Below are 114365 nucleotides of genomic sequence, written 5' to 3' on the forward strand. Positions count from 1 at the left end.
CACTAATTGGTATATTTTATATTAACAATGGCTCAAATGGCTACGACGAATGACAAAGGTAGAATTATCACACCGGCCTTTCCATTCCCCTCAGCTACGTGGAGCTTCTTAGCTTCTTTCAGCTCTGAGCATTTTCCTGTTCTACATTCACATTTACAATCTTTCAGTGTTCTCAACCACAAGACTACAATACCCATGAGCTGTTGCTGCATAAAACACCATCACCCTGGTTCCATTGACAAAAAGCCAATGGGACCTTTACATTGGGTTTTGGATTACTGCAGAAAATAAGTTCTGTGACAAACAAAAGTTTATGATATTGACACGCTTTGTTCAGCAAGATAATCTTCACGAATGAACCCCACTTAATATGATTTTTGAAGCCTAAATAAAATCGCAAGAAGTAAAAAGCCAATGTTAGGCTGTAAACGAACTACACCACGGTTGCATGACTTCAATGTCACCACTTGTAGTTGTAGCAGAGCTCTTACTCTTTCTATAAAAGTCTCGAAGAAAGTTAGTAACAGTTTGCAAGAGTACAAGTATAAACAGATCGAGGCTGTAAAGGTGGACTGGTGAGTGGATCGGTTTTGTTAGGTACGATGACGTCCCCGAAAACCCCTGTAGCCTCATTTAGCCACTTGTTAGCAACCGGCCTTTTTAAGACATAAAAGCCTAAAGAAGTCACAACTGGGGTATTTACTCACGTATTTGACGTTATTTTATGTCGTAGTATAAAATGGCAAAAGGTCTTGAGCTTGTGTTAACCACAGACCTTCAGGCATCTAACGAAAAACCCATAGACTTCGGGATGAAAGTGCTAAAAACTTCCGGGTTTTAGTACTCATTTCTGCATCACTCTATTGGATATTTCTTCCCAAAATGCGTCTTGGGAATTGTAGTTACATTCTCCCCCTCACATTTGTTTTCATGTACACAGGCTCGTACCTTTGACCCTTTTTTTCTTCTTCTTCCAGATACCAGATATTTTTAGAGTAATTGTTCACCTTATGTTGTGATGCTTCATCCAGGAGACTTTAACGTCCACCCCAGCCATGGAAGTGCTCCAGCTGTGAGTCACCTTACGTTGAGCGCGGAGGAAATGAATGGGCCTTTTACTTCCAGAATCAAGGGTGCCCAAAATAGTCTTTGCCTGCTTCACAACTCAATAAAGTGCTATATCAGATGTTGTGCTTTCAGCTTGTGCATTGATTCAATTTTAAAATTCAAGCACTCGTTAAATTGCATTACAATAGAATTTATTTTTGTGCTTGCACTCATATGAACAAACAATTAATGGGAAACTTAAGCCCTCTGCAGAGGCTGACAGGCTGCAGCACTGTAGTATTGTTATTTTTTTTATTGCTTTCCTTTTATAATCATCACAGCAGGTACATAAAATACTGTATGATAGGTGTGACGACGCAGCAGTTGCTACACTACAATTGTATTTTTCACTGACATCATAACCTCGATAGGAGGATTTGCTTTCTTGTGATGCTGGGAAAGTTTTGTTAATTACATTTACAGCTGCATTCTTCCAGCTATATTATATTTACTTGCCATGGGACAGGGAGAGAGGCTGTGAGGTTTGGTATACACAGCCTGTTAATGTGGTCTCATCCCCCCTCTGATGCTGTGAACCAGCCAAAAAAGTTCCAGAGCATCTTACTTAACTTAATTGAAGTAATCATGTTTAGGTCCAAAGGTCTGGTCTAAATTAGTCCAGCTCTCCCCAGCGTCAGTGTTTGGAGAACAGAAAGCCTCTTTCTATTTGAGCCTGTATTTATCATGCACCATTGTCTGGGGTATATGCAATCAGTGACTAAATGGATTAGCTGCAGAACAACAAGTTTGTGTTCCAGGTACCCTAAAGGGGGGGGGGGGGGGGGCATTTGTTTGTGAATTCAATAAATTAGTCATGAGTTGGACGAGAGCCTCGCTGCATGAGGATGGCTCTGTGAGGGGCATTCTGGGAAAACAAAAAGATACAGATATGACACCACACAGGCCATAAAGGGGTCAGAAGGATTTGGGACATGTGGACCAGTCAACCCAAACCTGAGCTGGCATATCAAGAGGCTGCTTTACCGTTTCGCCCTTGGCCTCTTTCTCTCGCTCTATAATCACAGAGCTTTCCAATCTACTCCGAGGCACGCCGCTCGCAGCCGTCTCCAGGGAGCTCCAATCAAAAGCAAAGATGTCGGTGGGGAGGGGGAAGAGGTGAGGACTGCGATACACTCATCTCTGTGGTCTCCCCCCACCGAAAACCTCCAGCCAGAGGTCCACATGGTCTGTATCATTTATGAGCTCACCACAGACGAGCCATGACTTCACCGCAACAGAGCCAAGCCTGACACATAATCATTACAGCTCATTGTTCTAAACAAAATCCATACAGGGGATGTGCACACTGCACCCTCCCACAACTGGAGCCGCCTGGTGCGAAAACTCCCAAAATGGCAGAGGAAAACTACGGACAACAATCATGTGAATTATAATGAAAATTTATTGAACATAATGGGTATACAAATTTCATGCATATTTACAGCGTATAAAAAGTTTCAAAATCCAAAGGAAACAATAACTGCCAAGCAAAGTTTTACACATTTACAACGCCCTCAAAGGGCAATCTTGTCATCATGGGAAACAGCAAACTCTTCATTGTTTGTTTTTGAGACAGAAAAATTAAACGTGAGCTGCAGTTAAACCACATAAGGGGCCCCCGAATGATAAAACCGCAGTGTAATCTATAAGCTTTTAAACTTTTCTTTAGCTCAAACATAGGCACAGAAAACACTCGCACACATACAAACACACAAATGACACATTCATAGAAAAACATGAGGTAGTCAAATGGTTAAAAAAAATACAATCAATAACTAGTTATATGGATTTGTGCTCCAATTACAGCTGTTTGCAGATTCATACAGTGGAGCTCTGGTACTTCAGCACACTTATTGTAACAATATGCCTTTGTGTGATACAGCATCATTATTTCATAGTGATAGCATATACCTGCTTGTGCTTATTGGTGGCAATGAGAGGGAAAGTGGCTGGAGGTTTTCCCAGCATGCACTGGAGTAACGGAGGAGGAGGAATGTTGATATTTGAGCAGCAACTCTGAATTGTATCATTAGTTTGAGTGAAAGAATATCTCCAAATGATCTCAAAACGAGAAGATTATAGATCCAGAACATAATTTGAGGCTCAGCTAGTTAACAGCATGGTGGAGGGGGTTGGAGCGGGTGGGGGTGGGGGTGGGGGTGGGGGGTTAATTACATATGGGGAGATGGATTTGCCACGGTCGATAACAGAAACCACAAAACTGCAGGAATGTCAGAGAGCCTTAATCCCACAATGACCGCTGATTATATTACCACTCTGTAAGACATGGATTGCTCTCTGAGTCTGCTCTGTATTCAGTACAGCGGGATACAGTGTTGTTGTTCACAATAACAGTGCACAACATATCATTGCTGTGTATTTACTGTGTAGCTGAGTTAATGGAGACACTGCTGGCTTTAAACAAGTTCTAATGTTGCCCCAAAACCAAGTGGATCTAATGTAATTTAAAAAAAGGACTTCTCATGTGAAACCAGTTGAGTTTCCAGAAACAAACTAAGAAAATGTTGGATTTTCTTCATTTTAACTGAATGTTAGCACATTTAATATTTATTCCACTTTATTTCAAATTTGGTTTAACTGCTGCCATTAGTGGTTTAGCATTGAAGTCATTTTTTTTTTCATTTTAAGGGGATAAATGTCATTGCTCATGACAACAGGAGGAACAAAACACGCTGGGGATCTGGGTTTTGTTCTGTGGCAACAACTGAATCTAACTAATATCATGATAAAAAACAAAGTTTAATAGTCATCGTTACAGCTTATCTTCAAAGATATGAAACTCAAATTTAAGATACTGATTCAAATATATAAGTTTAACATATAAATTTATTTCTGTCATATGAAAATATTTTAGTAAACACACAATTCATACAAAGTAGTATTAATATGCAACAGCTTCAGTAATGAGTCATCATTGCCAAGTGGGAAAATAAAAGATTCGATCCAAACTATAGTAAGGTTTAAACAAAACACAGGGGTTTTGGACGTATTTCTTCCATGTACAGAAGAAATAATCTGCTTTGTTTGAAAAGTATTTAAATGTGGTATTCATTACAAACTCATAACATGTTTTATGACTCATTATTTAATAAAAAACTGACATATAAAACTAGAGTTTTTTGTTTTGGCGTACATATTTTCAAATTTTGTGAGAAAATTGTAACTTTTCACTTTTATTAGTGAGTAAAACAAACTCAAAGTGTTATTTAAAAAAAAAAGGGGCTTAATAATTTTATTAATACAAATTTTCATTGGTCAAGTGTCATAAAACATGCCATGAGGCTTTTATGAATAATATAAACCAATCCCCAACAAACGTGTGTTATGTATGAGCACATCCACAATTCACAGTCTTACACACATAGAAGATAAATTTTCTCTCGGTAAATATATTCCAAAATATAATTTTATACACAAATATATATATTTATACTCTGTTCCCTCTGTAGAAAGTTTTATACATGTTTACATATGAAATGAAAAGAAAATAAAAAGCTTTGAGATAACATACATTCTGTTTTTCTTGTTACTCTTCACCAGAGACTTGGTTAAATCGTTACAGGGAAACCTAATTTCTCGAATTTCCCAGTTAGTCCCACACACAGTCTGATAGAAAACACATACAGGTTAATAAAAGGAAGGCACGGGAGCAAACATTCATATTATTCGGAGACGGTGGGGGTAGACGTGGTGTCGCAGTTCGAGGAACACCTGAATATGTATGTCCATAACAAGGAGCTTGAGCTACAGCTTATTCGACACACTGTCAGTGCCAAGATTTCTACAAACCGTGACAAGGAAATTCAATTCACTGTACAATTGGCTTTATAAAATAACAAAAGCACTCTTTCTTGTGCTCTGTCTGACAGACAGTGGGACCTTAACTACGTCAACTATGCTAAGACATGATTAGAAATTTGTGTCTTGAAATAACACCCTGTTGATTTTGTCATTAAACACTGTGGTGTGTATTTTGTAACTTTCAAAATATGACATGGTAGAAGTACAAAAACATAAATTTCCACGCTCTGCCTCATGACATTTTGGAGTATTTACAATATTTACAAAAATATACACATCTTAAACGAATAGTTTTAGGAAAGATGATTATGAAAAGATCAAACCCACTCTCATGTCTGTGTGTTAAGTATGGCGCTGGAGCCGGGAGGGGTTTAGCCTAGCTTAGTGTTTTCAAGAAAAATAACTGTACGAAACATTCCCTGAAACACCACACTGATGTTTTTAATTTCAGTTTGCGTGCGGGTTCAACAGACGTGTGTGAATGCCTTTCAGTGGTGTTGGCTGGTGTATTTTTTAGGTTTTATAAACTTACCTTAGCATAAAAACGAGCTAGCCTGGCCGTGCAAAATAAAATACACTTAGTGAGCAGTACATCTAAAGCTCACTAACTAACTAACTTACATGTTTCTTCAACTTGGCAAAGGCAGATATTTAAACTGACAATTAGGAGTTTTACAGTGTTTTTTCATTCTGTATATTTTTCTTAAAAATGTTGAACTATCTCTGTTTTCCCTTTGCTTACAATCTTCATGCTAAGCTAGGCTAATCACCCCCTGTACTGAGCTACATACCTAACACAAAAACAGGAGAGAGGTATCGATCTTCTGTTGGACAAAGAAAAAATCATCGCATTTCCCAAAATGTCAACCTATTCCATGACAACAACTAATAAAAGGGAACCCATAATGCCCCTGTGAAGTTATGCAACATCTATGAAATTGAAACTCAGACCCCCATCTACTGAAATGCATTTCTATAACGACTGTATAGAAAGCGCTGGTAAAATATGTTTTACCGGCTTGTGTCTATAAATCCATTATGAGGGAAGAATGAGTGAAATTAGTACATTATCAAATGTGGAATTTTATCAGCATGTCTTTCACATTTTTCTTTCACATTTTTTGGCGTTTAATCTTCTGTATACATTCAATACCTACACTGTCTCGCATCTTTTAAAAGCCATGATCTCTCTTTTGGTCAAGATGATGACTTCTGTTCATACTGCACTTTTGTCCGCTTGTTAATAGTGGTTGCTTTGCTCCTTTGCCACCTTAATGGTTGCATGTCCTAAAAGTAACGTGTAACAGCCCAGCCGTCGACATCTCACTTACAAATACTGACATCACTGCTATTCACCTGCTTGTTCGAAACAGCCGAAAATCAAACCATTTAAGGTCAAAACAAAAGGCTCTGTTGTCGTCAGAAAAAAGCAGCATTTGGATTAGAAAGAAATGCCTGGTATAAACTCACATTTGTTTCTTGTACTTTTTTGTACTAGATATGAGGTGCGGCTGCCAAGTTGGGTCTCAGAACTGTTACTCACCAATAACACCAGGACAGTACACTTGTCTGCACACACACTTGAAGTGGCACAAAGGGACTTACACAAGAACTAAGGGTGTTATTGTGTTTTTTCTTCTTTTTTAAATTCAGATTTTTTTTCCTTCCTATCGCGTGCCCAAAAATAATTCCTTTCATGGAAGGAAATCAACAAACCGGTCCCTGTGAACCCGCCAGGCCCTTCCTGTGCCACAGCCGGGCTTGTGTGTCCCGCCAATGTGTGTCCTGGGCTACGCTGTGCTGCTGCTGGAGCAGGGCGTGCTCTGTGTGCTGCCGATACTGTGGGCCGCGCTGCTGTTCTCAGAGGCGGGTTGAGACTTCTGGACCCGCTGGGTGCCAGCTGTCTCACCTAGACATGGAGCAGGAGAGGGAGAGGGAGAGGGAGAGGGAGGAGATTGGACCAAAGGGAGATAGAAAAAAAATGTATATGTATTAGAAAAAGCCAGAGGTCGGCTGGAATATGACAAATTGATTTGGGTGAAGCTACAAATTGGACCCTAATTCTCTGGAGCCTCCATTGTTCGTCTGTTCTCTTCTATTGTAAAGGAAAGAAATACTGTTCGTCTTCTACTGTTTACTATGACTGTCACTACTCGACATAAACCTTGCACTGCAGTTAAAATAAAAATATTGTATCCTTTACTACAGCCCTACGTAGATGGATTCATTGTTACTCAAGTAAAAGCACACGGCAAATGTGCAAAAGTGTACATGAAGAACTCTGGACTGCATCTGCCCCGACTTTTATCATCTGAAAGCATAATCTGTTTTCAACTGTCAGGCTCTGAAAGAAAGCCTCAGATTAGCCCAAAACAACCAGTCACAACATCTTTGACAGATGATATTGTAGACAAAAAGTGATGAGGAGGTATCTCGTTCATGGAATTCATTTCTTTTATCTGGAATCAATTAGTCTGGCTTTAGTAGATAAAGCAGAACAAACACGACACAGGGCCCTCTGACTGGAGCTCAAAACCGCTGACTGGTTTATTGTTCTAGGTCTAAATAAGCATGTCATTTCACAGACTCTCAGGATCCAACGCTTTAAAGGGCAAATAATAGTGCTTATATTTGTTTATGAAACGTCTCTGATTGATAATGGACAGCTTTTAAAATAAGGCCCAGTCGGTGTTTAATTTGAGTTTTTGGCTCAATTAATTCTGCTGTCTGTCTCAGAAAAATGGAGAACACACTAAAATTAAATTATCTTAGACAAATATTTTGTGTTGATAGTTTAGTATGTGCTGAATCTAGTGTGTACATGTATGAGTGCTTGCATATATGATAAGCCTATGTGTCCACAGGCGTTCCTGTATCCCGCTCCCTCTTTGGGGCCCCTCAGTTCTGCTAATGTTTACCAGAGCAGAGCTGCCAGCAGCCGCTCTCTCTCACAGGATCAAAATCTCTACAAAACAAAGGGACTTCAATTCACCTCATCTGTCTGAGGAAATATATATTCCCAAGTTTAATATTATCTTTCTAGATAGTAGAGATAAAGGCTGCTTTTATGTCACAGGAACATAGTGTGCATACTGTGTCCAGTTGTTGTAACAGATGTCTGACTCAGAGACAATTTGCCATCACAATCTCAGTGTCTCTTGGACAACAGTGCAATCAACACTTTAAACTTACAATGTAAGTAATGAACAAAGTATCCAAGAAAAGAAAATACAAAACTCCTTTGAAGGCCATGACATTTCTGAAACTCACTAATACAGAAACTTGTCTCAGTCTCAGCCATCAGTCCAGCTAATCACAGTTTTCAGTCTCAGCTGACTCCAGGTATTTTTTAATCTAAGAAAGTGGAGAAATACAAAGTTTTCTGTGGACCACAAATCTCCTACAAGCATGATGGATCGCTCCAATGATGTAGAGACCCGGAGAAAAGTGCCAAAACTAACCTGTCTCACAAGAAATATAATATCTGCATGGACAAAAGATGTTGCAACTCCAAAAGAGATTACAGAGCAGTATGCTAGCAGCGCTGTGGGGCTGTACTTGAGCTACATGCTAATGTTAGCATGCTAACATGCTGATGTTTAGCAGGTGCTGTATTATGTTTTCCCTGTTTACCCTGATCATTATCTTAGTTTAACCTTTTAGCATGCTAACATTTGCGAGTTAGCACTGAATATAAAGCACAGCTGAGGCTCATGGGAATGTCATTATTGCAGGTGTTGGTCATAAACCAAAGCATTGGACACAGTAGAATCTTGACATGATGATGGCGCTAGATTAGAAGTAAATGGATTTAAATTAATATATAAATGAAATAAATAAATACATTTGTTAAGAAAATTTCATAGCAAATCATCTGTCAAAGAATTTCACTCACAACTACAAATGTAAACCTCATGTTGGCACTCGAGGAAAAGTCATGGGATCACCACAGTTATTAGGATTCATCCTGAGTACCATGACTGTCTGTGCACAATTAGAAGTCAATCCATCTAATAGTTGTTGAGATATGCACCAAAGTGGTAGCATCCCCAGAGACTCTGGTGGCTAAAAAAGGAAGCTGGCATTGTTTTCTCTGTCAAGATAGTTTCTCTTCCTATTGTGTAGACTGCGATCCCCACTATTTTCTAATCTAGCAGCATATGTTTGGATTTCAGAGTAGATAAAGTGTGAAATTTCTCCCCTTGTGGGTGATTCAACCTTTTTATTCGTATGTTATTTCACCAATGGAGCAGAGAAGGAGAGTAGATCTCTTGGCAGAGGTGACTATAGCGTTGGCAGAATGCAGACCTATTGTATGTGCCAAGATAACGAGCAAAATGTCAAATAATATGTTGTGGGGTGCTTTTTAAAGCCTTTATGCCTCTAATTGCCTTATATGGAATTAATCTGTAAAGGTCAGAAAAACTCCAAATATAATTCCAATGACTAACTTTGAAAAGAAAAAAAAAAAAAAGGTGAAAAGTGTTTCTGGAGAGGCCAGGAACATTGTCGTCAGACCCTGAGGGGATACACCCAACTCTGTTTTCCTGTTTTATCACTCTAAACACTGATTTAAATATACTCTGAACTGATATTTTTGGTGACTGTTTTGGGGGATCTACATTCTTGGGGTTTACGTGGAGCTGCCAGTGTTGCCATATAAGGTCATTTTAGTGGAGATAGCTAAACAGGCTCATCCAGAGTTCATCTACACTAAGGCCTATTCAAATAATGTCAACAGGAACATGTGTCTGTATTAAAGAGTCAAGGCTATGTGTTCTTTTTTAATTTTTTTTATAACTACTATCCTTCCACCTTCTCCCTACACATGTTCACTTTTCTAATGTATTTGGAACATTGAGCAGTTTTTCATTACTGGTGACTCGAACAAACCCATAACTCTTAAATAAAGTGACTCTAAAGAGGAGCCAATAGCAATATTGTGATACAGATAAGGGCACTAAAATCTGACAGCTGGTCTTTCCTGCTAAATGAAATTGTGTTCAGTGAACACTTTACAGTGTGACTGAGTATGACTGAGTTTTAAACAGTGTGTAATACTGTAACTGTTTTGACAAGTGTCCTTATCGCTGCTAACTTCACCGCTATCAGGGAGAACGATTTACTACTCCAACTATCTGACACTGTCAAACTGTGACCTCCTTCCAAACTGTAAACTTAAGCATAAACTAAAACACTCACATTGTTGGATTTTCTGAAAGACTCAACTTCTAAGCTCAAACATCCTGACCACGTTTATGAAAGACGTCCACGGAGAACACATGAGCCACGGGGCAGCAGGTCAGTGGCATAGCGGATCACCAGTCATCAACACTAAGGCCAAGGAGAACAGGGCAGCTCTATGCAGCGGTGAACTCAGTGGGCTGCTGGGAGCACACTTCCTCTCAGGGGTCGGCCTGGGTCAGCAGCATGGGGAAGATGGGGAAAGTCTTGGCATCTAATGGACAGATTGTGTGTCTTTTCCTCTGAGCGCCCGCTACACCCAACAAGGGGAATTTCCAACTCGTCTCCAGCTATTGTACTGAGAATATTCGCTGACCACCCCGCAGCCCCCGAAACATTCAAAGGCAGGAAAGAGAAGAGCTCTTGCTGCTGACCAACAGGATATATTTGCAGTAGAGGAGTCAATATGTTATTGTGAACTGGCCTCTGTCAGCAGCAGGATGTTTGGCAATCCCAGCAGCACATTTTCTGGCACTGACACCGCTCGAACATTCCTTTGGATTTTATCTTTTCATTAATGTAGAAAGGTGAGCTGGGGCCGTGGAGCAGCAGGTTAAGGACCTACCTGTGTGAGAGTAGATAAACCACAGGGCTCCAGTCAACAGAGCCCCAATCACAAAGGCCGCAAAGGCGATCCCCACCACTGTTGGAGTGTCCAGCACGTACAGTGTCTCTGGGGGGGGTAAAAAAAACAGCACACAATTCATATATGTTGAAATGACAACTTGGACATATTTAAAACCATAACACCAATTGTATGGAGCCCATAAGTTTTCATTGTTAAATAAATAAACAAGACATAAGACATGTGTAAAATATATAAATTAACAATAATTAAAGATATTATTAAAATCTGAACTCATTGTGAAATATTGTATTATTCTTATTTTTATAATAACAATCTTTAAGAGTCTTTTGGGGGTTTGGGTTAATAGATAGACAACAGAAGAGAAATGACAGGAAATTGAGATTTTTACTTTGATGTCATTTTTAAAAGCATTTCATAGCATAAAAACATTTCATAATGTCACTTTTATAAAAGGTGGAGTTCCTTCCTTTTCGCCTTTAGCCGAATAACATGGCCACTGCTGCCCTTGAGCTAGCAAGCACAACAACTGCTCCCAAATTAAGCGATTTAGCTCCTGTTAGAACGTCAACCTGTTGACAGTTGCAGCTGTGAGGCCCCTTTGCAAGATGCTCTCTTGTTTATTACTTGTTTATACTGAGCACAATGGAGCTCCATAATATTCACATACATAAATGGACATACAGTATAAAGAAGAAGAGAAGAGTAAAATACAAATAAAGAGAATAATACAGTATGACACTTCAGTAAGACTCTTACCGTAAATAGAAGGATCCACTGAGGGTTCTGGTGTTTCATGCGGAGGAATAACTGCAAAATAGAAATAAAAATGTAATGTATGTTAACCATCATGTATACTGATGCACAGTTTACAGTGTATATTTTAATTCATCAAAAAATAACACAATGCATGCTCTGAGTTAGCCTGTCAGTCACAGGCCAGAGGATCAATATGTGTCTGTTATTGAACTGTGTTGATAAGCAGTTCTCTGTGGAATGTAATACAGGAACCTGAAGCAGGAAAACACTGAGGGAGCAGCTCTTCTGTCCTAAAGGATGAACCTTCTGACACCGACTAGTTCTGCTCACCCATTTATTTCAAGCCATCTGGAAAGCTTTCAAAAGTGAAATTAGCTGTTTAATGATGTCTTAACTAAAAATACAAAGGCGCTTGTGTACGGGCGAACTCAAGAGGCAAGCCTGGTACGTGTCCAAGACTCCGGCACAATGGGTGCTATTCTTGGAAAGAACACCTCTGAGTTTTCATCTTGCATAATGGATGATGACAGGTCATCAGAGAAGACTTTAATTTCAGAGGGGGACGATAGCCAGAGGACGTCCTCTCTGCCAACCTCCACCCCCCACCCCCCATCCCTCTGCACCAGCGTTATCTGTCCAGTGTGGCTTGTTATGCTAGAGAGTAGAGAGAGTGGCCAGCAATGATTTCTGCTCCAGAAGCAGAAGAGAGAGGAAAAGCACACTAAACTAAAAACTTGTAATTTCTTTTTTATATGACTCTACTTTAAGAACGTCCATGATTATCAAGCTGAAAACTCAATATACCTTTTCAAATAACGCCTGGATGCCTATGGGGAACAATACTCTTCTGGGCGTCTGTCAGGTCTTGACTTATGTTCCCTACTTTAACAGAACCAGACAGAGCTCTAGAGGTTAAACTGATGACTTGTGTTTGCAGCTTTTAAGCTGTTGCCAGAGTTGGAGCAGCACAGATATCTGTATGACTGTCATTCGTTTATGTAAGTTGGCTTGCTATGGGGAATGACTTGTGTTTTGTTCAACTCTGACCTCTCATCATGGAGAGCAGAATCCACTTATGTCACTCAAAGCTTGTTAGTGCAACCAGCTCAGCTCCATGAAGCCACGAGCACCACATACTGTACTACAGATAATATACAGTGTTTTTACTTACACAAAAAAAAGAAGATAAGAATATATTTATATATTTATAAACTATAACTTATAATAAATTTATTTAATGGCCACAATCAGCTGAGGCATGAATCTTCACTCATGTATAACTTGAAACATCCTTTTCTGTTGAGTTTTAATGTGATGTTTTTGAGTTTTATGGGAATTTTAATGATAAAGGAAGCTACGTGATACGCAGCCAATGAAAACAGCAGCTCACATGGAGAGGACAAAAAGAACTCATTGTGCAGGTTTTAATCATCACAGATATTTATCACAGAAATCAGCTACTTAGAAGGATAAGCAATCTGAAGGGTCAACACATTCACTTACAGAGTATATTTTATATGCTGCAGTTTCAGCCTGCGCAATATTTTAAATAAAATAACCCTGATATTAAAAGGTTTTCTTCCTCCTTTACTCTCTGCAGACTTAGACTAAAGCAATACCACTTGTACCGGTGTAACGATCTGCACTGCCAACCTCTCAAATAAACGATACTGTTCAACTTTTCCTGAATGTTACCAGATCCATAAAAGAGGGATAAAATTTATTGATGTTTCGAAGCAGTAAATCTACTTTTGATGGCCCAGCTTTGAGGCTGTTATGTTTTTCCATGCACCAAGTTGGCCACAAGTGGTCCTCTTTGATTTGTAGATCAAGTTCAGCTCTTTGGGATGCCGTCCAGGGCAGAACTGTGGCCCTTGAAAAGGCTGCTTGTTTTGTTTGCCATCCGAGCATAAGTGATGCCTTTGTTTTAGAAAACACTTTGAAATTGAGTTTTTTTCACTATGGTTATTGCCTATCTGTGTTTACTTAATCTTCTCCATGGAAAATAAACCCGCTGCAGTGGCACAGTGGTGTGGCAGCGCATCCTGCTGCTTACTGAACTAGCTTAGCTCACTCATTTACTCGTTACCGCAGATTTTATGGTCTCTGTTCACTAATATCTTCACCAATAACTTCTCCAACACTAACACTGGCACTGCTGTGCCAAGAAGTGACTGCATCTATAAGGTATCTCTGCCCAGCAGTGAAACCCGATGTCCAGTTAAAATGTAATAAACACACCCACTTATGTTTTCTGTTCAACCCTGACTACTCTGCACTAGAGCTCGACTGATATCAGATTTTTGAGGATGTTACCAATATCAATATTTTAGAGTTACAAGAATCTAAAAATTAAAAACACAACATATACAATCATTTTGGTCAAATCCCTTTGAGCTTGGTAAAAGAGTTGTGGCCAACACAAAATAACGCCCTGAGCAGCGAGTCCATGGCTGAAGGAAGATATTCACGTTTAAGTGGAACCAGAAAAAAATCGAATTATTTTAACAATTCATCTCTATCAAAATTGTTTCCAGTTAAGTTAAGATATTTTATAGACCGAAAATACAATCGTCAGCATGGGCAGATACAGTCGAATTGAGTTGGCTACCCAAGATGCCACTGCAAAAATTCTGCCTTATCATTGGCTTCTGCCTCCTTGCAGGATGGCTGTTGTTGTTCTTATACATTCTTGGTATGGACATAGTGAAGCTGGTAGAAAAAATCTAATTACCCTTGGTCACCCCATTTCTAAAATCCCGGAGCCTCCACTGCATGTCAGCGCTTTGAAATGACTCAATTCTCTGCAGCAATGTCATGTTATGTATCAGCTGCCTCTTACACCGATACAATAAGCGAGAATCGGCCATGCTGATATATATATCGCTCGGGCTCGAGCTGATTAAAATGACGTGATTTCAAACTCACGAGTCCATAAAGTTGACTCAAAATGACCACAGCTCTCCTGCTGGTGTCATTGCTCAGAGGGGAGCCTCATTTGAAAAACTCTGGCAGTCCACTAGAGATTTGGGCACTCATGATATCACCCCCATCTTAGTTTATGTCATAATTAGTGACGTGTTATGATGGTGACCTCAGGCCCTCCCTGCATGCTGCTCCCTCCCCCCCGATCACACTACAGCCCCAGAGATACAGAAAGTGAATGTGTGTGACTAACCAAGTCATGATTGAGGGCCTTTACACTCTGGCTAGATTCCCAAAGCCAATGAGAGGACCACCACTCCCCTCATACACACACACTCTCTCTCTCACACACACACACAAACACACACACACCCTCCTCCCTTCTCCCCCTTCTCTAGTGGAAAGGGGAGGCCACAGTGAAGGTCCTAAGTGAAAACAACTGGAGCTCAATGCTGTATGACTCTTCTTTTTCCACCTCAGCGTGGACTGGTCCAGAGCAACTGAACTGGGCCTCGGCGTGAGCACACTCCTCTTTACTGCCGGCAACCACATGCTTGTATGTACGTACACACAGACACACACACACACACGCGCGCGCCGCGCACTTGTGTACAGATGTTTAATGTAAACAGACACGGGTACGCACACACCAAATGTGCATACGCACGCATCTGCTTACACAATAACACAACACACACACACACCACACTTAATGATGACCAGATGTGGGGAAGTGATGTGCAGTGTTTTGTGGTTTGATGTAATCTCCAAGAATCAGACTGAGCTTTCCCTGGCTCCCTCGCCCTCACACCAGCTTCTTTCTTTCTTTACTCCCGGTTTCTTATCACACTGTCCATACTCACACTTGTGGAAATCAAATCTCAAAACACAACTCAGCTCATGGCATATGGTCTAAGTGGGTGTAAAATGTGTTTTCTTTTCCTCTCACTGACCTGTCAAATCTGGTATAACAAAGTTGTCCACCACAACCAGCGGCTTAGTAGACGTCTTTTTGTTCATCATCATCATGAGGATGTTGTCCGCATTAAGAGAATCACAGGACTCGCTGGGCTGTAAGCACTGGTTGGACAAAAGATGAAAAAATTAGAGAATTAAAAACAGAGAACAAACGTTACTTCATGAAAGGCATTTTATCCTCTGCAATTTTCTACCAAAAAGGGTTTTTTGTAAAAGCTAAATTAAGCATTTACATTTTTCAACCTCAAGTAAATTCCTTCTGTCATACCTGACCAAAGTATCAACTTGGAAATTAAACAAATTACTATTTCATTAGCCTTAACCTGATTCTGATTATTATCAGCGCATAACTATTAGCTTGACAATCACAATTCAGCCTCAGGCCACTACTCCATCACTACTTTTTTCAGGTGAAAAAAAAAAAAAAAAAGGAAAAGTAGAGGAAAGAGCTCGCAAGAGTCTGTATGAGTTGGATAGATACCAGAGTAAGTGAAAAAAGAAAATGATGGCTAAGACGGATGCTTATTTTGTTCTGCAGCTTGATACTTGGCAAACCTTCCATCGACCCATGTTTCCTGCCTAGCTTTGGGTGCAGACTTGACGCTGCTCAGCCAGAGTAAAGGTGCTTCGCTACAACACTGAGTTCTCAAACAAACTCTGTTAATACTATAGCTCTGGAGAGACTATAACAACCCTGGTGGCTTGTACAGTAAAATCATTAAACATGCAAAAGACTAAAGGTAATTTGGAGAAGATTACACTGCATACCGGCGGTAGTCTGTGGTTGATGTGAGGTTTCTTGGTGCACAGAGTCATCTCACAGTGCAGGAAAAGCAGGGACATGTTAAACTTTGAGCTGAAGTTGAAGCTGAAACTTTTCCTATCAATCTGTGTGTGAGGGATAGGGAAGACAGAGTCATCCGTGGGGCAGACTGTCTCAATGAGAGTGTAGTTTGAGGCCACGTTGGAGTCGGAGTTCGGAGAAATGAAGCACGATATGATGGTGAACCCCAGATCCGGATCTGATGCGGTTGATGTGACCTGAAACACAGGAGAGAGAAGAAAAACATTTATTCATCAAATATTATTTGTCATTTGTCAAGACGGGCCTCTTCGTGGAAGTAAGACTGAAATCATCTTTCTACACCACATTCATTTATACTGTTCTTATACTTCAGTTAACACAAATTTCCATTTTACACCCACTTCATCATCATCTATTCATAAACCCAGTGCTTTGACCCTAAGTCAACACAGTAATGATCAGTGGAAAAAATCTTTAAAAGAATAAATAGCCATATTGTAATTAGTTAGTTAATTAGTTGTATTAGAGTTAGATGACACAATGCTCGCACATCTATCTATAAAAATGAAGCTATAGCCAGGAGACAGTAAGCTCAGCTTGGTATAAATACTTGAAGCCGGGGGAACCAGCAGGTCAACAAGACTCCAGGAAGTCACTTCTCCTGGCCAAGAAGTAGTCTGGCAAATAAACCACATAAAACCACAACTTGTTGTTTTTGACTGAAATCACATCTGTCATCATGTCTTTTAAATGTATAATTAATAATTAAAAGGAAGGAAAGAGGTCTGTGTGCTCCTTGATGGACAGTAGCTGGCAGGCTGCCAGAGTATCAGTGTAAGGTCAGTATCAGTGTAAGTAATGAGAGATGTCTGCTGTAGCCTGTATGTCATGGGCAGACAGCGTGCTGGATACTCAAACGGTATTCTGTCAAATTCAAGCACAACTATGAGGCGCCGTCATGAAACCAGAGAATATAAAATATAAATTTTCAATTTTTATCCTTTGGACAGAACCAGGCTAACTGTTTACCCCTGCCTGCTTCGAGTCTTTATGCTAAGCTAAACTAAGCTAAGCTAAGCTAGCGATCCCCTGGGTTTAAATTCACCGCATGAGAGTGGCATCTGTCTCCTCTTGTAATTCTCAGCGAGAAAGCGAATAAGCTAATTACTCAAAATGCGTAAATGTTCCTAATCGATATTTCATGTAAACAAAACGGGGTTGATCAAACTGAGTTCCCCTCAGTTCTACAAAGATTTTGTAGCATCTTCTTGTCATCGTTACGGCCTTAAATCAGCAGAAAAAAAACAACCGAACAAAACAAACAGACAAAAAACTGTATTGTACCTGTCCGACAAACAGACAGACAAAGTTAGCGACTGGCTAACGCAGTGGAGCTTTTACCTACTAAAGAGCCAGATATTTGTCTAAGGAGTTGGGGGGAACAAAATCTAACTATAGAGAGAGTTAATAATGGACTAAACACACACAAACTCGATATGGATGCTAATGTTCCACTGTATCTGTATGCAGTTTGTTTATACTACAAATTGGGATTGGGCAGGGAAATATAAAGTCAGGAATAAACCCCAAAAAGTAAAATGATAACTGTTTAATTCAGCCATCAACTAAAGGAAAGACTTCACATTCATCCCTGAACCATTTGTCAAAATTTAGCTGCGACTATGAGTGTCTGGAAACCACAGCGAGGACCACCGCCTTGATATTGACACAAGACAGAAACTCAAACAAATTTCTTCAAGTAGTATTTCAGTCCCAGTTAGGATGGTAGTAACATCTTTCCACCCATAACCACAAGACAGTCCCCTGAGTTATTATTCCTCCTCCTTCCTACTTTTTCCTTTCCTTCTTTTTCTTTTGGATTGTCAGTGGTATCCTCAGGAGACAGGTCTTGGCCAGAGTGAAAAACAGACACAGATGCATAAAAGTATTTAAATAACACAGATTAAGGCTTATAATGTATAACAGAATGTAAATTTGATTACACAACAATATATCACGTGCACAACTGGTGAGAGGTATGTTTTGAACGGACAAAAAGCTGCTCTATGAGCATCAAAGTGCACCTCTGCACCTTTTGGCCATAGCCTCGGGTCAGGTCTCAGCACAGTGTGAGTTCTAAGGAAAGGCTTAGACCAAAGCCTCATACACAGAACGCTCTTTGTAACCTGCTGGCTCTGCGTCCACACTGTCATCGAAGCATCTCCTGCTGATATCATCATAAATCATCTCTTCAAAGGAAACTCAGAGTGCAAGGCTTTGCCATCCCTTACATGGCCTCCATAATTACTGTTGCGAAACAAGGATTTTGAGTCAGACAGACACATAGAAGGGAGATACAATGAATGTGAGAGGTGAAAGTGAGTGTTAGCTTTTTAGTCCCAACGAGACAAAATACAAATTGACCTTGCGGATGCCACACTAAGAGATCAAAGCAGGAAGAGCTAAAAGCCCAGACAGAGTACACACAGCTTAGTTTTCTCTGCTTTTATGAAAGTCTCAATTTAGAGACAAAAACACAACTTGCATAAGACAACACTGCATTAATCTACAAACCAGACATGACACTGAAATAACAATTAATATATTAGAAATGGAAAGCGCACCTCCACAAAGACTTGTTGATTTTGTGAAACAGTGTAGAAGGCCTGGCGTGAGGGGTTGCTGGACGGCAGCGTTTTGTACAGCTCCATACTGAACGTCATGTTGTTGACCGGCTGCCTGGCTGGTCCCGGTACAATCCTGGGAAGTGTTTCTGAGGTTTCCTGGTTCTTTCTGTACGTGCAATTGAACTAGGAGGGGAATGAGATAAAGCCAACACAAATATCAGCAGGGATCTGACATCAGATTCCATTGCTAAGCACCCTAACCCTACATGACTGTGTCTTAATGTTTGACCGCATCAAGATGGAGCAGAAAATAGGGCAGGAACCTAAGAGATACTGTATAAACAAGATCAATAAGTGGGAGACTAGGAATGGATGAGACAAAGGAAAAATAAGTCAGTAGAGAGAAGAAGATGGAGAAACTTCAAAATGGAAAATGTCAGGTCAAGTTCATGAAGCAGACATCATGGAAAGACGGTGAGATTTCAGGAGCCAGATGAGTCTTTACTGGCACCAAGGGACTCTGGGAAACAGAGTTACTTCCAATTTTGAATGATTTACATAAAGATTTAGGTGATCAGTGGTCAATGGTCAATTTTCACCCTGCGATAAAGTGCAGCTCTCACAGAGAAACCACAATAAGTCCACTGTCTTACCACTATGACAGACTGGTGCTCTGTGGGCTCTGTAAACGTCCTCTCTAACTCCACTGGGTCCTTCGGGAACAGCACGTCTCCGGATTCCAGATCCTCATAATCCACTGGCCCGCCACTCCCATCCTTAGTCTCAGCATGACTTATCACGACCTGTGATGCAGAGAGGAGTCTGTTAGTCACAAAACCTGAGCCACGTGAGTTAGGAAGTGAAAGGAAAAAGTCTTTTCCAGATTTTTTTTTTTTTTTTTTTTTTTAACAAATCACAGTTGCAAGTAGTGTTGCTTAACTCAGGCAGAGATTTGAATCTTTGAGAGGAGTCGCCAAAACATTCTATGACCAATGAGTTGGATTTAAAATGTGGGAATGTCCTGTGGCCTTAGCAGTGGGACTCACACTGGACAACAACAGAAAACATATTTTTAATTTCTCAGTAGAGCAGAGGCATGTCAGAGTCTGAGATGAGTACATGCAGCTTTAAGAAAATTCTGATCTCATGAGGTCAGAGGAAAGTTTCAATGACACTTGCAGTGTTTTTTTTCTAAAAGTCTGCACCAAATGTTTGCAGACCTGCTGTTGGTGCCACTGCTAAATTAAATCAACAGGAGAAATGGCAGCCAAAACAGATTATCTTTGATGTTTGGGGACGTGGACAATGAAAATTAATCTCTTTTGACCAGAGATCAGAGGTTATCCCTGCATCCAAGCACTAACACAAAGGATGACCTTGGACATGTGCCCCGGTTTTCAATCTGCACTGGACAGAATATGTGTCGTTCCAAATTTCCCCCCCACAAAAGAGTTTCACAAGGTCGGGTAGGAAGTGATTCATCCCTACTTGTTAGAACAAAAATGCTGAATGAATGTATTCTACAATAATGAAGATAAGTGGGGATGTCAGATGTGAGTGTTTACATTTAAATGAAAAACTATCTTAAAGATAAAAAGAAATTTCTTACTCTTTCACTTTTTGTGTAAGAACATATAAAACACGACACTGCAGCAACAGTGGATATTTTTTTCATTTTTCATTTATCCGCAAAACAGGATAAAACAGGCGTGGCGCAATAACCATGTGTTTAGGGCGCATACCATATGGGCGTAAAAAGCCCTGAACAGCAAGTCCCTGGGTCAAGTCCTGGCCGATTTACTACATTATGTCACTCTCCTACTTTCTATATCTTCAGCATCACTGTCAAATAAAGGCATGAAATGGGCAAGAAATAACTCCAGTCTTTGGGCATATTTGCGGAAACAGGGACTTAATGTCAAGCTTCTGATTGGGCATTTCCTGTTGCAACAGCTGACTGACTGATTTGATGAAGATACACTGTTAACTCCTGCGGTGAGATACTGACTGGAGAACATCGGAGTCCTGTATAACCTACGAACATTAATGCAAGATGTATTAGACTAGACTAACTAGCTTCCATTTTCTTTGTGAGGTTCCATTTGGAAAATAGTAAACCCAGTTAGCCTTCAAGTTATTTTAATACCTACTGAGTCATGTGTGTTTATCCCATATTGTACAATGGAGGGGGTCTAAAGCTAGCGTTAGCTGTCTCTCTTTCATGGTCCAGATGCAGTGATGATAATTGACCAGAGTGTCGAAACTCCCATGAACAGGTAGTCTGCTAACCTTAGCACACTGCGTTACCCTGTGATTTAAGTCATGTAACTTATAGAGTCATGGAGTCATCTTTGCTCATATCATATACGGAACAGCAAACAACACAGGCTTTCCCAACTGGTTGGCTGCCTGTGTGGCTGTTGGTATTATTAACTATTTTTATTTCATCAGAATGAACATGGTCAGTCGAAAGCTAAAATTCACATCCTACGAAGTTTGACTTTAAAAACACATTCTTTGTATTTATATCATAACCAAGGAGGAGTCTATTGGTCTGACTTGTTTTAAACTACAACGTAATAACAGGTATTATACTCACAGAGTTGATGTAGAAGGCCGTACCCATACCCTGCATGGAATATATGGTGGTCTGACAGCCAGTCAGAGGAGTTTCCAGTGTGTAGTGGGTGGCATTCACTGTTGCTTTGCATTCTGGGTCTTGGAGCGTGAGGTTGGCATGAATAAACCCGTTCGCCTGAGGAAACATCAAAAAATGGCAACATTGGATAAAGATAAAAAAGTTTCCTTTATTAACTGATTTTTAGAACAGTCAAAAAAAGCGGTTGTGTGAGACTTCAAGTTCCCAGGAATAAACAAATCCCACAAGGTGGTCTAGTTCCAGCCCCAGCTTCTCCTAATTACAGTCCATGCCAGTTTCCATTCTGTGATGTGGGCTGACTGAGCTGTCCCTGTGTACAGATGCCAAATGTTGGGAACAGTCCTACTTGCTTCAATGTCAGCCAGTGTATACCAGGGACACTGGCAAAAACAACAGCACAATGGCAGCATTTTTTAGTCTACTTATTTCCATTAACCTACAAGTGACCATCAGATCTGTGTGTTGAGACAGTGTCTTCATTCGCTATCACCATTGTAGTAATATTACAGATGCCTGCACACATTGCGTTACTTTTCAGATAACAACAACCTCAGAGCATGCAGGTTTATATTTGGCATTATCCAATCGCCATGCAGACGACATTTATTCAGCCTCTTAATTGGTCTAGACACTGGTATTCTCTTGGGTTGTCCTCTGTGTTTGTTGTTTTCTGGTCTTTTTGTCAACGTTTGTCACATCTCGTCTGTGTCGCATGAGAGAACTTGTAGAAACGAACGTGATTGATCAGACTGAGAAAATTTTTCAGATGTGCGACTCCAATCCACGCTGGATTAAGTCTGGTTTGGAAACAAAAGATTGAATTTGTTTTTCTTTTTTGCTGTTCAGACTAAGGAAACGAGTATTATCAAGCATCAAATAGGAGGACACCCTGTATTTGAGTCATCTGTCTTTCTGTCTGTCTTTTTAACTGGAGGGTGCATCCCTGAACTGTCTGTTTCTGTGTGTAAGAATCCATTCTTTAATTGATTAACTGATTGACAGCAAATACATTAATTTAATTTGATTATAACTTATTTTTAACAAGATACCTATAAATACCCGGCTAGAGCTTTACATATGTGGATATCGGATGTGCTTGCTCCTTAGTTTCACTTCAATAGAAAATTAATTATGTTATTATGTTTTCACCCATGTCTGTTTATTTGTCAAGTGGATTATGCAAGAGTACTGAACCGATTTGCACTGAGCTTGGTGGACAGATAGGGCATGGGCCTGGGTAGAACCCACTCAATTTTGGGGCAGATCAGGATTATTTACCATGAATTCAATATTTTTCTGTGAAGTCTGGTGTATGTTGTTCGACACTGACCTTGGCGGAGGTCATCGCTATTGAAGCGCCCCTCTCGTTACTTTGAGGCAATTTATAATTTTGTCCATCTTCCAATCTGAATTGAATCTGTGTTTTTTGTGTTGTTCTATGACAGAATTGAACTAAATAAAACTATTAATCATCACCATCTAAAAATAATCATTAGTTGTAGCTGTATATGCTTTGAGGCAGGATCTAATATGGATAACATCGTGCTGTCCACTCACTTGCAGACTCTCTTTGTCGATGCTGACCACCATCTTTGTTTCCTCACACTGCACACTGAGGCCAACACTCAGAACGCCCTGCTGCTCCTCGGGCTCTCCATTCTCCCAGGGCCGGTCATCGATGGAGGAATGTAGTGTCAGGTACGGCAGACCGTCAGACATGGGCGGGTGGAAAGGGAAGGGCAGTCCTGAGCGCCGTGAAGCTGTTCCTGCCCTTCGGTGAGGATTGTCACGCAGGATGGAGAACTCTGGAGGGAACATGCTCTCCTGAGGATCCACCACATCTGGAAGACACACATGGTTAGAGCCTCATGAGGCTGATTTTACAGGCAGGGAAATTACACTGAACGACGACTATAAACCATTTCTCAATTTCACGCTCGTGAAATGTGCAATATTAGTCACAAACAAAATAGGAGCAGCTGTTGAAATATACGTGTAACACATTGTATTTAAACTTGTATTTAACCAAGTGAACACATTATTTAAGTGAGTACACTCCCCTCCAAAAGTATTGGAACAGTGAGGCTAATTCCTTTATTTTTGCTGCAGACTGAAAACATTTGGGTTTGACATCAAAAGATGAATATGAGACAAGAGATCAACATTTCAGCTTTTATTTCCAGGTATTTACATCTGGATTTGATACACAACTTAGAAGATAGCATTATTTGTAACGGAACACCAAATTTTTAGGTGAGCAAAAGTATTGGAACAGATAGACTTAAAATAGATTAAAGTGTATAAGACTTAATATCTATTTGCAAATCCTTTGCTTGCAATAACTGCATCAGGCCTGTGACCCATTGACATCACCAAACTTTTGCATTCTTCTTTTGTGATGCTTTTCCAGGCTTTCACCACAGCCTCTTTCAGTTGTTTATTTTGGGGGGTTACTCAGTCTCTTCTTTAGCAGGTAAAATGCTCTATAGGGTTTAAGTCTGGAGATTGACTTGGCCAGTCGAAAACCTTCCACTTCTTGCCCCTGATGAACTCCTTTGTTGTTTTTGCAGTGTATTTTGGGTCATTATCTTGCTGCATGATGAATGATCTCCCAATCAGTTTGGTTGCATCTTTCTTTAAATTGGCAGACAAAATGTTTCTGTAGACTTCTGAGTTCATTTTGCTGCTGCCATCATGTGTTACATCATCAATGAAGATTAATGAGCCCGTTCCAGAAGAAGCCATGCAAGCCCAAGCCATGACATTACCTCCACCGTGTTTCACAGATGAGCTTTTATGTTTGGGATCATGGATCTGCTCATGCCTTTCCATCACTTTGGTAAAGGTTAATCTTTACCTTATCAGTCCATAAAACCAGCCTGGCCTTCCTATTCTTCTTGCTAATGAGTGGTTTGCATCTTCTGGTCTAGCCTCTGTTCTTTTGTTCATGAAGTCTTCTGCAAACAGTAGATTCTGATACCTTCACTCCTGCCCTCTGGAGGTTGTTGCTGATGTCACTAACAGTTGTTTTAGGGTCTTTCTTTACAGCTCTCACAATGTTTCTGTCGTCAACTGCTGCTGTTTTCCTCGGTCTACCCATTCAATGTCTGTTACTTAGTACACCAGTGATTTCTTTCTTCTTCAGGACATTCCAAATGGTTGTACTGGCTATGGCCAATGTTTGTTTGTTTTTTCACCCATAGACAGCTCTCTGGTTTTCATGTTAGTTACACCTCTAACTATAAATGCTATATATAAAAAAAATAAAATCCAAATCTGAAACTGAGTGTAGACATTCAGTGCTATTTATTGTTTGAATAATCAATGTAATAGGACACACCTGGGCAACAATACACACCTGTCAGTCACATGTTCCAATACTTTTGCTCACATGAAAAATGGGTGTGTTCAAAATAAAAGGTGCTATCTTCTAAGTTGTGTATCAAATCCAGATGTAAATTCCTGGAAATAAAAGCTGAAATGTTGATCTCTTGTCTCATATTCATCTTTTGGTGTCAAACCCAAATGTTTTCAGTCTACAGCAAAAGTAAAGGAATTGGCCTCACTGTTCCAATACTTTTGGAGGGGAGTGTATTATCTAAACTAAGCAGAAAATTCTTGTATTTACCTGGCTCTCTGAGTCGGATATTGAAGTGGTTAGCCACAGGAGTGCTGGTGTAAGAGGTCACTGGACTGTAGCCTTGCTCTTCTGCCCACTTGATCAAGGCTTGTGATCCTGATGGTAAGTGCTGCTTGGGGGTTTTGGACACTTGCATCAGTCTCTCTGTATTTAAGCTAACACTCACAGTATCAGAGGCCTGTGGACAAGAAAGTAATTTGTCTTAGTGTATGTTTTTTATCAAAATGAAAGAGTTGCTTCTAGAAGACCATACATTTACAAGTCAATTCCTTTAAAAGACACAAAAGGCATGATTTACTGTTCAGGAATTATCACAGATATTCAAGTTCAAGTCCTGTCCTGCACTTATTCAAGTGTCAAGTGTGAATCATGTGTATAAGTGTGAGGTAATGGGCGTGTCACAGCTCGATCAATGCTGAGAAACCAACGTTAGTTTGCTCTTAAAATGTGTCCTGCCCTGCTGTATATACCCTCCCTGTGTGAGGGAAGACCGACTCCCTCTCACAGCCATTTCCCACACTTTCAACTCTCTTGAGCAAAAGCTGAGGAAAACCCAGTTTCTGACAGAAGTGAGGCCTCACTTTTATGAGGCTATCATATGACATGAATTGTTAACCCTCCCCAAACATTGGTTGCACAATCACAGCATCCTGTGTACCATTGTTGTCAAGTGAAAGTCATAGCGTGGTTTGTAACTACTAAATGTTCTTGTGTTTAGACTGACCATCCTTCAGTTTTATTTTAATACCTTGTGGACATTTCTGTAAAATTTCTGAATGAGGAATATTGTACATTATTACAGAATAACACAAACATAGTTGTAAGTGGGTAGTTAAGTTTGTAGCATTAAAACAATTTACTGTGTTTCTAAATGTGTATGTGCCTGTTATTGACATTCCTCTCACCATGTTGCTAAGCATTACTGTCCATAATAATGATAATAATAATAATGTGGATGCAATGACAATATTAAGATGCTGATGTCTAGCAGGTATAATCTTTACATGTTCATCATTTAACATGTTAGCATGCTAACATTTGCAACAATGTACAGCTGAGGCCAATGAGGATGTGATCATAGTTGATAAAAAAACTAAATTATCGGATAATAACAGAAATGTCGACCTGCTGGTGGCGTTAACTGAAAAGTCAGAGGATCACAACGTGATTGCAAGTCCTCCTCAGAAAGACATGAATGCCTGTAGAAAATTTCATGGCAATCCATTCAATAGTTTTTGACACATTTCACTCTGGACTGATAGACTGACCAACAGTGGCATCCTTGGAGCCATGCCTCTAGCAGACCTCACCTTTAGCCTTGGCAACTTCTTTATTCTATGACAATAGATTAATTGAAGAAATAATCAATAGATTAATCAGGAAGGAAAATAATTGTTAGCTGCAGGCCTAATGCACAAGTTTCTGCTGTATGTAAGCTAATACATTAACAATTTACATATAAAAAATTATCTAAATTCCTAACGAGAGCTTCTACATTGTTGTATAAGGTCCAAGTGTTAAGTGGGTATAAGGAAACATACACAGTTTCTGCTGTGCACCTCCATCAGAGGCTTTGCCATCCATTTGTGCTGCTCTTTAAGTTTCACAGGTCACTCACACAACCTGACCGACTTACTGTAAAGCAGTGACCGAGCAGCTGTACAAACACACCGCGCCTGGCAAAAGCGCTGTGTCATGGCTACGGTTGCCCTGCAGGAGTATCAGCATTACACTCTGAGGAAACACAGAAGCTCCTGCGCACGTCCACTGAAACCAGCACAGGGCCAACAGAGCCAAGGGGTAACACACAAGACAAGAGAAAACGGGGTTGGCAGCATGAGTCAGCCTGGGTAAATACCAAATGTCACCTGACTCAGCACATATGAAATGCTTTGGGAAATGTACAATATTGGTTTCTTTCCATTTTTACTGCTCTGATTTTTTATTTTTTTGTTCCAGAAACAGGGTTTAAAATTCCAACCCTGGAGCAATTATGGTGGTTGGACAACTGCCAGTTGCCTATCAACATGATCTACAGTTAAACTATTCTTCCAAAGTGTACATGGGTGTCATATTCTTATAGTTCCTAAGGGTCCTGAGAGACCTGAGTTACAGTAATGAAGATTTAATATCAAAACTGTATACTCATGCTCAGCGCTGATATGTACGAAACCATTTTTCTAAGTAAAGGGTGCTATGATATATTGTAGTAATTAACAGGGGTTTATCTTTCGTGGGTGGTGAGGAGGTCCTAACAGCTCGCAGCTTAACAAAGGGCCTGAGGCAAGCGCTGCTCATAATTCACATTGTGACTGATGGGGCGCAAGTCAGACTTTATGCGCAGCTAAAGCGCTGCAGTGGCCCTGGCTCTGAAAATATGTGATGCCCCCACCGCTCCTGCCCCTGGCTGTCTGAATGCGATGACAATCCCTGGAGCTGCCGTGATGAAATTTCACAGTTCCTCCTAACCTGTTATCCCCACCCTCTCGTGCAGCAGGGACCAGGCGCCAATTCAACACACATTCCGGTGTAACAAATTCTTTGGGTCAGCGGTGCAAAGTGATGACATTTCTGTCTGTGACATGCCTTGTAAGCCACTGCGATGTGTGATAAGACTTTATCAAATCTCAGCGGTGAAGTCTATAAAGGCAAAAAAGAAAAAGAAAAAGAAAAAGAAAAAAGACATCTCTGGATGGACAGCTTTCATGTGTTGTGTTGCTGCCAGCTTACCACTACTTCCAGCTTGCCAATCACACGGTGGGCCTTGATGACCCAGTTGACAGACTTAGCGCACTTGAGCAGCAAGACAATGTCACGATGCAGGGGGGCATCGTCCTCCAGAGGCCGTAGATCCACGATGACGTCCACCTGGAAAGCACTGCAGAAAACGAGAGAGAGAGAAAGAAAAAGAAGAATTTTGGATGGTTGGGTCGACATTGTGTTATCGTGCCTTCTGTGTCTGGCCAACTAATTAAAAAGCTGGATGCATTCCCAGAAAAAAAGCAGACATATGCACTACAGACCAGATAGTACTAGAGTGAGATACAGCACAGCTACCAACACATTCCCAGATTTGTGGTCTTTTGGGTGAACAGAATAATCACTCCACTGGGGGAGTGAGAAGATTATCTGGCAACCTGGACTTATAGCCAGTTTTGAAATATCTTTCTCAAAAGAACACGACTAAGTGAAAAGTAACCCCCCCCCCGCCTTCATGTTAGTTCCCATCCAAAACAAACTCCACTGAGATTAGTGAGAGCATTTTGACCTCAAAAATAAACTATGACAACATGTATTCTTGGCTTTGGCTGCTTTGGCTGCTCACCTGCTGGAGTTTGGGGCCTGGAGTTCAATGATGTGGACCTCTTGGTCTTTGTCGGGTCCTGACAGGACACAACCCTTTGATGTCTGTGGCTCCACGTAGCCGCCCAGGTAGTTCAGAGACAGGAACTTGGTATCAATCTTGCAGGTGTCAGAAAACACTGGATCTGAAAGTAGAAAGATGTTTGCATTACTGGTTGGTCTGTGAGACTATTTTGATCTCCCAAAGGAGAAATATGGCCACACCACCGCAGAGGTGTCAGAGTCCGAGGTCAGCCGCAGACCAGCACCCCCTGCTTCTGAGAGGATTTCAGTGTCCTGCTCACACAGACTTCAGTAGGGGGGATGTTTGCTTTGACCCAGCCATTCCAGCTGAAGAACAGCTTCCCTGCAACCCCCGCAGCTGGTATTCCCATTGTCTCTCGTCCAAAATGCACTGCTAACAAGGACAAGCCTTTTCTTCCTTTCTTGGACGAGGTGCTCTGGTTGGCATGACCCATCTTCCTGTCAAGCTATCAACAGGGAAATTTCTCTTCTCATTATACGTGGGAAAACTAACCCTGATATTTTACCAGAATACCTCCACAATAACAGGATAATAATATTCATATACACATTTAATCAAATCTTCTAGTGTTTTTTCCTCAGCTTTCACGACTGTTCAAAAATTCGTTAACAGCTAAGAAAATACTTTCAGAGCATGAAAAGTTAAGCTCCTTCTTAGCGCACGAAGAAAACACAAGACAGATGCTTCCTTATTTGGCAAACAGAGCCTTGGACAAAGTGTAAACTGAAGGTTGGCACCTTCCTCTCCGGAACTCTTGTGGCACTTTTAAAGAGCTGAGGGGAGACCTGGAGTACAGCCCTGGGTAGGAAGCAAAGTGAGAATCTGTCCATCTTCATGAAACACTACTGAAGATGTGAAGGAGTGGAAATCTACAGCTCTTTGCTTGAAGTAAACATCATGGCACCCTGGGCTCTTGCCAAACCACAGCCCCTTAATGACACAAGCCAAACGCTTGAAGGCTGAGCAACCGCTCTGCTCTCCACAGCAACCAATAACATAAAGAGAGAACTTATCACCAGGAGTAGTGGAGCCATTATGTCTCTCCAGACATGAGCTTTGCTTTATTTCCATGTAGTGGAAGATGCTCATTAAAAACATGTCCCGTCTGAGAGCTGACGTACTGTTTAGCTGGACATGCTGTCTGTTCACTGTGTAGACCAGCCAGTAGAGAATAAAGATTTGAGTCCAAGACTCGAACATATGTGAAGATCAATCATAGCCTCTCCTGAGAATCACCCTGGTGATTCTTCACAGCAGACTCCTCATCCTTCCTTATCACTGGAAAAACTGGAAAGGCATGATTTATCTCCTGCTTACCTCTGCTTTTTTTTTCCCACTGACATCTGGTCAACTTACTATGTATTCCCTCCACAGGAAAACATGCTGTTGTTGTTATTTCATTATTACAATTTACAAAACCAATTCAGAAGCTAAATGAGTAACAACCACTTTGCAAAGAAACAAATGATCAGGATTCTAATCCACTTGTAAGATACTGTTGGTGTCTAAATCTCCTCTTTCCAAAGTCTTTAAGTTTCACTTTATGGTTTTCAGGAAATCAAACCCAGTTTTTGTTGCCATTTATACTCAGATTTTTTTTTTTAAATGGCCATTCAGTGTATTTATTTTCAGTTACTACCTTTCTATGCTGTAGTTTACTGTCAGTAATTCTACCTTACTGTTTCACTCTCCTACAGCTGCATCAGAGCTGCCTTAAGTGATTGCTAATACAAACCTAACATTTCCTACTGTTGTGCAACTGGTGAAACCCAGGATGGTTTTTCATGCAAAAGCAGTGACAGGAAATGCAATTCATTTGCCCCCAAAAAGCTTCAATACATCAAGACAGAGTCATCAGATTACTGTTGCCCATGGCATGATGGAAGTAGGACAATTATTGAATGTCTTTATTGAAAGAAGTGTTTGTTTGGCTGCACTGTAAAGAGACGGACAGTTGCTCTTCTGTCGTATTCATGACAAATCCACAATGAATTAACTAATTGTTTCAGCTCTAATGAAAAGATCATGAGGCCAAAGACAGAGAGTTTGTTTCTACATCAAAATATGAAATCACTGTGTACTGAGCTAAACAACCTTAAATTTATTGTAATTCAGTCAAATACATGATCAGTGCACTTTCTTTATTCTTAAGGCAATAAGCAGCCACAACTCAGAATTACCACAGATAGCCTGTTAAATAGTGTGAAAGGCTAAATGCCTGTTGAGGAAAGGAAATTCTTTCACCAGAGTAGTGCATGTAAACCTCTAGCCAGGGCTCAAACACAAAAGCTAAGTAAAGTTTTGGGAGCTGAAGGGGAATGGGGAGGTGTGCCTTGGGGCCTAGAGCTATGTTTGGGAATTTTGGGGCTCCAGCACATACCTTCTCCGACTTTGATGTAGATGTCTTGAGTCATCCTGAGCTCAGAGAAAGAGGTGACTGCCCTGTACTTCTTCTGGGCCCAGCTGAGGAGGTGCTCATTGCCGTGGGGAAAGGTCTCCTTCTGGATCTGGCAGGAAAGGGAGAAGTTTCCCGGCTGAAAGTGGACCTCTGAGCCCTCTGATACCTGGAGGAGGAGAAAAGGCAGGAGTGTTAGAGGACAAAGGGAAGCTGTGATAAGCTCTTATCTCAGTTCTTTGCAATGTGATAGTGAACGCTGAACTGCAGAAGGGATAACTGAATGTTTTTCTTCTGTCTATTCAACTTCAGTTATCTGCTAAAGGAAAAAAAAATATTAGAGAGGGAAGAATAGTAGTCTGCCTTCACAGAAAGAAAGATCAAATATTTTGAGTGGAACTCTTCAAGAGTGACTATTTCTACCAGAACTATATGCACATAAAAGTCATCTCCACTACACTCATCCTTGCTTTACACAATGTAAAATGAAGAACCTGCAGGCAGACTGAAAAGAAGAGCTCAGCCTTTCCAAAATTAAACCTGCTCTCTAAACATTGGTAAAAACCTATCCTTCACACTCCATCCCAACCGTTATTTCAAAGCTTCTACAAATATGCTCAGCGTATTTTTACACATGTTCCCCTACACAATAAGGTGTCTTGTTTCCTGTGTTTATACAGCGTGTTGCGTTGCAGTGCGTCATCACAAATATGTATGCTTCAACATGGCCACGAGGGCTGATGCAGAAGACGCAAAAAACACTTGACAAAGACAGCAGGACAGTAGGTGGTCACTCACACAAACATGGTGAGGCCACGTGCTGGCGCTCCTGGTGGTTAAGCAGATTTTATAAAAACATATTATGAAGACATTTAGACTTTTTCCAGAGGACATTAACTTACTGAATACCTTTTTACGGCCCTAACCCTAATTCTTTAGGCTCGCTAGGTACTACAGTGATACTATCGGTTGTTAATGTTGTGAATCCAGCTGTAAATTCTATAAACAGTCACAAAAATCAGGGAGATGTCTCAACTATATGGCGGGCAAAGACGTGCTGATTTGAGTTTGACAGAGAAAACTGTATTTAGGAGGGACCACCCCTTTGGCACTTAATGGAGCTCAGCCCATATGCTTCATTTCAGAGAGATAAACATTCACATGTGCAGAAAACCTACCGAACAACCAAATGAGTCCAAGCACTCGGTCTAGACAGCCTACCTCATTTTATTTCCATGCTTGTTTTCTTTCTCCCAAGGTATCCTATCTGTATGCGTGAGCTGAGACACTGCTGGCAGGCCCAATTCAAATATTAAATCCATTTTAATCCAAGAGGAATACGAACGGCCACTTGTTCGTGATGACGTTATGAAGTTATCCCTAAATTGCAATCATGCTTTAATGATAATAGAATAACATCCCTTTGGGGTGTTTAGGTATTTCAGACATAACTATTCAAATCCCTTCATGTGCAACATCTGTCTGACCTCTGGACGCTCCTCTCGGTGTTCCTGGCATTGTCACCAGCGGCGATAAATACTAAGGCTGAGGAGACAGACTCTATCGAAGAATTCATGTTGATTTTTATTTTTAGTGCGTTTACCATGATGAGTAGGAGCACGGAGAAAGATGGCAAAGAGGAGAGAAGTGGTGCCCTGAGCCGACGAGAAGGGGCCAGGGTTTCTTCGCTTACCCTGCCAAGTTCAGCAGAGTTTATCAGTTTAATTGCGGGAATACGACTGTAATTAGTCGCAAAGAATTAGAGGGGAAAGCCTGAAAGCCAAATTAGCTCCAGGCCTTCCAGAGCTCTGAAAACCTCAGGAATTTGAAACGGGGAAGTGAGGGACCCACTCTGGGCCTTAACAAACTCTCCCTCTCCTTCTTCCTCTCTCCCCCTCTGCATGCCCAGTTGACGGACCAAACGACTTAAAGTGCTGGAAAGCAAAGAGCAATTTCAGTCATGGTCTTAAATAGAATATATAAATATAAACATATTATACAGCATACTATTTACATAAGCTGTCACTCAGTACTGTTACTTTTGTTGCTAATGCACTCACATAAAGCAAAAAAAAAAAAGAGAAAAAAGCTGTATTACATTTGAAGAAAACTGATGCAATCATAAAAATCTGTTTGATTTGAAGTTAAACTAGAGCACAGAATGCTCCAATTAATCTATTTTGTTTATTCTCATATGAGCAATTTCTAGAAAAATATCTATAAGATCTTTATGTTGGATACATGTTGAGACCAATCAGTGATGCAGCGAAGCTCTCGTGTCTATGTAGTGATCCCTGAGCTGCAAGCAGCAGCCTCCTGCCAAGTAAAGCATAGCCTTACTATATGAAAATATAGCTCATCTCTTATTAAACAATCCATTGCCGTTATTGCCAGAAACTGTCTTGATGGACCTTGTAATGTGTTCGGAAGTTGAAATACATGAAAACTGGATATTACCTTGACTTGAGAGGAATTTCTCAGACTTGGCAGCTATGATCAAACAAAAAATGTAGAGGAGGAGTTAGCTGGATACGCTACCATGGGAACTGAAACTCATGCTTTCATGTTTGTAATGGTAGAAACTCATGTATGTCATGTTTGTAATGGTATTTGCAGGCAGGCATGCTGCTTCAGCAACTGTTGTATTTTAAATGATATAAAATGTGTGTCATACATGTTTAAAGTGCTATTCTACTGCACTTTTAAATTGTAAGATAACACTTTTCTCCATCATCTGCTTTGATAAAAGAACGTCTGCTGGTACTGAGTATCGGTCCAGTATATTATAACAGTATATTCCCCACCCTTTCTGCCTGTGAGCATTAACATATTATGGCCATATGTGAGGTAAAAACGAGAATGCATGCCAAATGTTTGAGATCAATTATCATAGAGCTGTAATCCTCCACTGCATTCTCACAGGGCAACACCCTCAGCCGGGGAAATCACAAATGGCTGTTTGGAAATTAAGAGGTGTTGCAAACAGAGGAGGGTGATGGAAAGTGCAGACAGGGTTGATAGATGATATGAGCATGCAATAGCTCTCTGGTGATATTAATGTGATAAATGCTTTGGTGGCTGATTTGATCTTCTCTCTCTTGATGAGATAGAGGGAGCTAATCACGCTGCTTCGCTGCAGATGTGCATGTGTTCCTGTGAACTGGCAGGCTCTGTTGTGGAGAAAACAATACCATATGTCTTAGCGCCACTCTGGAGCGTTCCTCTGCCATTCCTGTCTCCAAATGAAAACCAATCGTGGCTACCCATGGTTTCCATTAACAATTACACTGAGGAGAGTGCTCGTGTGTGTGTGAGACCAAAAGAGCTCATACTATAAGCCTTCAACTAATGAAAGTAATGCAGGAGTGAAAAGGCAACACTTGGCAAACAAACAATAGGCAACTCAAGCCAACAGCAAAACTTTACAGTGTTGTTCCATCAAGAGTCATAAAACATTTGGTCCAGATCAAGCCTTTCAAGCAGAGATGCAATGCAACCCTCCTCCCCCAAACCCCCAAAAGAAATATATACATTTGGCCACAAAGTCAACACAGCACACACTGCACATGTGTCTCACTTTGAATGCTTGTGTCCCTTGGTAAAACAAAATTTGGCCTGATTCAATGTTCATATTTCATATCATTTTAGACCCCTGATGATTCCTGCCTGCTGCTGATTGACAAGGAGTACTGCAGAGAACATGTTTTACAACAAAAGTCTGGCATTTTAAAAGCCAACCAGGTCCAGTGGCCAACAGCAACAGTGTGCTCAACGTCTCTGAAGCTTTTCCAGGCAGCCCATCTGTGTCCGCGGAGCCCAGAGCACTGGGACCAGGAAACAAGGACTGGCAGGCCTGATTCAGAGTCCAATTAGCCCCTGGAAACAGTCTCTCCAGTGGAAAGGCAGAGTGAGGGAGGTCTGGCAGTGGGTTTCTGTTGTGAAGTGTTAAGCCCAAAACCAGTTACTCTTGACGCTGTTACTCTACACCCTCACCACAGCAACATCTCATCTCCACCTGAGAGCTACCGATGAAAACGTGCAGGAATTGGCAAGGTCCCTAACACACAGACTTCTTTGCATCTGTGGTGATGATACATGCACACTTCTGTGGCCGATGCAAGTTTTTAATTTAATTGACTATTTGCTAAACTCCTCCCAAAAACGATTATCCAATCATAGCACAGCAACCCTAAGTAGGTATGGCAGGCCTGCCAAGCTTTAGATTACACCACATGTTGGAGCGCTGCACACGGGGCTGTAGTAACAACGATACTCAGCACTTTGGAGTTTGGAGGCTGGTGACCTTTTTGTTATCCTTTCAAAAACCAGAAAAACAAGAGTGTGCAAGGAATGCCTTAAAAGTTGTGTTTACTGACTAAAATAAGCTTCAATTGTTCACATGTCCAGCTAACTAGCATCCTTTCTAAAGTAATAATGGAGCATTACTTCTATTGCAAAAGGGGCACATCATCGACATTACTCTGTGGGGTTACACGGTACGTAAAAAAAGATAAGTGTATTGTGCTGCAGGATCAATTGTTTTGCAAATGAAAAGATTCTCACATGCGTTATGTGCCGTGTGAGAACAGAGAGCTTTACCAGCATAACAACAGTAACTGAGGGGGGCGGTACTTAGCAAATGTTCATTTGCAATTTATTCAAGTTTCATGAAAAGAGGGAATCTTAAACGTTAACAAAAAAAGTCTGGCTATTGTTCTTCCCGCAGGATGCCGCGTGGTGTTTGAGTTTTGTGGCATGTTAAGTGTCGTGTCACTGTGGAGAGAACTTGAGAAGAGGAGCAGCGTCTGGGAATCCTCTGAGTTACCGCTATGTGCAGTCAGGCTGGTGGATAAGATACCAAGAGCTTGAACTGCCAGAAGGCTCAGTGCTGTCACTCAAACACAAAAATACTTAACACCTAATTCAGCAGGGGCCCCTGCAGTCAGTCAAAGCCATTAACGCAGCTTTGTATGACTGCAGGGGCCTCCTTCTTCACTGTTAAGATTCCCTTTATCTCTCTTCGCCACACTTGAAAAACCGCAGGATGAACAGAGAAATCTAATACCTCAGTTTTGTCTCCAAAAAGATAAGATTTTTTTATATGGAGTCAGACGAATAGCTGAGCATCTGTAGCTACTGTAAATTAATCTAAAGACAGACATTCCTCTAATACAGACATGCATCTTATCATTTAAATTCAGAGCAATGTTTTTTTCCTTTGAGATTAAGACGAAGTGATATCTTCTTACTCTGTAAAAGCACTGATGTCCGACATCATTAGACGCACAGCAACAGCTCTATATAAGTTTTAATGATGGTTGTCAGCTGCTTTCTGTCTGCCATTGCTGACAAGGGGAGACATTTACTGTGATGCTGACCTGCTGGTCTCTACAGAGACGACCATCTCACTGGCCACACATTATCAAAGCTTAGGAAATTACAAGCCGGCCACATGCGCATCCATCTCCATAAACATGAGAACAGTTCCATTACGGGAAATAATAATTAAAATAGCGTTTGGCATACAGGCTTCATCTGTTGTGCATTTCTCTGAAAGCTATCATCCTGCTCACGCACAAGAAAATTATAAAAAGATTTTTGGTTCGCTCCAGTTCACCATAAGGTCTAGAAGAGACATATTAATACTCTGTTCTGAAGGTCAAAGGGGCTGGAATACACAGCTCTTTATATAATTTGAGTACGTATGTGTGTGTGTGTGTGTGTGTGTGTGTGTGTGTGTGTGTGTGTGTGTGTGTGTGTGTGTGTGTGTGTGTGTGTGTGTGTAGATGAGACTGTGCATAATGCAAGGGTTTTGCAATAAATATATATTCCTCTCTGTGTCACATTGGCTTTCACGGCAGGATGTTTTGCGCGTGAGAAGTAAGCAAGAAAACACTTGACCACATATGGAAATAATTTGTGTACCTGATACTGCATTCTTGCAGATTTCTGTGGTGTTAACATAGAACTGAAAATGATTACTTCTAGGAAGCCAAAGACATTGAAAAGCTTTCAGAGCATATAAAGGCAAAGATGTAAGTTTTCATAGCAATAAAGTATAGTTAAGCCACAGCCGAGGCTTCTGGGTCTCATTTTGCAATGGTTTTCTCATGTGATACACAGGCTTTGAACGAGGGCACTGAAGAAATCCATTTTTACATTTTTTATTAAGTTTCCCAGCGAGGCCCCCTGGTACCTTTACTAAATATGGCTGGCTCTCCAGGGGACCTGGCTCCAACTACACTGAGATACCCCTCACCAAAACTTCCTCTCTTTCTCTCCCTCATGCAAACTGGTACTAATACAACCCTCCATTAAGCTATTTGGATATGATAAGTTAAAAGCAAGTGTGGAAGTAACTTTTTGAAAAAACAAATGGAAAGTCATGGACAATAACACACCATTCATCAATTGAAAACATTCAGAAATTTTGTCCTTTACAATAATAATGTTGGTAGTAATGTTTGCTAATCTTGGCAGACATCAAAAGGGCTATTTGTAAGTTTTTTCTACCACTGAACGTGGTTTCTTGCTGGGAGCCGGTAGTGGCGATTGTCGCTTGAGAAGAGCTTCGGCCATCATTGCGTTTACAAGACAGGAGGTTATAATACGCTCTCTGAGCAGCACTACTTCATCAGGGCAGATTGGAGGCTCCAGTGAGTCGCTATCAAAAAGTGACAAGACAGGCTGGGGCTAGCCGGTTAGCATGCTAAATTCAGTAGAAGAAAAGATGTGATAGAGACACAAGTGAACACTGGTGCTGCTTTCAACCGCTGGAGACAGCTGTTGGCGAGTAAAGGAATGAAGTTTGATGTTGAACTCGCAACGTTTCTTCAGGACTGGTAAGTAAAAAACCGTGAATGCTAATGTTGGCTTTGCAGCACTAGTAGAACTTACAAATAGCTCCTTTAAATAGATGCTGTGTAACTAACCTTAAACAGTCAGGTTGCTGGCTATTCTTTAACTCTGATCCCCTTACACTACATTTCAGCATATCACACAAATAACATGAAAAGCAACCACCTCAAAAGAATCTTGGGAGATTAAGGCAAATTCCATGAGCCGTTGTCCTGTAATAACCACTGGTGGCCACAGTGGCCACTATTCAGCAAAAACTTACATAGGCTCAGTGATGGAGCCAGCAACAGTGATGAACACTTCTTTTTTGAATGAGTGTCCTGCTGAAATTTGGGTCACCTTCTTCCTCTGCAAGATCCAAATTATTTACAAACCAGTTGACAATCTAGGGTTTTGAGGATTTCAGCATATTATCAGCAGGCGATAGGACAGATCAACTCCTTCCTCAGCAGAGTTTTAGTGGTTTGGTGTTTGTTACCACACACTCCCCTTTGTTAGGGTTTTCGTGGTACGCGGATACGCTCTGAATGATTTGAACAGCTGCCAAGCTATCAACAGGACTGTTTAGAGGAGGGCGGGAGGCGGTGGGGATATGGGCCTGTGGTTGCAGAGTGAGAATAAAGCTGACAAAGCACATTTCACCTTTTCAGATAAACACACTCTACGCCATGATTTAAGGGAGCGATACAGGTATCAAATTCTTTGATATGAATGAAAGAATATTCATATGAATCAAACTCGTACTGCCCTAAAGTCTACATCTAATCCAATCCTGAGAAGAGTTCACAGTTTAGCAGATGAAACCTTATATACGAACATAAAGAGACCAATACCTCGCCACAATGACTGTGCAGATCAAACTTTTATCATGGGAAACTTGTTTTGGAGTGTGGAAAGGCGTCCTTCACAGATTTACATCACTTGAAGTATTTTACTGAGAGTAGATGGCTACTGAAATGGGAATACAGCTTAGCCTGTGAGGAAATGAATACACAGTTTTAGGGAAGTAGGACTTAAAGGCTTTTAGTGATGCTGGACTCACATGAAAGGTACGTTTGATGCCCAGGGCCAGGTTCTCTGTCTTGATCTCCCAGATCAGTGGTTGGGGGGAGTTAAGTACAAAGACCAGGGGCTTCTGGTGGCGCAGCAGAGACTGGATGGGCTTCAGATGCAACTCAACCTGGTAAGGCACAAAAGACACATAAAGGAACAGCACATTGGTATAGCATTATGAGTATACTGAGAGATAAGGACATAAACATAGAAAAATCACTGCAAGATCAGTCACAGTACATCACATGATCCCATTCCCACACGGTACATATGTTAAAGCTTTGATTTTCTCATGTTTACTTAAATATAATCAAAAATATCAAGCGTTACACAGTTGCCATCCTGGTGTAATTGCAGCACTATCACGTTGTAGATTGTTCTTTTTTATCAGGCTTTGTGGTTGTTTATGTACTCACTTTGCTGATAAACTCACAAAGACGGCATGCTGTGTTCTCCCTAAAAGGCACTTGCTTAGCTCTGATATGTAGCCTCAGCGGGATCTGAACTTTCACACAGTGGAGTCTTTGTTAACAGAGGAAAAAAAGAAAAATTGCGAGTGGTGGGTCTCTGTTACCATCTCTACAGCATGCAACTATGCCTTTGGTGCTCAGACTGCCATTAAAACAGATTTTCACAGTCTGTTGGTGAGGCGCGGGGAAAACAAACTTGATGTTTTGGGACTTGAACTGTTGTTTTTTTTGTTTTCAGCATCACACTTGTCTGGATCATTTGGACCAAATCTAGTCAGGTGGTTCAGGGCCCGAGCATTCACTCAACCTTAACACGTCTCAGGCAGGGATCTGGCTTTCCATCATCTTCCTTTAATTCTCAAAATATTTCTTTATAGTTGGTAAACATCATCATCAGCAGTACTTACTTGTTGTTGTTAAAAACCCTCAGTTGTTCTCACAAGCCCCATTAAGAACTGACACTCCTCTTTAAACTTCTTTCCTTCTGTATTCCCAGACTAATCACATTAGTCCAATTCTGTGTGTCAGCAGTAAAAGCCTGTAAATCACTAATTCAACCCACAAGGATTCACATTATATGATAAAACAATCCCCACAGTAACTTAATCGGTCATGCCTCGCAAAAAACATTGGCCTTTGCTTTTAACAATGAATGCAGCTTTTCAGCTTCATAGCAGCTAATAATGGAACAAATAATCTATAATTACATTGATGGAGATTGTAAAAAATTAGTTGACAGTTTAATATTAGGAGTGTTTGACTGAGTTAGAACCATGAAAAACTGTAGAGATCATTCATACCAGTAACTTGTTGGAAGTGGTTATGGTGTGTATACAATAAAAAAAACTATTTTGTGGTACAGTGCTTTTCTGCTACAATCATATGCTCTTTATTTTGGTCACTTCAAATCATATTTACAAACAGTTCTGTTCTCTTTTAGACTGATTTGTTTAAAGGAAAAAAATAAACCACTTATATAACAGTCTGTTATGGGTCCTGAACCAAATTAAATACTGAATACAGAGTGAAAAACACTCTTCTTTCATCCCATCATTATTTTCCATATGTCTCCCTGCTGCACTGATATTTTCATGTGCTGTGAGTGGGGCTGAAATTTGAAACAGTGCTATTTTCAAATTAGTTCTATCACAAATCATGAATAGTATCATAGCAAACAATTAAGAGGTCAAACTGTTTGAATTTGCTGGCTACTGACACCAGCATATGGCAAAGGGAGTTAGGTGCACCTAGTGATTTTTTACTGTTGGAATAGTTCCGTCAAATATCCAAACTTTTAGTGACATTGTCAGACGTGACTTACCAGCAGTTTGTCATAATTATTTTGTCAGTATTAGGTGGCCACTCAAAATTATAAACCATTGTCAAGTCTACCACTACAGTGATGTGCATAATTTGTCAAATTTACAGTCAAACTGACCATGTTTAATAAAAGTTCAGGAGTCCTCAAAGGACATAAACGACAAGCAGCTGCAAGCTTTTATCAGATTTCTTTCATGTGAAAACAAGATAAGAATTTGGTTACACTCAAAACAATCCCATCTTTTATGCCAATATGGATGAAAAAGGCACATACCCGAAACGCCATGTACATTTATTTCAAATAATGCTACAGCAACATTTTGGCAAAGGACCTTCTTTGGGATAAAATACAGCAGTCCCCCGACTGGCATTTATACCAATACGATTTCTTTGTTTCACGTTTCTTGATTATGTAGACTCTTGGATCTCATCACAGCTTTATTTGATTGCTCTGATTTGTAACACTCAGTTGGTATACATTTTCTTCCCACTTTTTTGGAAGTCTGCATGTTTCTAATTGGGCAAATTTTATCAGCGGATGAAGGTCAAATGGTGATACAATGAAAAGCTCCTACTAAATAGACCTAAACAGAGAAGTACTGTTTGACACAAATACATGCCTGGTGTTTAATTTTCAGACAATGATCACAATTTTGATTGCAATTACAATAATACAGAAAAATTACTGTTTGATATTCTCTTGATATCGTTAACTCTCATTAGGCGAGATACACACATTGTCTATACTTCACCGAGCCAAGTCCCTAACCAGAGATGTTGTATTCCATCCATGAAAGTGTGATTTTTATATTCTGTGTATTCTGACAGATACTCTGCGTTCAAAGACTTGTCACTGCGATGCCGCATGAAACCATTTAACAAGAGACACTGACAGCATAGACATTGCACAGCATTGAGTGAACATGAAGCATCAAAGCCTAATTATCAGACCTCCACAGATGTAAGCCCCGGAGGGGAGCAAGACAAAAGAGAGTGTTTAGAGATGTGGTCCATGAAAATGCTGCAGAAATCATTAAAAATTCCCTCAGAGACACAGAAATGGAAGAAATTACTGAACACTTATCTATGAGGCAAACTGGATGGTGATCCAAACAAACACATCAGAGACTCAAAGACTCACTGAGTCGTCACCCCCCCCCCCCCCCCCCCCCCCCCCCCCCCTCCTTAGTCCAGACTCTGGAAAAAGCGTGTGCGTCGCTCCTCTGAGAATAACAACAACCAAGATATAATCATACCTGGCTTGGCTTTGAGGCCTTGGCTTTGAGAGATGGGAGAGGGAGGCAGAAGGAGAATGAGAGTGAGGGAGAGAGTTGTAAAAGATGAGGAATTTTAAACCCAGACAGAAACGTTTCCAGAAGACGTGAGTCACCTGCAAACACACGCATAAACAGAGAGGAAGAGGAGGGAGAGGAAGTGCCAAGAGGCACTGAGGGTGAAAAAAGGGAAAACTGTGGTAAATGTCACTTTCAAGGTTCACTGTGATAACACCAGTCAAAATCAGTTCTGGGTTACAGACTGTGAGCAAGCAGCAGCTGATGCGCATCTCTGCCCATGGAGCTGCCGTCATGAGGCTTGGTAAGATCGGTGCTCATAACAAGCGACCTTGTCACACAGCCGGGGGTGTGAAGAGAAGAGGTGCAGAAACACCAGGCATCAAAGTACCTAGAGAGAGAGGTCTGCTGGGGACAGGAGGCCGCTCCTGATTGATTATCAGGAGGCTGGCACAGGGATTTGGAGGTCCAGTGTACATTACAGTTAAGGGGCACATTTGCCAGCAACCAGGGATGGAGGCTTGTCTAGACCTATCATATTACTGAAATTAAACTCCACACAAGGGACGACAGCTGGGGCAGGAAAAGCAAGGCCTGTCACAGAGCATACCATTAGTGGTGGTAGCATTTGTAAACAATGGAAATGTTAAAAAAAAACAAAACAATACAGTATCAACTTTAAGCTGTAAATCACCTCCAACAACAAACAAGGAGCAAACTGAAAAGATAAATCACACACAAGCATTTATCATGTAATGAAGCCACATGGTTAGCTTCAGATCCAGTTGATGCCTGTGACACTGTAATTGTGTAGTCGCAATTTCATGACATTTCAAGCCAACTGAGTTTCAAGTGTGTGCATCAACACTGGAATGTGATACTTTCATAGACAAATATGGTGCCCAGCAATGTAACCAGCAGTAACCCTGCAGTCAGAGCTCTGGATCAGCGCGGCTCAATGTCCTTGCAGGAAAAGGGAGTTTCCTTTATTGACAGAGCTAATTAACTGCCTGATGATCCCTGGTGATTCAGAGAAAACCCAAAACATCCTTTAATTAGCCAAAAAGTAAGACTAATCTGGGAACACACTCTCCCACCCCGGAAATAATAATCAACTTGAGCAAGAAAAAAAACACAATCTACTCCATGTCAGGAAACATAAACATATGCAGTGTCTGAATAACAACAGAACTGGTTTGCATGTTTCAAATAAGAATAAGTATGAGTTAAGATACGTCAATATCCAAGATTATAAGAAAAACACAAACTTCACATACTAAACTGGGTGTAGACAAACTGCTGCATGGTGAACCCTGCAAGTAGAAAACAAAGAGTGCTGGGGGCTTAGAACTACAAAGTCATGGCTGCAAGAGGAGAAAGGCGCACTGCCTGGGAGCAATCATACTATGTTATCTGATGTGTGTGTATGTGCGTGTATCTTGTCTGTCTGGATCTTGGTTCTTTCTGGATCACTGAGAGTGTACAGAGGGAAGGGGAGCCGGGGCAAAGGAGCTCAGTGACGGAGAGGAGGCGGACCAAGACCTGTTGAACGCTCTTATCATTGCCACCCACATATTTGAGCACGATGGGGATGCTACCTGAACCTGCGATGGTAATCAGTCTGCACTCAGCTCGTATGCCGTACCGCAAGAAAACAGCCCGAAAAAAAGATGTCAAAGTGAGATGGGACCTCGGGATAGAAATCTTTTGAGTGATATGGCAGAATGGCAGGACATGCTAAAGAAAATAACACGGCAATGAGGGTCAGGTGGACAGACCCAGATTACACTGATTAGATTAGATGAAGACAAACTGAAATTAAAATCCATAGTGCACATCTCCTGCTCGGTCTTTATTTTGACTTGTGTTTTTATTTGGTTATAATTGTAATTACAGAGCAGGAGAAATCTAAATTTTATCTATTTTTCTGCAGAGACAGCAGTGTTACATTAGTGTTTTCAGGGGGTGTAAATGTTCGCTTCAGACGGACGATATCAGTACTGTAACTTTCTTGGTGCAATGTGTGTGTGGATGGTTACTGAAAAAAAGTTGTGATTAAAGATGTTCCGATATCTTTTTTGTTTCCCGATACCGATTAAATATCTGAACTTGTGTATCAGCCAATACTAAGTAACGATCTGATACCACTGCTTCTTTTTTTTTTTTTTAACAGCTGTATACTACTAACCCTGTATGGTGATATGATTGCTGTTATATGTTAATGATAGCTCAGGTATGGCTCAGGTTAAACCATTTATAAAACATGAACAATACATGAATCCATAGAATCTTTCTTTTACTATCTAATTTGACTGTGAGTCATTAACAGTCCTGTGTAAAAATCCTGCAATTTCCGGTGTAGGCTAGAGCGGCGAACAAGAATCAATTTAAGGGAAAACTGCCACTTTATTTTGGTGTGAAACTATAACATTTATACTAGTATTGGTATCGGAACACCTCTAGTTGTAATATCTTTGTATTTACAACAGCCACACCACACAGGTAATTGACTAGCTTGGGTGAGGGGGTCGTTGTTGTTAGTTGTTGCTAACTTGCCAAGTCCCATCTGTAATTTCAGCATACGCTGTGTTACGCATGATTCAGGACATTACTTCCTGTTGTAACATGCAGCATGCTGAGGTTAAAAGACGACTCATTGCTATTAGTCTTCTCATTTATCATCACTACAACTAGACTTCTGAAATACAGAAAGCTCATGCTAGCTCTAATGCCAATGTGGGATGAAGACAACACTAAATATGCAGGAGCTGTTGATGACTTTCACTTGGAAAATGAAACTAGTTAGCCTAGCATGCTAGCTTCCACTTTCTGAGTGGAATACAAACTTAACAAACTTAATCTGTCCTCATAAATGTTGAATGTTGTAAAAAGACATTTGTTAAATGAATAACTGATAACTCACAGTGCAGTATGTCAGCTTCCTGCAAAAGTGGAAGAGAAAAGGATTCTGTCAACGTATGTAGGCTATACAAGCGCTCCAGTCTCCTACCAATGCGGGCTCTCAGATTTTAATCAGCAGCTGTCAAGGGAAACCTCCACCCACAAATATGTCTACAACTAGTTTCACCCTTTTTTGAAAATTTGAAAAGTATGAACACTTCCTACTTCCTTTCAGTTGAATTTCAGGTCATCTTTAAGCGGGGGTAAGCCTTACATCCCTCTATTTTCATTATAAAATGCACCTCAGGAGAACTCCTAGGTGAAAATTTGTGTGTGCAGTTTGTCTTGTGTGCGAGCTCAACTCATATCTGACACTGAGCTCTCGCCAGCTGTTTGTGCCTGCTGAGCTCCTCAAGCTTGTCACTCACACAGTCAAAGATATCTGCAAATTCCAGCTGATAAAACACTCCTCTGCTGTGCCTCACCCTGATTCAGAGCCAGTGGCTGTGTTTGATGTTTGCCTTTGGTAGAACTGATTAGAGAAAGATGGCCGATTCAAGATCATGGGCCCCTTTTGTTTATTTTCCACCCTATCACCCTGTAACTGTATGCTCAGACAGGCTTCCTTTTTGAGTTTCTTATTTTTGCTCTACAATTTGCAGAAACTTGGGAACAAGGTGTCTGCCATAATGCCAGGTTCTGCGTCAACGCAGATGTGGTGGTGGGTTGTTAGAAGGGTGCAAAAGGCCACTTTGGCATGTGAGAGGCAGAACATATGGAAAAATGTTCAAACTTGATACCTACACCGTCGAACCAGAGCAAGGGGAACAGAAAAGAACACCATTATGAGGTCATTGTTTTGGTAGAGCTTAAGTGGCAAAACACCAACACCTTCAGGTCAATAGTGAACCCACGAAAAGATATTTTGCCTCAAAATCCCAAGCGGTTTAAAGTTTAAATGAAATATGAGCAGTAGTCTAGTCTGCAGCACAGCTCACTCTGACTGTAACTCTCATTTGTTCTCTTATTTTAGAAGATTAGATCTTCTTTGCACAGCATAACTGAATTTTGAGAAAATGTGGAAATTATTCTGCCATTATTGGAGGAAATCACTACCTTCTGAAACACACAGCCTCAACCTGGCACTACAGGCTTCACTATGACTTGGCAACTCAACCAATAGTCACTTTACTAGACTTATCCAAGGTTACTGCCTTTGCAATCTGGGCTGCCTCTCTTTATAGAGGCCCACATGGGAGAGAAAAAAGAGGGCTTCTGTTACTTTGATCAGGACCACTGAAACTAAAGAAATCATCACTCTTTATTTCAGACAAATGTGAATAACACTTTAGAAGTAAAACTTTTTGTCCAGGCAAGCCAGTGTCCATACTGGTCATTTATGGAAAAGGAGAGTTAGGAGTCTATAAAACAAACAGCCCACTGTCTAAAAGAAATGTTGAGTAAAAAGCCAGAGTATGATAAAAAAAAAAAAAAAAAAAAAAAAAAAAACCCAAAAAACATGTTAGTTTGAAATCACAAACTAGCCATGTAAAGCCAGCTCATAAATTTCCCTGAGTGTGGTCTGGCTATGCTCAGTGGACACTGTCTGGGGCTGTTGTCTTTTCAGGATACACACAAAATGACTGACGAGTGCAGTCATTTGCTGCAATATTAATAAATTCTTCTTCACCTAAATGAACCAATGCAACACTGGCTTGTCTGCCACTGCATCTTGTTTAATATAATAATGCAGATGAGAAAACCATTAGTTTTGCAGGTATCTGGTCATAAACCAAAGTGTTGGACAAATCTGAATTTCACCTTGATGGTGGCGCTAGACAAAAAGTAAAGGGATCACCAAAGTTGTTCTGGGGGAACATGAATGTCAGTGCCAAATTTAATTTCAATCTACGTTTAATTCCTCCAAATTAAGTGCTCTCTTCACAGCATAGAGAAACAGCGGGTATACTGTAGCAGCAACACTGAAGTGAGGCTGAACCTATCATGACAATTACAAATGATGATATGGATTTCTTATTTTATCACATTTCACTACTACAACAATAAGAATGTAATCAGGTGGAAATTCTGGACACTAACCAAGAATTAATAGTGTACTTGAGCACAGTTATTAGGCAGCTGTACTTGGTTTTAGTCATTTGCTTTCTGTGAGGGAACGCTCGCAAAACTAGGCTGAACCAATTTCCACATTAATTCTTTCATGCTGATACAAGCGTCTCACAGCTGTTGTTCCTCATTAATCTAAATCAGCAGCACCTGTATTAAACACAAATGACTCTAAAGATCACACTTTCATTATGGATACATCAAGAACAATAAGAAAACATCTGACTCTTTCATTTGCTCCGTTTAGCTTCAATCTTACAGCATTAGACGACTTTTAATCAAGCACAGACACTATATCTGCTCAGCTGATGATGTTGTACCTTCATCTGAGCAGATACAAACACATGGCCCACACATCACTGGAATACGACCCAAATATTATTGTGGGTACTTCCAGCTTCTTGAATGAATGATTACCATATTTTCTCCTTCAGGCCTGTTATTCTAAGGTGGCTGCAAGTCTTGTAAATGTGAGGATATCCCCGACAAAGCACTATGCACAGTCACTACTGAGGTGTTCTGTTGCACTTAATAACTCAGCTTTGGTGTTGAGATTGGCCAGGAGCCAAACTGTGTATTCTGAGTCAGGTCCAGCTGTGCATTTCTTTCTTTGGATAACAGTTCATACCCCTTGGTTAATACCCGAACAGAATGGGTTCACTGGTGCAGGCCGGAAACGATTCATTGCTCTCACGTCTTTACTGAAAATATGGACAAACTGCAAGCCGTGACTTTCACATATGGACGTGAAAGAGATGTGAAGTGGGCCTCACACATCGCAGTTGCTGGGATCCGTGTGTGCCTTCGTGTGTATGACTGTGTCTGAAATTGACCATGTGATCCCCCCTTATCCATATTAGTCCATGAACACCATGTGCAATAGCAGATTTATACCCCTACCGGGTCAAAGCTTTTCCTTGCCGGCACTTGGTAAGCAGTCACTGGGGCACATCGTGTTCTCCCCTCAACCCAGACGGCCAAAGCTCAGCCACAGGCACCTCTTGTACTACAGGCAATCGCTCAAAACATCCAAATACAGTCTGTTCTGTGGCCCAGACACCACTTCCTCCACATCGGCAGAGGTGAGGAGAAGTAGAAAATCTACATAATCACTGACTGACCAGGCACCTCTGTGCTGACTTAAAAAATAAACAAAGGATACATGTGCCAGAGCAAACAAGGGAAAGGACCCATTACTGAGAGTGAAATCAATTTGCAAGCTTCCAAATCAAAGGATCAAATGGATTAAAACACTAAAATTAAGAAAATGGCCTCAATGGCAACTGTAAATGAAAGATTCCTGTTTGAATATATTACTTCCACCATTATTATTTACAGTCATCAGCGCCATTTCCCTAAAGCAACTTCATTTAAGATGATCTATGGCACTAAAATCATTTTTTTGCTGACAAGATTTCTCAAAAACTGCATTGGCAGCAAACAAAACCTTTTTATTTAGCTATAAATTTTCAGACAGGCAGAGGAGAAATGGATAATGCTGCAAGAATGGCCTGAGAAGTTTTGATAATTAATATCACCATGAAACCAAGTTGCCATCAGAATCCACTGTAACTGTTGTGAATCCAAACTGACTACAGCTAACTTTATTTGCTTTCAATTTGCTCCATAAATAAGGAGCAGGTTTCATGCTGAAGATTCCCATTGGTCAAAGTTAAAGAATGAAGAGCATTAACGTCCTTTTAGGTGAGAGCATCTATGCCCAAATCTGTCAAGTGTGTTAAACATTTTAAGACCCTGTTTATTTTCTGCAATTATTTCTTTTTCCACTTGATTATCACTTTGACGCACTGTGTGCCCTTCAACGCAGTCTTGGTGAAGGCTAAGCACTTTGGAAGAGGCCGCGTGTGTCTGAACAGGCCAATCAGTGCCCATGTCTCAGGTGAAAAAGTCATCAAGGACTGGTGTGTGAGGAGTGGAGAGAGTGTGTGAGTGTCCTTTAGGGGTTCTTATCTAATCACAAGCTGAATCCTCCACTCACAGAATGAGCTTCTGCAGGGCCACCTAATCTCAGCCAGAGCTGGAGTGACCTTCTGCGGCCAAGGCTGTAGGCAAGGGAACAGACAGCTGGATCGCTGCCTCCTCCGCATAAGTCCTCACTTGACAATGGACGTGATGGTTCAGAAAAAAGTAGATGAATTGATGTGAATAGATGGATTTTACAGCCTCTCAAACTAAAAGTTTTATTTGTCTATCCATAACAGTAATGCTATGAGTGACCATTTATAGATTTACAGAGCAAATTATTCTATACTAAATTTTACAAAGAAAATTCAACTCCACTCACTTTCTTTGCGTGTTGTGCAAACAAAAAAATTAAGCGGTTACACAATGGAAAATCATAAAGCTCCTAAAACTGCAGCTAAGTCAGTAGAAAGTCAAACTTTTTCTTCATTGTTGCACCACTCTGCTTTAAATCCGTATAAATAAACTCTGTAGAAGACTGAAAAATATTTACTTTGGACAAAGTAGCAAACAAAAGCATACAAAAATCAGTTTTACAGCCGTTGTCAGTTGACTGTATCTATGAACCATTATTTGGTTCATCACTATCAGCAGAGGGGTCTCTCGAGAGCAAGTAAAAACAAGATTTAGCCAGCCAGTCTCATGGGCTGGGACAGCTTTCATTTCTACTAAAATATGGTTATGATTGTTTGGTTTTCTGCCGTGTCCTTTAATAACAGGAAAGATCCTTCCTGCATTTCATTTTGCCTTGCACTCAATCATCTGTCTCATAAAAGGCCAGTCAGACAGGCGGTCAGAGAAATACCTGAAGGTTTGAATGCATGCGACCAGCTATCTTATCTGACAGCAGGTGCAAACAAAAGCCAATTCGATTTGTTTTGAATGTGTTGTTTTGTGAATATCCATCTGCGTTAAATCATAATTTTCATAATCATAATATTTAGAGCCTTGCCTGGTCAAACACCCCAGTATATTGCTGACCTCCTGCTCCCTTATACGGCCAATGGGGCTCTCAGATCTGCTGAAGAAAAATTACTGGCTGTCCTTCATACCTGCTATAAAACCAGAGGTGACAGTGCTTTTCAAGCTGTTGCACCCGATTTATGGAATGCTCTCAATTTATCATTGTAATCCCCAGACTCCTGTGACATCTTTATGAAGCAGCTGAAAACGTTTTTATTCCAACAGGCTTTTGGTTAGCTTGTCTGAAAAGCTGCTCCATTTTATTGCTTTTTATTGGTCTATTTCTCTGTCTGTGTTTGGAACTTTTTTGCTTTTTTTATTGATGTAAAGCACTTTTTGATTTTGTATCTGTGAAAGGTGCCATGCAAATACACTTTGCTTGCTTACCTACTTATATTTGCAGTTAGATGAAACACAGCAAAACACTCAGAGGAGAATATGTTGTGATTTAAGTGGTGATACGTACACCACCCAAATCCATGCATTAAAATCCGTGTTTTGATGTGACAAAATCACTGACATTTTGGGGGAAATTATACAAAGTTTACACCAGGGACAGTACATCTTACTTAGAAAAACACCAACTTCCAAAGCAACTTAGCATTAAGCCAACTGTAAACCACCTAGCCAATGAAAAACAAGTCTCTCATTATACACTGTATCTCTGTGACAGGCAGACAAACAGACAAGGCTGTGTTGTCCTTCCTCCTATTGGAGCTCAACAACACAACAACACTGACATATTTTTGTTTCTGGAAAAAAGTATTTATTTATTTATTTTCTGAGGATCAAATTGAAGAGAAAGAGTTCCTGTTTTTATTACAAATCATCTTTGGCAGAATTTATCTCCACAAGCAACTCTTTGTTTTTAGAAGTTAAGCATCCTACTCTAAAAGGGAGATGATAAAAGTCTTCCTTTTATAGTTAGATGCATAAAGTGTATTTCAAGCCACTAACTTTTTTCTTTGTATTTGAAAGAAATCTGATTGGCTATTCCCCATGCAGTGTATGCTTGCACAACCATTGACCACATTACAATTAAATAAATACAGATTGTCAGCTGGATTTGTCTTTGTGATAACTCATCGGTAAACTTTGCTAGTTACTATAAAGCAGGGAAGAGTATGTATCCATCTCAATGTCAATGCTGAAACCTACGGCTCAGCCCAACGAATCTCAAATGTATAAGAAGCCCTGTAACTGCTTCAACTACTACATTACACTAAACGTGACAGATTAAAAAAAGATCATTCCATTTTCATTATTATGATCACAGAAATTATCATTTGAGTTCATGTTGTAAAGCTTCAGAACAAGCACAGCCACTGAAACCGGAGGGTAATTTCTCTCTTTACCTGCTGATGCAGCACACTCACACACACACCACTGTGTTTCTGTGTATTTGGAAACGTTTGAGCATACATCAGCAGCAAAATTGCATTGGCAAGTCTATACATGCAGCTTTTCTCACTGCTGTGATGGAGGGGGGTGGGAACTTGGGACAGTTTAAAGTACAGACACAGCATTTTCGAAGGCCTTGGGCCCATGATTCATCTTCAAACTATGACGAACTTTGGGGAGTCATGCCACGAGACATGCTGTATAACACCTGAGGACAGGGAGTGGTTTAAAAACCAACACAACGTTTGGAACACTATTAGGAGATGTGCTGACAGTTTGACTGAGTGCACTAAACAGACCTGCACAAAACAAGTAAATGGTTGGAAGGTACTAACCATTTTCTTCTTCTTTCACCCTTTGGAAAGTTATGCATTAGATAAGGTAAAGCCCAAGTGACCATCAGGTTTGGCTTGTGGATTCTCCAATGTAGGTCTCCAGCATTTTAAAATGACAACATTTTGCTGTTAATAAATACGTTTCAATAAAGCTGCAACAATCACTCACGGGGTCCAGTTCATCATTGGGGAACTTTAACACAAAGTATTGTGCCTTTGACTCATAGGAAGCTGTACTGATGGTGAAGCTGAGGGTAACGCATTGCTTATTAGCTGTGTAGCACCTTCCACTCTTATTTAACCTCCTTTTATAAACTACTCCACAGCAGAGGAATGATTTGCAGACAGGATATCATTACAAACATATTACAAACATAGAGTGGGGTACACTGTATCTATTGAGTAAACCGTTTGAACTTACTGTTTAAATTTATTGGATTTGCTAACCAGCAATTAATAAACTTGCTAGCTCACAGAGCTTTTTTCCTTCTTTCAATATCTCTTTGTTGACTGACACGGTGTGCACACTCAAGGGACGAAAACGTGTCAGTTCCAGTGAAGCTCGGACATCTATTGTGACTGACTACCGCTAACATTAGCATTTTTCCCGGCTTGCTAGTATGTTAGCTGGTAGCTCACCAACTACAGTACTCGTGTGGACGGGTTAATGAAATTCTCTGTGTGAGGCCTTTACTCCCCTGGCCAAGATGCTTCTTCTAAGCAAGAGGGAAAAAGGACTGTTGGACTCTTGATAATGGCTGCCCATTATCAAGAGTCACTGATTGATGAAACAGAGCAAACAAAGGCTGCGGAGAGTTCAAGTGCAGCAAATCTTGCACTCTTTATCAGATTGAACAATAAAGTCACCAGATGAATGAATGAATAATGAGAGTAAATATAATATAAATAATAATATGAAAGCTCAGATCTTAACTGAAGAGTTAATTATGGCAGTAGCAAATATAACACAAGTTTAGTGTCTTTTACTAGAGATGACTCACTTCTGCCGGGGTGTTGTCTGGTCCCTCTGGAGCATGTCCTCTCAGGTTGATGATGTGGACCTCCTGAGGGAGGCTGGCGGTGCCCCTGCTTGCACAGCCTGACAGGGCGGTGAAGCTCTTCAACGAGGCCTGCACCGGGTGTCCCATCCCCACCGGCAGCAGCTCACATGGGCTGCGAAACAAAGGCCCTGCAGTGATGAACAAGAGAATAATGTGAGTACTAAAGGCAGCAGCACGTGTGGGATTCAAATGCCCTGTCTCACATGATGTCGACTTATTTATGTTAAGCTTGTATGCACTTTCTTCTAGTGTACATAGTGATGTCCCGTGGTCATAATGATATACTAAAGAGAAAAAGTCATTGTTATTGATGCATGGTGTTGGAGTTGGTGGTGGGCTGGCTTGAATATTTTGATATATTTTTTGATGTGTACAGCACAGTAAATACTGACTCTGTCTGCCAACAAATTTTACATCAATGTACGTCAACGCTGTTTTTCTCAGTCCCTTATAATGTACAGTAGTTTTTTCCTCTGAACATCTATAGACTGCTTTCTTTTACTCTCTAGTATGTGCTCTCATTTCAGTCTCAGACATCACAGCAGTCACAACTACAAAAAAAAAACAGTGACTGAGCTCCGTCAATTTCAGTTTCAGTTTCAGTTTAATTTATTTCGAACAAGTGCGAGTAACACCACAAAGTAAACTGAAAAACAAACAAATGCAATGACAATAGTCAAAACAAAAATAATAATGTGAACCCAACATGTCCGAAAAGGAGTAGGAAGAAGCATAGGCTTATTTAAACCTACACCTTCTCCACTACTCAATTATCAATCTTTCTCCCCAAACATATATATTTACAAAAAAAAAAAGATCAAGCAGAACAGCACTCAGCACGGTGCAAAGGCACTGAAGCCCAATCTGTTGGGTCTCTATCTGTGTTGCGTCTACTCCACAGTAAGCTGCAATGAACAGTTCAGTGATTGACTTGACTTAAACACAGATTCACTAATATTAACAGGATGGCACTTAAGATCCACATTAGCTATTGCATGATACAGAATGTCTGATTCTTCAGCCACAAACTTTCAGGTGGTTAACAGCTTCACCACAGACTGTGATCTTCCTGTGTATAAACTTTATTTGCATTTAACATCCGTATGAACCACATAAACAAATCCAGGATGTTAATCACAGATACACCCATCTCACATGAAGTCAGGGTGGCAAAAAAGAAAAAAAAAAAAAGAACGCACAGCGCTGAGTTTTGAGTGAGGCAACAAACATCTCTTTTCCTTTAGAAAGTCATGTATACGATGAGAATGTCTGTGGTCAGGGTTTTTTTTTCTCAGGGTCTGACCGTGTATTTTACCCCCACACCCTTGTGCCAGCCAAGGCTCCGCTCATATTTCAAACACATGGCGCTAAAGACGCAAAGGTTGCCAATAGCAATCAGATGGAACATTTGGAAATAATTAAAGACGAAGTGAAAGACAGCTAGATAACAATGTTAAATTCTCCCCAGCTGACTCAAAAACACAGTGCCTCAGCGAAGGGGTACAGCTAGGGGGAAAATCTTTTTCTTTTTTTTTCTTTTGTGCTCAGAACACATAGCTATTGTTTTCACTTTCCGTAATGTCCAATAAGCCTATGTTAGATCAACATAATGCCAGAGATCATGGCATAGCTCCCCTCTCCTTGTTGTGAGAAAAACACAGATGCTTTATTGTTACCATATTTGTCTCTTGAGACAAATATGAGCCCTTGACATATGTCTCAACCTGAACTTTGTGCTGCCTGTGAATTCACTCCAAGTCTATAGAGATTAACTTTGAATTTCTTATTGGGAGCAAACATATATAAAAATATGGCAAGGTCTTGCTATAGTGATAAAAGCACAGAGCTTAATGGCAAAAACCTGTGGTGCATCAGTATTCCAGCCCCCGCCTAACCCCCCCCCCCCCCCCCTTTTCCTCCCAAAGGACCGAAGCCTATTCCCTCTCTAACCATGTCATCATGCCTCACTCCCACAAACAGGTCTGAGGGCACTCCAACTCACTTTTTCCCCTCACACATGGAGAATAACAAACAACTGCCAGACAAACAAAGAAAAACGAAGTTCTTTCTGGGAGACTGCCAAAAGATTACGATACTTATTGGGCAATGATCTGATTTTTTACGTGCTTACAAATCCAACAGAAAAGGGAGGAATAAAGGAGGAAAAGGTACCACATAGATAGAGAAGTAGGGCATTCAGAGCGTCATGGTCTTGTTTTTGCCAAGCCTGTGAAAGGTAATATTAGTTTCCAATACTTTCTTCCAGAGCAAGAAATATAACCAAATACAAAATAGATTCCATGGACTATCACTGAGCACATTCTTGACCAGCAGAGGAAAAAGGGCCTCTTAACTGTCATGACACTAAGGCTATTTCTCTTGCACCTCCAAACACTTACATTTTTAACCAAAATCTGATATTTTTTTGGCAACTTGGAGGAAGCAGAAATTAAGATGTAAACCCATCCCTGTTATATAATCTTTAAAGTTGAGCAAACTTGAGAGTTGAACAATTATTTACACATCCAGTGGATACAGAGCAACATAAGCATTAATTTAGAGTCATGTTTTTAACCACATGATGAATATAAGTCCAATATCCACTCTCCTATTAGCTGTAGTTTAGTCTTCACCAACTCTTGCAAGGAAATATTTAGCTCTTTAGCTGTTAAATGCTGAACTATGTTCAACAGCTAGCTGCTAACTTTATCTGTTTAGTGTTCAGTGCTACACTGCAGTGTCTAGGGGCAACTAGTCGGGGTTTCAGGTGCCAGTATATCACGGCTGGCTTTTCACCCCGCCTCCAACAGTGGCTGTTCAGAAATGGTATTGACATGTTTGCCCTAATAATCATTTCGGATAAAATTCAACTGATTAATATTTTAAAACGAACCAATTATGTTTATTAGATTTGGTTGATAAAAGCTTCACACAAACCATTCACAGCTATATGGATGTAGTCTTACTATGATAATCTATAGTGCGTGTATGGAAAAACCTTCAAAGTCATACATAACAACGGACAAATGCTTTCACCACTCATTCAGTTGAAGCCAGCTGAGTTCTAATCCCATCACATATGTCATTGCCATTAGCCTACAACCTAAAAGGACAGAAAAAAAATTATGGCGGAAATAAGGCTTGCATCTGTTCTCCCTGCCACAGCTTTGTGTCTTCTGTCACCTTGTCTGTCTGCCTCTCTCCCCCGCTTCTGTCTCCCCCCTCCTCTCCAGCCACCTTTTCTGTTTCCTCGGTCATCGATGGAGTACAGTGTATGTCCTGTCCAGCTGCTGCTAGTGCCTTTTAGCTGGCCAGGCCAAACGCCCACAGCAGAGGAATGAGAGAAACTGTTGTTCACTCTGCCAGAAAAACAAGTCCAGCCTGAGTCTACCAGACACTCTGCAGACGATACCACAAATACCTCCTTAACCCGACATATACGCCGAAATCTTATGGTAAATCTGGTGTTCCAGCCAGGACAGTAACCTCTAAACTTTGGTTAACATCCTTAGAGAGATGCAATAAGAGAACGCTGCACAAAAGATGGCAGCGGAGAACGTAACACTAACTCTACCCTTCAATAACACATACAAAAACAGGTGTGTCCTTCCCTTTTGTACCTTGTAGATTACCACACTATTTTGGTACCACAGTACCAAATTACCAGTAAACTGACTATACAACTGTATTGTAAGATACAAATTAATATCTCCAAACCACATCAAATTACAGGAAAACAATCTATTACCAAATGCAGGGTAATTGCAGCATACTTTTGGGACTTAGCATAATTTTGAAAATAATAGAATAAAGTGGTTAGATGCTTCATTTCAACAGGATCTGGCAAAAATCGGACACATGGTATCTGAGGTACTGGACTGTATAAAGATGAATGATCCTGTACCTTCATGATGCTGTACATCCATCTCAAACCTGCCAACCATGGCAAACTGACCCTGCATCTCTGAACTCCAATAAAAACAGGGGGTCTATCTATGCATTTCTTAGAGAATTCATTTTGTTAACATTCATGGAAGTCTAGTTGTCACAGAAGTGTCTGTGTCAAGTTAAATCAGATCAAATGCTAACATGGACAACAAGTCCAGCGTCCGATCTGACTGAACAGACTCAACATCAACATCTCATCATCACTCCAATCCTTCCGTCCTGCCCAGCTGCGAGGTCAAGTCACATTCACTATTTCAAATAACTGAAATCATTTGAATGGTTAACCACTGGATGATATGTTTAAAATAGGATTTCAAAAGTAATAGCTCAAGCTGTACAAGGATCTGTTTTTGTATTGTAATATTTGCAATGTTATGGACATTTTAACTTTTGTCAATGTAGAGTCTCTGAAAATGCCTCATGGAGATTCAGCACACTTCTCTCACACCTTCACATCTGCTCTCTTAGCTTTGCATGCTTGGATTTCTGACACTGTTTAAACAAGGGACAGATCTCAAAGTGACAGAAAAAAAATACACCACAAACTGAACTAGACTGGGTACCACCCACTGACCCTCCACTGCTCTGTGTTTCACACGCAAACAAAACACTGTGCAGGAGATATTCGTGTGTTGTAACAGGGCTCAAAGGGGGCATTTTGACAACTGCCAGACATGCAGCAAACAAACAAAGGATCAGAAGTGGTTCAGAATTTATTTAGCCAACAGGGTCTATCCAAAGATTATCAGCAACAATCCTCGATCCTGCATGTCAGCTGGGGACATCTCTATGTGGCCACCATCACCACCTTAAACATGAAATGTACTCTTGTAAAGACAAAGAGATGACTGTCTTCACTGCAGTCAGAAGACAGGTTGCATTTCGCTAACTTTAAAAGTCACAGGCATCAGAACTGACAACTACGACAATAGTCACACATGTGAAAAACCACATATAATAGAAAGAGCGTGCTGTGGTTTCACTTGTGAAATTCAGAAGAATTCACTAGGTGGAAAAAATAACAGACTTATTCAGATATAGATCTTATTCAAACGTTCATTGCTACGTTCAGCCTCTAAATGTAGGATGGCACAGAAAGTGAAAATGATTTTTGCCCAAGCCACTTGTGCCTCATACTCTTCAACTTACTGGTTACCATGATAATGGCATATATAGTTTAAACATATGGGTATTAAAATAATCAATATACACAATATTCAGTACCTGATAAAAAAAAAAAAGTATTGAATCCTGTCACTGCAACAGACACACTAATAAAAGACTCTATAATAATACCACATTTTGGTTTATTGTGCCAAACAGATGGAAATCAGATGCTAGACTTTAGCAACACATAGCAGATTGGTGCGGGTGTCTTAACGGGAACACTGTAAACTAGAAAGAGCTACATTTTCTGAGGAAAATTGTGTGCCTGCTGATTAATATTTCAAGTTAAAACATTTGATATATTAAAGAAAACTCAAGTGGGGGTGGCAGTCAAAATACACTGAAGCGCTTAAAGAAGTTGAGTTTTATAGAAGCACAGAATAAAGTTGGAGTATCAGTTGAATTCTCTGTTGAAAATCAAGCACTGAAAGGAGTTGAAATCACAAAGTGTAAGTGAGAGAGTCTTATTCTTTAATTCTTAGTAAAGAATAGGAGAAGAGATGAAAGCAGCAGAACTGTAAGTTGACCAGTACTGTGCTGAAAGCAGATGAAATGTCAGTTAAAGAGTAAGAGATGAAAGCAGATGAAATGTCAGTCTACATGTAGGTGGTAAATCAAAGTGGGAGCAGTGGAGACAGTTCAAATCGCTTTAAGAAGCTTAAATGATTTTAAACAGTCACAGAACTTTAAGTTATAATTTGGCTTATTTTATTGACTAAACAGTGGCGCTTTCTTACGTTATGTTTTCACCTGTCTGTTTGTTTGTTTGTCAGCAGGATTGCACAAAAAGTACTGAACCGATTTGCACCAAACTCGGTGGCGGGATGGGGCATGTACCAGGGAAGAACTCATTACAAGCTTGACAGACATGTGTAGGATTGTTTAGCCAGGACCATATCCAGGGTTCCCCATAATGTGGCTCAATCTACACAATGAGAAAAGGATATGAACATGAAAGGTTAATACCAGTGACTGACGTGCACCTTACCCTTTTTCTTTTTCTCCTACCCACCCCCAGCTCAATGTTTATTTCTTCAATTATGCCTTTTTGAGGGATTAACACCAGACATACACATACACACACTGTTTCTAGCAGACACACTGGATATGGTATTACAAGACCACATGCAAGAGGAATTTATTTTCTGTAAAAGGATATTAATTATTTTCTGTTATTATTATTCACTGCCTAAAATGTATTTAGGCTTTGGCTGTGATATTGTTAGAGGTAGGTCAGGAAGTAAAAATAGTAAATCAAAATTAAAAAGGGAGAGACTGCATAAATAGGCCACTTTTCAGTCTTTGGCAGGCTACTTTTGCATTTTAACCTCCTTTGTGATTTAAGCACCAATATCTCTTTCAGACATGCTTTTAAGTCCAACAGATTGTCATTGCGGACTATTAAAACGTGTAATAAAACGAAGGTGATCAAAAGTCCTGCTTTCTTTTTCACACCGCTCAGACTACAAAAGGGAAAAAAACAATCACTATGTAAACTGACATTATGCAGACGCCTGGTTGTCTTGCAGTTCTTGAAAACGATCTGTCTTAAGAATCAAAACCAGGCTTGTACTAAAAAATAATTGCAAAAATATCAGGGAAATTAGAGAATTACAACTATTTGGGGCTCAAAAAGGACTTTAAAAAAAATGTGCCTACATCCATAACAGAAACAATGTTGTAATCAGTTTGTAATGGTCTGAAGTCTGTGTTTGTACTTCCACTGAGGATATCAATATGACCACATTCTGAAGTGAATACTTCAATATCATGTGGGCTGATGTCATATTATCAAAGGTTAGTATCTGTGATTACTCCACCAACAAAATGGATGGAACAAAAATTTATAGAAGTTAGTAGGAAAAAAACTGAACTGAAAGATATACTTTGTCAGTATCAGATATTGCAGTTTTTCTTTTGTTTGACCTATGAAATGTTGTAGAAAGTATTGGAAAATGCCAAATACAATTTCTTAAAGCCCAAGTTGACTTCTTCTAATGTCTTGTTTTGTCTGCCCAATAGTCCAGAATTTAAAAATATTCAATTTAATATCAATTAAAACCAAGACCACTATTAAAAAGCAAGAACTTCTTTTGGTTGACCAATTGATTAATCATTTAATATCTAGACAAAATTCTCTTTTATACTGTATCATCAAAGCTTCTGTCAAGTTCTGGTCAAACTCCAAGGTTGAACCTACTTTATTCAGGTCCTAAAATTGAAAAGTGGACCGTGTGTTTATCTTTAAATTTCAGTTTGAAAGAGTAGAAAAGTAGGACCCTCGCTGCTAGGTTCATTTATCAACACAGTCCTCTCATATCTTACTAGAGATAAGTGCCTCTGTTTCCAGAGAATGCACTTTGTTGCTTTCCACACTGTGGCACTGAGCCAAGATTTGGGTACAGGAAGTGATGTCAGTCTGTGTGCCAGTTAGGGACAAATCTGATATTCCCACAAAGCCATTTCCGAAGATAAACAAACAGAACCTTCCCCCTGTGTGTGCATACACATCCTCACATGTCGAGTTCCCAGTATCCTTCAGCAAGCAGGCTGATTGAGTTTCTTCAGATGCATAAGAAAGTCAAAGCAGTGAATATAACTTTGCTCACGTCAACACCTGCCTCATAAAACCAATTCCATAATTCCCTATATGAAAAAAACAATGGAGCAGAGGAATAGACAATAATGAACCATAATGCATTTTGAATGCACTTCTCCAATAATGCAAAGATACAATAAGGCCAATTTAATTACAATAGATACAAAGTAGCTCAGAATGGCCTCTTTGCTTCCAATATCTGCTCGCTATCTAAGATATCCCAGTTCCCATATGAAGCACAGGATTAAATGAATCCTGTGGTCTTTTAACTGAAGGGCATGATTCCCATGAACCATGAACCACGCAAACCAGTTTAGGGAACGTAATATTCTGCCCGCTTTTGTTTTCCTAAGGGGCTTTGGACTGAAGAATCACTAGCTCTGCAGTGTTGACATTAGCGCAGCCCACTCACCCCTGAACCTTGAGCCACTACTACAGGAAGTGAGCAAAGCCTTTCATAAGGGTAGTGTAAGTTCACTTCATTGGCCTGCCTATGAAAAGGATTTATCTCTGGACTGTAAAATTGGAGGCATAAGAGGAGGAAGTTGGAATGGGATGAAGGGAGGAGGGCAGGAGTGAGCCCGAACACCATTAGGGAAGTCGTAAACTCCCCCATCAGAGTGTGAAATCTGAAGATATCCCACAAACCTGTCTGTAACTCAATCACCCAAACACTCTTCAGTGGTAGATTCATCAACCATAATCTTGTCAGCTGGCATACAATTGAAAAAACTGTTAAAAGACAGAAGTTTCAATAGATTGTATTCTATTATGGTGGGAGATGTGGCGCAAACAGAAGTATGGTTATGCAGGCAAAGTCTAAGTATGTTAACAGGTGTTCAGACAATAAATTACATTCATGTGGATGTAAAAGCTTCAGCAACAGTGAAGGCACTGAACACAAAGGAAAACAGAGTTCAAGGAAAAATGCATCTCTCATTTGCTAAGGCGTAGGTTTGGTCACAGTAAAGGAAAAAAGTAAATGACTTTTCCTGCATTTATATGCATATTAATCTAGTAAATCATTAATTATGAATACTTTCCATTATAATGACAGCATAACAAAAACAAGACGAAGAATCTACAGCCATACGAGTAGCTAAAAGGAAAAGTCTGGGTTTTCTTTTTTTACCCAATAAACATACCGAGTTTTATGTAATTTTTTCAATCCCCTAGTCTTCCTCTAAGTCTCTCCCACCATGAAGATAGGAAAGGTATTTTGTTGCCTCAGAGGCAAAACCCTGGGCAAAAAATCTTAGCTTAGCTCAAAAATGAGTTTATCTTGTCTGGATTTTGGTATCTGGACAGTAAGAGCAAACTGTTTATAGAGATTTTAGTAAACTGAAACTATAAAGTTACCTGTGGTTTCAAATGTCATGGCAGTAGGTTCACTTGTAAAAGACTTTATATTAAACAGCTTTGTTTGATAAAGATACAGTAGTTCATGTATTCTGTGCAATAAAAAATGTGGGTAAAACACTTTTCTGTTACAGACAGTGAGTCTGGTTTTGATTCATCAGCCCTGACAGATGGAGGGAGCACCTGTTGGTTAACCATCAGCATTGGTTGAAAAACATACACGACCAATTACGAGTAGCAAATGAACCCACGGGTAAGATGGAAGTGGGTACATTCCTCTCTACCTCTAAATGCAGACATACAGTAAATCAGAGGGCTTTGAAGAGATGGATGACAAGGCTTATTCCCACAGGAACACAGGAGCCACAATGTAAAGTGAGACAGCTGGGAGAGACCGAGAATGTGTGCATATGAATAAAGACTTTACTGGCTGGGCTACCAATGTATGTCTTTACTGATGGGTGCTGACATATGCTGTCTGGACCTATATTATCAAAGAACAAAAATGTTGTCAGCACAGTCAGCAAACAAGAACTGGCTGTTCGTGTATCTAAAACTAGCAAATGGATGAAACCAACAACCATTTGCACAAACTGGTCCAGTATCAGTAAATCAATATAAACCAATATAGTTAAGAAGACAGACTTAACACTACAGATGTAGTCAACTGGTTTAAAATGTAAATGTTTATGGGGGAGCGATGAATTATTGTCACATTCTGACTGGGGCCAGAAAAAGTGAAGGCTTGATTGGTAATGACAGAAAGAGTATAAAATGCTGCAGTGGCGCCAACAGTGTAGTGGCATATTATACAGTGGTTGTGTAAGCTGTCCACCAGACATGACTTTGGTGAGATATCATAAAGTGGAGTGCATCAGCCATCAGCTCATCCAGCACATTGGAGTACATAGTACTTATAGTACCTGAGCAGAACTGCCTCTGCTAAGTAAACAGGGCAACGTCTCTCCTGTTGCTTCAAGGGTATATCACTCATCAATCACAGATGCCTGCAAAAAAGTTTTTGACAGCAGCTTTGTGGGTGTTTGGGAGCAACCAACTAATCTACATTCACAAAGATTCAGACTCAGTAGGGGAGGCAGGGAAGGGTGCCTTGCTGGGGCTAGCTGGTTAGCATGCTAACTTCAGTAAAAGAAAATAAGTGATAGGAATAGAAGCAAAACAGGATTTAACATTGGTTTCTAGACTGCTAGGTTTACAGCTGTTAATGCTAATATTGGCTACGGAGCAATAGCAAACACTTGCATATAGCACCTTTAAGCTGTAGCCTGCTACCAGCTGTAGCTAATTCATGTTAATTCTGTGAGTTGGTCAAACAACAAAAAAGAAACTCTTGGTTTTTCTATGGTTAATTATGCTCTCTGCACACTGTCTGCTTGGCCAAAGGAGGTTCTGTGAAAGAATAGGCACCACTATTTATCATTTTTTAATGTTTAAAAAAAGTAACTAGCTAGCCAGCACGGAGCACTGCAGTTGTCGAGTCTAACACTAAATGACAGCTGCTGAACCTTTAAGCGTATCATATAATAATTTTAGTATGAGAAAAGGATTTTGTTAAAATCAATAATACCAAGCACATTCTTTCTTTGACATCAATCAAATAGCAGCCCAAAAAGATGTCTTTGTTCCTGTGATATTCTACAGAAACATCATCACTCAGAAACGATAACAGGGGCCTTTCACAAGCAGTAGGTTGCCATCAACAGAAAGCAAAGAGTGAAACAATGCTGGGCCTTTGTGCCAGTGTGTGAGCCCTGTGTGAAGGAGTCAGAAAGGTGGGAAAGGGCACGACAGGCAGCGTTTTCAAACAAGCTGGAAGGGGCTACATTCCACTGGGCTTCTCTCGTCTTCAGGAAAGACAGGGCAAAGAAGAAGAAAGACTTGTCAAATGCCTTTCTGCGTTGTGTATTAATATGTCGAAAGAATGCTGGCAGGGCCTCTTAACTGGACAGTTGACAAACTGAAAGTGCGATGAACAAAAGGTTAGGTGAACAGTTACCAGACAACAAATAAACTATGAAGAGAATTTATAAAATATAACTTAAAAAGTACAAAGACCAAAAGAAGTGTTGTTATTGTTTTTTGTCAACCTGCTTTAAAGTGGTATACCAAATAATCTAATTGGTATTTATTACTACAGCAACCAAGCAACTCCTGTCTCTATTATATTTCTGAAATCAAATTTTGAAAAACAAGTGGAAAAGGAGAATATTTCCAAGAGTGTGTGTTTGTGATCTGAGGCAAATATCATGCTCAGAGAAGGGCCCGCTGTCATTTTTTGGACAGACACTCCTGTTTTCCAAAGGACCTTTCCAAAATTAGGACATGGTCTTTCAGCAGGACTCATCTGGTGGAAATAGACTGGGGAAGGTGAGGCCCCAAGAGGGGCTGGTCTGATGAAAGACACCACCTGGAAACCTTCACCTACCATCCCATATTTTTTTGGAGATAAAGAGTCATGCACTCAAAAGTTGGCACCTTTGCAAAGTGATTAGGCAACTAAATTTCCCATAAACTCACACTGGTCATGGTTGAGAAATATAAACTACTCCACATCGTGACCTTTACAACATGATAGCACTACATATTTTTTCTCCAAAGGTTAAGTGAAGAGACAGAGTCCAGTTTTTCATTATTATTCTCTCTTTCTTCAATGAAGTCACACTTACTCTAACTCTCCCCAGCTCCAGTGGCTTCTTTTTTTTTTTTTTTTCTTTACCGGGCTGTGAAACACAATGGAAAACGCACAATCACCCCAGCTGTCTCTCATTACTGGCTCTGAACTAAATTATTTATACGCCTGCTTACTGGAACTATGGAGAGATAGAGAGGAAAGGGGGCTGGAGTCGGTTTACTCCTGCAGATTTGCGTAAGCGTTCCTCTTAATGGGAGGCTGACAAGAAATGACGAACCTGGATGAAAATATGAGATACAAGATCTGTCTGCTGCAGTTCATTCAAGTGCTCCCGCTTGAGTAAGTGTGTGTGCAAGAGAGAGAATCAAAGCAAGTGAGTAAGATTCACTTAAATCGGTATGTAAATACTCCACAATTCAATTTATACACTGCTTTTAATTAAAGTGGGTAATACTAGGGTGACCTGGGTTTAATGAGCAAGAGATGTAAACGGACAGAATGGCTGCCTCCTCCTTGACAGCGCTGTTAAGATAAAGGCCTCACCATGGGGGAGAGAAGACCTGTAATTAGACACACTCAGGACTCCCGTTGCTATGTAAACATCCCAACCACTCTGCCTAGCAGCACACTGCCTCTGTGCTGCGCTGCTCCAGCTCCTCTCATGAATCACAGGGCAACATCTGGTTTAGCATGCTGGAAGGGACTCTGTTGGTTTGGCAAACTGTACGTGTGTGGAGTGTGTCGATTTGGACCAGACGACCCACGCCTGCGCCGGCCTCTCTCCTCCCCCTGGCTATCCCACCTCTCAGATTACAGTGGTTGCACAATGCATTTTGGCAGCCCCCCTCTTGCTGGCCCTAAGAACACATTTTGGATATAGAGATGAACCTTTTGCTCAACTGTGGGGGGAAAAAACATCACAACCACTTTTGGCATCATAGTGACTCTTATCTGCCAAGAGTATACAAAAATGCAGACAGAGAGAAAGTTTACTTTACTGTAAAGACATTCATTTAAAAATTCTTAAGTTAAACATATGGACTGTGCACAATTGAATTCCTTTTTCCAGTTATTGTTATGTTTCACAATCCCAGTGTATAGACTAAAAACTTCTACAATGAATAGCTGAAGACAGATTCGCTCTGATTGCTTCGTCATTCATCAAGCTGCCCCATACGTAAAATCAGGAAAGGCTATAAGAGGAGGTGAAAGTACTTCTGCACTCAATAATACTGGTGTGTTTTTCAGCGAGCGATGCCCGGCGTTGTGCCTCCAGGATAACCAGCATCCTGCCGGAGCTGTTTCTGGCAAGTGCCTCAAATTAATATCTGGCAGGGCTCCTACAAGACTCTATTTCACTGCAAAACCCAAAGTCAGCCCGAAGCTCCACAATATATCCTTCATTAAATGACTATTTTGGCAAGTTGGGGAGACACAACCACAAAATGGTAGTAAGAATATGGAGAAAAAAAAGTTATAAACACCGAAAAGTAGAGTGAAGCAGCAGAGCAGAGACTTGAAATATTGACGTCAAGGTGCTCTCAGCCTGACTTTTAAGAGTTATGGGAGGCCCAGATCTTGGGTTGCATTACGCTGAGAGAAGACTCATTGCAGACTAATCTAAACATTACGTAAGAGCTGTCCTGACAAGTTTAGAGGGCAGATGTGACTGTTTACACAGATGCTGTGAGATGATAGAAATAGACAGAATAAGAAGAAAGATGGAAGATAGGCTGAAGGTGGTGGATAAAAAAATGATAAGCTTACAATTGACAGTTGGAAAATAACTTAATTTGTATAAAAGCAGGTGGAGGTCTTGTGGCATTGAAATTTGAATCAAAATGTGTTGATTGACATGCATTTTACCTGCTCAAAAATGAAGTGTTTGGATAACTCAGAGAATCTGAAGATTTGTCCATAAATCACTGGCTGCCAGTGCACTTTGGAGGAAAGGGCATTTGGTTGTCCAACTGTAAATATCTGTCCCTTGTGACACAGTACAACAATGCCTTGTGCCGTATGAGGAAGAATTTAGAGGAAAACTTCATACGTGACTTCATTGTGTTGGAGATCCTGGCATTGTGGAAGAAATTATGTTTGCTCTACCCACAGCACATACTGACTACACTGCTATTGTTTGAGTAAAATGCAGCTCTCTGGAGTGCGGTTCAAACCTCCAGAGAATGGAGAAGAACTTTTGAAATAATAACCTATGGCGGCAATCAGACTGAAAGCATGAAAAACACGAACCACACTTTTTTTGCTGCGCTAGTTATGTAGCACGCCTCCTACTGGGTAATCATTCCTGGGCTACCACAGAAAAACAATACGGGATGTTGCAGATTAAAGCTGGAGTGGGTTCAAATCCAAAGTCGTACGTTGTAAAACCAGTCTCTATAAACAAAACATACAACAATGTGAAAAATAGAAGAGGAATGTACAATAGATTCTCAGAGCGGGTCGTGCCACATTATAGCCAACTTGACATGTCTGTCATCAAACTGTGGGGCTGAGTGTCAGGCTTAGGTCAGCAAATTTAACATTTTGGTCAAGTTACCAAGCAACAAAAACCACTGTTGGATTTTGAAACCAATGTAGATGTTACAGCAGTGACAATTCCTCTAAATACAGCTAGTGGCCAACTCCACAACTTCAGACTCCACTCACTTCTAGTCAGTACAGATATGACCACAAACCCAATTCTCACCAGCAACAGAAAATCTATGGGTTTTTTTCTGCAATAAGGAAAATAGAAATGACTGAATAATTATTTTTATTGACTGTGCCATTGTCGTAGACTTTCCCATATTATATTCAACAAGTGCTAAGCCAGAGTGGTTGCCATGATGCGACCCTCTTTTTTACACCTTTGGCAGTTTAACAGACACATGAAATGAAGCCGAAATCATACATTTCCATGACCATGACAATGACAAACATAGAACTTGTGAGACTATTACATTTAAGTCTGGAAGAGAAATCCTAAGGACTTGACCGCTTGTTGGTCCGTTAACCTTTCTGGGGCCAGAGGCAGGTCAAAGTCACTGTATCCAGTGAAATTTCTCTACGTCAGTAAATTGACCAGCAGTAATTTCATACTGACATTTGTGGTTCCAAGGGGATGTAATCTAATGACTTTGGTGGTCCCCTGACATTTCCAAGTAGGTTCATGGTTGAAGGTAAAAATCTGACATGAACTCTTATGCCAACATTCCTGTCCACCTAAGGATGCACTGTAATAACGTTTTTGATCCCCTGACTTTTCCTCTAGTCCTCTATTCTCATCAGCCTCAGCTGTACTTTGTGTTTAGTGCTAATGAGCAAATGTTAGCATGCTTACATGCTTAAGATGCTGATGATCAACATTACCTGATAAAATTATGGCTATTTTAGCATGCTGGTGTTGGCATTGATCTCAAAGCACCAGTGTACCTACGTCCAGCCTCACGCTGCGGACTCTTAGCCACATCTTCTGTAAGTGGCAGAGGCCTACAACTCCAAATGGTATTATCAACATATCTGATATGCATTTTCTATGAGGATGTTCTATTTACATGAGTACATTTTCCTATGTCTTATAACAATAATAAAAATAAGAATAATCAAGTTTGTTTTCAAAGCACCTTTCAAAACCAATGTCACAAAGTGCTTTACACACAACAACAAAAAAGTTACATGATGCTTTTACAGGCCATTAGATTGATATCTGAAATGTGCAGCTTATAAACCATAAAAAGATGTCACACAAAAACATTCAAATTATCTAAAGGTTAAGCAATGAAAATTAGATTTAAGAAGTGAAAAGAAGATAGTGATTTGGTGAGTCTGAGCTCCAGAGCTTAGGTGCCCTAACATCAAAAGCACGATCTCCTCTGGTCTTAAATCTTAGAACAGTTAAATTAGCCAGTCATTGCATCCCGCAGCCTGACACAAAGGGGGCAATCTAAAGACCACAGAGGTGACTGTGACAAAGTAAAGTAAGTGGTAAGGTGTCACAGACATAAGTCTCAGCACTGTAGGAAACTGTTGCTCACACCGACAAAAATTACTGGACTATAAAAGGTCATGAGCAACATTCATGTTCTTCTAAGTGAGAGATACAGCATTGTATTTCTCATCAGTGAGATAAGGTTCGTAGGGTAGTTTGAGGCAGTATATGACATCATTCAGAGCCTTAAGTGAATTGATATGATACACTGATAGTGCACAGACATTTCGTGCATTCACCTCTGTAGCTGTTTTCTTGGTTATTCTCTCTCTCTCTCTCTCTCTCTCCCTCTCTATTTTTCCAGTCTAACGGCTGTAAATTACTGGGTGTTTGGCTGTATTTGAGTCTCATTCCAATCAATCTGACAGATACATGTAGGCCTACCGAGTCTTTGTGTTCTGAGATTGAACTTGTCAGCACTTTCTTAAAAGGTAAATCCCCCTTACTCACGATTCTGACAAGCACTGTCTAGAAAGGCATGCTGGGAGAAAGAGTGGAAAATCCGAGAGTATGGGCACAGCACGGCAAGTATTAGTGGATAGTCAGTGTAATTTGAATGGATAAAATTTTGGCTCAAAACAATGACAATTAAATTCAAACAACATCATGCATATCTGAGAACTGCAATATTTTTAGATACACATGGGGAGCAAGAGAAACTTACCTGCAGATGCCAGGCAACATATTGCAAGAAGTAACACGGGAATGGGGGATCTTCTAGCCATTTTGTTATTATCCTGCAGCTTCCAGTGTGAGGAAGGTAAGTGAACAGGCCTTTCTCCTGCTTTCCACAAGGATTTCCCTCTCTGTGAAGCGGCCTACAGGAAGTCAGCTTCAAGCTCCAGCTGCAAAGTGAACAAAAGTACAGAAAGTCAACCAGAAGAAGTATGTTGTATTTGAGCATGGCCAAACAGCAGGGGACTGGGCTCTGCTTAATATACGCAGTGTGCATGATGCGATGAGAATGAGCAGTTTGGAGACCAGGGGATTAATCCGGGAGGGTTAATTGGGGGTCATTTATGCTTCGTGGCGCACACACCTTTCCCGTGCCCACGGCTGGTGAGAGCGTAGGATGGCTGACTGACTTTCTGGGTGTGAAACACTCAGGAACATGCCACAGGTTATTAACACACTTTAACTGAGAGCATCAGGAAACACTGGATGCTCCAGTGGGGTCTTGAGTAAGCAGCTTAGTACCACCAAGCTAATCAGCATGACCTCGCCTCAAGCTTTAATTTTAGTAATCTAACCACAAACATTGACTGCCATGACAGCAAAAAAAAAAAAAATCATGTACTATTATACAGTAAGCATGTCCCACACTTTTGCACTCTACAGAGTTCATCTTAACCAACAAAAAATAATAGACAAGGCAAGTTTATTTATATAGCATCATTCAGACACAAGACAATTCAAAGTGCACAGTTACAGAGGAAATTTAAATACATTACAAATAAAACATTTAGATGACATTAAGGTTGCATTTAATAAATAAAACATATTTTAAAAGGAAATGTTAAAATTGCATAAAATCAGGTAAGAAACCTTCTCTTTAAGACGAGAACTTTTCATTTTCACCTAAGTGTGAACTAAATAAATTGAACATGCAAAATATAAAGTGCGAGTGACTCTAATCTGGAGTCAAACTGAAGTCTCCCCCTACATTCTCCGTGAATGTTTGACTTGTGCAATATCTGTGTGGGGGTGGCCACTGTTTGTTATATCACAGGCAGTCAACCAGATGAGGACTGATGTTGGTAGCCATCGCTATGTCCGATCTGTGATTCGAGGATACAGGCCTGTTGCTGTTAGTTTTGTAAGTCATTTACCATCTCCACATCTGCACCCAAGAAGGAGAGATTGCTAACGCTAGCTAGACCCCCTCCTTTCTATTATGTTGAACAAATATACTGAGTAGGGGGTGACACAGCATGAACAAAAAGTAACATCTTGTGAGAAGCAGTGCTTATTTTAACCAGCTAGGCTAACTACCTTCCACTTCCCGAGTGAAAGACAAACTGAACAGCACGACAAGTCCTCCCAAATGCTGCATGTTGGAAAGATGTCTTAAATTTCTCTAACCAACAATATGTACCATGCTGAAAAAAGGGAAAAAATATGTCTTGTATCAACATTCGTAGGCTATATATGGTTATCACATGCTCCAGTTAGTGGCTCACCACGGAAGTTGTCAGCACGTCTCCTAGCAACACCACCCCCCAGATATCAGTCACCTGCTGCCACAGGGAAAAACCCACCTGGAGGATTTTTCCATACACAACAGCTGCACTAACATGACAGTTTATATAAAGTGACCAGTATTCAAATTTTTGTTCATTATAACTGTAGAAAATGTATTGCATTATCCCAAGAGTTCATATGCAGGTATATAGAATTAAATGACTGTTGTCCTGATCAGAATTCATTGTTTTGCATTGGTCATTTTTTTCCACATTCTTCTATTAAGTTTTTCATGATTTGGCAGCAAAAACATCAGAGAAATCCAGGTATTACAGCCCAACCAATACATCAATAAAATTTATCTGCAATAAGCCAATATCGGTTTATATATTTGTGCGCCAATGTATCATTCTAGCTCTAATAACAATTATGTTGATTTTTGCCATTTATGTACTACTCTATACAGACATAATAATTTTGATTAGATGGGTTGGATTTGAAGGTCATTAATTTTAGACACGACCATTAGAAATGTATCCTGAACCTTTACAAAGAAGATATGCCAGTAGGTAAAATGATTAAAGTCGCTATTAACCTAAAATAAAAGCAATATATTCATTTAATTTTCTTGGTTACCACACTTCAAAAAGCTTTACAACAAAGAGGAAAGACATCAGATAGAAAAATATCATTACAATTGCATCAAAGCAGTGAGTCGTGAGGATCAGACAGGAGAAGTTGAGGAGTTTCACAACTTTGGAGCAGCAAAGCAGATTAGGAACACATACAATAGTTATTCTGACACTCTGCATTAAAACTAACTGTACATTTATGGCCTGTAGATTCTAAAACAATGCAAGAGCTTCTCCTTTCTGATCATCAGGACCTGTGTTTTTCAAATGTTGAATCAAGGTTTAAAAGTGGATTATTGAAAGATTAAACTGGCACCAATTTATCTCATTCATTTCATTTCAAACTGTGTGTTTTTTCCTCCAATTCTGGATGGTTATCAGGCACGTTCTGCAGCCACAAGCAAAACATTTTTTAGAAAGATGCGGTTCACAGACAAAGTTATGCAAACTGCTTCTCTGAGTGATATCTGATACTTTATGACAACAAAAACTGTAACTGTAAGTCTAATGTCAGACCCATGTGTTGAAGGTGCTGTGACAGGAATTGCATATGTTCACAGTTTAAAGGCTGGGTGACTAGTAAAGAACCACGTTGAAGAAACAGATGTGCACCTTTGTGACTCATGCAGAGGGTTTATGGGAAGTGATGCACAAAGCACTAAGGTGCATTGCTCTGTAGTGCAAGCAGCTTGCACAGGACAAAAGGGCCTTTCACTGAGTGGCAGCTGCTGGGGCTGGGAAGTCATTTTGGAGGATCATGACAAATATTACACTTTCAGCTACTGAAGGAGAGCCAGTGCCCTCTGTTTGATATATGGCCCTCTTTGACATTCATCTCCTCACTGACTAATCAAAGGTAAACTGTGCTGCAATACCCAGACCAGTGCAAAGGAAGGTGACTTTCAGGAGTGAAACAAAACATCATCTAATTCTTCTGATGCATATCAGGCTGTTCAGATTAAGGTCAAAGATTTAAGGAGCTAAAACGAAACACTTACTTATTATATTCAAAGATTTACCCAGAGACTTTTCAAACTTGTTTTGGGATGAGTGTAGTGGTTTTACACAAAAAGCCCCATGCCATGGTCCCGGTTTTGTTGCAGCAACAACTCAAATCACCTCATGTGACTTCTCTTCAACCCTGACCGTCTAAGCTGAACAACTATTCACCCAAAGAAGATCTGGAAAGTACATCAGAGCATGTAGACCCCCAGACTGAAAATACTGCACATTACTGAAACCAAGCTACATTCTTGTGGTCACTTCAGTGTTAAAGGCCTGGCTTGTATCTGTGTCATCACATATGCATACAATGCAGTTAAAGTGTTGTGATATCCAGAGGGCATATACTATGTTTTCATAATCACAAAGCCATAAGTGAAGAGAGCAGCAGCACAAAAGGCTGAGGCAGTGACTGTATTACAAACAGCATCATGTGGTGCATGAGTAAGATGTAAAGACTTATTAATCTGACACCAGTGTGCTTCATACAGTAAGTCATCTAGATGTTCACGGGTCAGATGAACTGGGCCTCTTTCTGTGTGAATGCGTACCGGCTCATACTGGCAAACCACCAAACTTCTCACCCCTTCCATCACAAAAGTGCAGCTCTGAATGACTGATTACAAGTCTTTTCTCACAGCCGTATTTCTCACAGAGCTACAGACTCTGACCACACACAATTCAGCACACAGCAACACCTTCAGGGCTGATACGCTGCAAACATCCCACTCTGAGTTCAGACCCTGACAGCTGTGCATGGTGTGCACATTTGCAATCTGAGTTCCCTGCATACTGTATAATTAGGATTAACCATAAAACAAATGGTGAAACCAGTTTGTATTAGTCATAGTGCTGCATTTTTGACACTTCAGATCCTGTTAAGTCCATCAAATACCATGTTGTAACAGGCAAGTTTTAGTATTGATATCCAATTTCTTAAATTAGAGCTAAAACAATTACTGACTAATTTTGTTATTTGACAAAATCATAATCTGTAACTATTTTGATAACTGTTTAATCTTGTCAGTCATGTATTAGGCAAAAATGACCATCATTCACTGGTTCTAGTTTTTCAAATGTGAGGATTTACTGCTATTCTCTGTTTTGTATCATTGTAAATTGAACATCTCCGGCTAGTGGACAGTTGCTGGGACAAAATAACACATTTTAAGACGTTACTTTGGGCTCTAAGAAACTACGATGGGAGTTTCAAATTTAGTTTTTTGATACTTCATAGACAAAACAATTAATCTAGAAATAATTGTAAGATCAAGTTATAGTAAAACTAACTGCAGCCCTCACTTGATCAAATCGGTCAAATGTTTCATCATATACATCCCTGGACAGGCCATTCAGAGTTAATCAAACTTTCAATCAATGCTGGTAAAATGCTATGAATACAAACAAGTGCAGATTCCATGTAAGATACAGGACCAATCTAATTAATGCAGATCAATAATCTGTCTGATAGCTGTGCTAATGAATCACATTTATCTACACTCTGCTGATTCCACAACTATTACAACCTCATCCTGTCACAGCATCACTGACTAACATTCACAATACACAACAACCCACCAGTTTAATTACAGGCAGCTCCTATTGCCATGTGCACAAATAAACGAATTCCTGTAAACTTACTAAGTTTTAACGTAAAATATTGCAGTTGTGCCTCCACTGTCAGTCACGTTTCATCCCACAGGAGCGTCTGTACTGCCCGTTAACTGAGAGGGGACAGCGTACACACGGAATCATGCTGCTGAAGGAGTTACCTCTGTTAGCTGGAAGCACTCTCTGTTTACCTGTGTGTCACGTTTAACTCTCATTTTTTTTCTGTTAAAACATGGCCTCAACACGAGCAACCGTTAGCTAACAGCTCGTAGCTTCAAGGAAAGGAAGGATAGCTGCATGTCAACGGCTCAACAGACAGATGTTGAGCTGGATTTATGGGCGGTTAAGTAAACACTAGCTAGCTGGAAAAGATTTTTTTTTTTTTACTCAATTCACAGGTTGGTTTAGGAGAATGACAGTCATTTGATAAGCAATACTCTTCCAGAAACAAGATAACCGGCGACTTTTCACAGCGTTAGCCTTTGAAAACGAGCGGACGTACCATGCAGAGTCTCCCGAAAATGTGAGTAAACTTGGTAGAAGTTTGAAGGCGCTCTGGTAGATGCGGATATCAGAGTCGTTCTCCTCTCGGCTGGACATTCACACCATTCCGTTGTTTTGGAGGAGAGAGAGAAAAAGAAGAAACAGTTGTGGACGAAGCCAGTTCACCAAAGTGTAGATAAACAGCCCCTCTCTCAAAGTTTTTAACAGTTCACTACTATCTATCTCCCCTCTTACTAAGAGCTTCATTTAGGGGCGGGGCTTCGAGGAAGGAGGCTGAGCCGTGCGAGAGATGGGTCCGTTGCAGAGCTTCCCAAAGTGGGGTCCCTGCTGTAGGGTCAGGAGCTCCTTGACGCACTTGGCTTTTCTTATAGATTTTAGTTCAAATCATGAAATTGAAATGCGTCAGCATTAACAGCACAGACAGGTGTGCAATTCTTATTAGTATTGTATCAGGTTGCTACAAGCCAGCCTTATCACATGAGGGTCCATGGAGTGGTCCCTATCTATATGGGGATCCAGGATGCCAGATTATTGAAATGTCTGGCTAAATTAGTTAGGGTCTTGTTACTAATCATAGCTCACTTAAATGCCGCACGCTGTTTGAGGTGTTTTTTATTTGACTTGAAGACAATGTTCTTTTATGCTTATTGAACGTTTTACTCTTATTTGACAGGTGTTGTTACCAAATACTTTGTAGATTCAGACATTACAAAACCCATTACTTTATAAAATATGATGCATTGTTATGCTTTAAAGTACAGTATTTAAACAATATGTACAGTATATAAAGTTATTCAAATGCGTCAACCAGATAGAACAATTAGCTGTACACATTAATGCATAATAGGTAAGGTAATAAGTTTACAGTAAACAATCTTAAAGTGAGTATATTGCATAAAAGAGTAGGCTTCTACTACTTTTGCTTAAATTTGGAATGCAAGAGTTTTACATACAATGTAAATGTGAGTATTATTTATTATCTGATAACTTTTTTTCACCACTTAACTGACTAACTGTGTTATGTGTGAAAAGGCAGAGATCAATGGCTTGCTTAAGGACAGTTAATGTAAAAACAGGGGGCTGAACACTGACAGTTCTAGGTTGGAGTCTGTTCCAGCAAGCAATGGATGAGAGGCAGGACAACCAGTCTATCACAGGGACCTTACCTAACATACAACAAAAATCCACACCCATGTTAATCTGCAGGAAAGTTATAGCCTCCATTTCTACATGTCCTAACCTACATGTCTCTGGAACGTGGGAGGAAACAAGAGCAGCAGCCTGGTGGATTTGAACTCAGGTTGTCATTGCTGTGAGCCAAACAGAGCCTGCTACCAAAATCTTACACAGTCAATACAAACATCTTTGGCATTACCATAACAGCCAGCTGTGCTTACTGCAGACTGGTTTGCATTGCACCATTTCAGCCATGTGCAACCTTTTGGTTTCCCAGCAACATCTTTATGTAGACCAGTGGAGAGGCTGAGATTAAATACTAATGGGAAGCAAGTATGTTAAACCAGACAGTTATAATGTTTAATTATTGAAATAGGCCAAACCTCTTGCTAATAACATTAAACTGATCTGTTGCTGTGAAAAATCCACAAAGATGACTGGAAAGAACCTGTTTTGCCCTTTTCATTTAATTATTAATACATTAATATTATTAATACACATATATTTATGTGTGTATTAATTAATAATGCATTAATATACAATTTGTATTTGTTTGTTTATGGAATAATTGTTCACTTTTCCTTATGTGGTTATTTTTTGTTGTGGTAATGGGATATCTTATCTCAATATACAGTGGTCAAAGGCAGGGAAGAAGTCACCAAATCTTCACAGGAGCTAAAACAGGGACATTCCTATTAGAAGAGAGGAGAGAGGAGATGAGGGGAGAGGAAGTGTATATGATGGTGACACACATGCCATTGTTGTGATTTCTAATGACACAGTATGGACCTTCATACAGTATTTTACTACTGCAAGGTTCCAGGGCAAGACACCAAAGACAATGATTTACCATGATCACTATCAGTATGATACTATACATTCTGATTTCAAGAAGAGGAAGAGTTGGGAGTAACTTGTTTTTCATTTTAAGCTCTTTATTGTCATCATAATCTCACAAGACCAGATGTTAGATATGTAATCACGATACACATCAATTATATATTTGGCTTCTCAGCCATTCCCACATTTAAATTTTAGTTGGCTTCCAACATTAGGATGTAAAATATTTTTTACAGCTCTCAGAAGACATTTTTGTCACATCCTTTCATTTCAGCACCCCACAGCCCCCAAATCACAAGCACTAAACTGCACGCAGAATGATTTCTGTGTGTGAAATTTCTCATACCGTCCTGAACAAACACTGCATTGCTTTGCTGTGATATCAGACTTCCAGTGCAAAGGAGATGCTGTGTGACTGGGTACAACATAAATGTCAACATCGTGATTTACCACTAATGAGATGGCACCTGTGAAAAGAGGGAAGGAAACTTTTGTTGTGGAAAACACACAAAAACACACTGATGTGCTGCTTTTGAGAGTTGACAAGGAAACGCTCAAAGGGATCAAATTATTTTACATCTCATACATATGCATGTCTCCAATAAAGAGTTCCACTTTGTTTATTTACACTGTGTTAGGGTTGTGAATACAGCTGAGATGAAGGGGAATAGAAAGCGTAACAGTGCATCAAAAATACCTGCAATCTGAAGCATCATCACATTGCATTATAACTCGAGTCCTTGGGTTTGTATTGACCCAGTTGATTGCACTAGTTGTCAAATCCAACCATGCTCTGTCAGAGATAGCATGCTACTGTCAGTGCAAACGCCACCAAGTGTTACTGTATAAATGATCTCAGTATTAGATTGTTTCAGAGACAATAAAGATGCTGCATTTAGACAAATTTGTCTTATATAAGTGTCATTTTTGCAAGAATGTGTTCATCTCTGTTGTTTTATGTAAAGGTTATGTGTCACTGCATTTACATAGAGGTCAAGCATTGAGTAAGTATATATTCTTTATTTGTTTTTTGTGTACTCTTCTCTTTTAGTGGTATGAAACTTTCATAGATAAATGAATCAATGTATCATCTATATACCATGCACTAACCTATTAACTTCAATAAACAATGCATGAGAGAAAATAGTAAGAAATGCCAACTTATAAACTGCAAAGTGACCATATAGCCATTTATGCTGTAGTTCCATTTGACTGAACTCTTGGTAAGCAAAAACAGAAAGGAAGCACGGCCCGTTCCATAAGAAAACACATGCAGCCATACAATCTTTAAATGATAAATCAGCCAAGCTTACGTCTTGTGGTAACAACTGACTAATATGCTTTGTTACACTTGCTAATATAGTTAATACCAGTACAAAAATGTTGTCACTAGATTCAATAGTATTGTGCTGTTTCACAGACTTGTTAAAATTTATGGCTTTCACAGTAGATCAGATAGACTGTCATCATGACTGCTAGTAAACATGAGGAGACATTGTACAGCCAATGGAATTAATTAAATACTAAAAGATCCAGAACGCTTGATGCCTGCTATATATGTTGTAACTGCTTTACATGTTTATTTGACTTTGAGTCAGGTTGCAGTGGTCTTGAAAAGAAGAACTTCTCATCGCAGTGGGATTCCCCCTTTGCTTTGTCTCTTTTCGAGTAATGTCTTTGGGACACTCTAAATATTTGATTTGGGCAGGGATTGTTTTTGGACTGCTGCTGACTTGAGTTGCAGGGAGTTATCAGATGGACGGAACAACGAGGGATCCGCTGCCTCATACTTTCACAATCGCATGAAGGCCACAAAAAAAGGCAAGCCCAATGTTAAAACTTTATTCCAGCTGGCTCTTGGTACCACAGCCATGACTGTAAATGGACCTAGGACAGTTTCTCACATGTTCTCACTTTGACTTCAAAATACCTACCAGTAGCAGGAAAGACAAGATGATTTTCATTGTTGTACAGTGTTCTTTTTTTTGTAATACTGAGTTTTACGCCCTAAATCATTGCAGAAACACATCTGAATCCTATCTAAATGTGGGCTTTCCTTTTACTTAATTTAAAAAACCAAACCACATGCCACTGGACCACTCCAAACAACCTTAGTTATCAGACTCCCCATCTGTTACTAACAACATATGGGGCACATTACGCATAAACCTAGTAGGTGGTTAATAACAGATTCCTGTGTGCATCAAGTATGTTGCCCCTGTTTATTGCAGCTTTCAATAAAAATAGTAAATTTTGAAAGTACATTTTTAATAGTCAGACCTGTCCGTCAGCGCTTATCCTACCTGCTTTCAATGTATGTACACACAAATTTAGGCTTTCAAGTGCCTTCATGTGCACTGTACAGTGAGAGTAGTAGTGAATTCACAATTCAGCACATTATGCTTCCAGTAAACTGAAGAGTAAAATTGGAAGATATCCATCCCAAACAACCCACGCCCAGTGCAATGCAATCATTTGCTAAACACAAATATGTGGTTTCTGTTGCCCTCTTATGGATGATTTAGATCAAGGTTATCCTCAGACAGATAAACCTACTTTGCACATTTCTTATTCCATCTTCTTCATTATAGAATTCAGACGATTAAAGTGTACACATTATTATTAGTAGTAGGAGCAGCAGCTGTTCAGTGTTCAGATATGTCACATCAAGTAGTATTATCACAATGTAGAAATGTTCTGTATTCAACAGTAAATGTAAAAACGTATTAGCAGAAACATGTACCTACCAGTATGGAAGTAACTGGTCCTAGTTGCTAATTTTTGTGTTTTCATATATTTAATTAACAGACTAAATATGACTGATGTGCTACGTAGCTGTTCAAGGTGGAAGTATTTCTACCTACTTTATTTACTGTTGGACTTTTTAATGTAATTTCATAAGATCATTATAGATTTTATATGTAAAATCTTAATCTGAAAAGTAACAAGTAACGAGAGCTGTTGAACGTAATGGAGTAAAAAGTACAAAATGTACCTCTGAAAATGTAGTAAAGTGGATGCATATGGTAACATATAATCGGCACACTCAAATTGTAAGTATAGCACCGGTGTAAATGTGCTTAGTTACATTCCACCACTAAATAGAAGAAGTAGTATATGTCAACTTTGCTAGTGCCCTTGTTTTCAGGAGTTTATATTTACTCATTCAAAAACAAATATTCCTTGTTACTCCTCACATTTGAAACATCAGGGGGCAGAACCTTTTCCTCTATGACCTCCTCCCTTCTGAACAAGCTTCCTGCCATTGTCAGGGGAACAGACACTGTGTCAGTATTTATGGTCTGATTCAAAACTCATTTAGGACATCTGACAACCTGACTAACCGCCCGTTCCTTTCCCTTTCTAAACCTCCCTGGAATTTGCCTTTTGTATACCGCCTACTTTGTACACTGCCATGTTGTACTTGTGCCTCATCTCCTCGAATTTATAATTTCTGCTCTCCAACTCCAGATTTGCATAATTATTTTACTGCTTTCTTACAGTATGACTCGTATAGTTGGCAGTGAACTGTGGGATTTTCAGGGGTTCTTGCTGAAACATTGAATGATTTGTAGATTGTGATACTGTCAACCATAAACCTGTTAACCATAAATTATAGGTTATACACATTTTCTTTGAAAATCTTTTGTCTGCTATTAAATTCATTCATTTTCCTTTAAGCATTCAAAGATGTACAGCTGCTACGCAACTTCTTGGGTTTGGTTTCAGGAGTTCAATAACATGTCACATCACAATGACTTCTTTTTCCTGCCCATATAAATCTCCAGATAGTTCAGTCCATCACTTCTGGTTATCAAAAACACAAACCACAACTTCCCTCAAGCTTCTGCCATCGAATCTCTTTAGTTAAACAGTATAAATTACATTTTTGCCCATGGCTCCATCTTGTGGTCAAAAAGTGTAAATTATTAAGAAGGTATTTATGAGTTAAAATATTAGGTATCTTAAAAGTGCAGTGTTTTCCAAGCAACTTTGATGTATTAATGTTTTGATTGTGATTACAGAAAAACATGTGAAACAATCATGTCGTACAGCTGGAAAGCATTTTTGCACCATTCCCTTATATTTCTAATTAAAAATGGTAATTTTGATATGAAAGTAAATTGAACAATACACAATTTGTATTTTAGGGAGCACTAGTTGAAATATATATTACACTAGAAAATTCCTGGAGAAATTTTTAATGTGCCTGCTGCTTTGTTGTGTGCACTTCACTCCTTTTTTGTTTGCATTAAATGATAATACACAATATACTTAATCACAAGCTATGAGACACACGCATGTACCTGGGATAAACTGGTTAAGGTGGGAACCAGAAGGCTGAGCCCACCCTCTGTCAGACTACCAGTCTCTGCTGCACACCTGGTGGGTCCTGAGTGGAGCTGAGGTGGAGCCTCTGTGTACTCCATATGTCCTGGATGCAGAGAGAATCCAGCAACGGGACGTCCAGGGTGAAGTGGAGATCCTGGATGAGGAGGGCCGTCTCCTCCGCCCCATGTGTCCTCCTCCAACAGTGGAGCCTCCACTCCTCAGGATCACCTTGGCAACAGTCAGGCTGAGCATCCTGTGCTTACCCTTCAGCTGGGATCGCTATGCCTCAATGTGACAATAGTCACCTCCGGGGGTCCACCTCGAAGATGCGGTGTCGTCAATCCAGCCACCATCTTGGAAAGCCAACATACCAACATTGGTAACCCAGGCAGCTGTTTCAGAAGCAGCACCAGTGAGCGTCTTTGTCACCTGGAGGGAGAGAGAGACAGAAAGGTTTCAAATGTTAATATTTGTGTGAAAATTTAGTACAACAAATACAAATCTCTTCAACACAAGCGCAATTGTTTCACATACGCAAAATTTAATTTGTAGTTTAACTTTTAGTTGTTACAGAGTAGTTCTTCATTACTCTATCACAACAAGTTCCTTAACAACAAATCAGAAACATCAAGTTTCCAAACAAGTATTTTAATTGTAATATTCAAGCCAAATATATTAATAATCACATCCATGTTGTTTTCTGAGGCAGTCGTGATGTTGACTTAAATGTAATAAACAGAATATCATTTCAACTCATCTTAAACATTTAACTACGATCTGTGTGGAAATGCAATTACACAAAATACAAACTGCTTTTATTTTAGTAGGTTTTCAAGGTGGATGACGGCGCAGGCTTGAAAATCGACTACACCTTTCAGGATATAAAGGCAACAAAACCACCTGCCCTCTGATTGGACAGTCATTGTCCAGTTAGATTCAGCTGTAAATATGACTCAAAGCACAAGGTTTTACACAAAGCACTTTGTCAGTGTCTCTGCGTTACCTCTCCACTGGTCATTTGTTCAGTTTTATTCACAAAGACTTGTTTTTCTTTTTACACGTGCACAACTTGTTTGCAGTGCATTATTAACGGTTATTGCAACAGATTACATCAGACCTGCGTTGTAAACTAGAGTGAAATCCATCATCATATTGTGGTTGTTTTTAGAGTTGTATAGCTTTGGGCAGTAAAGTCATTAAGCAGAGTTCTTATTGAGTAGTTCCTACTATGAACATGTATATACTGTGGGTCTGATTTAATCACAATGGTTTAGACAAATCTTACTTTTAAAAGTGAATGATAGCATGTTACTCACCTAGTCCCTCGTCGCTGTGTCTGTACTCTACCGTTGGTGAGACAGGTGGAGGCGACACTGCATCTGTACTGGCTCAGGTCCTGATACAGACAGAGTTATGCTGAAATCTCCTGATACCTAGTGCACTTTAAATCATGGCTGATCTCCTAACAGTAATGTAAAGTGATCGACATGTATTCACTCGGTCTACTGAGTCCATACAATCTCAATTCACAGTCAGTCACTTACAAAATGAGTCCAAAGTTACTGACGTAACTAGCTGTACAACAGCCGAGAGGAACAGGCACAATTCTAAGAACAGTATCAATATCACCACCTGAAATGTTTGTCGGTACGGTTTGACAGTCGTTGCACTGATTATACTTTTAGCTAAAGAGCTAACATGGATGCTACTCACCAGGCTAACAGGAAAGTTGCGAGCTCGGCATCAAACCGCATCTCTTTACTCTCAGGAGCTGTCTCCAGCGGTGGAAAACCACATCGAGAGTTACTCGTGTTGCTTCTTTTCTTCGCCGTTGAACGAGGTTTCTTGTCGGCAGCGGTCTTTCGGGATGCAGATGAATATCGCCTTTCAGGAGGTTCAGCCATTTCTGTGTTTCTGTGATGATAACTTCAAGCTCTGCAGGAAGTTGTTCTTCTTCGTGGGACTGAGAGCAGACTTGACGCTCCACTGACTCACACAGCGTCTAGTGTCACAAAGTGGTATTACAACACAGGACAGGTTGGGGCTGGCTGGTGAGCATGCTCATTTCAGTAGATAACTCTGAAATACAACAGATGGAGGTCTTGATCATGACAGTGGCTCCTTCACACATTGTTGATAGTGTTAATTCATTATTTGAACATTTTAAACTAAAGTTCTGGCCAGATATTATATTGCACCTTTACAGGATAACCACCAAATCTGACATTTAAAAGTAAAGCTTTGTTTTTTGCCCACATTGCAAACTTAGTTTTGACACTTAAGTTAAAACGAAGACATTGAGCTTAACTCGACTGATATTGACACATTTGATGCATACAAAACATATTTTGATTTGCTTTGACAGTATATAAATCTATGCTTAGAATATAAAATACAGTCGTGCTTTCCCTTATTCTTGCATTCAATTTGTGATATACAAAATTTGTATTTTGCATTCAGGCCAGTAGATTTCTCACTGTTCACGTGAAGCATCAAGATACAAACCCTTTGTGGAACCACTTTGCTGGGAAAGTAAAACCTCAGACGATGTGGGACTTAGGTCCAGTACCGGGCAGTTAATTTCTCCAAGCAAAGAAGATATAACAGCCTGGGAAATTTACTTACTCATGGCAGACTGCTCACAGAGCCAGGTTTCAGTTCACTGCAGCCATGATGGTATGTGGGCAGTCTTTAGGTTACGACCCAGCTAGGGGAAAAGGAAAGCAACAGCTGTAGTGAGGACTGGCAGGATCATTGCACCAGTGGAGCCTCCACTCTTCCCAGGAGATTCCCAGGGGATCCTCAGGAGATCCTCTGTATCGCCTTGGCAACAGTCGGGCCGAGCATCCGTGCTTCCCCTCCAGCTGGGACCGCTATGCCTCTATGAGATGGGAGGTGCCTCCGGGGGTCCATCCCAAAGATTCGGCGTCATCAATCTGGCCGCCATCCTGGAAAGCCAACATACCAACACTGGTAACCCAGGAAGCTGTTTCAGAAGCTGCACCAGCAAGCTTCTTTGTCACCTGAAGAGAGACAGAGAAAGGTTTCAAATGTTTATGGAAGCATTAAATTCATACATCAATGAAAAATGCCAGCAAGCTAGCTGATAATGCTAATGCTAGCAAGCTAGCCCGCCCCCACTTGTTATTTTGCAATCTTATAATGACATCATTGATCATTTATCAATAAGCAATGCCAGCAAGCTAGCTGCTAATGCTAATGCTAATGAGGGGTCTATATAAGTGCACACGTACATTGCCGTTACATACGTAACGTACATGTACATCATTTATTACAATTATTAAGATATATCATTGTTAGCATTATAATTATTATCAATATCATATATTTTAAAGAGTTTGTCTGATTTTTCTTTTAGGAAACCTTTCAGGGATGGCAGTTAGAGTGCACGTGATGTCATCCACTCTAGCTCTGAACATTCTGTGTAATACACACCAATTATAAAATCTGAAGTTGTCTAAAAATTACATAAAACGTACCATGTTGCCATGGTTACTCTAAAGAAAAGTCATAGCACACCATTCCTTATATTTTGATATATATATATATATATATATATATTGTCTGGGGTTTCTCAAAGCTGCGGGACTAGTTACGTGCTGAGGTTTTGACACGGAAGATGAATAAGTCGAATAAATATGCAGCATACTAATATATGCCTTATATATGCAGGCACATAATTATAAATTATATACTTAGTTTTAATTTGTATCAAAGCTTCAAGGTCCAAGAAACCAAATAAGAAATTAGGATAAAAATGACTCTAGCATTTATTAATTTATTAATTGAGGAGATCGATTTGTGCTCATCAGTGCTTCTTTTTCATTAGGCCTATAGTTGGTTCACTAATGCTTGCATATAGACAGCATGAGACAAGTAGGGCCTATTTCATAATTAGTAAATTCAGCCCACTGCCCACAGCATTCAGGGAAGACATATATGTTTGTGAATAAAACAGTAATAGACCTTAATTGAGATCCTGATTCCAGAATTAATAATTAGCAATGGTTTTCAATGAGCTGAAATATCTCTGGTATGCCTTGTGAACCCACTGAAACTTTTGTGATATTGCACAGTATACAAATAGCCTACACTTGAATTGATTTCACTATTGATACTAGTAATGTTGCTAGTCCATGCTAATTGACATTTTTAGACTGTTATTTTATCAAAACATTGTATTCACGTTGTGGTCAATCGTGAACACAATAAAACTAATCCAACTTCAAACCAAATTTGGCTCAGACACTAACACATGGCTGAGTTGTTCTGAATTTCCAGTTCACAGGAAGTAAAGTTATGTCTAGTTCGCGGTCACCTGGTAAAGTCCAAACTCTATTCCCCAATTTTAATACTAAGAACTCTCTTCGTTCCATACTAAGAAAAACTCTTATTCCAACATTTGATATTCTACTATTTGGTGAATTTTGTCCTTAATTTTGTATTTTTGAAATTTGAATTTGCAGATGAAAAACGTCTACTCTGCAAAACAGTGAACTTAGAAACAAGGGAAATATCACACACGTCTTGTTATTGTTAACAACGTGTCGTTTTCTGCATCCTGCAAAAGAGGCACATAATCATGGTATTGTACCACATAGTAAATATTGTATTTATTTCTAGTGGAGTGGGGTTGGTAGCTTTTATGTGGTCAATGAACCCAGGTTTTCCGCTTCTGGGTCAGCACCTGAAATCACCACTCCGCCCAGATTCCAGTTTTCCCTTCCTCTCGCTTCACAGACACATTACCGCCTGCGTTAGCAGTCACAGAGCCACCGCCTGTAAGCTGCTACAGCCTCACTAACAGGCGGACATTCAGACGAGTGACTTTATTAACACCAGGACTCTGAACGTTGCACGTGTCAGTCAGTATTCGCATCGATTGATAATGCTCCAGGATCCTTCCGTGACATAGAGCCACCATTTTGATTGGAAGAACTTCACAAAAATCTTTACCTAACCCTGAAAAGCCACAGTTAGCTGCACATTTACAGGAGACAAAGAGGGTTACGTTTCTTACATGAAATAAATTGTTTCCAGCGCCTTTCTCTGCAGAAAAGCGAACTGTAGCACGTGTAAGTGGTGTTGTGACCAATCAGTTCTAGAGCCTCGAGCTGAAGGGTATAAATTTGAGGCGGTTGCCGTAGAGACGTCTGCTACTGAAGAGTTGAACGCAAGAGCCCGTGATATCTTGGAAGGTAATGCTAGCACGGTAATGCTTGCCAAATTGCCATGTTTGCCAAAGGTGACATTCTAATAAGATGGCTGATGTTTCTACTAGCTAATTTATCAAACGTTTGCGAAAGCTAACATAGCTTAGGAGCCTATAACGTTTACGTGTAGCGCAACCACTTCTCAACAGCCAGCCAGAATGTAGCGTTAGCTGTGTTAGCTATGCTAACGTTAGATGCTTGCGCGAAGTGGTTGAAAAATGCATCTGACAAGATATTTCGGCCTTGTCGCGGTAGATAAAACAAAACTTTACAGATGGCGTTAGGGGGGGAAACTATCATTAGTTATCGAGTATCGACCGCTAGGTAGCTAGCAAGCAGGCTAAGGATAAGGCGCCTCGCCATGTTAGCATTTTTTAAAGTTGCAGTAGCAGATGTTAGCTAACGTTACTGCGTAGGCTAAATTGCCGCTGCGTCAGTTACACGTTTCGTCGAAGCAACAGAAAATTGGAAAGCGAAGCTCTGACAACAAGCTTCATCGCCTCTCGATCCTCTCATTTTTCATTGTACAGTTATGCTCTCAGCAGTGCACATGCTAAATAACCAGTGGGCGTGGTGGTGGCTTCACGTGTTGGCTCGAGCACTGTCAACAGTGCACCATGCAGCCATGTGTGCGGTTCAAAACACTACGCAACGTTTAAAACAATTATGAGATAAATCCATAAATTGGTTGTTAAATCGATCTCTAAATAGCTCAGCCCATCTTTCAGTACGCGTGTCAGATTTTCACAAACGTTTAGATTGCCAGCTAAATGTTTAAAATACTGGTATCATAAATTGGCGTTTTTTTAATGTGCGGTACAGCATTACAACACTAGGGAGTTTAAGTGACAGATCGCTTCTACATGGCATGTTACGTTACTAGAGGTATGACTGAGCTAAATCTGTACAATACTAAATGCAACCAGTAACACGATGTCAGGCAGCAGTGTGTTTGCAGAAATAGCTGTTATTGTGAGTGTTAAATAGTTGATGGGACACTGGGTACGTTTTTAAAAACAGCCTTATACATTAGTTTTTCTTCTGACGCGTCTTCATCCTCGATTGGCAATTTAAACGTTATTCAAGATTAGGAATGGGCATGCAGGGCCAGGGTTTGTAAAATGCTTGTTATTTTGAAAACAGAATGCAGAACAAACAGAAGGTATTCTGTTGGTTGGCTTCATGGCAGCTGTCACAGGAGTTTTCGTAATTGTAGAATGAATGGCATACTTAGTGGCAGATATGCCAATCTTTCCACTATCTTTGCCTTGTACACTGCCCACAGTGCTCATTTTCATATCTCCAATATCTGTGATGAAGTCACTGATCTGAGTGTGCGGGAGCTTTCCACATTTACAGCATCCCTGATTAATTTTTTCATAACAAAACTTTTTGTCTACTAAAGGATATTTTATATCGTCCAGAGTCTGCCAAAGCCACAAATATTTTGTGGTCACCATCTTACTGTGTGCCAAAACAGTTGACCTTAATCCATCAGGCTGTTTTTCTTGAGGCTGCCTGAATAGTGTATTTTTGCAATTAAACCATCTTTGTATGTTTGAAACATTTTGATTCTTTGCCTGGAAATGGAGTCGAACAGCGTTTTTTTACTACTATGATGATGATGATGACTACTACTATGACTTTTTAATATTGGACAGTAAGAGTTTTATAGGATAATTGGATCCGGATCTATCTCTAGATAGTTGTTTGTTAGACAGAAAACACTCTATAATCCCCCTCACATACCATGCTTTTACAATAAGATCGTGATCAATCTTAACTTTGTAATGTATTAAAGTCTGCTCAAAGTTATTATTTTCATTATGTATTTATTAGGTGTTCAATTAACTGCTTCATCATTTAATCTATGCACTTCACCATTATTGTTAGTAGTTCCCCAAACAATAGTAAATTCCTTGCCAAACCAGCATCTGGCAAGCAATTTGGTTGTCACTTGCGGAAATGCAACACAATTCGGGACATTTGTATTGCGAGTTTCTTCTATGTCCAAACATGAGTATTCTTTTGTTAGATTAATACTTTTTGTATAAAAAAAAAATTGAATGTCAAATAGCATATGACCCCCAATTTTGCAACTGAATGATAAACTCATCACCAAGTCATAGTGGACTGTAAGGAGCTCATCATTCAGTCACATAAGTGTGGGTCTTATGCTGCTTGAAATTCACCATGCTAGACATCTCCCCCCTCCCATAAAAGGGTCAAAATAAGATGCGCTGGACTTCACTGGATTTATTAAATTCTCAAAGTGTTGTGTTCATTTGTCATATTTAAAAACATAAAATAAAATGCAACTAAGATAAACAGAACTTGCAATGTAAATTATTTGGGTTGGGTTACAAATGAAAACAATTGGTGTGACAGGCAAACATTTTGACTGCAGATCGAGGCAGGTTGTATAGCTCTCCTTTTTTGAATCTGCTTAGCTGTTTGGCTTATTAAGCTTTTATATGTAGTTAAACTGCTTTTTCAAAGCACATCAGAATAAACATTTGGTCTATTTAATCAGCTTTTTTAATTCCTTGAACAGCCAACTTCAATTTCTATTGCAACTGTGACTGTAGGCAGTGTTTGTGGGACGTACTGCGTAGCATGATATATCTCCTATATTGTTTTAGTACTTTACCTTTTCCAATACTGAAAGTGTTGGAAAGGTTTATGGTAAGGTTTTATGTGTATGTTGCTGAGCTAAAATGCTGACTGGAGATATGCTGTAGGTGGCAGTATTACCCATGTTTTGGAAAGGTACCTCTCTTGTGCGTCCATTGTATTCTTGAGAGTGTTGCTTACCATTTAAGTGGCATTTTGAATTTGTCATTGTAAGCAATATTGACCATTATAGTCAACAAGTTATTTTCTCACCATGTCGGGGAGATAGAGATGAGTAGTGGCATTGGACATGTTTTCCCCTTTCCATATGATTTGTTCCAAGTAGATTTAAACCTGTCAGTAGGTATTTGGGGCATAATAGTATAGGATTCATGAGCAGGTGATCACATCCCACCTGCATGAAACAGTAGAATAGCAGCTTGCCTTGTTAATTTGAGCCTTTCATATAATTCTGTATTAAAGTAGAAAGAAGATTATTCAATAATTTTCTTGCCAACAAATCCAATGAAAAGACAAAAACCAACAATATTTTCTTTGTCTGTGGTATTGCTACTGAAAATCTGAAAGAAATGAGTAACAAGTTTCGAATAATTAGGTAATTTTCTAAAATTGGTTGTGAGTCTGCGACTGTTTTTTTTTTTTTTTAAGCAAACTTTCCTGAAATGGATAAGTAGTACATTTGTTGGGGACTACTTTCAGTCATGGATTAAATCATATTTGAAGTGACACAGACAATACTTGTTGGTAGGATTCATTATTTGTTGGTTGGGATCTTTTCAAGGATTTATTGACAGTAAGTAAGTATGAAATATCTTCAGACGTATCCCTTTTAAATCTTCACGTTGTCAATACATGCTGTGTTTAAGGTTGAACTGAGTTTGAATGTTCTTACCGAAGCAGTCACATTAAGCATAAATGCTGGTTCATAGTCTTAAGGACGTTAGAGACATAAAGGCAGGATAAGTTTCAATACTGATATAGTATTAAGAAGAGACTGACTTTCACTGTTTTTTCACAATGCCATGTCTCCTTTTATGTTCTTACTGGAAACTACTCTTCACTCCTTGTTTAGGAAAGCGTGTGATGAGCACTAAGTTGCAGCAAAGCATACTTCAGACAGTTTCCTCGTTCTTGGCCTTTGGACAACACAATGTCTGATGTGAAAGCCTGTCCCAATGTGAGTGGAAATCCTCCTCCACCAGAGGTCTTAAATCCCAAAAAGCCTGGACGCGTAACCAATCAACTACAGTATCTCGACAAGGTGGTAATCAAAGCTTTATGGAGGCATCACTTTTCTTGGCCCTTTCGCCAGCCTGTCGATGCAGTAGCACTGCGGCTCCCAGTAAGTTGTAAGAATCTCATTGACATTTAAGTGGAGTGTTACAGTCTGACTGTAAATGTTATGCTGAGATTTTTAATCACAGGTTTTCTGTCTGGATGTCTGGATAAGTTCAATTAAATGCAATCTGGGAAGGGAAGACGTTAACACGAGTGTCTTTGTTGCCTTTCAGGACTATTATTCAATTGTTACAAATCCTATGGATCTGGGCACTATTAAGAAGCGTCTTCAGAACAAATATTACTGCCAATCGCTTGAGTGTATACAAGACTTCAACAGCATGTTTACCAACTGCTACATGTACAACCGGGTAAGAGAATACTGTTGTGCTGTATAACACACCAACATGAACTGTAAAGTGCATTTCAATAATAATAGACATATAGTGACTTAGCTGTGAGGTACTTTTGTAATGTGAAAATAGATCTCTAAACTGAAATAATGTCCACTGATCCCTATTACTGTTCTGTCATAATGCAAATCAGGTAGTTCACACTCACCCACCCAGCATGCCAGATTATTATTTTCATTTTATTTTCGGCTATCGCAGTGCTGAAGATTCTTTTCAAGTATTAATGCAGTTCAGACAGGATTGTCATAAGTGTACATGGTGCGCTAAATGCTTTTACTTTATTACAATATATATATGTGTTTTCTTTTCTTCACAGCCTGGAGATGACATTGTTTTTATGGCACAGAGTCTGGAGAAGCTTTTTTTGCAGAAGGTGTCCCAGATGCCTAAGGAAGAGTTGGAAGTTACAGCAGTCACTACAACAGAACCAGTGAAAGTGAGAAAGACGAATGCAGGTATATTGCACAGTAACAGTCCCTTGAGATGTGGTACATATTTATTTTTTGGGAATTGTGGTACATTAAACTTTTATTCAGGCATTTTCTATCACCCACAAACACTGCTATGTTAGAACAAAAATCTTTGCAGTAATGTTTTCTGAACACTAATTGTGCTGATTTATTTACCATCTAAAATTGTGTTGACGTGCACGTGTACCTTTTGTCATGCAGGTGCATTAAAGCAGAGATCCCTTGTGTCAGAAGTTGTTCTCCAACAGACAGTGACCGTCATCCCTCCTGCTGTGCCACAGTTCATCCCACCCTTACAGCTCTCTGCACAATTTGATGCAACAGTAAGTATTTGAATGTGAAAACGTTCACAAAAGCGGTTGGGTTTTGTTTTGGCTAAATTGATGCTATGATTGGGGATCATAAAGTTTGTGACTGTGTTCTGATGCTTGTCTTAACTTTTCTGTAAGAAAAGAAATCAACATGTTGACAGGAAAATCTAGTTTTATTTTGTTTAGTCATAAATTACATTTTTCCATTTTTATTAAAAAGTAAAATAAATGTTTTTACACTTGAGTCGCATTAGTTATAGCTCATTCTGTGGTGGTTGGACATAAAACATCACACTCCGTCCAAACCACTCTACAATAAATGCATCACCATGTTAGACAGACTTTCTCCATTGGATGAAGTAAGGGAAAGCTATAGCGTCTCACAAACTTGAATTATTTATAGCATTGTGGCCAATAATGTGAAATCACAATACAAATTCTCTGCTTTGTCTAACTATTGTAGTGATTTATTGTTTATGTTCAACCTTTTCCTAAATATTCAGATTAAAAAAGGTTTTAAGAGGAAAGCCAACCCCACACCCTCCACCACCTCAGAGATCCCCCCCATTGAGGCGTCCCCTGCTGAGGACCATTCAGCACCTTGTACTTTGTCCTCTAGAAGAGGCTGTGGCCGGCCCATTAAACCTCCTAAGAAAGACTTGCCTGCGTTTGATGGAAAGAAGGGCAGACTGTCTGAGCAGCTCAGGTACTGCAGTGACATCCTGAAGGAGATGCTCTCAAAGAGGCACTATGCATATGCATGGCCCTTTTATACCCCTGTTGATGCGGTTGCTTTGGGCTTGCACGACTACCATGACATCATCAAGCAGCCTATGGACCTGAGCACCATCAGGGTAAAACGATTATGATGAAGATTAATCTGAGTATTTAACATTGTTTTCAGTATCGGTCAAATCAGTTTTCCTGACACAAAGTTTTATTTCCTCAGAAAAAAATGGATCAACGTCGGTATGCAAATGCAAAGGAATTTGCTGCTGATGTGCGACTGATGTTCTCCAACTGTTACAAGTACAATCCACCTTCACATGAGGTGGTCTACATGGCGAGAAAGCTCCAGGTATAGAACTATCTATTTATTTATTTACTGCTCTACCAAATAAGACGGACAGTACTTGAAGGTATTAAGGAGTCTGTGTTTGTATCAACAGGAAATTTTCGAGGCTCGTTATCTCAAGATTCCCCAAGAACCAGAGGATGGTTCCATACCTCATCAGAGAATTATGAAGGGAAAAGGAGACAGAATTGGGAGTTTGTCAACCTCAGCAAGTTCTGAAAGTGAAAGTTCCTCAGAGTCAGAAAGTTCATCCGAAGAAGTGGCCATGCAGCTGGCCAACCTAGAGGAGCGGGTAGGTATCATACATGCCAGTAATGGTGCAAATGGCGTTTGAGATGTTACTCACTTCAGTGCATTTCACCTCATTGTCTCATTGACTGCTCACTTTTCAGTTGAAAGCTGTCAGTGATCAGCTGAAGAGACTTAGCCAAGACCCCCTGATGAAACCAAAGAAAAAAGGAGTTGAAAAGTTGAAAAAGGAAAAAAGATCTAAAGAAAAAGATATTGCTCGACTAAAGCACAAATCCTCAAAATACCAATCTATTGTAGAAAAAATCACCAACAGCAAGAGCTCTTCTTTGTGAGTGATCATTTAATATGTTTCACATTATATACTTAGTATAAGTAATGGTGAACTGAGTTTGCTCCAATATGCACTATGGCTAATATTAGATGTTTTCTATGTATATCTAGGCCTGGCAACAAACACAATATTCAGAGAACACCCATAAAATGTGAGGATGAGGTCCCATCAACACCAATGACTTACCAGGAGAAGAAGCAGTTGAAATTGGACATTGACAAGCTGCCCGGTGACAAACTGGGCAAGCTGGTGAACATCATTCATGCCAGGGAGTCTTGTCTGCGAGATTCCACTCTAGAGGACATTGAGATTGACTTTGAAATGCTCAAGCCTTCCACACTGAGAGCTCTTCAGAGGTTTGTTGCAACATGTCTGAGGAAATGCCGTAAGTACAAGTCAGTCCTGCTTTGCTTGAACTTTCCACTGTCAGCAAATACAGCATTACTGTTAATTTGAATTGGTAAGATTAAGGCTTTTGTAATTTATTTTAGTTAATGAATTTATTATCTCTTCTGTCCTGCAGAAAAAAAGCTGATGAAGCCCACAGAAGGAATCCAGACTGGGAAACTAAAGGATGCTGGAAGATCTGGGGTTGTCAGTAAAGAGCAGCACTTGATTAAGAAAAAAAAGACAGAAGGTAAGAAAAAATTGTGTTAAAATTGTGATCATCAAAGTTATGCCTTCAAGAGTGAGGCTGAGTGTAAAAATGACAATTTGTCTTTTTTTGTTAACAGCTAAATTCATGGCGTCTCCTGACCTCAGCTGCAGCAGCAGCAGCTCGTCATCCAGCTCTGACAGCAGCAGTAGTAGTCAATCTAGCACTTCTGAGAGCAGTGACTCTGAAACAGGTTAGCTGCTCTCTTCAACATTCTGCCCTCATCTACCTTTGTTTTCCCCTTCCTTCCTTCCTCTTTAAAATAGACGATAAGCTATGGGTAGGATTCACCTGGGTGCCTTACTACTACGTTTCTGCTGGTTTCACACCAAATATTAAATTGTTTTATATTTTTGCACATTCATCAGGTGTTTGCTTTTTGTGTTTATTTTCCACACACTTTTTATTCCTCCGCAACAGCCAGAGCCAGAGGGTAATTGTTTTCAACTTGCCTGTCGTCTGTCCCATTCTCGTGGACGCGATATCTCAGTAACGCCTTGACAGAACTTCTTCAAATTTGGCACAAACATTAACTTGGACTCAAGGATGAACTGATTAGATTTTGGTGGTCAAAGGTTAAAGTTCAGGGTTATGGTGATCTCACCCAGAGGCCAGAGGGAATTTCATCACTTCTGACACACAGTGATCTCACAAAACACATTTTTGGCCATAACTCACAAATTCATACACTAATTACAATACAATGTAACTCAAATGTCTAGGAAAAGTATAAAATTAAGTGAGACATCATAATGTTCTCCAAAAACACTTGTGGTCGTTATTCAATACTGTAAGGGAGATTGTGACCATATTTGGTCTTGGCTGGTTGGCAGAGGTACACAACAGCTGCAAGGCAGTAATTGTAGTTATAATCTGTTTACATGGAACAGGTGCACATGTCTCTTCTACAGACATCTGAGATTAATTAAGTGAAATATTTAACAGAGCAGTTGTTTTATCATAGTAGACATCCATTTATGCCTGATATACTGCATCAGTGATATTTAACTGTTGACATTGGATAAATTATAGCAAAAATTAAAGAGTATATTAGTATCAGGCTGAGGATCAGTGTTTTACTGCCCCCTCTAGTTGAAACTTTCAAGTTTGTTGCACCTCTGGACTCGGCATCACTGAATGGATGTGACTGGGTGTAGTCAGAAGTGTGTGCTCTGTCGCACCTCTTACAGCCTCCAGTAGCACTATCACCGTGTACTGACACATTGTGGAGAACACTTTTCTACAGAACAGCATGGTGCAAAGTTAGAATAGTGAAGGTCTGCAAAAATAATATTTATAGCTACTGTTAAGTTGCACTTCAGCATTTTCTTTTTTAGCATGCTCTAGCATTGGGCCCCTTTTGGATAAGACCATAGCTCCTTGTGGCATTTCTTACAATTTAATTAAGCTGGTGTTTACATTGCAAAACCATGTTCTTTGTTAACATGTTTCACTGAGTTTTGTTCTGTTCTTAAGAGGCTTTGCATAGAGAGCTAATGCTGCCCTTTCCTCTAACATGACTTCCTGTAACCAGGTAGCTGTGTTTTTCTCTATTCTATGATCTGTCCATGCCAGTAAAACATCAAGTTTCCATATACAGTCATTGCTCTGCACATAGAAACTGTTGACCTGTTCCAACATGGAGGAAAGCAATGCTTTTCAAATATTTTGTGTAAAGCCTCTAATGTATGATAATGACATAATTATGTAAAAAAAAGATCATCATAATTTTGGTCAGGTGGGGTGTGGCTGTGTGTGGCAGGTGAGTGGTGGTGTACTGAGAACTAAATCAAGAGTTGCATATAAAAGATTGCAAATATTTAATAAATAGAGAATCCAGGGAATGAATCATCATTTTAGAATAAAAACTGTGTAGATCCTATATTAGGAGTTCTCGTTTTACCTATTTATTTTCTTTGCTGTTTTTGAAATAGTTGTCAAATCATCATTAATCATTACGAATTACTTGGTCATTTTGTCAGGAGTTAAATCTTGTATGCTGCAACACCTGTTCATGTTATATTCACATATTCTATATCACATTGTGAAATTTCTTATTTTAGGGGTTTTGGAGGAAAAAGCTCTTAAGCCTTCGCTGCAGACTGAATTATTAACATGCATTTTTTTCAGTGCCCAAAACAAAGAAGCAGAAAAGTAAAGAATCTTGCCAAAAGGTTAAGACAAAGGTAAATACATTCACTCTTTGCTTGGAGTAGTTAAAGAAATTAGTTCTAAGTTAGCCTTGCTGGTTACAATGAAAAGTAAGAATGTAATTTCTTCTTAAGTCAAAGGTCCCACGTGCTTCCTGTAATAAGCAGATAAAGGAGGCAAACAATTTGACAAAAGCCTCAGTGGAGACGTCTCAGCCTCCTCCTGCTGTGCAGCCCTCAGCAGCAGAGACTGAAGGCCACCCGCCATGCCCTAATGAGGAGCTGACTTTATCACCTCCAGGTAAGACTCATGTTTTCCTCTTTGTCCCTCAAGTGAGGGGGAAAAAACTTTATAATGTAATTTTAATTTCACTAATTTAAAGTGTGTTTCTGTTGAAAATTGTAATTTTCATGAAGAAAATGTTGAGTCAGTAAGCCTTGGAAAACGTAGGTCAGCCTGTGCTTCAACCTAATATTAGTTCAAATGATACTTTTATTTTTTCATGATTTTTGTTTGTTTTTTTAATTTTGCATTAGCTGCTCATTCCTTCCCAGCCGTACGTAGCAAGCCCCTTGAGTAACCTCTGAGATGCCAGTGCCAGATCAACATCAATACCTCCTTAAAACCTTGTAGTCACCGATCAGCCTCTTTCACGGGTGTCTTTCACTAAGATCCCTAACTCCTCTTTCACTGCCAGTGGCACCACATCATTAATAGTACAAAAACATCCAGTGAACCTCCCTCTGACGCCACCTGTTCACCTCAGGCTGCCTCACGCATATGCTCAGTGTCCTTCAGAAACACAGGTTCAGCAAGGGAAGACTGACTCACTCACTCCAGTCAGTCACACACACACACACACACACACACACACACACACACATACCCCCCCCACCCCCATTTTTCCGGGTTTTGACTACAACAGTCCTTGTGTTTCATTCAAACTCTATCTCATGCTACTTCTTGCTAACTTCTGTTGCTTTTACTATATACTAACTCTTGCTGTATGTTTATATAAACATACAGCATCTCCTTGCCTATCACATAGCTGCGATGTGTTGAAGATCTGTTCTGTCATTTACTGTTCGACAGATTTGTCTGCCCTTTTATCGCCCATGGCATCTCCAGAAGTTTTGCTGGACTGGGCTGCTGCCAGATTTGAGGTACTGCTGATGAAAAAGAAAAAACTTCCCTCACAGTGTTGGCTTTGATTGTTGAAAGACAACTTTTTATAATCATGGGACACACTTGTGGTGACTTCTTATGATGAATCTTGTTATAGACTGTTGGCTCTGAAAAGGACAGGGCGTCACACTGGTCATTTACTTCATAGGTAAAGGCTGCACTGACCTGTTGTATCATTTTGCAGGGTGATTTATCTAAAACTAATACATTATGGAAGATGAGTACATGTTATATCATACATTAAATCAAGTCGCATTTAGAGATGACACCCAGAGAAGGCCTTCAGAGAGCAACAAAATCTGCATCCACCCATTGTTTTGCTGTTTTACAGTAGATCTGCAGAAATCTCCAGATCAAATGCAGTTATTTTGTGTTTTCTAGTTAGAATATAGTGCAGGAAAGCAGGACACCTGTATATACTATATAATATTTACTACTATGATATTTAAGTGGTCTGAATCAAAAGTGGATGTGCTGCCTTGTTGCTGTTCTTCTGGTTTTGGTATGTTACACTGTACAGACAGTCAAATGAGTAGAGCTTAAAGGGACTCTCCAGTGGTTTAGTATTGCATTTCCATGTGTTGGGGAATTGGCAAGAAACAGATGGGAAACAAAGAATGCTCCATAAAAACTGAATCCTACAATTTCCATAATGCAACTCAAGAGTCTGTTTTTGTGAGAACACCCACCCCCCACCCCCGATTTGATTTGATAGACACTCATGTCTTTCGATCTTCACACTCGGCACTCCCCACTTTATAATGCAGACTGTCTGTTATAAAGCTGGAATAGATAGCTCAAGATAACTCTCTCATAACAACCTCAGGGTTTATTATTCAGACTTGACAAAGTTCCTGCGGAGCCACAGAGGACGTTATACAACTGTTTGTCACAGGCTTTGTAGTGCTCCTCATGACAAACTGATCAGTGAATTGAAAACACCTGTGTGGGTGTGAAGGACCAATAGAGTCTTCCAGCTTTTCTGTTTTCAGTATTTATTTATTTTTGCATGCATCTTTGTGTCCACTTTGTCATATTTCTTTCCAATGACTTAAGATTAGAAGTAACTTTATTTTGATATATATTAATGTCAACAAATTTGGCCCTTCAGTTTCAGTAGTTTTTATCTGTTTGTAGACTCCCGATCACGAAAAACTATTCAGGCTCTATTAGATTGATTAAAGGTTTGAAAATAATGTCGCCTATAATATCAAACATTATGCCATGTTGTTCTCACTATTTTTTATGTAATTAGATTGTTGCTTGAATATTTTCAGTTGATGGCACCTTTGCTGTCAACCATTAAAGAGTAACTTTGTGTCAGCTTGAAAAGCATTGTTTTGCTGCCATCACCACACCTAGCATCACTGATGGATGTGGTTGGGTGTGGTTAGAGGTGAACTCTGTTGCACCTATACCCACATCCAAAAGTGATGTCATGAGGTTTCAAGAGTATACCTGTCCAACACTGTAGCAAGGTGAGATGTTAGACTACTGGAGGTCTGCAAGAATAAGATTTTCATAGGGTGTTTAAGTTACTCTTTAGGCATGATTTGATTCTAAATGATAAAACTTAATCTGACCTGTCAGCAGGGCCCAGTGCTGTCCCCTCTGAGAGAGAGCCCACTACAGTCGAAAGATGAGACGAGGCCCAGTAAGTCACTACTTCCTTTGACATCACCATTTATGAAAAATGACTAATACTTCACAACATGAACTTGTAAAGTGATTATCCCAGATTTCAGATACCCTGAGGATGTCCTTGACAGCCAGTTGACTGATGTGCCTTTCTCCAACTCAGCAAGTAAATCTGCTGAAGAGGAAAAACCCCAAATTCCCAAAAAGGTTAGCACTGTTTAACTGAGTTACTGTAACGGCTGACAAATATTCTTCCTGACTTGTTGAAGAATGATTCTACAGATCAAGATGCAGAGGATGGGGTGTAACAAGGACTCAATTAAACTTAAGAAAAGTTAGTTTCATTTAAATCAGTTCTGCCACACATTTTCTTTTCTCTTTTTTTAAGTGGAACTCTAGTAAGACCAACTGATGGGTAATTCATTTTAAAAATGAATGAATGGGGCAACTACTGCTAAAATCAAAACAGCACTGTAAAAAAATTTTAACTGCGAATTTGACAATATATAATTTTTTTAAATCTAAATTATTTATACCTCATTTATTATTTGATTTGAAAATAGTGCACATTTATTTTGTTTTAGTTCAAACTTGCATCATATAATTCATCTTTCCACCACTGGAGGGCGTCAAAGTATTGTCCATGACAACACTAATGCCATTTGATGTTTTTCTGTCCAAATTACAACAGGTTTACCCCCCCCCCCCCCACCACCACCACCACCACCACCACCACCACCACCACATTTTAAATAGCTTGCAAGTGAACATAATCATTTCTCTTGTTTAGGACATTGTTCTGAAAAATGCTGAGTCTTGGGCGAGACTGGTGAGACAGTCAGTCACTCCAGCTACAATCAAGTCCTCAAAGGAGAGCTTCCAGCATTTCCGTAAGGCTGCCATAGAGAAAGAGGAACGAGAAAAAGCACTGAAGAAGAAACAGATTGAAGAAAACAAGGAGAAGGAGGCTCCAGAAAACAGCAGGTATTCCCACCGAAATAGCAACTGCATTAAATGTATTTCTTTATTTAGTTTCTTAGGCTAAAATGTATTGCTGCCCTTAGAATAAGTTTATGAGATTCCACTGCATTGTATAATTCAAAGTGTCCAAATCCTCGTTTTTAAAAGGAAGCTGATAAGCCACACTAGCTTTTCTCTGCAGAAGCTTGATACCTGATTTAAAGAGAGCAACTTCTAAGTACCAAGGACATTCTCCATCTAGCCTTCCAGGCCCATGTGAAGCAGAACAAAATCCACAGCCTATTAAAGAGGATGCTGATTCACCAGAGAGCATTTGCACAGAGGTTGCCTTAGATGTGTCCAAAGATGTCGAGCAGCCAATGAAGCCAAAGTCTCCCAAGGAAACACGACCTCTAACCACACAGTCCTCAGTAGATAAGGAAAGGGAGATGGCCCGCAGAAAGGAACAAGAGCGTCGCAGGCGAGAGGCTGTGAGTACCTTTCGTCCAGGTTTTAGCCTGATGTTGTTTGTTTGTGGTAAAATGGGATTTTGACAGTTATTCTATATGTCTTTCTCTCTCTATAGATGTCTGGTATTGACATGACTATGCAGCAGGACATCATGACTACATTTGAGCTTAACCTGGACTAAAAATGACATGGGATTTACTCAAAAAATGTGTCCTTTTGTGCAAGACTCCTGATTGTCATTTCACAATAGTTAATTGTGAGGAAAAAAAAATTAAACAAAGTATAAATGTGTCTTGCCCTTAAATTGTATTTGAAATGGTTAGTAAATGTCTGCACTGATGCACTCTTGAATGTGGGATTAAGGTGAAGCATGCATGTTTTTCTGTTCTTTTCACATTTGGATGAGTCCACTTACAGCTGACAGGTGTGTATGACAAGCCAATTAATGCATCCATACACTGCAGTTAAAATGCCACACTGTTGTCTTGTTCGCTGAAATGTGCAGTGTTGTTTTGTTCTTGTGTTTTAGGTTATTCCAGTTAATGAACCCTCACCACCATGCCTCAGTTAATCCTGACTCAAAAATATGTTAAATGTAGACAAAACACTGGTTACATGCACAAGTCCTGTGACTGTTTTTTTTTCCTCTCTAAAACATTTTTATTAACAATGTCTTTTTTCTCTTTTTTTTTTTTTTTTTTTTTTAAAACAGAGATTGAAGCAAGTTGTCACCAGTGTTTCCAGTGTGGGAACTGGTTCAATCTCAGTGCCTTATTTGCTTGACCACTTGAAAATGCCATCCATTGTGTTAACTGGATATGCACTGCACTTTGTTCTTCATACAGTTCTGGCCGTTCCAAAGTTGTTTTTGGACATTATCAACATATTCTGTATGTTACCATTCTGTATGTTACCGTTTGTATATGCTAGTATAAATAAGACATTTTTTTTTTACTCAAAATAATAAACCTATTTTCACTAAGCAATTCACATCACTTCATCCAGTCATAACTGCAGTGTGGTGCAGACTACAACCCATCAGATACAGATTTTAATAACACCCTTATACAGCATAGGGATTGTGCCTGATCAGTATAGAATTGTGGAACTAATTTCAGAGGTTCATCAGCTTGATTTCACTTAATAACAGCTACTAATTTTGTCCAGGCCTGGAGCCAGAGCCTAATCCTGTGGCTGTGCACTTCTCTCCTTTCACTCTTACAGACTACAGCAATATCCTGTAGGCTGATGAGTTCGCTATAAAGAACAACCCATTTTATAGGCACATTTAATAGTTTATCTGCTACCTTCTCGTGCAACTTTAGCCAGACACTCCCTCTACTGGCTCCCAGCAGCTCAGGGCCAAAACACAAGTATTCTAATCTCAGTTTTTCCAGTTTTGCTGCTTTAACCACTTGAATACAAGATGAATAAGATAAAGAAAAAAAGAAATTGAACATACATGTACAATAAGTGTGTTATCCCATCTCTCTTCATGCAAAAATAGTTGCGAAATATTTCCTAAAGTCTCACCAATAGTTATCAAAAATAGTCAAACTGATCAAATATTAAAGGAAAAGTGTATTATTTATATAGTTTAGGCTGCTTGTTTGATGACCGTGTATGACATTTCGGTGCCCTGAAGAGTACAAAGGTCTTCCTCTGTTACATATCCAGTCACGTGAGGGGTCGGGCTAATCTGAAATTGGTTAACTGTCTCATCTTGTGTGCTATCTCGGCTCCAGACAGCTGTGTTTTCAATCACACTGCTCCACTGTGTGTAGTTTACACAGTAGCCAACCTTAACAATGCACACCTCTGACCGCATTACAGCAGATATAAATAAAATAAGATAAAATATCAATGCGCTGCCCAGTAAAACGCCAATCATACCTGCGAGCAGCCACTTATTATTAGAACCGGTTGGGGAGATAATGAATTAAATCATTATAGTTGTTTTAAATGAACAGTGAAATAACTGTGCACATGTGCGCATGCTGCCTTTTTAATACAATGTTGTTGCCATGACAGCGGCACACTACAGCCACGGTGCTTTGCAGTGATTTTTTTTTTGGGGGGGGGGGTTCAGCGTGCCTAACGGCGCCTCTCAGCCGATCTGAAATCAGCGTAAAGCTCCGCATCGAGTGGCTTATCGCTTGATTTCGGACTTGCCTTGTATAGTCAACAGCACCGTCCCCTGCGATCAACCACTGCTGTCACACGCAAGCGTGAAATCTGACGTGATGCTCTTGCCACCGTCCCATTCAGCCGTTTGTTGGGATCCTCCCTTCAGACAGTCGTGCGTTTGCGCTGGTAACGAGAAACAACGGCATCGTCAGAGCAGTACTTAAACAGAGACGACCAGGTAACAGAGAGAAATCAATAGGTAACGGGATCCGGATCGATTTCCTGCGGCAATGTAAAGATGGCGAGAGTGCTTCACAACTTGCTGTTATTTCTAATCAGACTTGCGCAGAAAATCAGAGTTTTGGGGTATTGGTCATTGATATACGGTTATTGTGCTCTCTGCACCACCGTAGCCCTGCTGAAACTTTGGTGGAGCATCATCTTAAGGCCGACAACAACCTTCCAATGGGTGATTCGTGAAACTCCCCCGGCTTGTCTGAATGACACGTCCTTGGGAACCCACTGTTATGTTAGGATCAAGGTAAGACACACACACACACACGCATGCACACACACGCATGCACTTGGACATGTAAGGTGGAAAAGCCCATTGTGTGTGTGTGTGTGAGAGAGAGAGAAAGAGAGAGCCTGTTTTGCATGCTAAGATGTTCAGATGTTAAATTGCTACAACACCTTTCTGCGGTGTCGCGTCGTGAGAAGCCAAACAGGCCTGATCTGTGAGCAAATCAAGATGCGTGTTTTTATTTTATTTTTATTTTTTTCTTTCTGGTGAAATCGCGGTTTTTGCTGGCGCTGCGCTCAGGTGGTGCTGAAGGAGCAGCTCCTCCGCCTCACGTCTCCACATGTAGGGTCATCAGCGGCGGGCTGCCAGTCTGCCACTAAAAACCTGTGCTCAAGATTATGTAATTAAATGCCAAGGCACGTCTGTCACAAATGCCCTAACCTGAACCAAAGCTGATCGCCAGTATCGGAGAAATGATCCAATTTACTTATTACTGAAGTAGAACTGGCACCAGCGCAGTACTGTAGTGCTGCAGTACTGCATATACAATCTTAAAACAACGGCACGGAAGTATAGCAGCAAAATGTACTTAAAGTATTAAAAGTAAAAGTACTCATTATGCAGCGGAATGGTCCCTGTCACTTATATGATTATATATTCTAGTGATCATTGGTGTATTAACATATTAACGTCAGAAGCATTTTAATCATTTTAATTACTTTATACTCTGTCGGTAGTTTATTCTGTAAAAGTGCATCATGTTTGCACAAACTGATCATTTTTCCCTCCATGTAAAATCTTTATCTGCAAAGTAACTTTAGCTGTGGTATAAATGCAGTGTCAGAAAAAAAGCAGCATTGAAATGTGAGGTAGAAGTACAAATGAGCAGAAAATGGATATATTACTCAAATAATGTACTAGTACTTAAATTGTTCTTCAGTACAGTACTTTTAACAAACCAAACCAACGTTTTCATCTGTTCTTCTGTTGCTTTTTTTTTTTTTTTTTTTTTTTTTAGCCCTAAATGAGTTTTAAGAGCAATGAATCAGACTCAGCCTAATTCTGTCCTCATGTTGGGATCATACACGACGAAGTCATGAAACTTAGACAAAGATGTCAAGTTTGTTTCAAGACAAAATAATAAATAAGCACAGTCTGTTCCTGGGGATAACATGTTAAAGTGAGGACACACATTTCCAACAAGGTCCCAATTCGTTAAAAGACAGATATAAAACATGAAGCATAAAATTGATCTTAAAATTAAAAACTACATCATTGCAAACTAAACCAGAGAATGAGTATCCACATCAATACAACAAAAACACATTAATAGCTCAAGTGCAATCCCATGAATAACCCGCCACCTTACTCCGTAAACAAGCTCTGACCTGACCTCCAAAAGTCCCTCTTGTTTTTGTCAACTCCATATTTACTGGAAGACTGTTTCACAGTACAGCACCAGTATGAAAAAACGGCTTCTGTCCCCGGTGTTATCGCCATGTTGAGTACGAAACATTGTTATGAACAGATATTCAGGAGGATGCCCACTGATGATATTGTGCAGCCTCTGTTGTTTTGCCCTGAGCTGTGCAGGCAGGCAGCTGTTCCACACTTCCAAATTGATTACTATCAATGTAGTGTAGTCGTTACCGCTGAGGATAGTTTGCATCACCTGTAATTTGTTTGTTTAGCTGTCAAACTACTATCCCAAACAAAACAGGCACAGTCGAAGTGACACTGTATACACGACAAGACAAAAAGTTTCTGAGTAGACGACGAAATGTTCAGAAACGCTCAAAAACAGCTTCTGCTTATTGTTACGTTGTGTGGATGTTTGAGCTTCACTGTGCACAATCATGTATGAGTTTGAGACTTAAAGGCTGTTTTTATTTAAATGTTTACTTTAATTATTTTTATTTAATTTTTCTAGTTTGGAAGTCGTATGCAACTTAGACAAGTTTGATGCAGGAATTTGAAATCTCAAATACTGAGAATGAACTTTTCAGTGAAGGAGGGCATATTTTCTGTTTTCAGTGAGGGAAAAGGAGTAGATGTAATGTTAATAAATTATAACAAATCATTTTTTGTGTAAAAATCATATCAGACACAAATTATTATTTGAAGCTGGATATCTTTAGATTTCTGCAAGATAATACAATATATCATGATAGAGGTCCAATATGTTGTGACAGATTCTCATTTGTGTGTTGACTCAAATAAAATAAGCTGTATATTTCTTTTCCACATTATTGTCCACTTATTTCTCATGCGGCTGCACTTAGTCATTTTAAAATGCTGACTTGCTCTATTGTGTCCACTGAGTGTCTTTGGATGAGACCGTCAGCTTGATGTTTGCGTCTTAATGCCTCTGTCTTCTTTCCATCCAGGAGTCTGGCCTGAGGTTTCACTATGTTGCTGCTGGAGAGAGAGGGAAACCACTCATGCTGTTTTTGCACGGCTTCCCTGAGTTCTGGTAGGTGAATGGGAAATCAGGGTGGGGGTTGGGGTGCAGGGCAGTTCCGGTTACAATTGCAGCTCTACTGCATTCAGCAGCAGGAAAACAACATTGAAATGTATTTAGTACAGTTGCTGGGTTTGTTACATCGGTCACCTCTCTAAAATTTCCCCTGACTACGAGGATTCCTCGGCTCTAATGTTTCAGCTGCACTGTCTGCCTCCCGGACTGCAAAAAACACATCCACATCAGCGAGGAGTCCTCATTCACAGACATGATTTGCCATCGGGGAAAAGGGTCCAAAGCATTCAAGATCTCTTCCTCCTGATATGAAATGAAAAATGGTGTTGAGCGTTGCTCCTGGATTGAGGCCAAAGAGGTTGTCAAGAGCTGTAAGCCTGTCCATATCTCTAACATACTATCTAAGCTGTGGACAAGACAGGGATTAATTAATGAGGGGAGCTCGTTCTGCTTCACTTGCTGTATTCTTCACAGATATGATGAAGCGTGCTGCTGAGAGTGAGATGGTTGGAAAGAACTCTTAACACTTTCTTGAATTGTGCTAATTCCCTCTTAGAAATGCAGAGAGTCTATGTGTACGTCATAGGCAGGGTGGAGGGGTCTGAGGGGCTTACTTTGCTTTAAACCTCATTTATATTCTAAGATCTGAGGGCTCATTGCTGGGATCTTATCCTGACTCATCAGAATCACAGCCAGGGCTCTGCATCTTGCTTCCCCTTTGCTCGGCAGAGGAATAATAAGGAAGAAGAGGAGGAGGAGGGGAATCTTCAATTAGGAAGTCATCCCAGTCCACATGATCAGTGGACGGATTAGAATTTAGCACAGCTTCTATTACACTACAGTGACATTCACTCAGCTGGAAAAAAAAAGCTGAGTGCCAACTTTATAAAAAAAAAAAAAAGAAAAGAAAAAAAAAAGGGGGGCACTTCATTGATTTTTTACCCGTCAAGTTCAGTTTAAATGGTAACGGGGAATACTACTCAACCTGTAAACAGTGTGTGGGACTCGTTGGGACTATCACGGTTGGCCCTTGTAGAGTCAGACTTTTTAACGGAAACCTGCATTACAAACTGCAGGCATGGAGTTTAAAAGGCAAAAGGAGGAGAAGAAATGAAAGACACTATAGAATAGCATTGTGGGGAATGTAGGATCCAATGTTTTTGGGGGCTTGACCCCATAGTAGAACCCAAAAGTCATGATATCTCAACTCCTGCTGCATCAAGTTTCATCATTCTTTTTTAAAATCAGAATACATGGATGTGCAAATTGTTGGAGAGCTCCTCTTAAGGGATAGTAGGCTGTAAAACTAAGTGTGACAGTAAGAAGAAATTAAGAAAATAAATCATCTTTGCGTCTGTTTGTGTGCCTCAGGTTCTCCTGGCGCTACCAGCTGCGAGAGTTTAAGAGTGAATTCCGTGTGGTGGCCATCGACATGCGGGGCTACGGGGAGTCCGACCTGCCGCTCTCCGCTGAAAGCTACCGCTTCGAGTACCTGGTTACTGACGTCAAGGATATCGTGGAGTACTTAGGTGAGAGAACACAGGAGAAGTGTGTGTCTGTCATCTGAGATCACTCTGAGGAGTGGACACTGTTTTGAGTCAAAAATAACTTGTTTATCAGTCTTAAGCTGTGGACAGCTCTGATGGCCCGCCGCGTGGCATGACAAACTTCCTGTGACTCACCCTTACTGAGCATGGGACACTGTGCAGATACAGAGCCCATAGCCTGCTGAGCGCATGCTAACACTAGCAGGGAAGCTAGCCTGAGGCTGTCTGCACACACCAGCACCCACTGATAATTATCTGGCCAGGATGACAGTTTTATTTCTCTTTACTGGCCAGCACATCACAGTTTCTCTGTCATTTTAGCAGTAGTTCCATACTGTATGAAAACCTGTCTCAGCATTGAAATGTGTGGGAGTGAAGAGCCTCTAATGAGTACAGTCGAGAATGTCTGGGAACTCTACCCTTTTTCTTCTCCTTCACACCTGTCACTTCATATTCATGTGGTAAAGATACAAAGAAACCACAAGAATAAATCAGATATTCATGCCTTGAACACTCACAGACATTGTCCTCACATGTTTATTATTAATGGATGATGATGTGTAGGCTATTGCAACATGTGTCTTCATGTCATAGTTGTGGCCATCTCTCCAGCTGGGAATGATAACATCTGGGAACACAGAGACGTGGCTAAAATGAAGTCAGGTGGAGCAAGAAACACCTCCAGGAAGAGAAAACTAAGGCGTGTGCAATCACAAAATATAATCAACATTTTTGATCAACTCAGTGATGTTGTTGTGTTCCCAGTTCTCAGAAGTTACTTTGGTGAGTACAGTGTTATACCAACCAGGAGGAAAGAAAGAAAAAAACTATCCATTAGCTGCAACATTTTGATCTTCTTCAGTCATAAGCAGCTTTAAAGCAGCAATAAAACTTCTTGGAACAAGCTGTAAACACATATTATCACCTTATAAACTTGTTGTGCTGAACATGTTGGCAAGCAAACGTGGAGTGGAGTGATATTAGCCTTCATTTGGAGACGGCATAGACAATGAAAGTCCATCATTAACTACAGTGTTCCTCTCCTGAGGTAAATATCTGCTCCTTCAGCTGCTACATGCTCCACTGTGTTCAGCAGCTAGCTGCTAACTTGATCTAATGTTTGGCGCTGGACAAGTAGTAGGACACTACAATGCTCTGTAGAGCCTATAATTAATTCTGTGTGTTCAACACAGAGCAAAACCTCTTTAATTTTGTTCATTGTTATTAGAAAAATTGTTGAATACTGCAGCTTTACATAATGCCACAACAGGTGTATGTTTCACATTTTTAAGCCAATACAAGCCCAGCACAGAGGCACCATAATGGTCAGTAAATATTCTCAAGAAGCCTTTGAACACATCCCTTTATAAAAAATGTATATTGTCTTACAAAGTGTTTTTAGAAAGGTCTGTAGTTGACGTTTTGTAGCGTCTTGCACTGTTAATTATTTCTCAACAGGCTTTCAGGAGCTAAGCGCTCAATAATGCATATTGCTGTGCAAATGTTCCACTTGATAGTCATTTCAGCGGATGCCGGCGGGTGATCATATATAACTGCTGCGTTCGGATCTGTGATTGGACTGCAGAGCCTCTTTTTACAGCAGCTGTTAGAGCCCACATGGTCCACATTTCAGTCCAGATTCACAGTCAGCCACTGGTGCTACACCGAACCGTTTGGCCTTTAACCAATCAGGGGTTTGGCCTTTAACCACGTATGACATGTAACGTTTCCCCCTTCCCATTTGTGGTAACAAATATCAGTGCTAACAGTAAACACAGAAAGGCTGAGAGCAGAAACAGCCCCGTCATTTTCCAAAAGGGTCTCCCAGGCTTAGCTCTACGACAATCCCTGTTGAAGCTAATGTGATATCAGTGTTGAGATGAGGCTTGCTGGGATGATTCATACCAGTGGGTGTAAATGGTGCTGGTATAGGTAAAGGGATTAGTTTGTAAGGACTGGAGCAGTAATGTGATCAGAATCCCACAGACGGATGTCCTGACCTTGATCTGCATTTGGCTGCATGTCATGTAACACATCCCTTTGATGGGTGTATGTGTCTTCTGAGGGAGGAGGACAGCAATAATGAAGTGAGAATAGTATTGATTTTGAGCACCAACTCGCTTATTCATAAACATCAAAGCATCAGCCTGAACATCCAGCTCTTATTGCAGTCCTCATTATGCTCTCTTCTATTCCAAAAACGCTCTAATGGGCATTTGCTTTTCTTCCAAGGGTACAACAGATGCTGCCTCGTTGGCCACGACTGGGGTGGAACCATAGCGTGGCTTTTTGCCATTCACTACCCTGAGATGGTGACGAAACTCATCGTCCTGAACTGTCCCCATCCCTCTGTGTTCACAGGTATTGTTTCACCGCATGCGAATGGACAAATCCTCAGACATTTACCGTTTATATTGTGAAAGAAAACCAATTTTCTTCGTACTAATTAGAGAGTCTCTGGTTTGGCTCCTGGATTATCACCGCAATTATTATCATTAATTAGGAAATATTATTACTTCAATTCCATGTTTGCATCCATCTGGCAAATCCTCTTCTGCCTTAAGGGGAAGATGATGAGAAGCTAATTACAGGAGGCTAATGTGAAGCTGGAACAGCTGGTTTAACTGGTGCAGACGGGGAGGCAGAGTCATTGAGAGTTATCACGTCCACAACCCCGCAGCGTGTGAAGACTTGGCCTTTAATTACTGTCAAACAACTGAACTTCTCTCTCCTCTCCTCTCCTCTCCTCTCCTCTCCTCTCCTCTCCTCTCCTCTCCTCTCCTCTCCTCCCAGATTACGCTCTGCGTCACCCGAGCCAGCTGCTGAAATCCAGTCATTTCTTTTTCTTCCAGCTGCCCCGCTTCCCGGAGCTCATGCTCTCCATCAATGATTTCAAGGTGGTTTGTTATGTGTGGGCTTAAGCGATTTCAAGGTCAAGGTTGTGTTTGTGTGTGTGTGTGTGCATGTGTGTGTGTGTTTGCGTCTCCATGTGTGTTGTTTGTGTGCATGCATGTGTGTCTATATGCATGCGTACTTGTGTATGTTGCATGCTGTTCCAGTATCAGTCTATTTTTAGTGTATGCATCGGTGCAAACAGACTGTTTTGACAGAGGTTATTTATTGTAAACAAGATGAACAACTAATCCTGTGGGAAATGTGAAATCATAAAGTGTTATCAAATCATATGGTGAAGCCTAGAAGGACATCTTTGATTAGATTTACTCTTGCTCATATTAAAACAAGCCATTCAAATTTAGTAATATCATTTATGATATTTAAACATCATCATCATTTTTTGTTAACAGGTCAAAATACACAGTTCAGGTTTGCAAATGCACAATTTTCTTCTAACAATACAGAGTTTAGGTTTAGTGGTTTTAAAAGATGTTTAAATCTATAAATACGACAATTGTTTTCTTTGAGTGTACCGAGGCTAAATGAAGAATTAGATGAGAATATCACTCTCATGTAGTAAGCACTCACACCTATCTTTAAAAAATAAGGTTACAACCAGGAAACAGTTAGCTTAGCATAAAACTGGAAACATTAGTTTTTTCCAAAGACAAAACCAACAAGATAACTTGTTCATCAGTGAGCTGTAGAGGCAGATTTTGTTACATCTGGACAGATCAGGTTTAGTTGCCTCCCTCTGTTTCAGCTCTTTATGCTAAGCTAAGCTAACTGCCTCCTCACTTTAGCTTCATATTTATCCTACAGACATGAGAGTGGTATCCATCTTCTCATTTAACTCTCAGAAAGACAGAATCAGCATTTTTCCAAAAAATTTGAACTGTTTCTTAACTTTCCTTCAATCTAAATGACTATTAGTTAGCATTTTGTAGAAGTCAGCTAATGTTGGAAGTGTTTACCAGTGTGTTAGACTTTTTGCTAATTAAGTGTAAGATTACATAATGTTCATCTGCCTGTTGTGGACTTTTCAGAAGTAGAAGCACAGCATTTATTGTTGTTGAGGCAGCGAGTCAGAGCTGTGACTGAAGGTCATGAGAGCTGATTTCCCCGCTGAAGTACCTTTTCTGACTCGCATTACAATGACACGGGCATCCTTCTCTAAATGCTGTCCAGATCAGATCGTAGCAGTCACAGAAAATTCACCCCAGTGTTTGCTGCTGTCTCTGCTGTAGGCTCTGAAGGCCTTGTTCACCAGCCGCAGCACAGGGATTGGGAGGAAAGGCCGGTGGCTCACTGCAGAGGACTTGGAGGCCTATTTGTATGCACTCTCGCAGCCGGGAGCTCTGACTGGAGCCCTCAACTATTACAGGAATGTGTTCAGGTGGGGAAAAGCTCAGTCACTTAAAGATTTTGCTGCAGATGTTTTATCAGAAAACATAAAAAATAGCTCAAACAGACATTTGTGTAAAGGTTTAAATGTTTTTTTTTTTAGAAATATTAAATGATATAGTAACACTAATCATATATAAGACATAAAACATATAGTAGCTATTGGAAAAGGTATGCTGTTGCCATAGGAGACCATTCCACTGTAGTCAGTATCAGTGTTTGGTCTTGGTTGGTTATTGTAAAGTGTGATAAGAAAATCACTTGACTTGTACATGATGTGCACCCCCACATACTTTATGTTATATACTGAGTATGGTGTATGTGCAAATTTAGTAGCGCCATCTACTGTCAGAGCTCTGAAGGAGCAGAAAATGAAACATCTCTCTCAGTCTGTCAAGGCCACACCACTATCAATATATATATCTATATTTACACACACACCTTCGTTCTTAAATCTAAGACTGACTATCTGGCCAAGAGTGATCAGCACAAAGAAGATCAAAGAAGATCACAGTGCACGAATATCTGACATGTGAACCGTACATGCATGACTGAACGTGCCATCTGCTCCCTTCTCAAGCAACGAGTTACCTCAGAATAGCTTTTATACGCTTATGTAAAAGAAATATCGCTGACCCATGCCCAATTAGTCTCTCCACAAGCACATGCTTCACCTAAGCCCTATAGGGACGCAAAAATAGATATACATCCATCCATCCATCCATCCATCCATCCATCCATCCATCCATCCATATTATATATATCCACTTATCCTGTCCAGACTGCTGGAGGCTCAGCACATTTTCATCGAGACATAAACCAACATGAATCATGATGTGTCCATTCAAGCGGGAATTCTGAAGATGAAGTTCACATGCTGTATGTGATCTCCTCTGATCTGATACTAATGATACAGTCGAGTTTTTTGAGTAAGAACCAAACCATAAGAATGTAATGTACAGCAGAGAGACGAGGTAGATTTCCATCCGCTGGTTTTTATGCACTTTTTATGTACGTTTGCATAAGAAAAAACTTTGTGGAAATGCCAGAAACTTGAAATTAAATCTGAAATGTTAGATGTGATAATTGGTGTAGGAAACAGACTTTGTTGTTTCAACTCCTGCTTCTGTTTCGTCTACTGTAGACAAAACATTCATGTCATGCTATTACTCAGTGTTGTCGGCTCAACTCCACCAAGAACCCAAAAACATGAACATGAGGTGAATGCCACTGGAACATGCCTGGTTAGCATGTCTTATTAACGCAGCAGCTGATAAAAGTGCGGCATACAATGTGGATCTGAAAAGACAAATTAATTAATTCTTTTTAATCTCAGGTTTAGAGAAGGATATAAGAGAGTTACTGCTGCCTGATTAATTATATAATTAGTTATATAAGGATTATCTCAAAATGTATCTGAGCCAACAAAGTTTGAGTTGTCACAGTAGAAAAAGTAAAGTCAGCGTAAATTCTATTTTAGGTTACATTTCCATTTAAAATCTCTCCTACAACAAGAATTTTGATCAACTCGGGTTCTTCTCTCCTCTCTCTCCACAGCTCCCTCCCTCTGAGCCAGAACCATGTCAGGTCTCCGGTGCTGCTGCTGTGGGGCGAGCGCGACACGTTTTTGGAGCAGGAAATGGCGGAGGCGTGCCGCCTCTACATCAGGAACCATTTCCGTCTCAACATCATTTCTGGGGCCAGTCACTGGCTGCAGCAGGACCAGCCCGATATCGTGAACACGCTCATATGGACCTTCCTCAAGGAGGGAGAGGGACGTAAAGGCTACAGGAACTAAATCCACAGTGGGCCTCCTCCAACACTCTTTCCCCTTTCACTTGCCACACCTGGAAGCCTGGAATATGCCTGTGATACCAAGCAACATAGTGATAATGCAATCATTCTTTAAATCTTTCACATTTCAAATATTTTTTAAAGAAGTAAAGCAGTAAAGGAAAGAATCAAAGCACACTTCACTGGAGAGGACACTGTGCAGTACGTGTGACACATATTCAAGATGTTTTTTGCACATGACATCCGCCTTAAAGTTTGTCGGTTACAGCATTACAAATGTGTGGCAAAATCTCCTTGTGACTTGTATTGTGTGGTGCCTTTTAACTTTCAAGTTGTTGCAGTATAAAGATGTCCTGAGAGGTTGGGATGTGGCATTGTTTGCTATACTTGTATGTTTCATTGGGTTGCTCCACTCTGCTTTGGGCACAGTCCTTTGGGAGCTATAACTCTCCCTTTCCCTTTATCAGGTGGTGTTGTCTAAAGGAGTTTTCTTTTTTGTATTTCTTCTTCAAAGGTACTTGCTCAAATGTAGAGAATGTTGTTATCTTGATCTTCCTGTATAGAAATGTCAGTGATGGTTGACTATTGTACTATTTTGTATCTCTTCCTACACACTGCATTTTGAAATTGACTGAGCCAGGTCTACACCATTTGATTTTATAAATAAACCGAGTAAGTGTCAATCTGTTGGGCTTTGCTGTTTTTAGATAATAATACCAGAAGTGCGTTTGAAGCTCTGCAGTGCGCCTCATGCCCCCATGTGTTGTCACTCCAAACTTTTACACAGCAGAGATGAAAAGCACCAGAAACACTTTTGGATGTGCTGTTAAATATAGCACAGAGCTGAGTGACAGCGGTTGAAGTTAGATACTTTGGGTCTATCAGTAGAACAAACATTTTCATATTTTTTTTTTAGGTTTATATTTATACCTTCACCACATGATTTTATGCCGTCAGAAAGGCTGATGTGGAATCACGTCGAGGTGTGTATTCATCTGACAGATAGTCTTACATAAATAAGTATTAGTAATGTGCCAGCTCACAGCCACACACACATTCACTGATGCTCCATTTGGGGAAGAGAACATCCAGGAAATGGATGATTATGCTTCACACCAGCAAAAAAAACAAACAACTTAATATACTTTATATTTTAAAAGTATCACCAAATTATCCTAAATTGGACTTTTGTAGTCCAAGAGACTAAACTACATATCCAAAATTTTGCTGTTATTAATAAGTTACTGTTAATAATGCATAAAGCATTACAAAAAAAATGTATTAACCATTAACAAACCAAATAAATTACAGCTTAATCCTATGAATTATGCCTTAATAGGAAGTTATACTAATGTTGCACCAAATCACTCTGCAGTAGCTCTCTCTCTCTCTCTAGTCAGATTAGACATCGTCTGTGTTCATGGCTCTAATGCTGATTCAAACATTTACAGGTACATTTGCACTGACATCATAGTAGAGGAGTAATGATGCAGGAGCGGACTACGACATCAATGCCAGCTAGGGGCAAAGCTCTTTTGCTGCCTTCACTGACAATTGGAATTATAATTTTTTACAATGAAGGGTATATATAATTGACTTCTATAGAAACTGGAAAATATGTTTTTTGGTCAGTGTTTTTGTGACATTTAATTATTAAATTAATATTGCAAATATGGAGAGTAAAGATGATTTTTTTCAACAATTATTAGCTGTTTTGTTAGAATATATATTTTAATTCAAACAGAAATGAATGAGACTGAAAACAGTTCAGTTGCCATATGAAAAATTAGAGATAGAAAACTGGAAATTTTCATATATTTTTAATTTTTTGATAAGGAAAATGTATGAAT

General features: G+C 40.0%; 3 protein-coding genes and 1 long non-coding RNA gene across 9 annotated transcripts; 2 read left to right on the top strand and 2 right to left on the bottom strand.

Annotated features, from left to right (window-relative positions):
• Positions 1 to 2491: 2491 nt before the first annotated feature.
• On the bottom strand, positions 2492 to 74579 carry tgfbr3 (transforming growth factor, beta receptor III). Its single transcript, XM_056378325.1, has 17 exons — positions 74342 to 74579; positions 69078 to 69258; positions 52640 to 52827; positions 38836 to 38973; positions 30921 to 31104; positions 28478 to 28640; positions 27883 to 28030; positions 25141 to 25330; positions 23070 to 23353; positions 21453 to 21608; positions 19507 to 19656; positions 18851 to 19036; positions 16190 to 16462; positions 15397 to 15523; positions 11519 to 11569; positions 10739 to 10846; positions 2492 to 6838 (listed from the first exon to the last, which is right to left on the bottom strand). The coding sequence occupies exons 2-17, from the start codon at positions 69136 to 69138 to the stop codon at positions 6720 to 6722; spliced, it is 2526 nt and encodes an 841-aa protein (XP_056234300.1). The 5' UTR covers positions 69139 to 69258; positions 74342 to 74579; the 3' UTR covers positions 2492 to 6719.
• Positions 74580 to 76433: 1854 nt separating this feature from the next.
• LOC130171220 (uncharacterized) lies at positions 76434 to 85861 on the bottom strand. The gene is made up of 5 exons (XR_008828103.1): positions 85733 to 85861; positions 83317 to 83714; positions 82405 to 82770; positions 82008 to 82087; positions 76434 to 81120 (listed from the first exon to the last, which is right to left on the bottom strand). It is a non-coding gene; the product is annotated as an uncharacterized LOC130171220 (long non-coding RNA).
• Positions 85790 to 100450, top strand: brdt (bromodomain, testis-specific). Of its 6 annotated transcripts, none has more exons than XM_056379104.1 (20): positions 85790 to 85910; positions 89632 to 89901; positions 90071 to 90208; positions 90567 to 90705; positions 90922 to 91043; positions 91535 to 91885; positions 91981 to 92109; positions 92201 to 92398; positions 92499 to 92686; positions 92800 to 93074; positions 93213 to 93326; positions 93424 to 93537; positions 95475 to 95530; positions 95630 to 95795; positions 96588 to 96658; positions 98271 to 98334; positions 98407 to 98525; positions 99109 to 99302; positions 99481 to 99769; positions 99865 to 100450. In XM_056379104.1, exons 2-20 carry the CDS (start codon positions 89710 to 89712, stop codon positions 99928 to 99930), a joined length of 2985 nt encoding a protein of 994 aa, XP_056235079.1. In that variant the 5' UTR covers positions 85790 to 85910; positions 89632 to 89709; the 3' UTR covers positions 99931 to 100450. The 6 variants fall into 6 exon arrangements, with proteins under 6 accessions (XP_056235079.1, XP_056235085.1, XP_056235083.1 ...); XM_056379110.1 differs by having other exon boundaries at positions 99541 to 99769; XM_056379108.1 differs by having other exon boundaries at positions 98419 to 98525.
• Positions 100451 to 101832: 1382 nt separating this feature from the next.
• On the top strand, positions 101833 to 113198 carry ephx4 (epoxide hydrolase 4). Its single transcript, XM_056377587.1, has 7 exons — positions 101833 to 102417; positions 104787 to 104872; positions 106247 to 106404; positions 108655 to 108783; positions 109216 to 109319; positions 110565 to 110713; positions 112279 to 113198. Exons 1-7 carry the CDS (start codon positions 102175 to 102177, stop codon positions 112517 to 112519), a joined length of 1110 nt encoding a protein of 369 aa, XP_056233562.1. The 5' UTR covers positions 101833 to 102174; the 3' UTR covers positions 112520 to 113198.
• The last annotated feature ends 1167 nt before the right edge of the window (positions 113199 to 114365 follow it).

The sequence above is a fragment of the Seriola aureovittata genome, chromosome 6 (genome assembly GCF_021018895.1).
Source record: "Seriola aureovittata isolate HTS-2021-v1 ecotype China chromosome 6, ASM2101889v1, whole genome shotgun sequence".
In the NCBI taxonomy this organism is placed as follows: domain Eukaryota; kingdom Metazoa; phylum Chordata; class Actinopteri; order Carangiformes; family Carangidae; genus Seriola; species Seriola aureovittata.

Bases quoted from the DNA above. Each gene is read 5' to 3' on its own strand.
- brdt (XM_056379104.1), top strand. From the start codon at position 89,710: ATGTCTGATGTGAAAGCCTGTCCCAATGTGAGTGGAAATCCTCCTCCA. The intron at 92,110-92,200 runs GTATAGAACTAT...TTGTATCAACAG, and splicing joins ACATGGCGAGAAAGCTCCAG to GAAATTTTCGAGGCTCGTTA. The intron at 95,796-96,587 runs GTAAGACTCATG...ACTGTTCGACAG, and splicing joins GCTGACTTTATCACCTCCAG to ATTTGTCTGCCCTTTTATCG.
- tgfbr3 (XM_056378325.1), bottom strand. From the start codon at position 69,138: ATGGCTAGAAGATCCCCCATTCCCGTGTTACTTCTTGCAATATGTTGC. The intron at 28,641-30,920 runs GTATGTGCTGGA...TTCTACTTTCAG, and splicing joins CTACATCAAAGTCGGAGAAG to ATCCAGTGTTTTCTGACACC. The intron at 19,657-21,452 runs GTGAGTATAATA...TCTGCATCACAG, and splicing joins CGGCCTTCTACATCAACTCT to GTCGTGATAAGTCATGCTGA.
- ephx4 (XM_056377587.1), top strand. From the start codon at position 102,175: ATGGCGAGAGTGCTTCACAACTTGCTGTTATTTCTAATCAGACTTGCG. The intron at 102,418-104,786 runs GTAAGACACACA...CTTTCCATCCAG, and splicing joins ACTGTTATGTTAGGATCAAG to GAGTCTGGCCTGAGGTTTCA. The intron at 110,714-112,278 runs GTGGGGAAAAGC...CTCTCTCCACAG, and splicing joins TATTACAGGAATGTGTTCAG to CTCCCTCCCTCTGAGCCAGA.